At 37.5% G+C, this 144,179-nt stretch overlaps 1 protein-coding gene across 1 annotated transcript; it reads left to right on the forward strand.

Annotated features, from left to right (window-relative positions):
* The first annotated feature begins 12,061 nt into the window (after positions 1-12,061).
* CRLF2 (cytokine receptor like factor 2) lies at positions 12,062-53,698 on the forward strand. Its single transcript, XM_072614506.1, has 8 exons — positions 12,062-12,288; positions 28,885-28,990; positions 34,641-34,801; positions 35,861-35,994; positions 41,047-41,209; positions 45,713-45,827; positions 50,133-50,217; positions 52,142-53,698. Exons 1-8 carry the CDS (start codon positions 12,213-12,215, stop codon positions 52,409-52,411), a joined length of 1,110 nt encoding a protein of 369 aa, XP_072470607.1. The 5' UTR covers positions 12,062-12,212; the 3' UTR covers positions 52,412-53,698.
* The last annotated feature ends 90,481 nt before the right edge of the window (positions 53,699-144,179 follow it).

A 144,179-nucleotide genomic window follows, 5' to 3' on the forward strand; every position in this document is an offset into this window, starting at 1 on the left:
ACTGCAAAATCTTGTGAATTTTCTCCTGCCTCATATGGTACATGCTTTATGGTTAGGCCAATGCAGAGTGGAATTAGGAAGCATTCTAATTCAGTCAGGTTGTATCTGCTTTTAAGCTCTTATCTCTCATTTTTCTCTAGGATACACTTTACTAAGTGTCTTCTTTCTTAGACACTGATGGAAAGAGTGCCCTGTATACTTGATAGGAGTTTAAGAGTGTCACCAAGGTGCAATCAATCCAATATGCTTTACTTTGCCTTTTTAACTGGATCTGATGAACAGCCACCAAAACTTGTACTTACCCGCTGGCTTGCAGAAGAGTTATCTAAAATTTTTTGAGGTCCTTTTCCATACTGAGTAGCCATCACTTTCTGAACAATTGGACAACCTCACAGCCAATTTTGTGTTGTGTCCACATGGAATGATAAGTGCATAACTTTGTAGATATGTCCCTCCTTCCCAGCTTCCCTGGTAATGGGTAATACAAATTGATCCCAATATACTCAAACCTCCTCACATTAAAGGGAGATTTAGGCTCTAGATTATATCTTTCCTTGCTACCTGCCCTCTTCCCCACAACCGTGAAGATTACAGCTAAAATCTTGCTTGATGAAAATAAAATCCAAAAGTCTTGGCTTCATTCTATTGTTGAACAGTTTGTAAATATTTCCATGACGACAGCAAATGTTGTAACAGGATTTGGCTCCTAGATTGGCCTGGGGTCATAACACACTGTTAATTGTTTAGAACTCCATTAAATGAAGCTTTTGAAATTTTTTTTTGTTAAATTGTAAGTTCTGTAGTTACTGAGTTCCGGCAGATCAGTCCAAAAGCAAGGCCTAGTGATAAATACAGGATGTCTGTGGTTTGAGTTGTCAACAGGATTTCAGACTTGGAAGAGTCTTCAGAGATCGTAATCCAATCCATATATGACCAATGAACATTCCCATCAAAGTGGTCATCCAGTCTTCACTTGAAGATCTATGGGGAAGGACTTGGGGGGTACAATGCCTAGAACACTAGGTTCAAATTCTGCCTCAGATGCTTGCTAGCTCTGTGACTCTAGAGAAGCCTCATAACTTCTCTAAGACTCAGTTTTCTCAGCTGTAAATTGAGAAAAATAATAGCTCTTATTTCACAAGGCTGCTAGGAAGATCAAATTAAATATAATGCATTTTGAAAATTTTGAAGCACCGTACAAATGCTAGCTAGCTAGTAGTGCCAACCAGAGCAGCCCATTCTATTTTCACATGGCATCAGTTGTTAGGAAGTTTCTTCCATTTAATATCTGAAGTTCATAGTAAAAAATAGATATTGAAACTTGTAGTTGTGATGGCTTTATCTGAAGATTATTGCAGATGTAAAGGGCTATATAACAGGGCCCTTCCCCACTGCCTCATCTCTTTCACCTCAGGATATTCAATCACCATTCTTGATTCTAAGGCTTGGAACCTTAGAACCCCAAGGTAAGTAACTAGCTGTGGACATAAGGGAGGGAGAAAAGAACCTAATTAAATAGAAATCACATTTGACTGGTGGAAATAATTGAAGGACCTTCCAGAAAGTCATTGGTACCTTCAGGGCAGGGAGGGAGTGAAATAGTTTGGTAATCAGACCATTTTAATTTAATAATCTTAATTTGAGCCATTTTTGCCTTAACAGATGGGTTTCAAATCTTGGCTTTAATTTTCTTTTTTTGCCATCTTTTTCCTGAAATTTCTGATGTTGTGCAATACACGAGACAAAAAGTATAGCACAGTTTGGTTTGGCCTTTTGCATAACAACGATGCACGAAAAGAAAGTAGTACAGACTATGTATTATCTGTTTGCAGGAAAAAAGTATGATAATGTCATTCCGAATTATGATGTCATTTATTTTGGCTCATTTTCAGCTTTAAATTACGGGTTTCATTGTTAATTTACATGTTACAAATGTAGGAATGTGAGAAAGATCTGTAATCATTTATGAGGGAAGTTTCTGTGAATTTATTATCAACTACATTCAAGTCCAATCTAATCCAATAAATATTTATTATGTCTATTATTTACCAGACCCTGTGCTCACACTGGGGATGTGATTAATACAAAGAATTAATACAAAGATAGTCCTTACCCTCAAGAAGCTTACAATCAAATGGAGGACATGACACACTTTGCTGTTCTTAGAAGAGGTTCTTTTTATTTAGTTGGTGTAGATGTCTGATTAATCCACTTGTCAATAAACCTTTAAATGTTTAAATAACTATATGCCATCCTAACCAAAGAACAATCCTTGTATTGTGCATGAATCTTCATGGGGATGATACATTTCTGTACATATTATCACTCGAAACCTGGAATCTTTCTGTCCTTTTACTTCTAACTAATATATACAAGGCAGATGTTAATGGAAGGAAAAAAAACGTTAATTTTTCTTCTAGAAATGAATAAAGAAAGAATTTTACTCTGGAGAGTCACACAGTTTCAAAATTAACAGGGGCGATACAGGCAAGAGATGAAGTAAGGGGAGGAAAACCCAGGACTAGGAAAGCTCAACCAGGTATCTCAATAAAAATATCAATCATAATCTTGGTTAAAAAAAATCTAGATAACTGGGATCTTGGAAATTCTTAGAATCTGAGCTCTTCCTCAAGCCTAGTTTTATAGTTGGGACTTTTGAGTCACTCCTGAGGGTGACTGGGCAGTCTTACATAAGTGCCGTGGCAAATACACCTATGTTGTTTCAGGAAATCCTTATCATCTCGAATTTACCTAATACCAGAAGACTGATAATCTTCCTTCTCTCAACCTGCCCAAAAGATGGTCACCAAGTGTAGTCACAACCCCTATAAACACCCAGAGGGAGGGGAAGCAGATACACAATATCTTCCTAAGGGTCTAGCTAAACCTCTGTTTGCCTCAGTTTCTTCATCCGTAAAATGGGGATTATAGCAGTACCTACTTCCCAGAGAGGTTTTGAAGATCAAATGAGATAATATTTGTAAATAGGAGGTACTTAAATACTTGTTTCCTTCCTTCGCCTTCTCCAAGTTAAACTAGAAAAGATGAGCTCTGCTAAATTTCCTTCATTTTCTCATCTATCTTCTCAGTCTTGTAATCTGGCTTCTGATCTCCTCACTTAACTGCAGCTGATCTAAAGTTACCAACAATCTTTTCATGGCTAAATATAATCACCATTTCTCAGTCCTTATTCTATGTGACCCTATTCTGAAGCTGTTTACATCTGTCCTCTCCTCCTAGACACTCTCCACTCTCATCCCATAACAGGACTTTCTCTTAGTTCTTCGCTCACCTAACAATTCCTCCTATGTTTCCTTTGCTATGTATGTATGTGTATGTGTATGTATCACTCACTGAGTGTGAGCTTCTTCCAGTGCTCTGTTCTAGGTCTTCTTTTCTCCCAAAACTGACTTTATGAAAGATCTCATCAGTCCCCCTGGGCTTCCTAATCATCTCTATGAGAAGGACTTTCAGCACAGTCTCTATATTAAGCACTAACTTCTTTCTAGAATTTTAGCCCTGCTTTACCAACTACATCCTGAATTTCTCTACTAAAGTGCCCCATTCACCAGAAGGATGAGTTTTGCTTTGATGAGACTGAAGGGGAGGTTACAGCATTTAAGTGCTAAACTTAATCAATTTTGACTGAAGGTATAAAAAGACAACTAAAAACGGAAAAACAAAAAGAATGCTTATATTTCTTAGAGATTAAGATACTTGTCCAGAAGAAAAGAGATAAAAAGTAGGAGAATTTTAAACTTGAATCCAAGTGTTCTGATTTCTAGTCCGGAACTCTTTCCAGAACGTCTGAAGTAATAAAAATATGGCCAATAGTGCTTTAATTTTAAAGAATGTTTTGTTGAAGCCTTTTGCTTTACTTCGGTCATTTCTGAGTTTATTTTCTGCCCTCCCCAATCTCTTCTGGAATGGAATCTTCCCTTGAACAAACAGTTAAGTAAGAGATAACATTAGTTTCAGCAACCATGCCAGATGGAACACACTCCTTTGTAATCTCTCAACTCCCTTTTGAGAAGAAAGAAGTATGTTTCATTATTAGTTTTTCTCCCCATTACTCAGAGATCAGTTTCCTTTTAGTGATGTCTCACTTTATTTTACTGTAGTCATGATTGTAATTGGTTTCTCTGGTTCTCTTTACTTTGCTAGGCATCCATTGCAATCTTTCAAAAACCAATATTTCATTGACATTAAGATGGCACAGTGGATACAGCATAGGCTAGGAACTGCCCATAAGTTCAAATCTGTTCTCAGGCACTTCCTAGTTGTGTGACCCCTGGGTAAGTCACTTAACCTTGTTTGCCTCAATTTCCTCATCTGTAAAATGAACTGGAGAAGTGAAATGACAAGCCACTGAAGTATCTTTGCCAAGAAAACCCCAAATGGGGTCGTGAAGATTCACAGATAACTGAAACAACTCAATGACAAAATTTATCACCAATTCCTATTCATAGTAGACATGAACAATTTGGAGTTTGGTTTAAGGCAGTATAAGTTAAATGCTATATTCCCTAAACAATTGTTATCAATTACTGCTTAATTCAGCTTTGATGTTCTTTTCCAGAGCTAAATGGAAAATAGCCTCCAGTCACCTCTGAGAGTATCAAGCTCTGTTACAATTTGATTTTTTGAACATGCCATATTAACCATGCAAACCCTTGCGACTCTTTCTCCTGCCATTATCATTAATTCTTTTTGCTGTTAGTCCTAATTACCTTGATTGCCTTGAAAGAACCATATATTTTTTATTGTATTTCAGTGACCTAAAAAAAGGTCCTTATTTGCTAAGAGAGTTCTTTCTACTTCCTGTGGCTTCTGTTCCAAGACCCTTCATAGCCTTGCACTTTGACTAGTAAAAAATTGAGACACACTCATGTAGGCACATGTCTCATTTTTACATTTTGCATTTTCCCCATGACAATCTGGTCGCCTAATATGCCATGTTACTAGTCTCCTTCACTTTGGAGCTCTTTTATTGTGTGTAAAGTACTTTACATGTTTTGACTGATTATCATAAGGAGTCTCTCTCTCTCTGATAATCTTAATGTATTTTTTCCTTTTCCCCTACTGAACATTTTAGAATATAGTGTAATAAAATAGAATAGTTTTTTGGCACAACTAGACAGAATTTCCTTATTGGAAAAATATTGTCTTCTCAGAAATTCTGAAGATTAGAAAGGAGCAGGCCAGTATGAGTAAGAAAAGCTTTTATTTGCTGAAAGGCAGAAGGGAAAGGATGATAAAAGAAAAAAAGAATAATAAAAAAGCAATAATTTGCTAAGTGTTGTTATACACGTTATCCTTCTATCCACATGTTGGGGATATAGTGTAATATGATAAATTTGTAAATAAGACCTAGTTTTGAATGCCAACTCTATTACTTTATTAAATGTGGCCTTGAGCAAAAAATGACTTTGCCACTATAGGACTCAGTTCCCCCATTTGTAAAATGAAGGATTTAGACTAGATGATCTCTGTGGTCCCTTTGAGCTTTAAATCATATGATCCTTATGTTTAGTACTTGGTACTTGGCAAAACATTTTTATATCCTTTATGTTGTGTTGAACTCTTTATGACCCTATTTGGAGTTTTCTTGGCAAGGACATTGGAACGGTTTGCCATTTTCTTCTGTAGCCCATTTACAGATGAGAAAACAGAGTCAGACAGGGTTAAGTGACTTGCTCAGAGCTAAGAAGTGTCTGAGGCCAGATTGGAACTCACAAAGAAGAATTTTCCTGACTCTAGGTCCAGAGCTTTATCCACTGTGCTATCTAGCTAGCCATATCCTTTATATCTTGATTATAAACTGTGACATGGGTAGGACAAGTATGATTATTGCCATTTTGATATGAGAAAATTGAAGCATGGAAAAATGACTTGCTAAAAGTAATTCAGCTAGTTAGTGACATAGGATTAGAACCCTAATCTTCTACCCTTGGTGCAGTGTGTTTCCTGTTAGAGCGCCAGCTAGTAAAAATAAAATGGAAATGGTTGCTATTAAAAAAAAAATGCTACTTATATTATATGATGATCTACTGTGAATGACTTAACTACTCTGAGCAACACATTGATCCAAGCTAATTCCAAAGGATTTATGATGGAAAATGCTATCCACTTCCAGAGAAAGAACTGATGAAATCAATGTAGATGAGAACATATTTTTTAAAAAAAACTCGTCTCTTTCTTTCCTTTTTTTCCCTCACCATGGCTAATATGGAAATATGTTTTGCGTGACTGCATGTATATAATCCAAATCTAATTGCTTGCTGTATCAGAGAGGGAAAAAGGAAAGAAGGGAGAGAGAGGAATTCTAACTCAAAATTATAAAAAGGTTAAAATTTGTTTTTATGTGTAATTTGAAAGAAAATATAAACAATTTCACAAAAAGATGTTGCTTCTATCTTTCAACTCATACAGCTATAGAGGATGACCCTAAATAAAGCAAATGGGCATGGTGTGAAAGACCCAATAAAATTTCCTTTGCTTCTCTACTCCCTGAAGCTAGTACTGATTACAGCATTCTATGGGTGCCAATCTAGTGATGAATGGGTTGAGGCAGTATTGATTTGGACAGTCAGTTTTATTTCTCCATTGCTTTCTTAATACAGTTCTTTGTTGCCTTTTATATCAAAATTTGACTTTCTGTATCCTTTCTTTCCTAAATCAACAGAAAAGAAGAACCCCATTCTAATGTAGTGACCTAGCTACTATGACTTATTGACAAAATTGCTCATAGTCTGCTAGGGGTTTCCACGTATTCTGAGCATGACTGCTCTCCAAATTTCTCTGCAGAAGTGTTTTTGTAGGAAAGATTGTTGGAATTGGTATTAAGGCATTCTGATAGACTGAATCTCAATCAATTTTACACTCAAATCTGTCCTTGAAAGCAGAGTGTATATTTATCAAATACATGGAACTAAGATACTCCTTCACTCTGGGGATGTGAGCTAAGAATGAAAAACAAATATGGCAATCTGAAAAAATGACTTAGGTACATAGAAAATTTAGTTCCAATACTGAAATCCATTCCTCTATGAGAAAAAATAGATAGGGATTATATAGCTTTGCTAAGATTTATTGGTGTAGCGCCAATGCAATATTCACAGTGCCTATGATGGCCATGAATTTGCTGGCAAAATTCTGAATCATGAAATACAACAGACTCACCACATGAAAGACAGAATCAAAACATTTATTCAGAAACCAGAAAGCCAAATCCCAACACCAGACAGGCAATCCATTAGAGTAACAAAGAAATCTATACACAACAGCAATGTAGAGGCTATACCATCTCCAGGCCTTCCCTCTGCTAGGCTTCCCACATATCATCTCCCTTAAACAAATCACAAACAAGTTTTCTCACTCATGCTAGCCAGCTGCCTACTTTTCTCTCCCTCAATTCTGACTGCTCTGACCAAATTTTCTCTCAGCTCTGCTCTAACTCTACCTCTTCCTGTTCCGCATGACTTAAGCAGGTCACATGAGCCTATTAATGAATGGGAAAGATCTTCCCATTTAAGTTGCCATTACATGTGGCCCCAAGATCTTTTGTATTCATTACATAGGTTGGTGGGGCAACTGGTATCAACAGAACTGTAACAGCAATAACACAAAATAAGCATATGAAAATATCATAGGCAACTGGTTTCAACAGAACTTTACAACAATATAACAGGGATCACAAAAAATAAGCACATAAAACAATATCTTAGGGTGGGGCTTGAGCACAAGTACTCTGTCATTCACCCCTTGAATGAATGGGGCCTAAAATCTCAGAGTAAGGGACAAAGGTCTCTTCTTCCATAGTTACTTCATGCTGAGATTGGATATAGAACTGTCCCTGCCCCAAGAGATCTGATTTGAAGGGTCCGTTTGTCAGTCAGCATCTGGAGCTTGATCAATGCCAGGTCTGGGGGTGACACAGCATATTGGACAGGGGGTGACTTCTGGCTTAAGAAATCAGGCATCTGTAGGTGGAGGGTATTAAACCTGCAGAAAACAAATCTGACAAACAAAGTGAACAGACAAAAAGTCAAAAAGAAACAAGGAGACAGACAATAAGCAGAAGCAGAGTAGGTAAGGTCAGCCATGCTTCTGGAGTCCATGAACCCACTATCATGGCCTCATACATGGTAGAATATATGAGTTAGGGGTACAATTTGGTCATCATCTTCTCCTGAATGAACAACAGTTACAATATTATCTTTCTCATGTGTTATAATTTCCCCAGCCTTTGGAACATCGTCTGGCTTCCATTTTACCCATACTTTAGCTCCTAATTCTATTCTATCAGTAGAACTCAATCCTTCACTTCCTCTGCTAGTTATTTTGGAAGGAGGGTCAGTTTTCCCTAGGGTATTGTTTCAAAAGTAATAATAATCACTTGAACTATTCCACCATTTTTATAAAACTGTATGGGTTCATGACCTAAATTTTGGAATGTCACAATAATTTCACCTTGATAATTAGAATCTATCACTCCAGCCAATACACTTATTCCTTGAGCTGTTAATGCTGGTTTAGATAATATCTATCCAAAATGATTTTTAGGGATTCTCATATATATTCCAATAGAGATTTTTCTTATTTCTTTTCTATCCAACCAAAAGTTCTCTAAACAATCATATCCTTCCGAACAAGGTGTCCCTTGGTACAGTGCTAGGATATCTAGCCTCACAATTCTAATACTCAGTATTTGGGATCTTACGTGTTTGTTGTTTTCTAATTTGCAGATTTGGTGTCAGCATTCTGGCTAGAGGTGGACTTCCTTTAATCTGAGATGGGGCCTGGCCAATTTCCTATTCTCTCTGCAGGTGTGACAAACTTGGATACAATGTTTCAGGAGAACTTGTAGGGGCAGTTCTTATTTCCCTGCTCAGTATAACATCAAGCCCCTTTTCTTGATACCTTTAGTATAGTTCATTAGTTGGAATGCCATTTATTCTTCCAAAATCTATCCCCGCTCTCAGTAGAGGAGCAAATAGTTCTTTTCTTGTCAATCTATTCTGAGTTTGAATCTGCTAGCTATTTACTCTTCTCTCTTGAGGAAATTTATCTTTTTCACTGATTCTCACTATCCAAAATACCATTGATTATCCCATCCTTGGGGAGAACCGACACAAAATATCTATGACTTCCTGTGGAGTAAAATCCTCAATTACCTTCCCAAGCACTGTATGAACACCGCCCCTCCCCCCTCCCCCCCCCCCCCCCCCCCCCATTCTCCTGCTGTACTGGGCAAACGTCAGCCTCCTCATTTAACTTTGTTTCATTCTCTTCCCATGCTGCTGGTAGGTGGTTAGGCACTAGTCAAGCTCAGCTTGTGTAAGGGCGGCATTCACCTTTTGCTTCTTTTTTGAGAGCTAAACTAAAAACAACTTTTTCTTCTACCACCTGAGACTTTCTAGTTTGTTCTTCTAAAGAAGAATCTGAATGCTACAGCATAAAAAGCTTCTCATGCAAACCAGCCAACTGCTTTTGCATCTGAGCTTTCTCTTACAGTAGCTTATCTCTGCTTTTATACATAAGGCGATAAGTTATTGGCAAGGCCCAGCCTTTCCTACATACCCCTGCCAGTTCTTTCCCTGGTTCTACTGGTATTCCTTGCGAAGATCTTTCTAAATATCTGGGTCCTCCCTTCTGTAGCCTTGGTTCCCAGTTTTCACAGAGCCCTGTGCTTTTAGCCCATTCTTTTGCTAAAGAAGAATGAAGTAAATTCTCCCATCCTGGAATATCCATTTCTTCCTCTATCTCTTTCGCCATTTTGTCTCCAAAAAGAGGTCTGATATTTTATAATCCCATGTTCATCACCATTTGTAGTGCCAATGTGATATTCACAGTGCCTACGATGGTCATGAATATGCTGGTGCAATTCTGAATCATGAAATATAATAGATTCATCACATGGAAGACAGAACCAAACCATCTATTCAGATACCAGAAAGTCAAATCTATCATAGTAACAAAAATCTATATACAATAGCAGTGCAGAGGGCAACACCATCCCAAGCCTTCCCTCTATTAGACTTCCCACAAACCAGCTCCCTTAAACAAATTACAAAGAAGTTCTCTCACTCATACTCGTCAGCTGCCTACTCTTTTCTTTCTCTTCCCTCAGTTCTGACTACTCTGACCAAATTTTCTCTCAGCTGTGTTCTAACTCTGCCTCTTCCTGTTCCACCTCTCCTGCTCCACCCTTTCCTGTTCCATGTGACTTTAACTCATGTGACTCAGGCTTTCATGTGATTTAAACAGGTCACATTGGCCTATTAATGAATGGGAAAGATCTTCCCATTTAAATTACCATTACGGTTAGAAGGATGGCAAAGATCAAGAAACTATTAATAGTTAACATTTATGTAGCATTTTATATGTTTGTAAAGGGCTGTGCATATATTAGCTTATTTGTTCCTCACAACAACCCTGTGAAATAGTTAATGTTGTTCCTAGTTTACATATAAATAAGTTGAGGCCTCAACTTTCCTAGGAATAAAGTGAGTGTAAGTGACTTGCCTAGCATCACACAGATAGCAATTATCTGAGACAGGATTCCAACAGAGTCCTTCCTGATTTCAAGTTTGCCAATCTCACATTTCTCACAATCCTCCAATTCTATTGTTTTGCCTCATTTCCAGTCACAGAGAAGAAAGAAGGAGGAAATTTGTTTACATAGCTAAGCGCCAGTGTATTTTTGGTTCTCAAATAAAAAACAAAGAGACTCATTTGAACAGTTAATAACGGAGCACTTAAAAAAATAAAGCTGCCCAACTTCTCATCCTTGATTTAGAAATTGAGTAATATCGACTATTTCAGAAGATTCTCTGGGGACCATATTCTTATTTTGGGCCTATTTTAGGAAGAGGGTACAGACTGTTTGCTTTTTTAAATATTAAGTTCTCATCAAAACCATCTATGAATTATCCAGGAAGTTTCATGTGTTTTTTTTAATGGTCAGTTCAAGCTCTAAGACATCAAAAGACACTTAATTTACACATAGCAATTTTAGCATTATACTTGGAGGACCAAACAACCTGTATAGTTCCTGGAATCCCAAATGACTAGCTGGGATATTACAGTAGCCAAATGTTATTGGTTTCCAATTCTGGAAAATTAACAAAGATCTGTCTATAACCAATGCCCACTTGAAAAGTTTATCTTTATCTTATGGGATAGAAATGTTCAGAGGTATCTTTCTTAATTATCTAAATTTTCTTGCTAGCTAATCATTCATCATCTCTGAATGAACATAGCTAAATTAGTGTTATGTCATCAGCAGGGCACAGTAATAGATTAGGAATCAGAGCACATAGGTTCAAATCTTGGCTCTGTGTCTTACTATATGATTGTCTATAGGCAAGTCAATTCAACTGTCTGAACCTCGTATATAACACAAGAACATTAAACTAAGTGATTGCTGAGGTTCCATTTAGGTCTAAATCTTTTAAAAAAATATTTAATTAACTTAATTAAAAATTAATTTAAAAGTCAGATATTAAAATAATTGATCAAACAATTTTAAATGACAAAGTGAGTTCAACATATATTTCCTATTTATAGTTAAAAATTAACTTGTTTTATGTATAATATGAATATAAGCATATCAATTTCTATAACCATATTTTATATTCTCAACTTTTTCCTTCATTTTGATAGGCATTTAAATTTTTCCTCTTATGTATTTGAAGTTAATATGTATTCTGTGCTAGTTCTACTTTCTTCACTTAAAAGTACTTTATTAGCCTTTACAAATTTCTTTGTTCCTCATGTTGATCATTTTAATAACATTATATTCTTCTATTACATTAGTGGTGCCACAGCTTATTTAGCTCTTTACCAACTGCTGGGCATTTAGGTTGTTCTTAGTTCTTAATGTAAGTACAAAATTATAGGGGAACTACTTGTGGGATCCTGTGTGCATTTCCTATTTTCACCGACCATGTGGTTAGAACACTTGACTTCTTATATAATGAACTGAAAAACCTTATCAGGATAGATGCAAATCCGTTTCTCCACTCCCTAGCATCAGACACTTTATAAATAAGACTAAATAGCTGTTTACTTCCTGTAGTCATTTCCCTCATACCTCTTTAGCCTCTTTAAAATGTGGCAAACTCTTGATGTAAGCATTAGTAATAAGCCAGTTGCTACTTGGGTTATCTTTGGCACTGTTACTCATACTCTTCTCTGTGTCTCTAACGATGGGGAGAGTCCTTTGGGCTTGTGTGACAGTCATCCTACTGGGAAATCTGATGACTTCTAGAGAACTTGAGACAAGTAAGTCAAACCTTTTGGGTATAAGGGTTCATGGGGTGTGATTTTCACTTGTTTTTTGTATGTGTAACAGTCCCTTATCTATTTTATCCTTGAAACTTATAACAGATTTGTCTGGGATTGTGTGTCCTTACAAATTAGTTTCAGTAATGTGGAAATTATATTGAATGGTTATTTCTTTCTTGAAGTCAAGGTTAGAGCTCAATGAAGCTGGTTTTTTTTTTTTGACAGCAGAAAAGAAGCCAAGCTAAGAATCTGGGGGGCATTTAATTGAGGAACTCAGGCTCTCTCTTTTTACCTTCAAAGATATTCAGTTAGTTTTAAAAAATTAGTATTTGCTTTCCTGTAGTAAGGTCATTTCACAATGGAGTAAAAAGAAGATAGGAGAACAGTAATGAGACACAATGATGAAAATAAAATGAGGACCACTGAGGAGCAGACATAAAATTTAGTTCTAAGCTCCATTGAATGTAAGAGGGGCTGTGCACACAGGAACACCTTCTGGGAATGATTAGAGCCCTTATCTTGCTGTTCTCCCAACCTGGTTTCTGGGGAGACTTCAGAAAATTGTTGCCAGGCTATATCATGTTACGAACTCTGTTCAAAGGACAAATAGGAGACGCCAGATGGGAAAAGTTCCAGCTTAACTGAAAAAACATATAGCAAATTTCAAGTCAGACAGCTAATATTTTATACTCCAGTTCAATATGCTGGCAGTGGATTGCCACGCCATGCAGATGAAACCAGGTATCCTTCTTTATGGTCCCTTAACACTCTGAAATCTCCCAATGCTTCAGCTATGATACCGCTTCTTACTTTGTAATTCTGTGCCAACCTCCTATCCGCATGAATTTGTAAAGGCCCTTAAAGACATCACTTTGCTCATGGTTTAGTGATTGCAAATTGGATTGCTGTATAGACTGTTCTGGAACACTAATAAGATAGCGTATTGGGCTTCTACGTGAGGAATGAAAATAATGCAACTTTGCACTTGAGTTCCAGGCTACCTCCCCATGATTTACAGCTCCAGTTGTAATCTGAGCTAATCTGTCTCCACTTGCTCCAATTAATTCAATTCTCTACCAATATCAGAAGGCAGGGGAATGATGAATTAAGTTGTAACTCGAATTGCTGGTATACATGGAAATAGATTCATGTCTCTTCTTTGAAAAATCTAGACTTTCTAACGCCAACCAACTTGAGATCTGATTAGAAAAAGGACTTAAAAAAATAGGTGCCTTGCCAAGGTAAGTATGTTTGTATGAAGGAGGGAAATTTAAGAAATAATTATACACACTCCAGTTTCTTGATATCAAGTAGATGTATTCCTTTCTATTTTTGTTCAGACCTTTCAGTTATGTCTGATTCTGTTTGAGTTTTTCTTGGCAAAGGTATTGCAGTGAGTTTGCCATTTCTTTCTCCAGCTCATTTTACTGAGAAAACTGAGGCAAATAGGGTTAAGCCTAGCATCACCTATGCATCTGAGGTTGGATTTGAACTAGTCTTCTTGACTCCACACCTGGAACTCTATCAACTGTGCCACCTAGCTGCCCCCCTCTTTCTCGTGTCACTTTAGAAAATAACTTGGGATATTTTTCATTCACAATGTAGAGTCTGATTTCAGGTAACCATAGCATAGTATAGAAGAAAAATCACTGACTCTGGAATCTTAGAAGACTTGAGTTAAAATCCTACCTTTAATGTTGGCCAAGTCACTTAACCTCCATTGGCTTCAGTTTCCTTACATTTATAATGAGGTGGTTAGATGGATGGTCTCTACAATCTCTTCCAGCTCCACATCTTTCTCATTCAGGAGTTCTCCATATCAAAGAATTAACAGTCCCTATCTACTGTCCAATGACTTAATTAATTTTATTAGCCCTAATGTAGGGCAGAGTAGGTAGGATCATCCCCATGTGGTAAATGGGGGAACTGAGATCTAGAGCAAATGAGGGATATATCCCAGGTCATGCAATGGATCAGTAGTGGAGCCAGGACTTCTACTAATTTCTAGTCCATTGTCATGCCCACAAAAAATAGCAGTGCTCTCAGTTTCTGAGGCTTCCTTCTTGTGGTGGAGATAGTTGATTCCCAGGAAGAAGTCACCGATGTTTCAGAGCCTGGATGAAACCTTGTGCTCAAAACACCCTATCCCTACTGATACAGGGTGTAGCAGAGGGGTTCAGCAGGAAAAAAACAAACCAACAACAAAAGCTGAATCCCATCTTTGCCATTTGCCACCGGGTGACCTTGGGAACCTCATTTAACTACTCTGGGAAGGACCACCATCACCATCACCACCACCAGCAGTAGTTTGTTTCCTCATCTGCATAATGGAGAGCTTGGTCTAGCTGGCTTCTAAGATCTCTTTTTGTTTTCAGTCTATGAAACTATGGTTCAGAGAGAACTAGGTATTCCACCACTTAAACTCCTCCAGCCTGGTTGATTATTTCTTCTGGAACTCCTTAGAACTCAGGGTAGAACAGCCGACTTTTGTAATGAGACATCAGCCTTCTCAGCTTTAGTTGTGAAGAATAAACCAGTAAAACATCACAGATGAAAATGTATGGACCATTCTAACCCTGTAGCTCTCCTCCTCTTGAAGGAGTTATTGTTCTCTTGTAACAACATAGAGTTGGTTTTTTGTTTTGTTTTGAGCAGTTATTCAGAATTTACTTTCTTTGGGGGGGCTTATTTCCCTTACATTATTATGTTCATTCATAATTAATTTTCAAGCCCATATCTGAAGTTGGGAAATTCAAATTTTATTTTATTTCATTTTGACACAAAACTTGTGTTTAAGATGTCTGGGCTGATAGTGACATTTGCGGTTGCTTATGAATTTTCATTGTAACTAGGGAGCTGAAATACTAAGTAAATAGGTTATTTTTTGTCTGGCTCACAAAAGCTGTTTCAGAGAATTTTGCTTAATGGCACCACCATTTGAGATAAAGATAATGCTCCATTATATAATTAGTATCTTGCAAAGTTCCATCCTTGAGGAAAATGAACTTAGGCTGTTTCTTTTTGAATGCTGCTTTTCTCTTCCTGCCTTAAGAAAACATTAACCTCAAACAGTATGTTTTTAATTCTTATCACATAGTCAGATGGAGACAACACTTGTTACATCTTGTTTTTTGACTGACAGGCTGATGTCTTGCTGTGAGGGATATGGAGTAGAACTGTGATTTCCCTGCTACAGAGGACCCTTTTGATGGAGGAAATTGCCTCTACATGTGTAGGTCTATCCCCATACTGTACCTTAGGGTCTTAGAGAGATGCCTAAAGTTCTGAGAGATTAAGTAACTAGCCCAGTGTCACACAGACAGAGGTAGACCAAGCCAACTTACCTTTGAGACTGGCTCCTGATCTAATACATCAGAACCCATTCAAATTCAATCCAGAGGATATGACTTAACTTTATGACAGAGGTCACAGAGGAATTAAGATCTAGGGAGAGCTTTACACCAGAAGACATAATTTATTTTTTTTGTTATGAAATTAATCATTTTGCTTACTGTCTCAGGGAGGGAGGAGAAGTGGGAGGGAGGAATAGAATTTAGAACTCAAAAAATGTTAAAAATAGTTTAAATTTAATTTTTATTTATTTTAAATTTTATTTTTTTCATTAAATTTATTTTCAGTTGTTTTAATTTAATTTTAATTAAAATTGTTTTCACATGGAATTGGGGAAATAAAATAGTCTATACTAAAAATTATCATTGTTAAAAGCATTTATTATCCTCCCCTCCCAATTAAGGAATGAAAATGAGAAAGAAAACCTTCCTAACAAATACATGTAGATATAGTCCAACAAAACAAATTTCCATATTGGCTGTGCCTCAAAATACTTCTCATTTTCAGTGCATCATCTTGCTGGTAGGAGACAGGGGGGATGTTTCATCTCCAGCCTGATGGACTTAGGTTTTATCACTGCATTGACCAGAGTTCCAAAGTCTTTCCAGATTGTTCTTTGCTACGATGTTGTCCTTATGTAAATAGGTCTATTCGTTCAATTCAATGTACTGTTGCTGTTGTTAGTTGTTTTAGTCATGTTTGACTCTTCATGACCCCATCTGGATTTTTTGGGGGGAAAGATACTTTCCTTCTCCAGCTTATTTTACAGATGGGGAAGCTGAGGCAAACAGGGTTAAGTGACTTGCTCAGGGTCACACAGCTAGCAAGTGTTTTGAGGCCAAAGTTAAGCTCAGAAAGATGACTCTGCCTTGCTCCAGGCCTGACACTCAATCCATTGTGCCACATTAAATTTACTATACAACTTTAAAGTGATCTTCCCAATTTCCTCTGAAACTATCCATTTCTTCATTTCTTGTGGTATTAAATAGTGTTATACTCTATTAAGAAACCATAATTTGTTTAGCCAGTCCCCAGTGGGGAGATAATATCTTAATTTCCATTTTATTTATTTATTTTTTGCTGTGTAATGAGCTTCTCTGAATATTTTTTTTTGTACATACCAGTTCTTTCCCCTCTCCTCTTTGGGGCATTGTCCTAGTGGTGATTCAGTTGAGTCAAAGCATATGGACAGTTTAGTAACTTTTTTAAAGCATAGTTTCAAATTGTTTTCTAGAATGCCTGGACCAATTCACAACTCCACCAGCTGTGCTGGTTTTCCCATAGCCTCTCCAACATCTGCCATTTTCCAGAGGATAGAAATCTTCAAACAAGAACATAGTAGGGAAAAGAAACTCAACATGTTGCCCTAATGAAAACAAGAGTAATTAGAATTTCATAGTCAACATCAAATGTTGTTGTTCAGTTGTTTCAGTCATGTCTGACTCTTTGTGATACCCCCTTGCTATGGGGTTTTCTTGGTAAAGTGGTTTGCCATTTCCTTCTCCAGCTCATTTTGTAGATAAGGAAACTGAGGCAAAGAGGGTTAAGTGATTTGCTCAGGGTCACACAGCTAGTAAATGTCTGAGGCCAGAGTTGAAGTCATGAAGATGAAACCTGACTTGAGGCTTGGCACTCTGTCCTCTGCATCACCTAGCTGCTCAGGGGGAAAAAATGTTGCTCAGCATCTAAAGTAGAAGGTTAAATTTGTTTGATTGAATATACAAATGACCATCAATATAATTTTCACATATAGGACACTTCCTATATATATCTACTACTCCCTTTGCTTTATACACCTTATAGGCTTTACAGGGGTAGAAGTCTTAGAAACTATCTATTCTATCCTTTCCAACCCCACCTGCTCAACTTATTTTATTGCAGGTGAAACTAATTCTAGAGAACACAAGGTCACAGAGGTAGTAACTAGCAGAGTTAGTTACTTATAGGTCTCTTTCAATGATTCCCTGCTTCCTTTAACACACACACACACACACAAACACACAGACACACACAGACACACAGACGCACAAATTATTTTCCATATGATTAAACTTAACAGAGAGAAAAACAGAGGCAGCTAGGTGGTGCAGAAATTGGAGCACTGGCCCTGGAGTTAGGAAGACGAGTTCAAATTTGACTTCAGACACTTGATACTTACCGTGTGACCTTGCCTTCCCTCCTCCAAAAAAATTCCAAGTCTTCATAATCAGCTTCAGGAATGCCCTTTGATCTCTGCTATTATTATCTCATATCATTTTTAAAATGCATAAGTTAAAGAAGAAGCTCTGCAATTTCAGTGATGTCTGAGAGTGAAAAAATTGATATTTGTAACACCCTTGTGTCTCAGTAGGAGGCAGGGAAGTGACAGAATGGAGACAGTGCTGGACCTGGAGTCAGGAAGACTTGGATTCAAATCTAGCTTCAGAATTGACTAGCTGTGTGACCCTGCACAAGTCACATCACCTCTGTCTGCTTCATCTATAAAACAGAGATAATAACCTCCAGTGGTGGTTGTGAAGATAAAACGAGAAGAGATCTGTAAAGTGCAAATGTTAGCTGCTATTACTTGGACCAGTCCAGCCCAAAGGATGTTTATTTTCTCATGGTCTCTAGGACTGCTCGTATTTCCATGAACTAGCAAAGGAATATTCTGTCAATGCTTCATTTCTACATTTGCCACTAGTGACATAACAGAGGATCCTATCTCTCTGCAGTAATGCCATCCTATAGCAATCCCAGACTATCGTTCAAGCGGGAAGGATGGCATTATTGAATTGTTTGCTGAATTAGGCATCCTATTTTGTTGATGCAGGAGATGCATGGCACAGTGGGGAGAGTGCTGACTCTGCAATCAAGGGATCCTGGATTCAAGTCTTGCCTTGATGTGCTTAATCCTTCTAAGTCACAGTTTTTTGATCTATAAAATTAGGGTGTTGGAGTAGACATCCTTTGAAGCATTCCCCAGCTCCAGATCTATGATTCTATGACTTTTGTGTCTCATTTAATAGCGCATACATTTATCAAGAATTAACAGGTTTTCCAATAGAAAGAATAAATTTAGAATGTTGCCTAACAGCTATCTATGAAGAGCTTCTTGTCCAGCACATTGTTGCTAAATGTCTTTCTTATGTAGCTCAAAGATGCTGCTTCTTTTCTAAATTCATGATCCTTTCCAAAAACATGGGTCTGTTCATTCTCCCCCAAACATTCCAGGGACATTCTTTCCTCAACCCCTGGACTCTGATTCCCTTAGCTCTCCACTTACATAACAGGGGGTGTCCCAGTGAGACTTCCACAAAAGCTAGATGTCTGGAAGGGTAGAAATAATCTCTTATTGGAATTTTACAATGTGTCCCTGCTCAGCATCACTGGTTCTAGGTCACAGCTGGCTTGTCTTTTTCTAAGCAAAGAAGAGATCCCCATCTCTTCCCCCTCCTCCCAGTCACTTTTTCTTCATGTGTTTTCTTAAACAATAAAGTCTTATTGATACCTTTAGAGTTTTACTTTACATTTATTTTGGACTATGTCCCTCTCCCTTCTACTACCAAGTGAGTCTTCCCTTGTCAAAAAAAAAAAAAAAGACATAAAAAAGCAGTTCAGGAGAACCAATTTATACTTTCTGACAGAGCATCCAACATTCCACATCTATAGTTCCCCACTTCTCCAATGAAAAAAGGGAAGCATATATTTCATCTCTTCCTCAGGAGCCTGTTTGCACATTCAGTTTAAATTTATTCAGACATAAGAGGTTTTCATGATTTGGATGTGATTTTTGGTGATTACAGCAGTTCCTGGTTGGGAGTTATTGTTGGTAACTGCTGAAAAATTTCAAATCTTGCCAAATCATTGTAAATGTGACATAATCACTTTTTTTTCTAGAGAAATATGTCATATGTAGCTCTGTGGTTTGGCATATGGCCCACAAAGTTTCTGAGGTAACGGTATGACTTTGATTTAAAACGCCCTATGATGTTTGGCTATTGATTTCCATAGTGATCATAAGCTTATTGTAGTGTCTAATAGGAGTTTCTACAAATCGATATGTAAGGGAACCTTCCTAATTTTGAAAGAAATTTTCTGTATTCACATGATGCCCATCACATGTCTTGGTTCTACAGTATACAGATTTATCTATCTCCAAAATGCTACAGGGACCATTTTTTTAATCATTTCCTGCAGTGTTCATGTTCTGAGAAAAAGATCTTTAGAGTGTGTAGTATCAAACAATTAAAAAAATACCCAGTTTTGCATTTCACAGAATTAATCAGCGTCAGAGATACTATTGATATTAATGTCCTGTCCTGCAACCACACCCTCTTAGAGTCTCTGGTTATCATGGTTCCTGGACAGAGAAACTTTTTACCAGTGATTTGAATCAAAAGGAGACAAATGGGACCTGGAGTGTCTTAGACAGTGAATAATGTTATGGACTCTTACCAAGGTTCATGAGTTCGCAAATTTTGTAACCTAGATGACTCCTGGTTTCTCTTTGTTTGTTTGATCACAAAGCAGAAGAAAGCTCCAAAATCCATTCTAACATATCCCTAAGATAGAGATTCCCAACTCAAGTGTAGCTGCAATTATTTTATAGTATATTGTGGACACAGAATTGTCATGGGATTCTCTAAGGCTTTTCAGGTCAAAATTAAACTTCATTTACTTTAATTTTTTTACCTAAAAATGTGCCATAGAGAATTCTTTGTATTTGTTGTTGTCATTTTTTCTGTTGTGTCTGACTCTCCATGACCCTATTTGGGATTTTCTTGGCAGAGATACTGCAGTGGTTTACCATTTCCTTCTCTAGTTCATTTTACAGATGAGGAACTGAGGCAAATAAAGTTAAGTGACTTACCCAGGGTCACACAGCTAGGAAGTGTCTGAGGCTAGATTTGAACTGAGGGAGATGAGTCTTCTTGACTCTAAACCCAACTCTCTATCTACTGTGACATCTAACTGCCTGTTCTTTGTATATGGTGTCTTTATACATTTTTTCTTTGAAGGGTGAAGGTAGGAGTATTACCAAATTTCACAAATGACTGAGTATTGCAACTTCAAACTTCAAAATTTGTGCTTTAAGGAACTCACCAAATCAACTGACCTAGGGGTCAGTGTCTAAATCTTGACCCTGAAACTACTGATTTCAGAAAGGTTCCCCTTTGTCTTTCTTTCTACCAACTTTGTTAATCCCAAAATGAACAGTTTCCCTCAAATCAAATCAACAACCACTTCTGAGAACCTGCTTGGTGTAGAGCTCTGTGCTATCTTTTGGGGGAGATATCAGATCTAAGCCAGAGTCCCTACCCTAAATTTAAACAACTAGAAAGCAAAATATGATTAATGTCCGAATGAGTGCTACAGATATTATGCACTCTATGAATTCAGAAGAGAGGGAATGATATTTTAAATATAGTTATGAAAGGTTTTATGACGAGGCTGGTAGCCATAGAAAATAGGTTGGATTTGAAATCATAGGCATCTGCTGCTAGACATATAGATTTACAGCCTGAGAACTTAGAGGACATCTATCTGTTTATTTATAGATATGGAAACTGAGGCCCTCAGTCAGTGGTCAAGTGACTTGCCAATGTTCATAAAGGTAAACAGTAAATGACAGAACTGGAATTCAAATTCAAGTCCTCCCATTCAAAATCCCATGTCCATTCCCCTATTCCATGCATCCTCTCAGTAAAAAGAAGGAAGATAGGGCAAAGTTATGAGCAAAACTTTTATTTTTTAACTAGACTACATTTTTTTTGCCCATCAACATGCTTAAAAGCTCCCATGGTGAAAAGGCAGGGGGTGGAACTCCTAGTTCCCATTGCTTTAAGAAAATAAGGAAATGAAAACTGCTTTTCCAGTATATGAAAGCTCTTTCCCACCCCCTCTCTCACTGCCAAAGTCGTTGAATACATCCTAAATCATTTTTGCAGCTTGCCAATCTTAAGTACTTCTTGCCAACACCATCTGATGGCAAGAACTTAGTGTGCGTATGATGTGGAAAAGTGAATCAATTCAGTTCCTTTTAAAGAAAGAAAGCAGAATGACAAAGAGAAACCAAACAGATTTATATTTCTAGCTTTACCACCGACTTTTTTTGTGTGTATGAGTCCTTTGACTACACAATGAGTTTGGTCAGAAAATGGAGATGTCAGTTGTTATAATAAAGTTTTTTATAGGCAAATCCTAAGAAGGTTGATGACAACATTCACCAAGAACAAAGTTGTGATCGTCACATGATATGACAGCCAATAGAAGGTGCTCATGCTAAGTGAGAGATTGAGTCCACCCCTGGCAGGTGGGAACTCTTTATAATTGAAAAAAAAAAAGTAGTTCAGGGAAGTGGTGAGGCATCTGAAGATTGATGTCATTGAATGAGAGAATCATAGGATTAATGAGTTGGAAGGGACTTTGAGGGAAACTTAGGTTAAAAAAAGGTGAAAGTCTTGCCTAATGAGACTAAGCAGAGTTACTTAGATTGACTCCAAGTCCAGTGTTCATTCTAGTGTTCATGTTGTCCTCTTGGTACCTATATAATATGACCATCAAACTCAAGAAAAGATTAATTTAGTTAAGGAAGCAAGATATAGCCAAACTTTCCAAAAACTACTCAAGTTGAAGGTGTATTTTGGGTCAGCATCCCCTCAAAAGCATAACTCCTTCAGCATTTTCCCCCCAATTTATTTACTTATTTTTAGTTTTAAACATTCATTTCCACAAGATTTTGAGTTTCAAATTTTCTCCCCATCTCTCCCCTCCCTCCATCCCAAAACACCATGCATTCTGATTACCCCTTCCCTCAACATGCCCTCCCTTCTATGACATCCTTCCCTTCTCTTATCCCCATCTTCTCTCTTTTCTTATGGGGCAAGATAGATTTCTATACCCCATTGCCTATAGTTCTTATTTCCCAGTTACAAGGAAAAACAATTCTCAGCATTCATTCCTCAAACTTTGAGTACCAACTTCTCTCCCTTCCTTCCTCCTCACCCATGCCCACTGAGAAGGTTAGCAATTCAATATAGGCTATACATGTATAGTTTTGCTAAAGACTTCCATAATAGTCATGTTGTATAAGACTAACTATATTTTCCTCCATCTTATTCTGCCCCCCCATTTATTCTATTCTCTCTTTTGACCTTATTCCTTCCCAAAAGTGTTTACTTCTAATTACCCCCCTCCCCTCATTTGTATTCCTTTCTATCATCCCCCTCACACCCCACTTATCCCCTTCTCCCCTACTTTCCTGTAGTGTAAGATTGATTTTCATACCAAATTGAGTGAGCATGTTATTCCCTCCTTAAGTCAAATGTGATGAAAGTAAGCTTTACTTTTTCCATCTCACCTCCCCCTTTTCCCCTCCATTGAAAAAGCTTTTTCTTACCTTTTTTATGAGAGATAATGTCCAGCATTTCTTTTGATAGACCAACCACAGAACACAGTAGTTTACAAAAAAAGACACTTCATTGAGAAACATAGCAAAATAAATAACAAGGGAGTTTTCTCCTATTCAGACAGGTGTATAATTTCTCATATATTTCTAGCATATTCCTGGGAACATATGTGGGGAATAACTGTAGGAGAAGCAAATGTGTCAGGAACATGGGCTCTTTATTCTTGCAGGGCCACATCCCAACTAGAATCTACCTCTACTCCAAATACAACCACTTTCTCTTTGGAGCCACCAAGGATTACCTGCTTGTCTGATGAATGCTATCAAGTCCCAATGTACTTCCTCCACTATTACGCTCCCCTGACAGGGTCCTCTGCTGCTACTTGACAGTCCTTTCTGAGTTTCAGCTACTACATATCATTTCCCCACAGGTCAGTGTCTTGGCTCTTTTTTTTTTCCACTTGAGTCTATGGGACCATGAAAGCTCTTTCTTAGACCCAGATTTATTGCCATACATAGTCTGGACAGCAAAAAGCAACAGAAGGCCAGGGGCTTAGAGTAGGTCTATCCTTTACATTGGATCTGCCTCAAGCTTCTATTCCTTAAATCAGAAAACATTTTTGATTAAGTGAGAAATGCCCTTGTAGTTTCTTTCAGCTCCCATCATGTCAATTGTGGACCACGTGACTCTTATTGAGATGTTGAATATGGTGGCAACTTTTGTGAGACTTTTCAGGCAACAATGAAACCACTGACTTTCTTACAAAGATATGGAATGACTATTGAACAATACCAAAGGGTATGAAATAAAGCTTTAACCTGAACATAATAAAGTTCTAATAACTACAGGATAGGTAACTTATCACAGTGGCAATTAAAATTTATTGTTCAAGGCAGAGTGGACAATAATGCTCCTATGCCAGAGTCAAATGGTCTATGGACATTGAGAATATTGGGTAGAGATAGGAGGGGATAGATCCTTTTGACATAAATGGAAGACCAAAGAAACTTGTAGGAGTCCAGGAGTGCTCTACTTAGCTGCTAACATTACTCCACATTTCTTATGTCTGTCCTCACCATTTATACTGCTACTTTCTTAGTTCAGGCCCTCATCACCTGTCAATCAAATGATTGGAAAACAGTCTCCCTGTTTCAAATTTTGCTCTTCTCTAATCCATTAACCAAGCAAGGAAAAGAATGAAAAAGCATTTACTAAGAATCTTGTCAGGTTCTGTGCTACGCACTGGGGATATAAAGAGCAAAACTGGACAGTCATTGCCCTCAAGAAACAGATTCAAATGAAGGGAAAATGGAAAACATGCATAGATGCAGGCACAGAAAACACATTCAAAAGAGATATTCAGGATATGATAGTAGCACTTAGAGGGTCCAGGAAAGGCCTCATGAAGAAGGCAGCATTTGAGCTCAGTGGGAAAGCAAGTCAGGAATTCCAAGTCAGAGGTGAGAAGAGAAAAAGGGAATTCATAGGGATCACAGGATCATAAATTTGTAACTGGAAAAGACTTCCTAAAGATCATCTAAGCTAGGGATGACGAACCTGCAGCCTCCAGGTCACTTATGGCCCTCTAAGTCCTCAAGTGTGACCCTTTGACTGAATCCAAATTCACAGAGCAAGGGGATTTATTTTGCGAAGTTTGGATTCAGTCAAAGGGCCGTACTTACAGTCTTAGAGGGCCATGTGTGGTCTGGAGGTCACAGGTTCTCCACCCCTGAATCCAACCCCCTTATTTTGTTTTTATGATTGTTGTTCAATCAGTTCTGTCATGTCTGACTCTTCTTGACCCCATTTAGGGTTTTAGGATATTAGAGTGGTTTGCCTTTTCTTTCTCCAGCTCATTTTACAGATGAGAAACTGAAATAACGAGGGTTAAGTGACTTGCTCTGGGTCACATAGCTAGTAAGTGTCTGAAGCCAGATTTGAGCTGAGGAAGATGACTCTTCCTGACTTCAGGCCTGGCATTCTATCCACTGAACCATCTAGCTGCCTCAACTTCCCTCATTTCACACATAAGGCAACAGGAGCTTTCCCAGAAATAATAAATGACTTTCCCAAGATAACATAGTAGTAATCAGGATTTGAAACCAGGATCTCTGATGCCAGAATCAGTCTACTTTCTACTACTCAACCCAGCATAGAGCACTGCCAGTGCCAATATACAGGGGAAAAATCAAGTCTACATACTGGTCAAAATTTCTGGGTTCTCCAAATACCCATAACAGAATTTGGAAGGGATAGTTGAGTGCCTCATTCTTTTGCAAACAAGGAAACTGAAGGTTGCATAAGTGTAATGACTTGACCAAAATCATACAGGTAGTAAGTAGTACAATGAGGTGTCAAACCCAGGTTTTCTCATTCTAAATCCAATGCTCTTTTTACTACACCATGGAACCATTTAAAGGGTTCACTTTTTAAATGCTCTAGCCACAGCAACTAACATTAGGGATCCAGGTGAACAGAGCTGAGGTGGAAGTAGAGAAAAGGGAAGATAAAAGAATCCCCCATGAAGGGATATGGATTAAAAAAGAGACCAACTTCATGAAAGTGAGAACATGATAAAACAACCATGAGGGACAAATCAGGGGTGGGGGAGTTGTGTAACAGCAAGGACCCAGCATACATAGGAGGGCTTCATATACAGGTTCTTAGATCTGCTTTTCTAAAAGGAAAGCAACTTTTGAGGGGTCAACAATCTACTTTAATTAAGCACACATATCCTTCACTTAGTTCAGGGTAAAAAGTACCCTGAACTTCAGAGAAAATACAAATGGAGGAAATAAAGACCGACAAGGCTTCCAAATGTCTGACCATAGGCAATACATACATCACAGATCAACAGACAGATACAACTGTGTGAGCATAAGCAATACATACATTACAGATCAACAGACAGATACAGTTCTCTGACCTGAAAACTTGTTAAGAAAAGGCAACAGGCTAAATGCATACATTTTATAATTTAATTAATTAATTGATCAATTCCCTATTAAAGAAACAGTTACATAGCGCTATGGAGTCAGAGGTGACTCTGACTACCTAGTACAGAAAACATCTGTCTTAAGTACATTTTGCCATGAGAAGGAAACTCTCCTAATTAAGCAAATCATAAATTCAGTAAGACAAGACAATTAACAAAGCAATGTCAGTCAAATGTTGAGATTCCAAGCTGGGTAAACATATGTCTCAGGTGGTAAGGAAGGAAGGAAATCCCATCACTAGTAAGTGGCAGGCTTCCTGCCCCAAACAGGTAACTGACACAGGAAAGGGCAAACAATGTTCAATAGAAACCCAGGATGCCTATTTTTTCTTTACCATTAATATGCCATAACATAGTATGTGTCTATAGATAATAAGATACAAAGGAAAGTCCCATTATTCAAGATATGTCATAGGTTAAAGGTCTCCCAAGGAGTGCAGAGTCAGCTTTGGCTGGCTTTTGCTGACATAGGAAGAGGCATTCTCTGAGTTTGCTTCAGAAAGAACAAAGAGATTACTCCAAAATTTTATATTAAACATTATCAAGGGTAACTGAGAAACCTAAAACCTGTCAGTGAGTTAGGAAAGCTGTCTACCCCAAGTATATGAAGACTTCCCCCAGCAAAACGACTAGATGAGAACAATCAATTCCAACAGCTGTGAAGGTGGCTGAAGCAGATGCTGTTGAGCTTGGTCAGACATGAAAGATACCAAGGTCATCCACTGCATCCCAGGTCGTCACCAGTCATTTTGACTTGTGTCTTGCCACTGAACTTTGATATCTCTGAGAGAGAGAGAGAGAGAGAGAGAGAGAGACAGAGAGAGAGAGAGAGAGAGACAGAGAGAGAGAGAGACAGAGACAGAGACAGAGACAGAGACAGAGACACAGAGAGACAGAGACAGAGAGACAGAGAGAGAAAGAGAGAGACAGAGACAGAGGGAGAGACATGACTTTCTACAACTCTGCCTCACTTAATTCATTGCATATGTAAGTCATCATTGGTAATGTTATTGGTCCTCTTTGAAAATGAAGACTGAACAACAACCAGTTAGAAGCATTCCTAGAAAATCTCCTTCAAACTGATTAAGACAGCTGACTTCTGTGATTAGAGGACAATACAATATGCACCAAACAAAAATAATTATAGTAAGACTGGATTTTTCCCCTTTTTGTTTCTTTGCTAAAATCTAAGGTTTTTTTTTTTTTTCTAACTTTAGGATAGTAGAAGTCAGTTTGGATATATTAATCTGACATTGATCACTCCCCTCTGTAAACGTCCTAGCCTATCAGGGGCAGCTAGGTGTTGCAGTGGCTTGAATACTGGTCTTGGAGTCAGAATACTTGAATTCAAATCCCACCTCAGATACTTATTCGTTGTGTAACCCTGGGCAAACTACAGCTTTCCTCAGACTTGGTTTCTTTATTTCTAAAATGCGAGTAATAGCACCTTCATCAGAGGTTCTTTGCAAGAATCAAAGAAAAAAAATGTAAAGAGCTTAAAGAGCAATTTAAATTTTGTTATTAATCTCAATTAATTCCCAGTACTTGCCAACTCAAACTCTACACATTAGCAAGACTCATTTACTGAAATAAGGCTTGTTCATTTATACTTCCTTGGCTTTATTCATGTAGCTTTGTGCCTAGAATTCTCTCTTCATGCTCTCTTGACAACAGCCATATTCCCTATTTTTTAAGATCCAGCTCAATCAAGGAGTTGAAGAAGGTACATTGTTCAGATCCTAGAAACTCTGACTCACATAGATTTCTATCTGCTCTCATGTCTTACTATCCTTATTATATGCCCAAGGATGTGTTGGTAAAAATTTCATGATCAGCTCTCCAGAAAAAACAAATCTATGCATGACATACTTTAAATTTAATCTGCGCACTTTCTCCATTACTTTCCGAAGTCTACATACTCAATAAAAGAATGATTTAAGTCTTGATTTGTAGCATTTGCCTATTTACAAAGTACGAAGTCTGATTCTGAAAATTTGATGACTCTTGAGAGGTAAAGGTTGGCTCCAGACCATCTCTGTACGTACCACTCTTTTGAAACTTAATCCCAGCCTATTCTGTGCTATTCTACTTTTTTGCAGGTGTCTGTGCTATCTCAATTACATTGTGGGCAGGGGCCACATCCTCTGTTTCTAGCCCTCTGCAGGGCATGTGGTAAACACTGAACAAATGTCTGTTTGTCTGCTTGATTATTGTTGTGTGCTACAAATTCTTGTGAGGAAAGCAGCCACAATTATGAATTATGAATATATTGTTTAAAATGGTTTGTCTCTTTCTTTTGCCCAATATATTTCCATTTCACAAATGTTTGTTTGCAGTGGCAGGTCCCCATGTTTGTTATATACCCCCTCATCATTTCTGTTTCTTGGAATCTCCAGTTTCCTTTAAGACTACTCCATGCTACCTTCTACAGGAATGTTTTCCTGACTCCCCACTGCCACTCCTCTTGTAGTGTTCTATCTCCCCAATATCTTGTAATCATTTAGCATGTTCTCTCTCTTTGTCTCTGTCTCTCCCTCTCTCTCCTCCTTCGCTTCGCTTCCCTTCCCTTCATTCCTCTCTCACTATCTCTCTCTGTATATATATTATATGAATAAATATATGTATGTATGTATGTATGTATGTATGTATGTATGTATGTATAGTCTCTCACATTAGAAGTAAGCTCCTTGAGAGCAGTGGCTGTTTAACTTTTGTCCTTGAATCCAGCACTGACCATGGTGCCTAATATATAGCAGGTATTTAAGAAATAATTATTGATTGATTAAGGTCAAGGATTAATTAAAAAAATAATCCAGCTATGCCTCTCTTTATTTACTAGCCTATTTCTCTCTTTAGGAGGCAATGTGAGTATACAGATCATCAACTTCAATTTTGAAAGGACACATGTTAAGTGGAATGTCAGTGAATATTTGGCTGAGAAGAATTTAACTTTTTTTTATGGGTAAGTATTTATGAAGAAAATCCTTATTACAATGGAAAACGAATCACATATGCTCTTCTGAAATATCTTCCTCATATGGGCAGCAAGGAGAATGCCAGAGGAAGACAGTATTCTATTTAAATCTCTGTCTTTCCAAGCTCACTTCTGTTATTAGTTCACACTACAACCACATTTCTCTAAGTCTTCTCATGAGTCAGAAGCTTAACCACTCAGGCTCTCATGCTAGTTATTCCCAAACATGCTTATTCACACCAAGGAGAATGGTGAGTTTAGAGGGCAGAACAGCTGATCCTACGGGTCTCCTTCAGGGCATTTCTGACATTTTTCCCCTCCTGTTTGATAAGGTCAAAGATAGGGGTTGTACTTGTGATTCCATTGATAGGGGGAATTTACTGATGTAATGGCAGCAAGATAGATGGCTCAGTGGATAGAACACTGGGCTTGGGGTTAGGAAGAACAAAATTCAAATCTGACATCTGATATTTATTAGCTGTGTGACCCTGGGCAAGTCACTTAACCTCAGTTTCCTTTAATCCACTGAAGAAGGAGGTGGCAAACCACTCCAGTATCTTTGCCAAGAAAATCTCAGGGACAATATTGGTGTGTTATGGTTCATAGGGTCATGAAGAGAATGACATGATTAAACAACCATAAAGATAATTTCTACCTGTAACTCAGAGTTACAAGCAGAGTTTTCCAAAGTACTGAGAAGTTAAGTGACTTCTCTAAAGTCACATATCCAGTATATGTCTGAGGAAAACTTGAGCTTAGGACCTTTTGACCAAAAGCTCAACTCTTTATTCACTACATCATGCTGCCTTTCTGGTAGTAACATAGTCTTCATGAAGCCAATGACTTCATAGAAGTAATTTCTAGACTACAGGAAAAACATATAGTAATAAGTAATCATGGTTTAATGTAGACAAAAGACAGAGATGTCAAGTTCCCAGGTGCAAGTGGGTCATAAAACTTTCAAGTGCCTGACCCAGGTTAAAGTGTAATTGTGGAATGTTTAACAGAGTACATAAAAAAAATAATACAATATAGTAATGTTAACTGGTCATTTTTTAAGTCAATGTGCTGCAGGGATCCATTTATATTTGAGTTTGATACCATAATGGAAGCTATACAAATGATAAATATTACTATTATCATTACTGTTATTTCTTCTTCTTTGTAGTAAGTCAGTAAGTAATCAAGCTTTTATTGAGGACCTACTATGTGCCAGGCATGGTGCTAAGCACTAGAGATACAAAGAAAGGTCAAATAGGAAAAGTCCTGGTGCTCAGTATCTCACAGTCTGTTGGGGAAAATAACCTGCAAACAATGATGCACAGGCAAGACATAGATAGGATAAATTAGAGTTAATCATTCAAGGGAAGGCACTAGCCACGAGCGATCAGACATCTTAGAGAAACTAGGAGATAGAGATGAGGACGGAGACAATTGTAAGCACAGCAAATGAAAATTCTTGGAGTCAAGAGTGGAGTATTGTGTGTGAGGACGAACAAAGAAGCCAGTATCATTGGATGTCTGAGAAAAAGGGGTAGGGAGGATGCTGGAAAAGCAGAAGGGATTCTGATTATGAAGGGCTTTAGAATTCCAATCAGTTGTTTTTATATTTGATCCTGGAGGTGATAGGGAGAAACTGGAGTTTATTTGAATATAGTAGCAACATGGTCAGACCTGAATTTTAGAAATATCAATTTGATAGCTGTATGGAAGATATCCTGGAACTGGATAAAACAGAAGGATGTTGCAAATAGTCTAAGTTTGAAGTGATGAGATCCTGCTGGGCTGGTGGTTATATGAATGGAAGGAAAAGCACACAAATTAGATATTTTATGGTAGAAAGGCTAAGACTTGGCTGCAGATTGATATGTGGAATGAGTGAGAGAGAAAAGTCAGGTATGATGCCTAGGTTATGAGCCTGGGTGACTTGAGGGATGGTGGTGCTCTTGACAGTAATAGTAAAGTTGGGAAGAGGGGAAAGTTTGGGGATGGTGGTGGTAGAGACAGAGTTCAGTTTTCTACATGTCAAGTTTAAAATTACTATGGGTGATCCAATTTGAGATGCACGATAGCTAGTTTCTCCATGACATATTGGAAAGACAGACTGGCCTTGGAGTCAGGAAGGAGGTGGGGTGCAGAATATACATTCATATAGTGCCTATAGTGCCAGTCACTATATTAAAGGCTCTATCAATATTTTCTCATCTGAACCCAAGAAGGCCTGGGTTCGAGTCCTGCCTTTGACACCTGCTAGCTCTATGACCAACATCTCAGTATCTCCTGACAATTTCTTTAGACTATAAATTGCGAAACATTACCATTCTGTCCCAGGGGTGACAGTTTGCAAACGAGGAACTTCCTACATTAAAGAAATTACTGCTCCACCAAAAGAAATATGTGTTGTGATTTATGACTTACAAAATCCTTACATATTAATAATGTTTTGAGGTAAGTAGCGTAAATATCACTAGGTCCATCTTACAAATAAAGCAAACTGATGTATCCATGATCATACAATTCATAGGATTGGTTTAAGGAATTAAGTGCCCTGATTCCAATCCAGCACTCTTTCCACTATTCTGCCTTAATAGATCTGCATTTTTTTTGCTTTGAGTTCAGCATTATCTAAGAACTGGAAATCGAAGGAATGCCCATCAATTGGGGCTAAACAAGCTGTGGTATATGTTTGTAATGGAATATTATTGTTCTTTAAGAAATGAAAAGCAGGATGATTTCAGAAAAACTTGGAAAAACTCACATGAATATAGTGAAATGAACAAAACCAGGAGAATGCTGTACACATTAACAATAATGTTGATTGATGAAGAACTGTGAATGACTTAACTACTCTCAGCAGTACAATGATTCAAGGCAATCTTAAGGGACTAACTCCTCCTCCAGAGGAAGAATTGATATTATTTGAATACAGACTGAAACATGCTATTTTTCACTTTCTTTCAATTTTTCTTTTGTTCAAGTTCTTCTTGCACAAAATGATTAATATGGAAGTGTTTTACACAATTGCCTATATCTGATTGCTTGCTGTCTGAGGGAGGAGGGAGGGGATGGAGGGAAGGATAGAATTTAGAACTCTAAACTTTAAATGAAAATATTTTAAAAATTGAAAAAATGAATTCAACATTATCTCGTGTTTTAGGAGATGTATTCTAATACATTTTGGGTCTTACATTCTAAGTAAAGAGTAGAAATACTGAAAAAAGGCATGGGGAAGAAGACGAAAAGTGAATTGAGTTGGGAAAGAAGACCTATGAAGAAAGGATCATGTGATCACAGTTTTAATTTTATTTTTTCAATGAACAAGAATCTATCTTTTCATTCCTCTTTTCTCCCTTGCCTAATGGGAATGGGGACAAGGAAGAAAGATGAAACTCTTTAACAAATATGCATAGTCAAGTAAAATAAATCCTTGCATTGGCCATATCCAATAAAAACATGTCATTCTACGTATTGAGTCCATTACTTTCCTGCCAGGAGATGAGTAGAATATTTCATCATCAGTCTGGTTGGTCAGAGTTCTTAAGTTCTTAAGTTCATACCACAGGTTAAGAGATAAAAGGGACCTTACAAGTCACCTTGTCTGACTCAAGTCACAGAAGTTGTAAGTGACACAGTCTGGATTTGAACTAGAGGTTTTCTAAATAAATCACACTGTAGAGATGAATTTTTTTATCCTACAGCTAAATGAAGCAAAAGTCCATTGTAAAATGCCTCTTGATAGTATCCCATAGGTTATGCTGAATCAGTCCAAATATATTCTGCATTTATAATATTAGGCATCTCTTGCTAGAAAATAAGACACATCTTTTCAAAATGAATATGGAACTTCATGTAGTGCTTTTATGGTCTGCCAATAATACTGGAATATTGATGATTCTATTATATTTGAGGGACTATCATGGTGAAAGTACAAGCCAACCATTTCATCTCCCAATTATAGTAGAAGACATTTAGATAAAAAGGGCTTCCAAGCATTGATCAAACCATTGTTCTTTTATCTAAGGCAAGCACTCTATTATGCCATAGCTACCTCTCCATGTGTATGAATATGCACATATCTTTACATTAATGTATATTATATATAATAATATGCAATTTATATAAATGTGTATTCTACATTTATATATTTGCACATATATTTATATTTATAAATATAAATGTACAAATATAATATGACATGCAATACATTTACAAATATTACATATATTTGCATCACACAATCAGATGTGTGTATGAAGAAACTCTTTGGCCTTTACATAGAACAGGTTCTAGAGGTCTTTATAGAACCATCAATCCGTACCTCTAAAGGACTTCAGAAGTCATCTAGCCCAGGACTTCTTAAACTTTTTTTACTTGTGACCCCTTCAGCATTTCTTAAATTGTAGATTGCTACCTAACCTCCTTATTTAAAAATGAGGACACTGAGGTTCAGAGTGATCAAGTGACTTGCCCAAAGCCATACTGAATGCCAGAGCTAGGATTTTGGACCCATGTGTCCTGGCTCTAAATCCTGTGCTTTTTTTCACTATACGCTATCTCTCACAACTTCCTCTTAAGTACGAGACTCTACTAATATCAATATAAGAGTTCTAAAAACCAGAGGTGGGATTGAGGGGAAGCCAAAGCTAAAGAGTCTGACTACTATATAGCTCAGGTGATCATATTTCCTACACTTTTGATATGTTCTGCAACTAAAAAAAATACTTAAATGTGTATTATATTTTAGAAAAGGTTTTTTTTCCTAATTTATTAATATTATCATGATTTTTGTATTTACTTATTGATATGATTTACTATTACCTTTTTGTACTTCCCCCATAACCCTGTGAGAAAGTACTGTATGTATTATTATTTCCATTTTACATAGGAGAAACCTGAGATTTAGAGAAATATTTGCTTATGGTAATATAAACTAATAAGTACCAGATTTTTATATAGGTAATTTCAAAAAGAAATGGAAAGACTTATATGAATTGATGTAAAGTTAGCAAAACCAAAAGAACAATTTATACAATAATATCAATATTATTAAAATGAAAAAAATTGAGTACTTCTATGACCTGATGAAAAATGAAATGGGAAGTAAAAGAACAATTTACAGAATAACAACAATGTAAAAACAAACTTTGAAAGCTTAAGAATGATGATTTAAGCCAAGTTCTTCCTGTAGTCATACTTTCTTACTAGCTGATGATACCTCCACAAAGTCCTATGTTGATACCTCACTGTAGTATGGAGGTGATCTTGGGTTCTTAAAGGCTGTGCCAATGGAGTGGGAATCCTGGCGCATGCTGCCATTTTGAAAAGCTTTAGCTCTGCTTCTTAGGACCTCTTTAGTCAAGATCTGGAACGGTTCATCACTAAAAAGCTGAACACTTGCAATGAATGCTTTGGTCATGACTACTGATAAAACAAGGGAAAATCCAAAATGGCCCTTGATCTTAGGTAGTCGTTTTTCATTTTTATAGTGATGGTAGAGGGGTAGAAAAGGTGATAGACTACGTTACTAAGAGTGGCATAGGTTTTAGATGGTCTATAAGCATTAACTTGCATTGAACATTTCAAGGCAGAAATTAACATATAAAGTGATAGCTCCACTAACTTTTTTCTTTAATGGTAGATTGGACAGAGCTTCACCTTCACAACAGTGTCCTCACTACACCCTTGATCAAGGTTATACTACTGGATGTCTTTTTAAGGCTGGAGACAACAGACTGACTTTTTTACTTAAGAGAGAAGACAAAGTTCTTGAACGAAGGGATGTGAGGCTTAGCCGTTATTGTAAGTAGCAAGTCCAGTCTATATTTTTGCTTTCTCAGCTGCTGAAATGCAGTGGAATCCATTTTTAGACAGGTTCAAAGAAGTAAGTGAATCCCCACCCCCACTTCACCACCACTAAGAGGTGAACATGGATTTGCTGTGGTGAATGTCAGTACATTTTCTAGCTGTCATGGCCTTCATTTTTGTTGTTGATTTGAATACAAATAAATAGAGAGAAGTTAATGAGAGGAAGAGACAGAGGCAGAGAGAGACAGAGAGACAGAGACAGAGAGAGAGACAGAGGGAAAGAGAGAGAGAGAGAAGGAAGGAGGGAGTGAGGGAGGAAGGGAGGGAGGGAAGGAGAGGCAGAGGGAGATGGAGGAAGAGGGAGAGAGATAGAGAGAGAGACAGAGAAAGAGAGAGAGGGAGAGAGAGAGAGAGAGAGAAAGAGAGAGGAAGGGAGGGAGGAAAGGAGAGGGAGAGGGAGAGGGAGGGAGAGACAGAGCCCTAAGTCCTGGCCTTCACCCATTGATTGACTGCAGGGAAGGGGAGCAAATTTGTTTATTTAAGTGTCTTAAAATTTGATTAGACATTTATGATAATTTAAAATCGCTCAGGTATGCTCATCTTCCTGATTTCTGTTTGAAGTCTTTAGGAGAAGGGGCTGGATGTATTGTTTCCTTCATAGAGAAGTTCCAGATGAGGAAAATTTTCTTTCCCATTGCAGTTCTGCACATCCTCAACAACTTAACACTTTATTTCAGAGATGACACTTTGGACTATTGAGAATTTAAGTGCTTAAGAGTTTAAGCCATGATGTGTTAGAGGCATATTTCAACTTGGGTCTTCTTGGCTCCAAGGCTAGTTCTGTCTCTATAATCTTTATTATATAAAATACTGTATTATGAACTAGCATAATTTAAAAGAAAAATTTTAAATAAGTCCTAAAAGACTGATAAAGGTCGTAAAAGATTGATGTGAAAAGGAAAGGCAGGAAAGAAAACCCCAGGGATTTATTAGAGCTGAAGTATTTTTCTCTGAATTACATAACTTCTGGTAAAATATGGTTTCTTCTTTCAGTAAAGCCCAACTCTCCAACCAATATGAGCTTCACATGGAGAGAAGACTCAGTTACAATAACATGTTCTGATTTGCCTATTTCTGGTCTCACTTATGAAATTCAATACAAAAGCATCTTTGATCAAAAGTGGCTGGTAAGTCCATCAAGCATATTTTAGCTTCATCTGATTATCTAATCTTAGAAGGGAAGAGATCTTAGTTCCAGGACAAGGTATCCTAGTTAGAGAAGTGTGAAGTAACATAGTCTTCCTAAATATTTGTCCTTTTGCTTTACCTACTTCTTACTAAATTTCTTCACTCTAGGTTATCCTCATTAACAAATGAATATTAATCATAAGTTAATATGTAATTGTAGATAAATCATGCTGGAAGGGGTAGGAGCCTCAGGGTTGTTTTTTTGAAGAGAAACTGTTTCTATTGACTTTCACTCCAAGCCAGGAAGGTCCCAAAACAGCCATTGAGTGGAGGTTGGGCAGGGACCCTTTGTTCAATCCGTGGGCTTCAGAGTGCACTGGGTCTAAGGTTTTAAGGGAGAAAAGAAGGGAGGAGAGGAAAGGAAAGGGAAGGGAAGGGAAGGGAAGGGAAGGGAAGGGAAGGGAAGGGAAGGGAAGGGAAGGGAAGAGAAGGGAAGGGAAGGGAAGGGAAGGAAAAGGAGTATGGGTTATTCATGGAAAGTAAGATATCAGAGTTTCTTTTTCTTTTTGCTACTTTACCTTCATGTTCCCACAATTCCCTCAATACATATCAGCCACACTGTATAGTTAAGGGTGAAGGAAAAATGCAGCAATGGGACATTCCCAGATCATTGTTTATATTTTGGAATGACATCTATCTATTTCATTGGGTAGCTCGCTTAGTGGGACCAAAGTATCCTATTTGTGCAACACTTTAAGTATAATTGGCCTTGAGTATGTTATTCACTGTTCCACTGTGACTTATCATTTCTCAGGAAAAAGCACATACTGTCTGTTCCCTCCAGAAACAAACACAAAACACTGAGAATATTTTTCAGTGCTTATTATCAATCAATCAGTCAATCCACAAACACTTATATTTTTAATTGATTACTATATGCCCATAAGGAGAGAAGCAGCCAGGGGAAGTACCAATTTAATATATAAATTCATTTGTAAAATCTTATCAAGGAGTATGGTGAAAGTCTATGAGTAATACTGTCAAATAAAAAAGCAAGAGGTAGTGGAGGGAAAAAAATGACACATAAAGCAAGGCAAGAGACCAAAGTAAGCAAGATCATAGCCATGCCATTTATTTATTTTTTAATTTAATTAATTTATTTGTTTTCAGTTTTCAACAATCACTTCCGTAAGTCCCCTCTTTCCCCAAGGCGGCTTGCAATCTTATATGGGTTGTACACAAGCATTCTTATTAAATGCATTTTTCACATTAGTCATGTTGTATAGAATTAAAACAAATGGGAGAAACCATGAGCAAAACCAAACCAAACCAGACCAAAACATAACACAAGACAAAATAGTCTGCTTCATTCTGCATTCCAATTCCATAGTTCTTTCTCTGGATATGGGTGACATTTTGCCTCAAGGGTCCTTTGGAAATGTTTTAGGTCCTTGCACTGATGTGAAGGGTTAAGTCTATCAGAAACAGTCCTTGCACACTGTGACTGTGACTGTTACTGTGTTTAATATTCTCCTGATTCTGCTCATTTCACTCAGCATCAGTTCATGTAAGTCTTTCCAGATTTTTCTGAAGTGTGACTGTTTGTCATTTCTTACAGCACAATAGTATTCCACCACAACTTGTTCAGTCATTTCCCAATTGATGGGCATTCCCTCAATTTCCAGTTCTTGGCTACCACAAAAAGAACTGCTATAAATATTTTTGTACATGTGGGACCTTTTCCCATTTTTATGATCTCTTTGGGATACAGAGAAGTATCTGTAGATACTAGAAGTGATATTGCTGGGTCAAAGGGCATGCACATTTTTGTAGCTCTTTGGCCATAGTTCCTAATTGATCTCCAGAATGGTTGGGTCAGTTCACAGCTCTACCAACAATGAATTCCAAGTCCCCCACATCTTCTCCAACATTTGTCATTTGACTTTTGTCATGTTGGCCAATATGATAGGTGTGATGTGGTACCTCAGAGTTATTTTGATTCTCATCTCTCTGATCAATAGTGATTTAGAGCATTTTTTCATATGACTATAGATAGTTTTAATTTCTTCCTGTGAAAACTGCCTGTTCATATCCTTTGACCATTTATCAATTGGGGAATGCATAGTCATGACATTTAAAGGTGAAATTGTGAAGAGTCAATTAGTCTTTCAAACACTGAACAAGCATTAGATCAAAATAATTTAATCAATTATTCAAATAACTGGAATTTTTTTTTAGTATTACTTTGTGCCAGGGCTCATACTAAGTTCTGAGCAAACAAAGAAAGCAAAAACAAGGTCCCTGATCTCAAGGAGCTCACATTTAACTAGGAAGACAACATATACATAAATAAGCAAATAAAAAATGGAAGGGTAAATGGAACCCAACCTTAGAGGAAAAAAAACCCAAACTTCTCATACTTGGAGGGACCAGAAGAGGTCTCTTGAAAAAGGCAACATTTGAGTTGTCTTGAAAGAATCTACAATTGAGCCTTTCTGTGACATGAGTGGCAGGTACTGATTGGCGCAACTGTACTGCCTTGGAGACAAGAAAAAAAAACCAAAATAAATGGAAGTGAACTATATTCTATTAACTACCGGAAGGCATTTTACTTTCAATTTATCTATTAAAGTTTCATATTTACTGTCTTTTGAGATACTGATAATGAAGTATGACTTAGAATACTGAGATTGAAGATACCACTAATATAGTCGATTTTCTGATATCTGATATCTCATAAATCAAAATGCTAATTAAAGAAGGCACCTGGAATTATGATAAGAAAACATGGACTTGAATTCTAATTTTTATATGCTTGTTATCTGTGTAACATTGGAGAAATCATTTCTCCTCTTTGGGCCTCAGCTTTCTAATTTGTAAAATGAAGCAACTGATAAAACTAGAAGGGAGTTTAGAGGTCATCTAGTTCATCTCTGGACAGTTAAGTGGCACAGTGACTTGAAAGACCATCCCAGAGTCAGGAAGAGTCCTAAGTCCAAATGTGATCTTAATCACTTCTTAGCTGTGTGACCCTGGGAAAGTCATTTAATCTTGTTTGCCTTAATTTCCTCATCTGTAAAAATGAGCTGGAGAAAGAAATGACAAATCAGTCCAGTATCTTTACCAAGAAAACTCCAAATGGGGTCAAGAAGAATTGGACATGACTGAAAACAACTGAACAACAACAATTCATCTCTTTTAATTTATAGATCAGGAAAATGAAATCCACAGAGATAAAGTGACTTTTCCAAGAGTACGCTAATATTGCCGCATAATTTCTGAATCTTTCTACTCTAAATCTTTGTCTTTTTGTCCCAGTGTTTACCTTGGACAAAGGAGTAGGAGAGGTGGGGAAAAACATCAGCAAGGGAAATGTAGATAGTGGAAGGGACAGTCAGGTGGCGCAGTGGATGGAGCATTGTAGAGTGGATAGAAACCTAGAGTCAGGAAGACCTGAGTCCATATCTGGCTGCAGATTCTTACTAACTGTGTGACCCTGGGCAAATCACTTAACCTTGTTTATTCTAGTTACATCCTCTGTAAAATGAGCTGGAGAAAAAAAAAGACAAACTACTCTAGTATCTTTGACAAGAAAGCCCCAAATAGAGTCACAAAAAGTCAGACATGACTGAAGGAATTGAACAACAAGATATTGGAAAAATGGGGAGTCAATACAGAATGGAAGTGGGAAGAAAAATAAGAGAAATTAGTAATAAATATTAGTTTCTAAACAAATTAGACCAGACCTAAAATTTTATTCCTGCAAGGATTTAGTGAGAAAATTTAATCTGCCTATAGAGGTCAGTATCTGTTTTGTAGCTTTTAGTTACAGAGTTGCCTGGAGGTATAGAGAGGTTAAATTACTTGCCCAGCATTACACAGTCAGTATGTTTCAGGTTGTGTTTGTCCTTCGTTCTTGAAGAGGACCATGACATCAAGATGATGCCATGACTTGCAGTTGACTTTGATTTGAGTGAGGGAGGGCTGTGCAAGGTCACCAACCTTACTTTCTTCTCCTGAGCCATCTGGGTCCAGTGGCCTGGTACTCATCAGGACGGCTGGAGATGGCCCATGATGTCTTCAAGATTCTAAAGCCAGCCCTCTACCCACATCCCATGGTTGCTTCTTGCCAAATAATTTTTTAAAAATCACATTAAAAAAATCCAGACCTATATTTTTATTGATATAGAGCAGAGGTGGTAGATGTTTGGCCCACAGTAAGAAGTGCAGCCTAAACCAGATTAAAATATAATCAGAGAATATTTAACAAATAAATAAGAATATAAATTAATATGTGCCCATCCATATTTTTTGTTTAGAGGTCTCTGTTTCTATTTGAGTTTGATATCATTGGTGTACAGTAAGCTAATTGGTACACTGGATAGAGCACTGGGTCTGGAGTTAATTCATTAGTTCAAATCTGTCCTTAAACACTTACTAGCTGTGTGACTATGAACAAGTCACTTAATCCTGTTTCCCTCAGTTTCCTCATCTGTAAAATGAGCTGGAGAAGGAAATGGCGAACCACTCCAGTATCACTGCCAACAAAACCCCAAATGGGAGAGTCAGACAGGACTAAAACAACTGAACTACAACAATTTTTGGTGCAAACAAATGCTAAAGAAATTCATTTTATCAATCAACAGAGGTTGGCAACTGCTTCATTATTTATAGAATGTAAGTCTTTCCTGGGAGACAGAGAAGATAAATGACTTGCCTAGGATCACACAACCAAATCATTCCACTGCACCAAAAGTTATTCCCTCTTTAAATATCATTTCACAAACGCATTTTATCCCTTTTGACTGGAAGTTGTCCTTCATTATAAAAGATGTATTTTTGAGGAAGGGTTGTTATTCTGGAGTTCCTCCTTCAATGTTAATGCTCTGTGAAATGGATGGAAAGGGAAGGCCAGATCAAGAAGGTCAGACAAAGCACTTGGATAAATGGTCTCCTGAATGACTGAGAGCAAGTAGAGTGCATAGCTTTTTTTTGATACTCTTCTCATTAAAATGTATAATTAATTAATCAATACATATATTTGTCTCCAGCCCAATACGAATACAATATGTAATGTTACAATAGATGGTTTGGATTCTGAGAAGTGTTATTTCTTCCGGGCCAGAGTGATAACAAGATTGGCTATTTATGGCAGTAAGACATACCCTAGTGATTGGTCCCCTGTAACACACTGGAAGAGGAGCAAATTAGAAGGTAATATCAAATTCAAGGCTACACATCTATTTTTAAGTGATTAATTTAGAGGAGAAATGTGTGATATGTTGTTGTCTGTACAGACAGTGTTCTTGCCAATGTGGGTCTGAATTAAATATGACTTATTTTAGATTACTAACAATGTTAATACCCTAGCTTCCCTTTTTCTTCTACATATTATATGAGATGGAGAGGAAGAAATTTCTCTTAGTTTTCAAATCTTTGGGCAGCCTTCTTCATCACATTACAGTGAAATGAATTATGCTAGAGGCAGATAGGTGGTATGGTGGCGAGAGTGCTGGACCTAGGTAGGAAATGCAGTGAGGGAGAGTGAGGCTCTGAGCAGAAATTGGGGCAGAATTTGGACACTGGACATTGGAAAGAAGATTACTAAATACAAATTACAAAGATCACAGAGAAGGTATTAAGGAAGGCATTAAATATAACCTTCACCTTGTTCCTCACTGAGGAACGCCTGTAGCTTGCTGGGGCTTAGAATGACCAGCATGATGCTATCTGTCAAAAGGAACATCTGGAGAATCTCATCATTTATTTTTTAGAAAATCCTTCTTGCATTTGGACTCTGTAAAGGATATTTTCTATAACAATTGAGAACATATCTGGAAAGCATATATCTCCCTTTTCAATGCCTTGTAATACTAATATTCAGATCTTTGGACAGTATTATCTTCATGTTTGTATCTATCAAGGAATTTTGTGTGATCTTAAAATATATATAATAAAAATAGCTAGCTAGCATTTATATTGTACTTGGTGGTTTGTTACCCATCAATGCTTTACTCTTGGAATGGACTCACTTAGCTGATCTTTTACCGCTCCCTTTCATTTACTCCTCTTTGCTGTTTATGAGAAAATAATGCTGATTAAATCCCACCTTCCCCCTGTGTAATGCTGTAAGTTGAAGTAATATCCTAAAATTGGGTTGCGCTTGGCTCCTGTGGTTTCCCACTTGATAGGGGGATCAAATGTTTACTGGCTAAGATGTTTTCTGGTTTCTTTTGCCTCCTCATCACAACATTTGATTTATATCAATTAAACTTCTATAGGAATTATTAGAAATAAAAATCTGTCTTTTTTTCTATCCTTATCCCATTTTTTGACCTTAAATACTTGAAGAAACAGGATGTACTTGATAGTCTGACAGAATGAAGATGGCTGATGGACTTTAATATCAGTAATGAGTAGTTTACTATCTTATTCTTTTCTTTGTATCCTTAGCACTTTAGCAAATTGCCTTGCACATAGTAAACATTTGCTAAATGCTTGTTGATTGAATGTCATGTTCAATTTTTTGTATGTTGTTATTTGGCTTGCCATATCCTGTATCTTCTGATTCTCTTATTAAAGAAAGTATTCATGATATTCAGGTATGAGGCTGCTCAGCAATCTATGAGCCTTTGCTTCTCCAATTTGTCTATCTCAAATTCTTATTTTCCAAATACTTTTGTCATCATTTGTTATGCTTACTTTTTCTTTGAAATAATAAACTATTAATACATTTGTTAACTTAGAAATTTTTTTGAGTTTTCATAGAATTTCTCCACCTCTGTTCAATTATCTTTATGGTGATCTTTTCGCTTGTGTCCATCAATAGCCTTGTAGGGGGACATGACCAAGTGAACAATGAAATATTTTGCTAGTTGCTTTTGGGGGCCTGATGAAATTAACTACACCAATTCATTTATTCCTCCTTCTTCAGAGAGCTTGGGACCCATAGTTTATTTATCCCTAAGTTTTTTTCTAAGGATCACAGAGTTAGAGCTTGAAGGATTTTGGAGGTAACTGGTCCAACCGCCTCATTTTATAGCTAAGGAACCTGGGGTCCATCATTTATTTATGCCCAAATTCCTTTTGTAGAATCATAGATTTAGACTTTGAAGGGACTTCCGAGGCATCTAGTCTGACCCATCTCTCCTTCACTTTATAGCTTCAAGAAAATAGAAGCTAGGAAGTTTTAGTGACTTGCCCAAGGTCACATAGATAGTACACATCAGAGACTGGTTTTAAACTTTGGTCCTCTGGCTTGAGAGCTCTTTCTATGGTACCACATTATCTACTCATTTATTTTATAGTGAGAATGTCATTATTGTCATGCTTTAATTCTGTTAGGAGCATATTAACTCATAGTTCAATGGGAAAGGCTCTAATGTTTGAATATTAATAATTAAATTCAAATTTATGAATGGTCTAAAAATCATCTGATTCTTTTTCCTATTTTTCCGAATACATGTAAAGATAGTTTGCAATATTCACTTTTATAAGATTTTGAGTTTCGAAACTTTCTTCCTCTCCTCCCCCTCCCCAAGACAGCATACAAGCTGACATAGGCTATACGTATACCATATTAAATGTATTTCCACATTAGTCATGTGGTGAAAGAGGAATCAGAATAACAGGGAAAAACAACAAGACTGAGAAAACCAGAGAGAGAGAGAGAGAGAGAGAGAGAGAGAGAGAGAGAGAGAGAGAGAGAGAGAGAGAAATAGGATGCTTTGATCTGCATTCAGATTCCATAGTTCTTTCTCTGGATGTGGATAGCATTTTCCACTGTGAGTAGTTTTTAGAATTATCTTAGATCATTGCATTGCTGACAAGAGTTGAGTCTATCAAAGTTAATCCTCCACACACTGTTGTTGTTACTATGTACAGTGTTCTGGTTCAGCTCACTTCACTCAGCATCAGTTCATGTAAGTCTTTCCAAATTTTTCTGAAATCTGAAACTGACTGATTCTTAACAACCTAAGTAACCATTTAAAAAGCTTTCTTTAGTTTCATGAATTGCTATGGCTAAAGGACTCATCACATAGTGACCAGTCTATTGGCAATGGACCTCTATGTACGTAGTCTATCACTGGAATCATACTTGAAATCTTTCCAGAGCAGTAAAACCTATTTGTTACATTTCTGTGATGTGGTCTTCCTAATCCCTGAATCATCTCCATACTTTCTGGAGGTTTCAGGGTAGAAATTTTTGTGGATTAAGTGCCTGCTTGTCACTTCACAATTCTTTGAAGATTGAATTTAATTGAACTTCCCTTTTATTACCAATTACATATTCTAGGTATTAACTATCATGCTCTTCTACATTCTTTCCTTGTAGTACTGTCGGAGTGAAGTTGAATAAATATGTAGCAGGGTTCTCACCACTGGAGATCATATTAGGAAGTTGGACAGGTTTTCATCTTTTTTGTTCCAGTTCACATTAATTATAGCTTTGTGCTAGACCAATAAACAGTCTACTCATTAACCAGAAATTCTTTCAAAAAATACGTGGGAATATTCAACATTTTTCTCCTTAGAACACATTTTAAAAATAGTTTAGTATAACAGAAAATGGACTTTGAATCAGAATGCCTGGATTTTAGACCTAAGTTTGCCACTGAATAGCTGTATGACTTTGAACAAATTCAAACTCTCAGAAACTCAGTTTCATCCTCTATTAAGTAAGGATAGCTATATCTATCTTTTCCCTATCCAGATCATTGAGACAATCAAATGAGAATGTGCTGAATTGTTTTGCAAATCAAAAAGAGCTATTCAAATGTAAGGTGGCATAGTGCATAGAGTGATGACCTTGGAGTGAGGAAGAGTAAAGTTCTAAGACATTTACTAGCTCAGTAACAGAGAACTTGTGGCCTCAAGGCCTCCTAGGTCCTTGGATGCAGCTTTTTGACTGAGTCCAAGTTTTATAGAACAAATCATTTTTTTATGGAGATTTGTTCTGTGAAGTTTGGATTCAGTCAAAGGACCATACTTGAGGACCTAGAGGGCTCCATGTGGCCTTGAGGCTGCTGATTCCCCACCCCTGTGTTAGCTGTTTGACCCTGAGTTGATCAGTTAACCTCTCTCAGCCTCAGTCTCTTTATCCACAAAGAATTTTTGTGAGGACTAAATGAGATAATATATGTCAAGAGCTTTGCCAACCTTAAAGCAGGGTATAAAAACTGTCTATAATGGCAATTTCATATTATAATAATTATACTCATATGCTATAAGTATTATATATTATCATATTATAATTATTATTATATTTAAACCAATGTCAATCCAAAACTCCATGACCAAGAAACATTTTGCTAGGAAATATGATCAAAGAGGTTCCCGTAAAAGATCATTGTATCTCTCTAAACCCCCAGATTTGCTAAAAACTTCTCTTGCAGAATGCCTCCCTTGGCTGTCTCCTTAACTGGCTGTTCACTTAATACTTGACAGCATTAGTTTATGAATTGATTATCTGATGACTTTTGACATTCCTTTCTGAATAGAAGGGAACTGTTACATGATTTAAATATGAGGACTAGCTAATGATCTGTCTTTTTTGTTACATATCTTTTCCTCTGTATTGTTATTAATATTATTATCAGAATTCAATTAGGATTTTGTAGAATTCAGAACTTAGAATTAATTAGAATTTAGAATTAAAATAAAAGAATTGGACTTTAACTGGAGATAGGCACTAACAGCTATGTTGTTTTCTTACAGATTCATGCACTAACACGGTCAAAAAATCTTCCCCAAAATATGTATACATAATTATTAGTCTGGCTATCTTTCTAATAGTATTGGTTCTCCTTTTATTTTTGAGGAAATCAGCAAGGTAAGTACAAGCTTGAGTGCTCTCAAGAGATGAATGTGTTATTGATATTTGAAAGCGCATAACTATACTCATTTAAGCTCCCGGAAGGAAGGGCCCAGATCTTTGTATCTCCCCTAGAACTATTACCAGTGCCTTGTATGCAGAAGGCTTATAATAAATGTTTGTTGAGCAAATAGTGAAGAAAATTCTTAAGCAAGCTAAGATATTGTTTCAATGACTACCCCCATATTTTATCAAAGGAAATCAAGAAATGATCAACTAGGAAAAAGGCGAATAAATAAATATATTGAAGGTGAATGATCTAGCGTATAGAAACTCGAAATTACTTCAATATATACCAGATATTAATTCTTTTAAAATAATATTTTATTATTAATAATTATATATGTATATCATATTACTATTTAAAACAATTTTAAACATTCATGTTTTTAAATAAAATCCTTCCCTCTCTCTCCCCCTTCCCCTTTCTCTGAGGCAGTAAGAATTTTGATATAGGTTGTTACACATGCGCAATCAGATTTTAATTTTGAAAGAAATTTTGAGAGACTAGCAAATTGAATGGGTATTTGTAGGATTACTGAAAGCTGCTAAGATGATTGTAAGATTTTTAAGAGTAATAACTTACATTTATAGAGTATTTTAAGGCAGTAAAAAGTGCTTAGCATATATTGTCTCAGAACTTGGTAATTGAGAGGTAGGTAGTACAAGGATTATTAATTTCCATTTTACGGATGAAGAAACTGAAGACAGAAAAAAGCTGACAGTAGTTGATTTGTAGTTATTCTCCAATCAGAGCTATGCCAAAGATTGAAAAATACTTATTGAAATTGAACTGAAACAATTTTCAAAAAGACTTAGAAGAAGAGGAATTCGGGTGATAATATGGGATTTCTTTAAAGTCCATTAGACTTAAGTTGTGCCTTTTGGCTAAAGCAAAATAACAGTTCTTAGCATGTGCAGCTTATGCTTTTAACAAATTCCATGTTGAAAACATTTTAAAATCTTTCATAAAAACCTTTAATCATCAACCCTTTCCCCTAGTACATAAACTGATTTAGAGCCTAGGTGCCAGAAAAGTTAGACTGACAATGGACAGATGGACTGATTATATGAAGTTCCTTGAACCGTGGTGGGATTGTCTGTCTTCAAATGACTTTATGGTTATAAATTGGCTGGGCATATTGTACTGAATTCTTGCAAAGGGGCCCATTTCAATTTTCTCTTTAGTAGAAGAGGAGCTGAAACTGAAGTAATCAACATCAGTCTCTCTTTCAAAGGAAATGAAGTAATCTGATAAGGATATTAAGTGTATGAAGACAAGACAATCTGTTCAATCTAGATGACTGTTTGGTATTTTAATACAGAACAGATCTAGTCCACAAAGAAAAACCTTAGAAAATACCCTTAGGATGGAAAAATACACTTTTACTCTTATTCAGGGGAACCCTTTGCTCAAGCAAATAAAGCATAGAGGAATCAATTAGGTCAAGACAATTATTCTTTACATTGATAATATCAGTGTTTTTAGTATGCTTCTAAGACACATTTCTAACAGTTTTCTGTAGAGTGTATCTAAAATTTTCTCAGGATCCAAAATTTGATCATCAAGACTAAATTGGAAAGGACAGAAAAAATACAAAAATACAGCTATTGTGAAGTTGGTACCTAAAGGATCTAACACAGCAACTACTTACCTGCGATGAGGTCAATTCACTGAAGCCAATTATATCCATTGGTACTGAAAGAATCAGACGCTTCAATTGCTGACGCACTGTCAGTGATCTCTGAAAGATCATGGAGAATAAGAGTAGTTATTAAAGGTATTGTTAATGAACATCTATAAATGGAAGTGTTGATCTCAAAGAGCCACTATAATTTTATCAAGAATAAGTTATGACATATAAGCTTATTTCCAGTTTTTGATAGTTGCTAAACTGGGAGGTGAGGAGAATGATGGAGAAATCATTTGATAAAGTCTTTGTTCTACTCTTGTGGAAAAGATGGGAGAGATGTGAACTAGATGATAGTACCATTATATGGGCTTACAACTAGCTAAATATCTGGACCCAAAGAATGTTTATTAATAGTTGTAGTAGCAATATTGAAGATCTCCCAGTAAAGCACCCCAGGGATCTGTTTTTGGCTCTGTGGGATTTGACATTCTTATCAGTGATTTGGATAAAGGCATAGATGTTATGCTTATCAAATGTGCAAATGATGCGAAGCATTTGAGATGATCAACACACTGCATGGCAAAGTCAGAGGGTAAGAAGACCTTTCCAGACTGGAATATCAATGACTAGAATCAAATAAGATGTAATTTATTAAGAATAAATATAAAGTCTTAAATTTGGGTTACAAAGCTTAATTTCATACGTATGAGATGGGCTCACGTGGTTGAGTAAAAGTTCATTGTACGATCCAACAGTGTGATGTTGCAACAGAGAAAACTAGTGCAGTTTGAGGCTATTATATTGAGAGATTCTAGGATTAGGGAAGAAGAAGTCCAGTTGAACTTTACCTTCATCAGAGAAAATCTGGAGCACCATGTTCAATCTGTGATCCATAGTTTGGTAATGACATTGATAAACTACAGAATAATGTGAAAAGGGCTACCTGGGTGGTGAAGGGCTTTTAGTTCTTCCTGGATAATGATCAGAGGAAGGACTTGGGGGTAGCCTGGGAGCTCCTTGAGAACAAGGAATATGCTTTACCTTTGCTTGTGTCCTCAGCACTTAACACAATACCTGGCACCCAGTATGTGCCTAACAAATGCTTGTTGACTGACTAAGAGACTGTTTATCTAAAGAAGAAGATCTGGCAGGGATACGATTGCCATGATTAAGCATCTGAAGAACTGTCACCTGAAAGTGAGATCTGATTTGTTCTGTTTAACCCTAGAGGGGAGAAGTAGAGCAATGGGGAAAAGATGACAAAAGATAAAGTTGAGCTCAAGAAGAGGAAACACTAAAAAAATAATGATTAGAGTTATCTAATAGTGGAATAGGCTACCTTAGGAGATAGTTGGCTCACCACCATTGGAAATCTCCAGTTCTATAGTGATATTTATGCTAGGCTCTATGCCACATGCTGGGGATATGAAGACAGAATCAGAACAGTTCCTGTCTACAAGGACCTTACATTCTATTTGGGGAAAACAGCATGTACGTATTATTATCAAATATACATACATACACATATGTACGTGTGTATACATATACATGTATGCATACATACATTTCAAAGAGGTGTCCTATAGAAGATGGCACCTGGGCTATACTTTGAAGGAAATAAGGGAGGAAGATTTACATTGCTTGGAGTAGGGGGATGTAGTGTATGTAAAGAGACTTGGAGATGGGAGATGGTATACCACGTACTGAAATACAGCCAGTAGGTCAGTTTGACTGGAACATAAAGAGTTTAAGGGGTAATAGTGTAGTTCGGAAATCTAGACTTTTGAGCCAAATGTTGAAAGACATTAAGTGCTTCTATCCATTATGCTGTAGAAGGAATCATTATTATTTTTTAGGTAGGAGTTGGACTAGATGGCTTCAAGGGAAACTAGATGACAAAGTGGGTAGAGAAATGGGCTTACAATCAGGAAGACTCATCTGCATGAGTTCAAATCCAGCCTCAGACACTTATTAGCTGTGTGACCTTGGGCAAGTCACTACCCAGCTTGCTTCAGTTTCCTCATTTATAAAATAAGCTAGAGTAGGAAATGATATACTATTGCACTGTCTTTGCTGAGAAAATCCTAAATGGAGCCATGAAGAACTGGACAGGACTGAAAAGACTGAACAACAAAAAGATGGCCACAGATATCCCTTCCAAAGTTGATGTTTCTGTGATTTCATAAAATGACTTCAGAGGCTGTGTGGTGTTCTGGAATGAGTAGTGGCTGGGCTGTTATTTACTAGCCCTATGACCTTCAGTAAGTAACCCACCATAAGCCTTTTCCTTCATCTGTAAAATGAAGGTAACAACCTCTGCCTGTCTACTTTGCAAACTGATGTGAAGTCTCAGTAAAATGGATCCAAAAGAGCTTTGAAAACTACAAAGTGTTCTATTCATAGAGGTCATGGTGGTGCTATGGGCTGATAGCAATAATGACAATAACTTAGTTATAAAGCATTCTAGGGTTTACAGAGCATTCTCTCCTAAGGCATAGGTAGTGTCGATATTGTCATGACCATTCTTCTCATAAAGAAAGGAAAGCTCAGAGGTGTTAACTGATCTGCCCATGGTCATCCTGGAGTTTAACCTGCCTAAAGAGACTTTTTTTTTTTTTTAATATTTCAGGGTTAAGAAATTATTCATGCCTGTTGTACCTGACCCCAAGTATGCTTTTCCTGGTCTATTTGATTGTCACAAGGGAAACTTTCAGGTAGCTATTAGTATTTTTTTTTGCATTTTGTTTGATTTTTTAAAAATCACTGCTACCAAATCAGGCTTACTTGTAGTCATATATAAGACTGTAGAACAATCTATTTGAAAATGAAATCTTATCCTCTCTGAAGAGACTCAGAGCAATGTGTGATTCAAAAGCAGAAACGTTGTCTCTATCCCTTAAGTATTTTGCTCATTCTGAGGCTCTCCATTATGCTTAAAAGGATCTCTCATTTTTCAACTTCTATGGGTGAGACCAAGGGAAACAATGTGCACTTAACTCATGCCATGGTATTGCAAATACACACACACATATACACACACATGCACACACATGCACACACACACACATATCCTTCTCACTTGTTAGCCCTAATGACAAGGAAGTTCTCTTGATGTTTAATTTAGTTATATAAATTTTTTTGTAATTTAAATAAGTTTCTTCTCCTCTTTGGAGGTGAAGAATACTTTAGCCAGTTTTCTTTTAAAGTTAGCATGCAAACCAAAATGCATTAACTCAACCACCCTAATCCAAATTCCTAAATACAAATTTGGGAGCAATCAGAGGAAACTGGACAAAGAATGAAGAGAAGAGCAGGTCAAGTGGCAGATCTCTCTCTCTCGAAATCTCAAAATATAGCTAGAAAGTGGTAGGAAGCAAAAAAGACTGAAAAACAAAGCACTAGCCTACCCTGGGTAAGAAGCTTCCCTCTGTTTTGTGCTTACCATAAAACCTAAGTTTGCAAGTTTTAATGAAAACTATTAAATGAAAGCTATAACGAAAAATATTTGAGTTGAAGACAGGGAGACGGAGTGTGACTGAGTTTTGTTGTTTATCAATAGCTAACACTTATGTAGCACTTTAAGGCTGACACAATGCTTTATAAATATCATCTCCTTTTATCCTCACAATCTTGGGAGATACATGCCATCATTATCTCCGTTTTTCAAAAAAAGGAACCAGGGCAGATAACACTTAAATGACTTTCCCATGGTCACAGAGTGTCTGAGACTAGATTTGAACTCAAGCAGCTACATGGTGCAATGGATACAGCATGGAGCCTAGAATCAGGAAGACCTGAGATCAAGACATAGATATACAGAACTCAGATATTTACTAGTTCTGTGACCCTGGGCAAGTCACTTAACCTCTGTCTACCTCAGTTTTTCATCTGTAAAATGGGGATCATAACATTACCTACCTCACTGGGTTGTTGTAAGGATCAAATGAGATACTAACTGTAAAGTACTTAGAACAGTTCCTGGTACATACTGCTATATAAATGTTAGCCATGAGGACAAGGTCTTCCTGATTCTAGGTCCATTGCTGTATCCACTGTGCTATCTAGCCTTATTACTTGTATGACCTTGGACAAGTCACTTAGTCTTTTGGGGTCTCAGTTTCCTCCTCTGTAAAGTGAGGAAGATAGACTCGATGACCTTAAATGTCCCTTCCACATCTCAATCTTATAGTGCAATGTGTTTTGTTTTGAATTCCACTGGAAAATAATAGGAGCATAAGACTTAGACCTGGGAGGGACTTTAGAAATCATCTCTCTACTTTCTTTCCAGATGAGAAAACTCGGTCCCAGAGAAATTACATAACTCCATTCTTTCATCTCCAACATGGCTCCATTCTCTCTCCCTAAATTTATACTTGATAGAAAATCATAAAAATGAATGACTAAAGATTTATAAATTTTATAACAATATTTTAGTGGGAAAAAAAGAATTCCCAATCTCATCTAATGCTGGATTTCCTCTTTGTCTTGCTAGTTCGCATTGACTTTAGAGTACTTTACTAGCAGATGAAGTATCTGATACTGTACTTTTGAATATCTGCATCAAAAGTAGGTGACTGCAGGCCCAGGTAAGTGTTTTAGTGGAGTAGAAGTTCTGATTTATATATTTCATTTGAACAGGAGTGGATCCAGGATACTGAAAACGTGACCAGCCCATCTAAAGAGGAACATTTGGAGCCGGAGTGTGTTGTTGAGGAGGGGCTGATAGAGGAACTTGCCAAGAAGGAGGCCAAAGACAAAGAGGGGAATGCCTTTCGGGAATATCCACAGTTGAATGAAAACAATCTGAGCTCTAACCAAATCTCTTGTGTCCCACCTCAAGGCAGTGCCACTATTTGCCTGGGTGATCTTAAGTTTGTAATGAATGATAATATGTATGTTGTATTATGATGCTGCAGGACACACAAATAGGAGATGGGGTCTAGGCCAGAATCAGCCTACTACGTTTTTGGAATTGATGGCAGTAATGATAATAGCTACCATCTGTGGAGTGCTTTAAAATCTGCAAAACACTCTGCAAATATCGCATTTTATACACACAACAACCCTGGGAGAGAAGAGCTATTATTATCCCTGTTTTATAGTTGGGGGAACTGAGGCAGACAGAGGCTAAATGACTTGTTCAGGGTCACACAACCACTAAGTGTGTGAGGCTGGATTCTAACTAGGGTCATCTTCTTGATTCTAAGTCCTGTACTCTATGCACAATGCCAGCTAGCTGGCTATGGACACAGATGGGGTTGTTTCTAGGACCTCCCAAACTCACAAATCTGCCATGAATTTAACAACTATTCAGTAAGAAATCTTAGACTAAATCACATCCATTTTTGTTTTAATTATAGCATCCCTGCACATGTACATACAGCAACTCATCATCCTTAATGTCTAAGCTTTGCAACTCATAAATGTAGACACATTTCAATCTGAGTGCTTATTAAGGCACAGATTTATTTTATTTAGAATACTTAGAATAATTAATTTGAAATGCTTATCATATTTTTTCCTAATTCTACATTTGTTCTTTGTATGCTTTTCATTTAACTTGCAGTGAGAAAATACCAGTACAGATGGCTAATAAAGAAACACATGTAAAAGGGCTTTCAAATTTCTAGAATAAAATGACAGAATTATAGGGGAAAGAACAGTGGAAAGGCAGTTGGGCAATGGAGTTCTAGCGCTCTCTCTGACACTATAGCTTTATGTCTTTGGCCAAATTTTCTCTTTCGGCTTCTTCTCCTTAGTTGCAACATGCTGAGGCTGGGCTAGAAAATCTCTAAAATTCCTTTAAGTTCTAAGTCATAGAAAATCTTTAAAGTCAACTGTAGCTCCAAAATGATTTGGTGCAGTGAAACAATTCTTGCACTGATTTTGGATATAACGCTAGGGGCGACACAGCAAAATATGACAAAATTTGACAAAGCCTCAAGTCCCCACAGTGGGATAGGCAAACAAAACAAAAAAAGATTTTCCAAGCTTAACACAACTAACTGAATCAATTAACAGACTGACTTCACAAAAATATAACATTTCCTTGTGAGGGAAAACCCCAAACAAACCCCTTTGCGTAGCAAACTGTTTCAGTGTTTGTATTATACTTGTAATAGTCTCTTGATGTGTCTGGTCCTTGATTTTACTTGATGGAGTTTTCAGTTGTTAAATAAAAGGGAAGAAAAATTACCAGAAGTGTTATCTTTGAGAGTAAAGTTCTAAGGGCTTGATTTCCGTGTTGATAGTGGAGGGGATTTTTGTACTGTAAGTTTTTCTAGAGTTTGAGGACCATCGGGTGTTTTAGATGATTGAGATTGTAAATTCAGTAGGTGGGAACTAGGTTGAATTGTACATTCTCAAAACAGTTGAGAAAAAGTTGTAAATTTTCATATTTCTGTCTGCATTTGGAAGAACGGAAGCAGTAACAGGGAGAACACACAATGCTATTTTCTGAGGTTATTAAAGTCTCAAAATGTCCCTGGTAAGGATTGAAATTAGACAGGAATGGCAAAACAAGTGAAGGTATAAGAAGACTACAAACTAGGTCACATGACCTGGCATTTGGCCACCTTCTGAAATGAGTGTTGGGATCTATTCACCTGCCTTAGTACAGTGCTGTTACTGCATCAAATCAGATGAGAGAATTTCAGGCAGGAAACCAGAGAGAAGAGGACAATGGTGGGAGTGATGGGGTATAGGCTCTGGGAGCCCCCTTGAACTCTCCTGGAATCTTCCCACTTGATCTGGCACTTCCCTGAAAGGTCAAAAGTCTTTAGTTATCACTGTGCCCCAATCTCTGTTAAGCCTGATCCATCATTGTCTGAGCAGAACAGAGGTCTGTATATGTTTGTGGATCTGACCAAGGCCTTTGATACTATTAGCTGTGAGTGCTTATGGAGAATTATGTCAAAATTTAGTTGTCTGGAGAAGTTCATCAGTGTTATACTTCAATTTCATGGATGGCATGCTTGCCTGGGTTCTGGACAGTGGACAGTGCTCTGATGCCATCCCAGTCACCAATGGAGTGAAGCAGGGCTGTGTGCTTACTTCCATGCTTTTTAGCAAGATTTTTTTCAGCCATGTTGTCAAATGCTTTCAATGACGATGAATACAGTATCGAGGTCAGTACTGATGGTGAATTCTTCAATTTGAAAAGGCTAAAAGCCAAGACCAAAGTAGAGGAAGTGTTGGTGCATGATTTTCTGTTTGCAGAGTGCACTCAATGCAGCCTCTAAAGCTGAGATGCAATAAAGTATGGATTGGTTCTCTGCTGCCTGTGCTAATTTTGGTCTAAAAATTAACATCAAGAAAATAAAGGTTCTCCATCAGCCACTACTACACCATCCATATGTGGAACAGTTACAGCAAATGGAAAACTTTTGAATGCTGTGGATAAGTTAACTTACCTTGGTAATGTACTTTCCAGGGATGTACACATTGATAATGAGATTGACACACGCATTGCCAAAGCTAGCTCAGTGTTTGGGAAGCTCTGAAGCAAAGTATGAGAAAGAAGAGGTATTAGACTGACTACCAAACTGGAGGTGTATAGAGCTGTTGTGCTGACCTCATTGTTGTATGCCTGTGAAACCTGAACAGTCTACCAGCACCATGCCAGGAAACTGAATCACTTCCATTTGAATTGTCTTAGGAAGATTCTGAAGATCACCTGGCAAGATAGCATACCAGACACTGAGATCCTTACTCGAACTGAACTGCCAAGCATTCAAACTATGCTTCAGAGAGTGCAATTATGATGGGTTGGCCACATTGTTCAAATGCAATACATTTACTTGCCAAAAAGACTATTTTATGGAGAACTCTGATGGGGCAGCTGATTACATAGTGGTCAGAAGAGGTGATATTGATGAGGTTCAGATTCTAGGAACTTCCTTGAGCTCCCCTGGAATTTCCTCACTTAACCTGGCTTTTCATGCTCAAATTGTGCTTTCTGTTTCTCCTCACAGAATATGACCTTTCATACTCAAATTGATCTCTTCCTGTATCTCCTCACAGAATCTGGCCTTTCATACACAGATCTGTGATCATTGTCTGTTATCCCTTGATTGCCCTACCTGCTTCCCACCCAAACCCTCCATTGTCTATCTCCTGATAGCCTCCAGGTGTTTCCAGTCTTTGACCCTCCTTGGACTTCTCAAGACCCTTCCTAAACCCCTCCTCCCATCACCCTGGACTACCAGACCCCCCCCCCCCCCCCCCCCCCCCCCCCCCCCCCCGCCAGATCCCTCCTATACTCTTTTCTGTATTTAAGTCCCACCTTGCCTCCATGAAGGTGCTCAGATGCAATCCAGCTCAGACTCTGTCTAGCTGGGATTATGTCTGGCCCGCTTGTGAATACAAGCATTACAAAAGCTTAGGCTCCTTTAAGAGGCAACCCAATTAGGCGAATCCTTAATAAACTTTGTTTTCTTTGGCTTTAAGAAGGCTTGAGTCGAATTCATTCGAGCACAACCTGGACTGTCAGTATTTTGGGGTTCCCCTCACCATTAACCTCATCAATATGAGGACACTCTCAAGGTCTCTCTCAAGAACTTTGGAATTGATTGTGTCATGTGGGAGACACTGGCACAGAACTGCTTAGCATGACATGCCCACATCAGAGAAGGTGTTGTGCTCTATGAGCAACGCAAAATTGAAACACCTCAAAGTAAATGCAGGATGGGCAATTTTGGAATATCCATCCCAAATGTTCATGAAGACTATCTGTGCCCAATCTGTGGTAGAGCATTCCAAACTCATATTGGTCTGATCAGTCATAGTCAGACACACTGAAACTTGACTTTATCATAGTGATGCCATTTTGGTGCTCTTCCAGAATGAAGGACAACCACCAACCAACCAACTTCAGGATTGCCTCTGGCTACTTCCCACCCCTGATCCTATCAAAATTCCTTGGTTCTTGGGGTCCAACCTCTAGTTACCCCAGTCTACAGATCAGTCCCATCAAAATCCTCCCTAGACCCCTCCGCCAGTCACTCCAGACTACTTGACCACCCCTAGATCCCTCTCACAGTCTTTCTGTATATAAGATCCATCTTGCCTCCATAAAGGTGCTCAGATTCAATGTAGCTCAGATTCTTTTTTTTTTTTTTATTTAAAGCCAAAGAAAACAAAGTTTATTAAGGATTCGCCAAATTGGGTTGCCTCTTAAGGAGCCTAAGCATTTGTAACGCTTGTATTCACAAGCAGGCCAGACACAATCCCAACTAGACAGAGTCTGAGCTGGATTGCATCTGAGCACCTTCATGGAGGCAAGGTGGGACTTAAATACAGAAAAGAGTATAGGAAGGAGTTGGGGAGTGGTGGTCTGGTAGTCCAAGGTGATGGGAGGAGGGGTTTAGGAAGGGTCTTGAGGAGAAGTCCAAGGAGGGAATCCAAGGAGGGTCAAAGGCTGGAAACAGCTGGAGGCTATCAGGAGATATCAGACAATGGAGGGTTTGGGTGGGAAGCAGATGGGGCAATCAAGAGATAACAGACAATGGTCACAGATTTGAGTATGAAAAGCCAGGTTCTGTGGAGAGATACAATGGGAGCTCAAGAAGTTCCCAGAGTCTGAACCTCATCATTCCCCCCTCAAACAGATTGAACCCAAATTCTTTTGGGGTAAAGGGCGAAGGTCTCAGTTTCTGAAACTTCTTCCTCCTGGCAAGGGGCGTAGAGCTGTCCCTGCCTCTATGGGTCCTGTTCAAGGGGTCAGACTTCAGAATCTGGGTGGTGTCAGGTCCAGTGGGCTGGAGACCTTGGATTCAGACGGAGGTTGGTATGCAGCTTGGGCTGTCATCTGGAAGTTGATGGCTTGCACTCTAGAAAAGACAAACCTGGCAAGGAGGTTAGGCAAACACACACTAAGCAGGTACAAAAGGAGTATAAAGAAAAGACAATTTCCCAGGCATAAAAAGATAATTTCTCTGGAGAGAATTAAAGATGACTGCATCAAGGACAAAACATAGAAGGGCATGTTTCATAGGGGAGTTTTTTCCAGTCAGATATCCCCTTTCTTTCCAGATTGCTCCACAGGCTTGTAAAATAAGGAAAGCATATTTTGAGTAAATAAAAACATCAACTGGCCTGGGGTCAGGTCCTAAGGAGTGGGTTAAGACTCCCAAAGCCTGTCCTCTCCTTTCATCAACATACAGAATGAAAGGTTTTCCCAGATTGGGTAGGTCTAGTGATGGGGTGGTGGTCAAATTAATTTTCAGAGTCTCAAAAACTTTAGCCTGGTCTGAGTCAGTGCCCTGAGTAGGGTCATAAAGGAGTTTTGCAATAAAACCAAAATTAGGGATTCAGAGTCTACAAAATCCAGTCATTTCTAAAAACACTTGAACTTGCTTCTTACTGTCTGGACCAGGGATAGACAGGATTGTCCTTTTTCTCTCAAAGGTTAAGGAGAGAGAGGTGGGTGTGAGTTCATGGCCCAGATACCTTATGGACTGGCATGCTATCTGGACTTTGTTCAAAGAGACCCTATAGCCTCGAATGCCAAAGAAATTAAGGGCTTCTGTGGCAGCAGCCAAAGAACCCGCCTGGGTAGGGCTACAAATAAGAATATCATGCACATACTGAATTAAGCTACAGCCTGCTAGTTTCAGGTGCCTTAAATCCCTTCCCAAAGCCTGACCAAATAAATGAGGGTTATCTTGAAAGCTCTGGGGCAAAACTGTCTGTGTTAGCTTATATGGACTTGATTCCCCAGGAAAAGTACATTCAAAAGCAAAAACATATTCTCCATTAGGCTTTTTTGTGGGAAGGGTTGCAGTGTTGCATGGAGATAGACAAGGGACAAAGATTCTATGCTTAAGGAATTTTTCAATTAAAGGTTGTAGTCCTTCCCAGGTCTCAGGCTTAATCAGATACTGGCTGAGATGGGGGAGCACTTTAGCGTCTGTGAGACTAACAATGGCTGGGGTGGGAGAAGTAGCTCTCTCTGGAATTCCAGGATCCCAAATATTTGGCCTGACTGTCTCCCACACTCTCAAGCAAACCGGGGAAGATGTAGTGAACAGAGGCAAAAGGGAGATGGGAGGTTTAACTAGAGAAAATTGACTTCCCAATTTCACCATCAGGTCCCTTCCCAACAAGAGGGCAAGGTCAGAGGAGGGCATAAGGAAGGAGTGTTTAAACAACATATTCACAAGTAGGCTGGGGAAGGGGTATGTCTGGAGACATTCCTTAATTTCCCCTTCAATGCCTATGACCCAAGGGGTCAGGGGATGGGTAGGGCCAGAGTGACTGGTTAAAGCAGAGAATTTAGCCATGTTAAAGTGGGTAACCTTACCTTCAGCCTTTGTTTTTGCCCAGGGCTTGGTGAGAGAGGTGGAGAAAGTGGGAGCACTGCCAGCACCCAGGCTTTTCCGATGTTCCACGTCTTGAGAAGACTGGAGAACAGGGTACTGGGGGGCAGCTTCACTACTTTTCCCACCTGGGGGACAATCTTTCCTCCAATGTCCCTCCTGGTCACATGGGCATGGTTCCACAGGCGTTGGTTCCTGGGGCTCCCTCTGGGGGGGAGCCCTGGAGGGGCACTCCTTGGACCAGTGACCCTCCTTGTGGCAACGAAAGTAGGTTTCCCCACTGCCCAAGTAGCCAGCCTTCCTCCAAGGGGGTGCCCTGGAGGGGTGCTCCCTGGGTCTTTTCCTGGCCAAGGCAGCAGCCAAGAACTGAGCATGCTCCCTGGTCCTGGCCCTTCTCCTTAGTTCTCTTTCCTCTGCTACAACGAGGTCTCTGTTGTTAAAGACTCCAAAGGCCATCTCCAGTAACTGGGTCTGAGGTGTTTGGGGTCCCATTGCCAATTTCTGCAGTTTCCTCCTAATATCTGGGGCAGACTGATTAATAAAATACATAAATTCGTGTATTTTTTAACGGACTCTATCAGCCTGCCTTGGAAAAGGGCATGGTTTTCCCTGTTCTCCCTGAGTAATCTCTCTAATTTTTTGAAAATTTACTTGTTTTTGAAATGCAGTTTTTAGGCCTTCTAACAGGCAAATTACCATAAAGTCTTTCTTTTCCCTGTCCTCACTCTTTTGATAGTCCCATCTGGGGTCACTCGTGGGAACAGCAGCAGTTCCTGGGGGGTATTTTATGGGATTATTGCTAGCCATATGATCCCCAAACTTTTGGGCATGTTCCCAAATTCTCCTCTTCTCCTCAATGGTACAACAGACAAAGAAAAGAATATGCAGATCCTTCCAAGAAAGTTCAAATTGTAGGGATATGTCCCTAAAACCCTCAGTAAACGTAGTGGGGTCGTTGTCCCACTGGGTGGGGTAGGTCCTTCTTTCAAGGGAAACAGCCCTGACAGCCCAGTGGGGACAGGGGCTTGTGGAGGAGGATAGGAAGTCCCACCTTTTGTGAGGGAGGGGCTGGGGAATGCCTGCTGAACTGGATTAGGCTGCAGGGCCAGGGGATCTGGCTGGCAAGGGGAAAGATCTGCTGGTACCTGAGGAAGAGTAGGGATCAAAGGAGGAGATGCCCCAGAGAATGCCAGGGGAGCGGGGCCTAAGGCGTGAGTGAATATTGCCCCAGCAAGAGGGGCTGCAGAGGGAGGCACCGCAGCAAACCCAGTGGCTGGGAACTGATCAGAGGTTACCAAGATGGGGGGAGGCACGGGGGGAGATACAGGATAGGCCATTGAGTCAGGAATTGGGGGGGGGTTGGGGTAAAGGAAAGGTTGGGGTAGAGGTGGCTGAGGGAGAGGTGGAAGGACTCAGGGGCAGTGGGGGAGCAGTGGGATGTTGGGGAGCTGGAGGAGGGCTCAGGAGGGATTGGGGAGGGGGAAGGGGTTGGGATGGCAGTAACGGAGGTAGAGAAGGAGGTGAGGTCGAGACCCTAGAAGCCATAAACAGGGTTTCATCCAAAACATCCAGTTCACCCCCATTTCCCTTTTGTGGGATGGCTCTAGCTACAAGTATCTTACAATCTGTTCTGAGAGTGGGGTCCTGAGAGAGTTCAATAAAGGCCCTTATGTAAGGTATTTCTGTCCATTTTCCCTTTTGGAGGCAATATAATTGTAATTGTAAAAGGGTATTACATTGTAAAGTCCCAAACATGGGCCACACTTCATTGTCCTTCAGGTGATACTGAGGCCAAAGTGTGTTGTACAAGAATACCAACTTTTTCTTTTTAAGGTCTTTAGAGAAGTTAAATTTTTTCCAGTTTTGTAAAAGACAGTCCAAAGGTAAATTCCTTGGAATTGATGAATTTTGACCCATTTTTTTTCTTTTTGCGGCTGGAAGTCCCCCCCCCCCCCCCCCCCACTTAAAGGAGAACATGGAAGTAAGCCTTGAGAGAAAAACAAGAGGACAAAAATAATCGAATTTTTCCTGATTTCCTTGCGCCCAGGAAATCCAGAGAATTGGGCACCCACTTAACTGACATTTCTCTAACCTTCTAGAGCCCAGAAAGTTCAGAGAATTGTGCTTTGGAGGGTATGCCCAGGTCCACGGCCTCAAACACAGCCACTGGACGGACAACCTGAGTCTCTAACTCTCTAGCACCCAGAAAGTTCAGAGACTTAGGCACACACTGAAAAGTAACCAAGTTTTCCCCGATTTCCTTACGCCCAGGAAATCCAGAGAATTCCCAGGTCCACTGCCTAATCAATGGACCAACAACCTGAGTCTCTAACTCTCTGGGGCCCAGAAAGTTCAGAGACTTTCCCTGATACTGGGACCTGAAGCCAGGTCTGAAAAACCGCTTCCAAGGTGCTTGGAGAGCAAGTAGGGGATAGAGAGAGGGGGAGGCTTACATACCTTCCAGTCTGAGCAGAAGAACTTGAGATTAGCAGTTTTCCCGGTCAGGGAACCATAAATGAAGAGGTTGAGGGGTGATGGTGGACCCCAAAATACTGACAGTCCAGGTCGTGCTCTAATGAATTCTACTCAAGCCTTCTTAAAGCCAAAGAAAACAAAGTTTATTAAGGATTTGCCAAATTGGGTTGCCTCTTAAGGAGCCTAAGCATTGTAACACTTGTATTCACAAGCAGACCACACACAATCCCAGCTAGACAGAGCTGTAGCTCAGATTCTATCTGGCCTGCTTCTAAATTGTCACAAATGCTCAGATTCCTTAAAAGTCTACCCAATATGGCAAATTTTAAAGAAACTTTGTTTTTCTTTGGCTGAAAGAAGGCTCGAGTCAAATTCATTTGGGCAGGACCTGGTGTGTTGGTATTTTGGGGTCCTAAGCACATTTAAGTGGATTGAGTAGTACCAAGATCACTCCAATCATTCCTCAATTTTTCCTTTCTTAGAGTTTGTCCATCTCAAGTTTTCTTTTCTTAGAGTTTGTCCATCTGACTAAATTTAAAGTTGCTATCCCTTGCCTCCAGAAGTAAAGACTGCCATACCTTTCTCAGGGTGGGAAGGATGCCATTCAGCTATTTCTCCCCACTAGATCTCATCTTATCAACATTCTAAGTCTTTACCCTTAGGTAACTTTGGAATCGAGCCCCTTTTACTGTGGTGCCTCTTTTTTGGGGGAGGGAGGCATTGTTGAAAAAAGCTACTCCAGGTTCAAGGCACTCTGTAGATCTAAATCCACTCAAAATCGTAATGACTGAGTGTCATACCAATGTGTTTACTTTTACTAACCAGTCAGAATATACAATAAGGTCAAAGCAAAATCATAGAAGGAAAAGTAGCATTAGAACATTTCCTTATAAACTTTGGGTACATTCTCCTGCAAATTCATAAAGCATCATTAAAAATAATGGATAGGGGCAACTAGGTGGTGCAGTGAATAGAGCACCAGCCCTGGAGTCAGGAGGACTTGAGTGCAAATCCAGCCTCAGACACTTGACACCCAGTAGCTGTATGATCTTGGTCAAGTCACTTAAACCCAGTTGCCTTGACTTCTTCCCTCTAAAAACATTGCCAGGCATAGGAATCACATTATGTACCACACATTTAAGGAACATAGGTGATTATAGTACATATTTATAATGGCATACATTATGGAACAAGTATATCCAATGTCCAGCTGTAGAGATCTTCACACACATCCAGGGATCATATGTAGGGGGGAACTCATGCCTCCCATGTTATATGGATGTTGGTATTTTCTGGTGATGTAATTGCATTGCCCCCATTGGATCTGCTTCCCATGGGGCTTTGATGTTTGTTGAGCCTGGTTCAGATAGGATCTCTGCTGTTTCCAGCTCCCTGTTCTCTTCTGGGTACAATGGTATATTGTGGGTATTGATTCCCATCTCTCTCTGCTGCCATCTACTGATCTTTAGCCAGCATCTTTGGCTGCCTCTTATAAAGAACATCCTCTGAGCAAACCCTGAGCATCCTTAGTCCAACTCTCACATATGAGTCTTGGATCCCTGTTTCAATATAGTAGCTCCATGCAGTCTATTACAATACATACTATGCAATTACAATGGCTCCATCTGCTCTCTGCTTAAGGCAAATTTTGGAGCAAAACCAGTTCCTGACCCCAAGGAGCATATATTCTTACAAGGTAGACAAACATGTAAATAATTAATACACACAAAATGAGTTTGGACGTTATTCTCAGAATAGAAGGTGCTAGTATCTGGGAAGGGATCAGAAAAGGTCTCCTATAGAAGGTGAAATATGAGTTGAATCTTAAAGAAAGTCAGGCAAATTTTGAGGTGGAGATGAGGAGCCAAAGCATTCCAGGAATGTGGAGCAGACAGTGCAAAGGTTAGAAGGTGGAACAGCAATCATGCCACCATAGCGGAATTGTTGAGTTAATGGAGGGGATTATGTGAAATAAGATTGGAAAGGTAAGAAAAATCCAGATTACGAAGGACTTTAAATGCCAAGTAACATTTTGTATTTAATCCTGGAGGTATTCCACTGAGCCTAAACAAAGGTGGCAGCCATGTGAATGGAGAAATGTTATGAAAGTGGAAACAACAGGATTTGGCAATAGATTGGATAAACGGCAAGAATGAGTGTGAGATATGAAAGATGACACTGATATTGTGGGCATGACTGATTGGAAGGATGGTGGTATCCTTAACAGTAATAGAAAATTCGGAAATGGGGAGTATTTGTGAGGAAGTATGATGAATTCTCTTCCTGACATGTTGAATTTGAGCTGACTATAGTATATTCAGTTGAAGATATACCCAAAGCATCCAGTAATCTGCAAATGAAGCCCAAGAGAGGGACTAGGGGCTAATACATAGATCTGAGAATCATGTATATAGAAATGATAATTGAACCAATGGGAGCTAATGAGATCCCCAAATCAGATAATGTAGAGAAAAAAAGGAGGAGGACCCAGGACAGAGCCCTAGATGATGCAACATGAATTTATTGTCAGAAAAAGGAGAAGTCAGGCATATGGGAAGAAAATCAGGAGAACAAAATTGCGAGAGAAAGAGAGAGAGAGAGAGAGAGAGAGAGAGAGAGAGAGAGAGAGAGAGAGAGAGAGAGAGAGAGAGAGAGAGAGAAAGAAAGAGAGAAGGAGGAGAGGAGACTGTATCAAGGAAGAGAAAGTCAAGGATAATGGCAAATGCTTGTCAAGAAGGATAAGGACTGAGAAAAAGTCATTAGATTTGACAATTAAGAGATCATTGGTAACTTTGGACAAAGCAATTTCAACCAGATGATGAGTTTGGAAACCAGTTTTTAGAAGGCTTAGAATTGTATGAGGGGAGAGGAACTGAGAGTATTGAGTGTAAGGAATTTTCTAAAAAAAATTTATCAATGAAAGGGAGGAAAGATATAATATTATACCTAGAGGTCATGGCAGAATCAAGAAAGTTTTTTTTTCTTTCAAGAATAGGGAAAACATGGGAATTTTTATAAGCATCAGAGAAAGAGCCAGTAGTTAGAGATTTAAGATAAGTGAGAGATTGGGAATGATGGTAGAGGAAATATGATGGAGTGGATAGGAAGAAATAGAATCCATCACCTTCACCGCGTATGACACTGGACTCTTCCCAGTCTATAAATTCCAATATGAAAAGAGATGATGAAAGAGGAAGGGAGATTCTGGTTGTGGACAATTATCATAGTAATGATGGTCAAGGATAGCTCTTTTCCTGTATGTGTTATTTCTGTTGGTACTCTATCAAAGGAGGAATCTGAGAAGAGTAGGCCATGTGTGCTTCTTCTGAGGGTGCCTGGTGCTTTTGAGTTCAAACTGACTTGCTGCTCTAGTTTGGGCATAGTGGGTACCATGCAGGAAATGCCTATAATTACTCTGCCAACAGTTTTTTGAAGCTATATACCTGTAAGAACTGTCTAAGAATGTTTCTACAGTAAGGCCATATCTATATTGGGGGGAGTAGGGACAGGACAAATAGAAAACTTCCTAGCACACACCACTCATTCCTTCAGTGGCTTCTGCTATCAGATTAGGATAACGCAGAGATAACATATGAATACCACTTCAGAGAGTGTTTTTAAGGACCTACAGTAATTTGAGCAAGAAATCAGAAGGAGACATTTCAACCACCTGCAGTGAGGGAAAAAGCCATGGAGAGTTGTCATATCTCCTGTTTATTTATTCAAAAGTTGTCCTGTTCATCAAAGGAATATTCTCCTCAGATGCTATGTTTGGCACCTAATTATATCCTATAGAAAGTCTGGTGTGGAATATGTAAGTCTATAGATTAATGAAACTGTAATTTTTCAAGTGACAAATAGCCAGGCAGTACATTTATCTATCATTAAAACATGCCTTGATATGAAAAACTAATTAATTTAAACTTGATGGAGATGACATCAAGGAGGTTAGCCTAGGAAGGAGTTAAATTGAAAGCCACCTCTGCCTTGAGCTTGCTTCACAAACAAGGACCAGTAACGGGAGATTTGCTCATTGGTATTCAGTGATTTTTAGTTCTCTCATCTCTTTTTTCATCACTTCATATAAACTCCCATCTTGACCCAGAATAAATTGAATGATGGAACCAAAATATCAGCTCATGGCTCACATTCTGTGGGATGCCTTTTGCGGCTTCCCCAGATACTGGTGTCTTTGCCTCTGGGATTATCTTCCATCTTCTTTGTATATATCTTATTGTATTTGTCCTTTGTTCTCGAAGAGGACCATGGCATCAGGGAGATGATGACATGACTTGCAGTTACCTTTGACTTGAGTAATGGAGGGGCGTGCCAGGTCACCAGTCTCACTTTCTCCTTCAGAGCCATCTGGGCCCAGTGGCCAGATATTCATCAGGACAATCCAGATGGCTCTGGAAGAGAAAGTGACGCCATGACCTTGCACAGCCATCCCTCCTTGAAATCAAAGTCAAGTGCAAGTCAAGTCATCATCTCCCTGATGTCATGGTCCTCTTTGAGAATGAAGGAAAAACACAACCTGTTTAGTAGTCTGAGCTGCCTGAATGGAGACTCAGTCAGTTGAGTAACTCAGCTCATCCTCTCCCTCTCTCTCTCAATCTCCCTCTCCTCTCTTTCTTCTCCCTAAAGGAAGGTAAATTTGATGACTGAAAGCTTCCTAGCTAATTTGGGGTTTACTGACTAGATTTCTTTTCCCAAAACCAGACCTTAAACCCATTTCACTCTGGAGCTCATAGATGGGACAACAATAGGTCTCTGCCCAAGCACCACTTTTTGGGCCCTTCTGGCTCAAAGTTGATGTAAATAGTAACGGTTTCTCTTTTGGCCAGTTCCCTGAGGGTCTTCCCTCCCAGTTTTTTTTTTTTTTTTTTATTAAAGGGACCATCTCTTGACTCATTTCTTAAAGGGGTCTATTCACCGAATGGGCATTACCTCACTCAAAGTGAAAACCTGAAAAGACCTTAGCCTAAAAGGATCAGGGTCTCCCCTGTATCTTGTGTGTGTTTGTCCTTTGTTGCCAAAGAACATGCCATCAGAGAAATGATGACATGACTTGCACTTGACTTTGTTTTGAGTGAGGGTGGGCTGTGCAGGTCCCCAGTCTCACTTCTCCTCCAGAGTCGTCTGAATCCAGTGACCAGATATTCATCAGGATGACTGGAGATGACCCAGGATAAGGCAATTGGGGTTAAGTGACTTGCCCAAGGTCACATAGCCAGTGAGTGTCAAGTGTCTGAGGTGAGATTTGAACTCAGGTCCTCCTGACTCCTACTCTGGTGCTCTATCCACTGCACCACCTAGCTGCCCCCTATATCTTGTATGTTCTCAGAGGATGAGGAGGGAGAGAATTTCAGGCATGAAGGCTATCTAATAAAAATGCCTGGAGGAGACTAGTTCAGGAAGGATTTGAAAAGACAGAGGATTTTATATTTGATACTGAAAGTGGTAGGGAGATGAAGAAAGGGTAATGTAGTCAGACTTGCACTTTAGAAATATCAATTTGACAGCTGAATTCACAGACTGGATTGAGGAAAGACTTGAGGAAGGGAGATAACAAGGAGGCTATTACAATAACAATCCAGGCACTACCAGGGTAGTAGCAGTGTCAGAGGGAAGAAAGAAGTGGGTGTGAGAGATGTTGTGAAAGTAGGATAGAGAAGACTTGGCAGCAGATTATACATGTGGAGTGAGAGAGAGTGATGAGTCCAGGATGTCTTTGAGTTTGTGAGCCTGGGTGAGTGGGATAACAGTGGTGGCTTTGACAGTAACTGGGAAGTTAGGTATCCCATCACCCTTGAGTCCTGCATATCACCATGTAAATTCTAGAATTATGTTCCTAGAATATACTGAAGGTTAAGCAAACACACACAGAAATACACACATATAGACACATTTATAGATAGATTATATATAGACATGATACTTAGATACAGAGGTAGCAAAGAAGGTGGCACTACGTTTTCTCACTCTCATTTTACTTATTTGTATGTTTTCCTGTGAATTAACTTTTCCTCTAGTGAGACCTAGAGCTATTTTGTTGGTGGAGAAATATTTTATTGTATTTTGTGGTCTAAAGATGCATGTGTAATATGATGTTTCAAATGTGTTTTAACAAACTGTTTTGGGAAAGATTTTTTTGTTGTTGTTGTATAAGAATATAAAAATGCATATATACCTTAGGAAGCTTTTGAATGCTATGAATTAAAAATACATAAGCTATAATTTTGAAGTTGATAAGTATATTTTCTTAGTGTAAAATTAATCTGAGCCTATGGTAATATTTTAAAATCTCATACAATGAGGTATGAGATTTTAAAATCTTAGCACTAAAAAAATTCCTATAACTTTAAAATCATGTTCTGGAAGGAAAACATATTTTCACTTTAAAAAGGAGAGTTTTCAGTCTTGAGAATTTAGTCTTCTTAAATAATATCTCTGTCAAGTGTCCTACAAACTTTTAAAACACTGTGGCGCTACCTGCCATTAGTACATTGTTTATGCCTATGGGATAGAGTAAATAGAGAATTTTAATCTTGGGCTTTTAAAAATAATATATTTAGGGAGAGAGGAGGTAAGGATGGGGAGGGAGGGAAAAAATCTCAAGTTATTTGGTAGTGATTGTAGAACACTGAAAATAAAAAAAAATAAAAAAAAACCTAAAGGATAAACACAACTCATAATAATCAGTGGTTTTAAAATTCACATTCACGTGGTAATGCAAATATTCTTTGTAGAAATTTTATATAGTTAGCATGACAATACCAGGTAGTAAGGTATCAACTCAAAGCCCAAGAAGAATTTGTACCCTTGAGTTTCAAACCTATTAAACAATTGTACAATTGTTCTATAAAGTTTCATGTTTTTTCTTCTGAACAACTAAAACTCATTTTTTGAATGTAAGGGCTAATAAAACATTCATAGACTAAGTTCAAAGGAATAGGTTTCATGAATACAAGATGGGCATCTAGACTGAAAGGGTTTGTCGAAAATATGGCAGTTTTGGTGGACTGAAAGCTCAATATGTCACCGGCATGGGACAACAGTGAAACTAGATGATATTGGATCATTTCCAATCATCTTGATGAATATCTGGTCACTGGATTCAGATGGCTCTAGAGGAGAAGTGAGGCTGGTGACCTGCACAGCCCTCCCTCACTCAAAGCAAAGTCAAGGGCCAGTCATGTCATCATTTCTCTGATGGCATGGTCTTCTTTGGCAATGAAGGATGAACACACACAGATGATATTAAGTGATACAAAGAGTCTATTAAAAAGGAGACAGTATCTAATCTATACTCTTCCTTATAACATAGATATTTTATTACATTCAGTTCTGAACATGACAACTTATAAAAAATATTATATTTAAAAGCTACTTGATATTGTAAATTTGGGAGAAATCCCTTCTACATATAAAAACTAACCATTGGTTACATAGATCATAACTTAAAAACAGAGACATGAAATAGTATTTAGAATACAATTTAATGTTAAGAGATTGCTTCTATAATATCTATTAATTAATTTGATGATTTGTCCCCTAAAGATCTGAACTCTGTTGCTGTAGGCCAGGAGTGGGAATAAATAAACAAAGAAACAAACAAATAAATAAATGAATGAACGAATTAATAAAAAGATTTTTTTTCTGTAAAATTTGGATTCGGTCAAAAGGCTACACGAAAGAATATCTAGTAAGCCACATGTGGCCTGAAGGCCACAGGTTCCTCACCCCTGCCATAGGCTACTCGTATGATGGTGTTTCTTACACTATATTTTCTGTTTTGTTGTGATACGTTTTAGAGTTAGGTTTCTTTATTTCTTACTCTCTTTCCCTTTATCCCAGTCCCCACAAATGGCAAACGTAATGGAGTCGGTTTTCAGAGGTATTTAAAACAAAATCCCAGGTCCAATAACCACTATATTTACCATCTTCATTAGCATCATACATTTAACTGTAGCATGAATATATACATAATATACTCAGTTTTTATATATAATATATACAGAAACATGTCTATAATATATACATATATATATAATATGTAGTACATATAACTTACAGCATAAAATTGTATAATATATAACATAAAATGTAAACTATAATAATATATTGTACATATATTCACATGCATGTGTATACATGTTTATTAATGTGAAGACATATGCAGGTACATCAATAGTTATAGATCTGTCAACTATAGTTATGGATGCACACGTATTCTATACATGCATATACATTCACACTATAGTTCAATGTACAAGTTTCATATATATATATTTATAGTAGCATTCTGTGGGGTTGTCAAAGTGGTTACTCAAAGCGTGGCATCTTAACACGTGAGCAACTTTGCAAATACAAATATCTGGCATGGTTAAGCACAGTCTATGAAATAAAACAAAAGGCTTCTCATTTATATACTAAACTTGTTGAAACTTTTAGTGTTACACTCTGCTACTGTGTTTAAATTTTTCTTGCTTACTTTTTTAAACTCTGCCTTAATTTTTTTATAGAGATAAATTTAGTTTGTGTTCAGCATTGTTTTTCTAAAACATGAGGATGTGAAACTGTGCATGTTAAGAGATAGCAGTTGAATATGTTTCAAAACCTCCTCTGCTAGTTTTGGAATTATTCATTGGATTCAATAATTGAACAATTATTATATGTTTTAAAGAAACATTGTTTAATTTATACATTAAGTGATATAATGATTTATGGAATGTATCATAATTTCAGACACAGACTTGATGCATTTATGCCGTTATAAGAATTCCACTTTTACAAAAGAATGCCATATGTATTATGAATGTAGGCTGTACTGACAGAATTGAAAAAAAAAAGTATCTGAAAATGTTTAAAGACTTTATGTGGGAGGTTATGAAAGATGGAGATGTGCTAGTATGCAAGGCATCCCAGATCTCCTCAAACATGTCATTGAAGCTTAGAGATGGATCACTCTACTGTGGTTAGTATGGTATCACCTCTAGACTCTCACATATAACTGAGGACTTTAGAGAGGGACCCCTGGAGTCCTTCAGAGATCTGGGAAAGACAAACCTCCATGACAGGAAAAGAACTTAGTGCAGCTACCCCAGGATCCTTGGTGGAGTTGTGAGGAGGCACTCCAGTACATAAGTACAGCTATCCCATGGCCACAGAACACTTTGGAGTATTTTAGTTGACCACTGTCTGCTCAAATTGGTCAGGGGCCCAAGACTCCCAGAAGCTAGCAGTTTACTACCTAAACTCATTTTAGGAGTGAGCAACCTTAGGACATTCCCAGCTGGTCCAGCACAACACTCCCAAAAATAGAGGCTGACGTTGGTCTACATTCAACAAGGCACCAACCCAACACTGGCCTGGAAGAGAAGGCATCTTCAAAACATCCACAGAAGGACTGAGTGGACACCAGTGGCCAAAGCCATGTTGTCTAAGAAAGACTCTTGGAAAAATCCGGGATGAATTAGTCCTGACATCCTGTAGTAGAGAAAGGACAGCATAGAAGTAATCCCTGAATCCAGAACCAGTAGGGAAAGAACCTTGGTGGAGCCTTGCAGCAGGGAGAGCCTCACAACAAGAGAGAGTCCCCTGGCCGAGGTCCTAAGAGGCCTTAAAAGAGGGGTCTGCTATGGCCCACTACACTTAAAACCCAGAATTTTGATACTAAAAGGGGGAGAAAATATTTATAGCGTGTCTTTTCATGGTAGCCCAGTTAAGAGAAGGTCTTATTGATATAGTATAATAAATGAGTCAGTAAGAAAAAACAATGTAATAGGCTACTCACCTCCTTACAGAGAAGCAATGAACTTAAAATGTAGATAGAGACATACCTTTTTAAACATGGCTAATGTGAGAATTTGTTTTGTAATATTATGTAGCTATGTATTGAAGAATTTGCTTTTTGTTTTCTGAAATTGCTTATGAATAATAATCGAATGGAGAGATCAATTTAAAAAACTGCTCCTTAGAAAATTAAAAAAAAAAAAAAAGTCCTATTGATAGAGTTTAGACCCTGCCGTGCATGGTCTGACACCTCCCTGGATTATATCACTAGTTACCCCAATCCCATCAAGATCCTCCTTAGACCCTCCTCCCAGACCACTAGACCACCTCTAGATTATTCTCACGGACTTTCTATGTATAAATTCCATCTCACCTCCATGAAGGCACTCCGATTCCATCCAGTTCAGACTCTGTCTAGCTGAGATTGTATCTGGCCCGTACAAGCATTACAAATGTTTAGGCTCCTTAAGAGTAAACCCAATATGGTGAATCTTTGATAAAAATTTTGTTTTTCTTTGGTTTAAAGAAATCTTGAGGCGAATTCATTAGAGAGCAGGACCCAGCGTGTTGGTATTTTGGAGTCCCCAGCACCCCTGAACCTCAGCACTTTCATGAATAAAAAAGACCTTATATTAATTCAGTGACTATAAAACATTTTCAGTGTTATGATGCATTGTGTTAAAGTTGTAAGATGTTCAGTGAATGAATGCCTCAGTGTCAATGTGTGCTTAAGCCCCAGATACAGAAAGACAGAAGTAAATACTTTTATTGAAAATAAATAATACTCAAGGATGCGATTGTGGGGTTTGAGTTCCAATTAAGAAATATAGCAGGTAAATTGTAGACCAAGAACTGACTTGGAAGGCCCTAAGAGCCTGTACTGATTCTAGGATATTTTTGATCCATCCTCCCCTTAAACCATACTTTACCCATGTGCAATAGAAGCAGATTATAATGGAAACTTTAGAAAACATTAGTTGCTTTAAACTCCTTTTGTTAATCTTACAATACTTCTTGAGTTGTTTTCTGCCTTAGGCAATTTGAGAAATCGAAAAGGTAAAGTAAATATCTCCACTCTCATTAAGAGTGTTATTGTCCAAAAGCTTCCAGTCGTGTCTGACTTCTTATGATCTCATTTGAGGTTTGCTTGGCAAAGATACCAGAGTGGTTTGTCATTTCCTTCTCCAGCTCATTCTTCAGATAAGGAAACTGAGGCAAACACGGGCAAGTGACTTGCCCAGAGCCACAAAGTTAGTAAGTGTCTGAGGTCAGAGTTTAATTCAGGTCTTCCTGCCTCCAGGTCAGTATAATGTTAATTATGTTAATGAAAATTAAAGACCTTTCCTGCCCATTAAGGGGCCTGCCCATTAAGGGAAGCTTGATTGGAGATACTTTTTCCTAGGAAAGCCCACACTTTTTGTTAATTTCTAATGAGGTTATGAGGGCCATGTCCTCCAGCTCTGAAAAGTGTATGTATACTCTGCGGTGAGGTTTTGCTTTGGGGGGCTTACTCTCTGAAAGAAGGTTCGAGTGCCAGATGAGACTCTGGGTAGCTGTTAAGGAGCTTTAAAAAACCCAGATGCTGGTGCTTCTCTCTCTGGTAACTATGTATATGTAATGGTCAGACAGTTGGATCTGTTTGTTGATCTGTGATATATGTATTGCTTATGGTCAGACAGTTAGAAATCCTGTCTGTTGGTCTTTCTACCTCTGCTTGTATTTTCACTGTTGGTGAATGTAATTAAAGAAGATTGTGGACCCCTCAAAAGTTGCTTTCCTTTTAGAAAAGAATATCTAAGAACCTGTGCTAGCAGGCCCTCCTGGATATGTCAGGGTGCTTGCTACTACAGTCTGGCACTCTATGCCCTAGGCCATCGAGCTGCCCTCATGTACTCATTATGTGTACCTTTGGTAATTTTGTAATTTACCTTTTGGAAATAATTTTTTCTAATTATTGTTGTTATTCTGAATTTACTACTAGTAATTTAATATAGATTGATATTTTCTTTGTAAAATAAAGAACAGATGTTATTACAGTTACTATACTACTTCGAAGGAATTTTGCCCTGCTTGTCGCCCTAAATGTCCCTTTTGCTACATGTCAACTGATGTTTGGCTTGTGTGTGTGTGTATGTGTGTGTGTATGTATGTGTATGTGTGTGTATATATGTGTCTGTGTGTATGTGTATGTGTGTGTGTAAATGTGTGTATGTGTCTGTATGTGTGTGTACGTGTGCGTGTGTTCATCCTTCATTGCCGAAGAAGACTATGCCATCAGAGAAATAATGACATGACTTGCACTTGACTTTGTTTTGAGTGAGATAGGGCTGTGCAGGTCACCAGCCTCACTTCTCCTCCAGAGCCATCTGAATCCAGTGACCACATATTCATCAGGATGACTGGAGATGACCCAGGATGACGCAGTTGGGGTTAAGTGACTTGCCCAAGGTCACACAGCTAGTGAGTATCAAGTGTCTGAGGCGAGATCTGAACTCAGGTCCTCCTGACTCCTGCACTGGTGTTCTATCCACTGTACCACCTAGATGCCCTGCTTGGCTTGTAACAATGTATGGAATAAAACCTTTTATCAACTTAAATTCTAAAATATAATGAAGTGTATTTTTCTTTCTGCAGCAGTATATGTGGATTTGAAAAAGAAATCAGTGCTTTTTGATTGCTTTGATTTCCTTTTAGTTTGATTATAGGATTAGGATCCCTTCCTTAGGAAGTGCTAGTCCTAAATTAAGCCAGTACTAATAGAGAGTCTCTTAAGTCTAGGTTACCTATAGATTTAGTGAAACAATAGATCGAAAAGGCTTTATCATTTAGTAGTAGATAATTTAGAAGCATAAAATAATCATAAGATTATAAGTTTTTCAAAAGGCTGAAGTTCCCCTTTCTGGCAGTTGGAGAAAGGTTCTTCAGAAGTCGTTATTTTTTCCAGTCTTAATGGGTAAGCATCCCCACCTTTTTTTCCTGTAGTTAGAGTGTCAGTTGAATAATGGACTCTGCCAAAGAAGATGGGGTTGACTGCTAACCATTAACCACAAGTTCCTATTTCCCTGTACACTTTCTGGTTACAAAAGTACCACCTGGAGGAAAGGACTTCTGGCATAGGATTAAGAAAGTCTGAGAGAAGCTGACCTGGCTTGTCCATCTGAATTACGTTCAAAATAAGTTTGTCATTTTTTTATCCTCTTTTTTGTTATTAAAACTATCTCAGTAAATCACTCCTTGTCTCTGATCTCTGAGGAGTCAGGTGACCTGGTTTGATGTGCAAATGCTAGCTTTGCAAATTGAATCATAGATGGCTTGGTAACTTTGTCCTCAGTTTCCTTTTATTTTGGATAATCAGTTTTAACACACATACATTTGAAGAGACAAGCAGGCAAAGATCTAGTGCTCTTTCATTTGTTGATTGCATACCTTGCAGGATCATGAGAACTTAGAATGATAGAAGTGGGTCGAGAATTAACACAGGTTTCCCAGGGCCTGGAATATTTGCTCATTCTGAACACAAGATTTAAAGTTATAAGAGATCCAGGAAATAATTATTCCACATTATCTCCATATTCTAAATAATTCATTCTATATTATTTTATAGAAGAGGAAACTAAGTCCAGAGAATTCTTGGTAGAGAAAAGGGAAACAACATAAGATCTGAATAATTCTATCTTCTAGGCCTTGTCCATTACTGACTTCTAATTGAATTTTGGCAACAATCTTCATTTCATACTATTTTCCCCTTCAACATAGCATAAACCCAACCATCCTAAACATTTTATTGTCCCTAGCATTCATTGTGAGACTCAACACATTTTGGGAAATGTAGGGCATTTAAAAAAAAATATTCTCACAAGATCATGACATTTGTTTATATTCATCCCCAGTTACCTGTCTTTGCTTTCTTATTCTGAGCATGTCTTTTAAAAATCTAAGTTGATCCATGAGTTCCTCGTGGGCCCACATTAGTCTTTTTAGATAGCTCCTCCTTTCCTAACTCCTTGGGATAATGTGTGTTTGTGTCATGAGAATTTCAGTCTTGAAAACTGACTTGCTTTGCACTGACTTCCTCTGTAGAATTTTAAGCCATGAGGTTCTACTTGAGCTACCTCTGAATTCTGAAATCCCATAGCCTCTAACATAGTGTATGCATTTCACTGTGTCCGGATTTCTCTTCTGTATCTAAAACCAATATGCATGTAAGAAATAGAATGAAAGTTTCGTAAAAGAAATAATATGACTAGGAAAAGTGTGGATAGTTTGTGATTTTTCACTGGTGGAAGAAGATAACCTGTCCATGCAAGTAGCAAAGTATCTTTCAAGAACTTTAAGGTGGCATGGTCACATTCCTTGCTTCCAACATTCCTGTCATTTATACTTCATCAATCAGGTCTTCCTTTTTGGCCAGAATCATGCCCAGAAAAATAGTTTCTTTGCATCCTATTTTACATTACTCTCCTTCCAGAACTTGATGGCTCAAAAAAACTGGTGTTATCTCTGCTCTCACTCCTTTTCCCTTTTCATGCCTTTACACTAGCTGTCCCCCATGGCTGGAATACATTATCTCTCTCTCTTCAAAAAACCACCTTCTGCATGAAGCCTTTCCTAATCTCTGTAACTACCAGAACAACTGCCAGTGCTTCCCTTTCAAACTAAACTACCTTGTATTTATCTTGAATTTATGTTATATAATACTGTGTCCCCAAAGTCTCAATGCAGTTTTAAGCTTAATAGACTTTTGGGACATACTCTGTTTATCCTGGATATTTTCATACATTTACAAGTTGTAACTCCAGCAGGATATGAGATTTTTGCGAATAGAGATTGTTATTCTTTTATATTTCTGTCTTCAGGGCCTAGCACATGCCTGGCACTATGGAAGCACACTCTGTCCCATTGCCTCTTTAGGTTACACATTACAAATTAGCACTAGGACAATACTTAATTCTTAAGTCCTTGTTCCCACTTGAATGTCATTTTTCTTTAACTGTCAACTCTAGAATTATGCTTTGTACTAAATTTTTTTCCCACGTCACCAAAGACTTTCTTTTTTCACAGAGAGTAGATAAAAGTTTATAAAGGAACTATAATCTACTAAAAAAAATACAAGATTGTGATAACTAGACTTAGAGCGGAAATATCTTAATATAACAAATACTATTACTTAGTTTCACTTTTGACTAGATGGAACAGTTTAAGAAAATGATTCTCCAGGATGCCCTGATGTTTTAAGTGATTTTCGTTCTACTTGATCACTTTAAACTATTGCAAATTAGTCAATAAACTTTTATTAATCATCTTTGATTTGCTAGACACTATTTCAAGAAAGGTAAAAGATTGTCCTTGCCCTTAAGGCTCTCACTTTCTAATAGAAGAGATAATATGTAAACAGCTAGGTACAAATGAGACACACACAGACACATATAGGGCAAACTGGAAATAATGAATAGGGAGAAGAATTAAGGGAATTAAGAAAAATCAGGAAATGCTTCCTATTAAAGGTGGGATTTTAGTTGGAACTTAAAGAAAGTCAAGAGGCACAGTTAAGGAGGTGGATTTTCCCAGCTACAGGGTCAGCCAGAGAAAACATCCAGAGTTGGAGATGGTGTGTCTAGCTCAAGGTGTAAGAAAACTGGAAAAGTGAGGGGAGAGCCATGGAGGCTTTGAAGAATGAATGGAGGATATTAAATTTGATGTTAGAGGTGACAGGGAATCACTGGAGTTTATTGAATAGGGGAGTGAAGTGGTTAGACCCGAGCTTTAGGAAAGTCACTTTGACAGCCGAGTGGTAGATGGATTGTAGTGAAAAGAGACTTAAAAAGGTCAGATACCTAAAATACACCAGCACTGAAACATAGTACTGAGTCATTCCAACAGTTCAATGTGGGGGAAGTCAGATTGAGACTTAGTACTGTCTTCAAGGATGTGCTTATTAAAAGGATATTCCACTTTTTGAGAACTGAGAGAGATGGAGACATTTTGTCTAGTTTGATTGTATGATTAGCCAGTCCTTTGATGGATTTTACCTATTGATACAAGTAGTTGGTTCTGAAGAAATTACATAAATGGAGGTCATTTTGGCTCGTTGCCAGTGTGTGCAATTCCAGTAACAAATGACTGACATTTTTTCCAAGTACAAAAATCCACTACACTTCACCTCACTCTCCTAGTTACTATGGTCTGGTTTCTTGATGGCCTAAAGGAAAATTCTGCAATCTTGTTGGTTTTGAAGTTTTATTGGCTTCTTAACATGTCCCCTTTCCTTATGTGATTGGTAAAGTTCTTCAATGATTCATCATCCTGGTTAAAGTAAGACACAGCTTTAGCAGATCTAGAGCTCCAGATTGATCTGCTGGTTGATAACGACCTCTGAGTTCTAGTGGTAGTTCTGCTGCACTTAAGAGGGGGAAAGGTCATCTTGGTGGCATTGGTGGGTGGTAGCAAGGAAACGGCTGCTGAAGAGGCTGGGTAGATTGAAACAGGAGGCTGCTGCTTGGAAGGTTGAATGAAAGACGGTTGATTAATGGAGATATAGGTAGAAAGGTAGCTAAGGAAAGATCTGGCAAGAAATTTACATGAACTCTGCAAATATGTTATATGCTGGGGAATTTTGCTTTTTGTTGAAGAATACTACTTATTATGAGTGAACGTGGCTTGTGTCAGATGAGGAAACTGAGGCAAACAGGGTTAAGTGACTTGCCCAGGGTCACACAGCTAGTAAGTATTTGAGGCCAGAGTTGAATTCACAAAGATGAATCTTCCTGACTCCAGGCCCCACTGCGCCACCTAGCCCACACAATCCATATAAAGGCATTAAAATTTTGTGTGTCCTTTGAAGATCTCACACAGCCCTGTGGCACCGTTCCCTCAGTTGTATAAAAAGGAACCTATTAGAAGGCTTTAACTGAAGGGATCTGACACCCTGTCATGACTAAATTATTTGCTAAGGTCATAAATTGGCTTTTGAGTATTTATAGCCTATTGGTTCCAAACTGTGAAAGAAGGAATACAAAATTATCCAACTCCTCATCATTTATTACCTAAGAGATTGAGCAATTAAAAAAAAAGTCTTGGCAAAGCTGTTTTGACTGTCAGTTCTCAGTTCCCCCATTCCTCAAATCACTCTAATGCATTCACTGAATATATATAGACTCCCAAAATCTGTGTACTGCATAGGTACTGCATGAGCAATCATGTGAAACTTAGTTATCAATAAAAATGACAACTAGCATTTATATAGTATTTTAACGTTTGCAAAAAAAACCACTTTACAAATATCTCATTTTATCTTCATAGAAAGGTAAATGCTGTTATTATTCCCATTTTACAGATGAGAAAACCGAGGCATAAAAATTTTTATATATTAATTCTATTGCCACTATCACATCCCTCTGCACCATCTCTTCACTACCTGCTCCTTTACAGAAATCTTTGATGATGAGGTGCTCTGGTTTACCAAAGCCAATCCTTCTACATGTATCATTGATAACACTGTCTTCCATCTTTTCTAGCAAATTTCCCCATTATAACTCCCGTATTCCTTGTTATCTTTGATTTCTCCTTATCTACGGGCTTTTCTCTGATTCCTACAAAATCATCCATGTCTTCCTCTTGCCCTCTGTACCTGCCAGCTATTATAGGATATGTCTCCACCTCTTAGCTACACTGCTTAAGAGAGCCCTCAATAGTCAGTCTGATGACTTCTCAGTCTCTTTAGTTGAATCTTTTCCACAATACTTGAATTGTTTCTTTCTAGCTGCTTGCAATATTTTTTCCTTGACCAGGGAACTCTGGAATTTGGCCACGATGTTCCTAGGAGTTTCTCTTTTTGGATCTCTTTCAGGCAGTGATCGGTGGATTCCTTGAATACTTATTTTGCCCTCTGGTTCTAGAATCTCAGGGCAGTTTTCCTTGATAATTTCATGAAAGATGATGTCTAGGCTCTTTTTTTGATCATGGTTTTCAGGTAGTCCCATAACTTTTAAATTGTCTCTCCTGGATCTATTTTCCAGGTCAGTTGTTTTTCCAATGAGATATTTCATATTATCTTCCATTTTTTCATTCTTTTGGTTTTGTTTTGTGATTTCTTGGTTTCTCACAAAGTCATTAGCCTCCATCTGTTCCATTCTAATTTTGAAAGAACTATTTTCTTCAGTGAGCTTTTGAACCTCCTTTTCCATTTGGTTAATTCTGCTTTTGAAAGCATTCTTCTCCTCATTGGCTTTTTGAACTTCTTTTGCCAATTGAATTGGCCTATTTTTCAAGGTGTTATTTTCTTCAGCATGTTTTTGGGTCTCCTTTAGCAAGGTGTTGCCCTGCTTCTCATACTTTTCTTTCATCTCTCTCATTTCTCTTCCCAGTTTTTCCTCCACCTCTTTTACTTGATTTTCAAAAACCTTTTTGAGCTCTTCCACGGCCTGAGCCCATGGTATATTTATTTTGGATGTGTGGGATACAGAAGCCTTGACTTCTGTGTCTTTCCCTGATGGTAAGCATTGTTCTTCCTCATCAGAAAGGAAGGGAGGAATTATTTGTTCACCAAGAAAATAACCTTCTATGGTTTTATGTTTTTCCCCTTTTCTGGGCATTTTCCCAGCCAGTGACTTGCCTTCTGAGTTTTCTTTCCACACCCACCACACCTCCAGATCCACCCAGCTAGTGCTTGGGGTCTGAGATTCAAATGCTGCTTCCCAGCCTCAGAGCTTTGGGTGGGGGCAGGGCTGCTATTCAGTGTGAGATTAAGTTCAGGTGCTCAGGTGGGGGCAGGGCTGCCTCATGGGGCTCAGTTGCCTCAGAGGGTTTATGCAGAGACCTTCAATGATGGATCCAAGCTCCTGCCTGCTTGGGGAGCCCCTGTCAGCCACTGCCCCCACTGCTGCCTCCTGAGGGGGCCCGAGTCACGGGGACACCCCACTCCCCTGTGGGCTCTCACTAAGCCTTGTCACCTGTGGGTGGAGGGACCTGTGCGGCTGCTGGAGATTCTGTCTCTGAAGCCTGCTCAGATCTGCTCCTCTTGGTGCTGCTCGGCCAAGCCAGGGCTGGGTTCCACTCCGGGTCCAGTGCTCGATGGACCTTTTGCGTTAGGTTTTCAGGGCTCTCTGGAACAGAAATCTCGTCTGCTCTGTTGTTCTATGGCTTCTGCTGCTCCAGAATTTGTTGGGAGTTCTTCTTTACAGGTATTTTATGGGCTGTGGGTTTGGAGCTAGCATATGTGTGTCTTTCTACTCCGCCATCTTGGCTCCTCCCCCCCTCTTTAGTTGAATCTTAATCCAGCTTAACTCTAACTGTTGATATCCCCCAAGGATTTCCCCTTCCTCCTCTTTCTCTTCTTTATCCTATCTTTCATGATGATGTAATGAATTGGCATTAGGGTCAATTGTAACTGAATGCAGATGAGTCAGAGATCTATATAGAGAGACCTAGTCTCTCCCTTTAGCTCCTGTTCCTCATTACTAATTGAGGGACACTTTAAATTAAATGTGTTTTAGTATTTCAACCCTATCATATCCAAAACAAGACTTATTATTATTTACCCAAACCTCACCTCTTCTGAACTTCCCTATTACTATTGAGGGCACCTCCATCTTTCGAGTCACTAAGGCCAGCAATCTCCTTGCAGTTCTCATCTCCTCTCTTTTACTTAGCACAAATATCCAATCTATTATGAAATCTTTTAATTTCTTTTTCTCCAACATCTCTTGAATTTGTCCATAACAATTCTTTCATATAGTCACTACCATCATTCAGGCCCCCATCACTCATTTCATAAGAAAACTCATTTTCCACTCAGATTCTAATCAATAATAGAAATGACTATGCAAAGTGCTACACAAAGTTCCCCACCTGGAAAGTTAATGTGATCTAATAGGATAAGAAGATAGTATATTGACATGTGATGTATGTTCAAATGAAAGAATGCTAGCCCAATTTGTTTCATTCCATAAAATTTTCATCTTTTTCAACTAAAAGATGAAAGAAATCATTGTTTTTCAAAACCTTCCACATTGAGTTTGAATTTGTCTAACCGATTTCATACCACAAACTCCTCCCAACATGTTTGATCTGCTTGACAACTCAGGCATAGTAGAGCCATAAAATTCTCATGACACGTTCTTCTACAAAATGATATATTTTTATGTGCATTTGTAAATGAAAATACATTTTGAGACTAAAAACATACAAGTTAAAAAGTAATATTTTCTTTATAATCAAACCATGAACTAATTTTATGTTGTAATCAGTATTCTAATGTAGCAAAGACTTTTAGATCATAGGTGAAATGAGTTGTATTAGAAGGAGTAGCTTTACCTTCAGGTAAATCTTGGAACTTGGAAAAATCTGGCTTAGTTTGTTATTAAAAGCTTTACTTGAGGTGGGTGGTATGCACTACTTAGGACTTTGTATAGGTAAGAAGGCCAAGCATATTCACTTAAATTAAGGATCAAGTTGGGCTTTGAGTATGACATACCAGATCTGCTTAGTCTATACAGGTTTCTTAATGATCTGCCTTATCTACCTATTTGATGTAAGACACTGCACTGTTGGACTCAAATTTTCTTCATTTTCAAAACTACGTGTTTGCCTGCACTGAAGTTTAGAATTTAGCCTAATGTAGTAGTAAAATATGAAAATATTTCAGAATTCCTCACCTCCATTATGAGGTGTATATGTGCATGTATGCATGCATGCATGTGTGCATGCATATGGGGGGGGGGCTTGGAAGATAACATGCCAAATTAGGAGAAGATAATAAGAGTGGTAGAAGAAACATTGGGAAAAGAAAGAGGTATTCAATAGAGAGTCAACAGGTTGTTAAAAGAACAAAAATTGAAGAAAACAATTCATTAAAAAATACAACTGGCCAAATTGGAAAAAAAAATTTCACTGAGGAAAACAGCTCCTTAAAAAGTAGAATTTTCTAAATGGAAAAGGAGGTACAAAAGCTAACTGAAGAAAATTCCTTACAAACTAGAATTGTGAGAGTGGAAGCTAATGACTTTGTGAGACATCAAGAATCAGTCAAACAAAATTAAAAGAATGAAAAATTAGAAGAGAATGTAAAATACTCCGTTGGAAAATAGATCCAGGAGAGAGAGAATTTAAGAATTATTGGCCTACTTGGAAGCCACAATAAAAATAACAATAACAATAATGAAAATAAAAAGAATCTCCTGAAAGAGATCTCAAAATGAAAACTCTAGGGAGTATTACAGCCAAATTCCAGAATTACCAGGTCAAGGAGAAAACACAGCAAGCAGCCAGAAAGAAACAATTAAAATATCAAGGAACAACAGTCAGTATTACAAAGGACTTAGCATCTTCTATATTAAAGGGGGCTTGGAATATAATATTGCAGAAAGCAAAGGAGCTTGGATTACACCCAAGAACCAACTATCTAGCAAAACTGAACATAATATTTCAGGGGAAAAGGTAGATACTCAATGAAATAGAGAACTTTCATGCTTTTCTGATGAAAAGACCAGAGCTGAACATAAAATTAAATGTTTAAATATAAAACTCAAGAGAAGTGTAAAAGAGAAACAGAAAAGAAAAACCAAACAATAAGGTTAAACGGTTTACATCTGGCATGGGGAGATAATGCTTGTACTTCTTGAGAATTCTATATTAGGGCAATTAGGATCGGTGTACATAGACAGAGGGTATGGGTATGAGTTGACTTTGATGTGATGATATAAAAAAAATTTAGATGAAAAAAGGAATGTACTGGGAGAAAAGGGGGAGGCAGAATGAGGTAAATTATGTCACACGACAAGGCATAAAAGACCTATCACACTAGAGAAAAAGAAGTAAGGGATATGCATTGTGTGAACATCACTCTCATTGGATTTGGCTCAAAGAGGGAATATCATACAGACTTACTTGGGTACAGAAATTTATGTTACCCTATAGGGAAGTAGGAGGGGAAAGGAGAAAGAAATAGGAGGGGGACTTATAGAAGGGAGGACAGACTGAGGGAGGCAATGGTCAAAAGTAAAACATTGGTGAGGAGGGACATGGTGAAAGGAGAGAGAAAAATATAGATGAGGAAAAATAGGATAGAGGGAAATACATAGTAATCGTAACTGAATGTGAATGGGATGAACTCTCCTATAAAACAGAAGTGGATGTGTTATTCCCTCTTTGAGTCAAATCTGATGAGAGTAAGGTTCAAAAACCAGAATTCTATAATATGTTGTTTACAAGAAACATATTTGAAGCAGAGAGATAAATACAGAGAAAAGGTAAAAGACTGGAGCAGAATATATTATGCTTCAGATGAAGTAAAAAAAAAAGCAAGGGTAGCTACCCTGATCACAGATGAAGTAAAAATAAAAATAGATCTTGTTAAAAGAAAGAAGGAAGGAAACTACATCTTGCTAAAAGGTACCATAGACAATGAAGTAATATCAAGACTAAACATATATGCACCAAACTGTATAGTATTCAGTTCTTAGAGGAGAAGTTAAGTGAGTCACAGGAAGAAAAAATAGCAAAACTATACTAGTGGAGGACCTCAACTTTTCCCTCTCAAAATTACATAAATCCAACCACAACATAAACAAGAAAGAAGTTAAGGAGGTGATTGGAATTCTAGAAATGTTAGACAAAACAGACTTCTGGAGAATATTGAATGGGGATAGAAAGAAATATACATACACATATTTTAAAATTTATTTTTAGATTTCAACATTCACTTCCATAAGATTTTGAGTTTTGAATTTTCTCCCCCACCCTCTTTTCCCTCCTCTCCAAGACTGTGTGCAATGTGATATAGGTTCCACTTATACATTCATATTAAACACATTTTCACATTAGTCATAATGTAAAGAAGAATTAGAACTAATAGGAGGAAACATGAGAAAGAAGTAACAGAGCAAAATAGCAAAAGGAAAGGAAAACAAATAGTATACTTCCATCAGCATTCAAACTCCAAGTTTCTCTCTCTGGATGTGGATAGCATTTTCCACAGTGAGTCTTTTGGAGATGTCTTAGATCCTTGCATTGCCTAGAAGAGCTGTCTATTAGAAACAGTCTTTGAATGCTGTGGCTGTATTATGTACAATGTTCTCCTGGCTCTGCTCATTTCACTCAGCATCAGTTCATGTAAGTCTTTCCAGTTTTTTTGAAGTCTATCTACTCACAATTTCTTATAGCACAATAGTATTCCATTATTTTCATATACCACAACTTGTTCAGTCATTCTCCAATTGATGGATATTCCCTCAATTTCCAATTCTTTGCCACCATAGAAAGAGCTGCTATAAATATTTTTGTGCACGTGGGTCCTTTTCCTGCATTTATTATGTCTCTGAGATATAGACCTAGAAGTTGTATCGCTGGGTCAAAAGGTATGCATTATTTCAGCAGGATGTAGTTTCCTTCCTTATCTCTTTTAATTAGATCTATTTTTGCTTTTGTTTTGTTTGAGGTTAGGATTGCTATCCCTGCTTTTTTTTTAACTTAAACGGAAGCATAATATATTCTCCTCCAGCCCTTATCTGCCTCCTCCTTTCCTCTTCTTCCAGGACAATCCTTTTTTACTACTTAAATAGATTTTTTATGATCACATCAAAGTCAACTTATACCCATGCCCCCTGTCTGTAATAACAATACAGTTCTCAAGAGTAACAAATGTCATCTTTCTTTGTAGGCATGTAAACAATTTGCTCCTATTAATAACATGCTATTGTTTTTTGTTTTCTTTCCTGTTTACCTCATTGGGCCTCTCCTGAGTGATATTTGAAGATCAAATTTTCTGTTGAGCTGTGCTCTTTTCATCAGGAAAGTCTGGAAGTCCCCTTTTTGTTGAATGTCTATCTCCTCTCTTGAAAGATTATGCTCAATATTGCTGAGTGACTGGTCCTTAATTGTAATCCAAGCTCCTTTGCCTTATGGAATATCATATTCCATGTCCTCCAGTCCTTTAATATAAAAGTTGCAAGGTCCTGCTTAATCCTGATTGTGGTTCCACGATATTTAAATTGTTTCTTTCTCGCTGGTTGCAGTATTTTTTCTTTGACCTGGTAATTTCAGAGTCAGGCTTAGGCAGAGGAAAAACATTTATTCAGACACCAAAAAGTTGCATCCCCAAACCAGAAAGCCAAATTCATCATAGAAGCCAAGAAATCAATACACATTAGTACTGCAGCAGACAACACCATTCCCAAGCCTTCCCCCTCCACCCCTGTTCTGCTGGGGCCTTCCCACAAGCAAACACTCATAATATTAGCTGTGCCTGCCTGTGTCCTCTCTCCTATGTGCTAACTGCCCCCACCAACTTGCTCCCAGATCTGCCCCACCCTTCCTGTTCCACCCATTCAGCAAGCTCCTCCCACCACATGTGACTTAGGCTTCCATGTGATTTAAACAGGTCACATGGATCTATTAAACAAATTAAGCAAAAATACATTAATGATACAACAAGACATAGTAGTAAATGATTATAGTAATCTATTTTTTGATAAACTGAAAGACTCCAGCTTCTTGGATAAGACATCACTGTTTGACAAAAGCTGCTGGGAATTTTGTTATGGTTCTTCTTTCACAACATGGTTAATGTGGAAATATGTTTAATATGATAGTACATGTATAACCTGTATGATATTGCTTGCTATCTTGGAGAGAGGGGTGGAAGAAAAAATTATAGACCTTAAATTCTTGTAAAAGTGACCATTGAAAACTTTCTTTACATGTAATTGGAAAATAATAAAATACTATTTTTAAAAAGGAGGGAAAAAATCCACTGAGAAAACTGGAAAATGGTATGACAGAAATTAGGCATAGACCAACATCTCACACCAAATACCAAGATAAAGTCAAAATGGGTACATGTTTTAGATATAAAGGGTGGTAAGACAATTAGGAGAATAAGGAATAGTTTACCTGTCAGAGTGATTGAGAAGGAAAGAATGTGGAAATATGATTAATATGATTGTATATATATATATATATATATATATATATATATATATATATATATATATATATATAACATCAGATTGCTTGCTATCTTGAGGAGGATATATGGAAGGGAAAGAGGGAGAAAAATTTGAAACTCAAAAATCTTAAAGAAGTGAATGTTGAAAATTATCTTTACATGTAATTGAAAAAACACATTACTAAACAGAAAAAAACACCTAAATTGCAGTCCCTCCATAGAATGAGACCCTACCCTTAAAAAAAAATTATCTTAGAGTAGAGCTTTCTACTTCCAAGGTATACCATTAGTAGGGGGCTGCTAGATGGTGCAGTGGAGAGTACCAGTGCAGGAGTCAGGAGGACCTGAGTTCAAATCTCACCTCAGACACTTGACACTTACTAGCTGTGTGATCTTGAGCAAGCCACTTAACCCCAATTGCCTCATCCTGGGTCATCTCCAGTCGTCCTGATGACTATCTGGTCCCTGGATTCAGATGGCTCTGGAGGAGATGTGAGGCTGGTGACCTGCACAGTCCTCCTTCACTCAAAACAAAGTCAGGTGCAAGTCATGTCATCATGTCTCTGATGGTGTGGTCTTCTTCAGCAACTAAGGACTAACACACATGTACCATTAGTGTAATATAGCAAATACAGCAGTATAGCAAAAATTATCACAGCTTCAGAAAACATGCAGCTTCACTCAGCGTAACAATATTAATAATAAAATGAATTTAAATCTTGCCATATCTCTTTGTTCTTTCCCTTCTGCTTACACATGTCAACTCATCCCTCAGTGATAAAAACAAAAACAAAAGAACTTACCTCTTAATTTAGCCTATGTTCCCATATCTTGCCTCCTCTTCTCAACTTATTGAGAAAGCTGTCTGACCTAGGTGACTCTATTTCTCTTCCTCTCACTTCTAAACCTTTTTCAATCTGACCTCTGACTTCATCATTCAACTGTTCTCATCAAAGTTCCCTCCCTCTTTCTCTTTCTCTCTCTCTCGCTGTCTCTGTGTCTCCTCTCTCTCCCCCTCTCTCTCTTGTCTCCCCCTCTCTGGTTCTCCTGCTTTTCTTTTCACTCTTGTCTATCTTTCTTTTAGCTTTGACAACAGGGATATTTACTGAGAACATATAGTAGGAATGGAAGTATGAACACATCTCCCTTCCTTCCCTCCCAGTCTGAACTTGGATCACACTTGTTAGTATATCATCTCTGTCCCTGGAGAGATTCATACTTAAATCTGACTGCTTCAAAAATTTACCCCAAGTTTACTTCCGAGTGTGACATAGACAATTGATAAAGTCATTCTCTTCTTTGTAAAAACCTGTGCCTCAAAGTTAATCCACTACTAGCCTGGGTCAATTATGTTTTATTACTTTTTTGAGTAGACACTTAGGAAAACTTTTTATTGTGCTGCATATAGTTACTTAAATATTGTCATCTGCTTTATAGTTATTCCTACGCTGAATTTGGCATCAGGAGCTTGGTTATACACAAAACTTCCTATTACTACCTTAATTCTATTTGAAAAATCAGAATTAACTTGATATTTTGACCTAAGCCCCCCTTTCCCAGGCACATAACATTTTTGTTTCCTAGAACTGCTTGTACTTTTATTTGTTTTTAGGACATTGGCCCTGATTCTAGTACTAGGATTTTCTTATGACCCATTCTCATCCAACTAATCTATATCCTTCATGCTTTTACAAAGTTTGATTACATCCACTTTCCAGAAAGGAGTTCACAGTACTCATCAGAAGCACACCAACCACACACTCCCAGATGTTTGGAGTTAACTTTCACATAGAAGGATAGTCTGTGATCTTTAAAAGAGTTTCAGCTATGTTCTCTTAAATGTGTTACTTCTCACTGACCCACAATAAAGTATGTTTTAAAGCGATATCCTTCTCACTGGGCTTGTCTGCCACAGACTGTGGAATGAACAATGAATTCTAGACCCTTGATACTCTCTTGACCTTTCTATAGTCACAGGGTTGTAGACTATTCCCATCTGTCTTGAATACTCTTTGATCTGAATCAGAAAAAAAAGATGTAACAGGGAAAACAACAGCAGGGCCATGTATTTGTGGTTTCATGTTGACCTAGATGGGAATAGCAGGCTGATGGTATTGGCTCTCTCACCCCACACAGAGGCTTGCAGAGGTTATTGTCTCTTTACATGAATGCCCAAGGGTAAGACAAAGCCCTGTGATCTCTTTTACCTTTGCAGCATCTGTTACATTTGCCCCCTTCTCTCCTGTCACTGCCACTATTCTAGTGTAAGCCCTCATCACCTCACACACAGACCATGGTTTAAGCCTGCTCATGAATCTGCTTGCTTCAGACCTCTCCCCATTCTAATCCATCCTCTATTTAACCAGAAAAGTGACTTTTCCAAGGTTCAGGTTCAGTCATGTCACCCCTCCCTATCATGAACTTAAGTGGCTTCTTATTGCCCCCAGAATCAAATACAAACACCTTATTCACTGCCACATGCCCTTCAATCCAGTCACATTGGCTTTGTGACTGTTTGGTGAAGAGAATGTTGTATTTATTAGTTCTGGGTATTTTCTCTGGCTGTCCCCTATACCTGGAATGCTTTCCCACCTGTGCTACCTCTACTGACCTTCCTATCTTCCTATAGTTCCTACCAAAATCACATTTTTTACTGGAAGTCTTCCCCAGACCCTCTTAATTCTAGTGTCTTCCCTTTGCTAATCATTTCCTATTTATCTGATACATAGCTTGCTTTGTATGTGTTTGTTTGTATGGTGTCTCCCTCATCAGATCGTAAGTTCCTTGAGATCATTAATGGTCTTTTACCTCTCTTTGTATCCTGAACATGTAGTTTAGCACATAGGAGGGGCTTTATAAATGCTAATTCAGTGATTGATCAAGGGTAGCTTGATCTTCCTTGTCATCAAGTCCTGCAACTTCAATGTCATTCTAAACTCCTCACCATTACTCATCCTATATATTCAATTTGTTGCTAAATCTTCTAATTTCTTTCTCTACAACATGTCACCTCTTCAATTCATTCTCTTTTCTCCCCTCAGACAACCACAAGCATTGTTTAGTACTCATCATCCCTCATCTCAACCCTTGCAGTAGCCTTCAAATTGATCTTCCTGCCTCAAGTCTGTCCTTAGTCCTATCTATCCTCTTTTCAAAAGTAGGTGATTTTTCTAAATTTTAGTAGGTCTGATCATGTTACACCATCTACTCAATACATTCAAACGGAGACCTATTATGTCCAGAATCAAATGAAAATTCCTTTGATTGACATTTAATGTTCTTCACAACCTGGGCTCTTCCTACTTTTTCAGCCGTTGTACGCTTTATTCCTTTCCACTTTGCATATGATCCAGCTGTACTGGATTATTGACTATGTTTTGCACATAATCCATGTCTTTTCTAGCTAGCTCTCAAGTCTGAAATTCTTTCCCCCCGACTTTCATCTCTTTATTTCCTTATTTCTTTCAATACTCAGCTCAAATCTCACCTTCTACAGGAAGTCTTTCCTTTATCTTTAATTTATGGATAAAGCAAGAATTTCCATAACCCAGAATAATAAAAAAGAGGATTGCACATGAAATTGCAAATGTATCATGTGCAATTTGTCATTTCTTTTAAATACATAATGAAATTATATAAATTTCTTTTTTACTCTTTTCCCTCCCCCACCCTAGAGATGGCTATCATTAGACACAAATATGTATGTATATATAATTCTGCACATGCTTCTATTTATCAGTTCTTTTCTCTGGATGCAGATAGTGTCTTTGTTCATGTGTTCTTTATAGTTAATTTGGGTATTTAATAGACAAAGTGAGCTATTTGCTCAGGTGTTCTTAAAACAGTATTGCTGTTACTGTATACAATGTTTTCATTGTTCTGTTTATTTTGCCTTCATTATTTTGTGTAAGCGTATTCATGTTTTTTTCTAGAGTCATTGAGTTCATCATTCATTTCTATAGCACAGTAGTATTCCATCACAATTATACATCTAAATTTGGTTAGCCATTCACCAGTTGATGAATTGATGAAATTCCTCAATTTCTAGTTCTTTGTCTCCACAAAGAGAGCTTCTATAAATATTTTTTTAGAACATATACATTCTTTTCCCTTTTCCATAATCAACTTTGGAAATAGAACACATAGTGGTATTACTGGGTCAAAGCGTATAGACAGCTTAATAACTCTTTGGACATAATTCCAGATTGCTCCTCAAAATCTGTTCACAATTTAACCAACAATGAATTAGTGTACCAATTTTTCCACATATTATCCAACATTTGTTGCTTTCACCTTCAATCATTTTAGCCAATCTTTATCTTTTCTTTCTTATCATCGTTATTTGAAAGTACCCAGCTATTTACGTTGTGTTCTCCTCTCCATTAAAAAATGTGAAGTCCTTAAGGATAGGAATTGTTTTATCTTTCTTTTTATCCCCAGAATTTTCTTGACACAGAATAAGTACTTAATAAATATTTGCTGATTGACTCTTCAAATTTTTTTTTCCTGTAACCATAAATATTGATAGCAGATATTTACTCTACCAATGAAGATCAGCAGCTGTTCTGCCAGTTATCGCTATTAGAGAGTTGATTGGGGTATTGATAGCTTATGTGACTTCCTTCCCTGAGGTCACACAGATAGTATATGCCAGAGGTAAGACTTTGACTCTGGTTTTCTAATTATTAAGGCCAATTATCTATACACTAGACAATGCTGTCTCAAAATTTCATTTTTTGTCTCATATTTCATCTTATTTGATTGATTTCAGATTGAAACAGTCCTAGGATATATTCCTATCCTGTTATTCTTTATTTTTCCAAGCATATTACTTTAATATTTCAATAATTAAATTTGAATTGAATTATTGAATAGTTTTTAAAAATTACCTTTTGGGTATTCATTTTATTGGTCAACATTGTAAACCCTTCACATTTACAAGACAGTTTAATGAGCTGTTATGGGCAAAACCTGTTCAGCCTGTTGGCCAATTCCTCAGTGATAAGGTTTAAATTTTACTCATTTAATACATTATTATTTATTTCATTAAACATTTCCTAATTATGTTTAAAAAATTTTAACATTCACTTTAAAAATTTTGAGCTCCAAATTCCCTTCCTCTTTCCCACCCCTCCTCTAACCACTGAGAAGGCAAGTAATATGATATCAATTATACATGTGAAATTATGCAAAATATATTTCCACATTAGCCATGTTGCAAGAGAACACACACATACAATCAGAAAAAATAAAAAAGTATAAATTAGTCTGCATTCATCAGTTATCTCTCTGAAGATGGATAATATTTTCTCATTGATGATGTTTTGAAATCATCTTGAATAATTGCATTGATCAGAGTAGCTGAGTCTTTCCCAGTTGATCATTGTTACAATATTCCTGATACTATGTTCAATGTTCTGCTGTTTCTGTTCATTTCACTTTGCATCAGTTCATGTAAGTCTTTCTAGGTTTTCTGAAACCATCCTGCTCATCATTGTAAGGTTAATGTAAGGTTAATGGTGGGTGGAGGAAGAGTTAAAGATCTTCTTGACTTTAAATATTGCTTGACATTAATAAGTCTCAGATACCTTTTGTCAATTTCTGTTGAGGCACTGGGTCACAAGGGTTTCTGTTTGTACTTTCTCTGAGGTTCAGGGTGCTGACTTTTCTCCCTGAACTAAGAGAATAATGTATGTACTTGATTAAAGTAGATTGTTGATCCCTCAAACCTTGCTTTCCTTTTAGAAAAACAGATCTAAGAACCTGTACAGCAGGCCCTCCAGTGTATGCTTGGGTGTTTGCTGATGCAATCATTTCTTTCAACACAATAGTATTCCATCAAAATTATATACCACAGCTTGTTCAGTTATTCTCCAGTTGATGAGCATCCTTTCAATTTCAATTTCTACTTCTTTGCCATGACAAAAAGAATTCTTAAAATATTTTTGTGTGTGTGTATATATATATATATATATATATATAATGTGTGTGTACATAAAATGTATGTATATATACACATTTTTCTATATAGAATTCTATTCACCAGTTTTTTCTCTGGATGCAGATAGTGTCTTTCTTCATATGTCCTTTATAGTTAATTCTGGTATTTATAATAGTCAAAATAATTTATTCACTCAGTCATTCTTCAAACAGTATTGCTGTTACTGTATACAATGTTCTCATTTCACTCTTCATTACTTTGTGCAAATCTTGTAATATCTTTTTTAATCACGAAGCTCATCATTTCTTAGAGTATAATAATATTCCATCACAATCATACACCACAACTTGTTCAGTAGTTCCCCAAATGATTGGCATCCCTGTAATTTTCTATTCTTTGCCACCACAAAGAGAGCTGCTTTAAACATCTTAAAACATATTTGTTCTTTCCCTTTTCCCCTAATTATCTTTGTAAGTAGACCAAGTAGTGTGTATTGCTGGGTCAAAGGATATAGATAGTTTAATTACTCATTGGATATAATTCCAGATTGCTTTCCAAAATTCCTAGATCAGTTCACCATGCCACCAACATTGAATTAGTGTCCCAGTTTTCCCACATCCCCTCCAACAAAATTTGTCACTTTCTTCTTCTATCATTTTAGCTAATCTATTAGGTGTAAAATGATATCTCAAGATTCTTTTAATTTGAATTTCTTTAATAAATGATGATTGAGAACATTTTTTCATATGACCATAAATTGTTTTGATTTCTTCATTGGAAAACTACCTGTTTATATCTTTTGACCATTTATCAATTAGTTTATTAAATTTATCAATTTATTCTTATAGATTCAAAGAGGTTAATTTTAATAAGGCTATTTTTCCAGTTCATCTACACTGTAGTGTTCATTATTGAGTGTAATGAATGTGTTCTTTCATTTAGTCCATTTATACTTGCTCTCAGTTTGCTAACTTTAAGGGCCAATCCCATCTGTCCTGAATTATTTTCAGGAGGTGAGGTTTTTATTGTTATTTGTTCTGGTTTATCTTAGCTTCTTATATTAACAGAAGATAAAAGAACACCATGAAAAAAGTGTCTAAAAAAGATTCTTTATCATCTCTTTTGCCACTGTGCCTTAAGCATTGTATGACTTTCCATTTGATTTGTACCTAAAACCATATATGTGTTTATGTATGTGCATATGTGTATATATGTGTACATATACACATAAATACATGCACACAAACACACATATACATACATATATTTGCATGTGTGTGTGTGTGTGTGTGTGTGTGTGTGTGTGTGTGTGTGTATTCTCTACCTATTAAAATATGAACTCCTTGAGAGCAGGAATTTCTACATTCATATCTTCAGTGCTTAGTACACTACTTTGCACATAGTAAGCACTTAGTATCTTATTTTGGTTAATTAATTCTGCTCTCCTTTATATTAATCTAATCATCACAGTGGATTCAAGTAGGACCAATCTATATACTTTCTGCTTCCCTACATATTTCCTTGACTCTTAAGAGTAGTTTCATTGCTCTGACTGCGGTACTTATCCAATCAGTAGAAGCACTAGAGTCCCAATTGCCAGGATTTTGAAACACCTGCAAAGTCTTTGCAAGTACCAGAATGATCCCAGGGCATGTGAAATTCCTTCTGAAGATCAATGTGACTGGCATTCATCTTTTTTTCCATCCTCTTCTTCCCCCAGAATAGAAAATGGTTTCAATTTTAGAGAATTATTTATACTATCATTATAATTAATTTGATTTATTCCTGTCTGGAGGATGAAATGGCCAAGATCCAAGAACAGAGGACTAAGATTTTTACAGGTATTCAAGCAACATTATGTTGAAAATAAGTAGGGAATAAATGTCTGAGTTAAGCAGATTTATTTATTGAAATGGAGGTATTCTTAATAATGATAGCACAGTCACTGATAACAGAAATTACAGGTTACAAAAATTTAGCACTTACCAAATAGACACAATCAACTAAATACTAGCATATACAAGAAATTTGCTATTTTTCATAAATAAAAAGGCATCAAATTCTTACACTACAAATGCAAACAACCAAATATTTTTGAGAATTCAATAATTGTCAACCGCAGTTGTTTAGAAATACATTATCCCACAAAAATTTAAGAACGAAGTATTTCATAGACATTGCCATAACAAACAGTTATAAATTACAAACTACATGAAATGAAAAGCTCCCAAAATCATGTTGGAACTGGATGAAGTATGAAATATCCTCATTGTCCTCTCTGGTATTGGAGTTGACCCAAAAATGCTTTCAGTGAGAATATAGAAAATGAACTCATATCCCTACATTTTTATTCAATTACAGAAATAAATCATTTAATGAATCTTTACAATTGTTGTCTGAACATTGAACATAAAAGAGCAATAATTGAATGGGGGCTTGTCCCAGGACCATTCCTATCAGAGCTCCTTTAAATGTAACGAAGAAACGAATAAGGAAAAATAATTACAAATTAGCTGTCATTTGTAGAGCACTTAAAATTTTGCAGATTTCTTTACACACTTCATTCAACCTGATCTTTGCAACAAATATGTAAGGCAAGTTGTCGTTCAGTCATTTGTCACTGATATCTGACCCTTGTGACTCCATTTGAATTTTCTTGGCAAAGATACTAGAATGGTTTGCCATTTCCATCTCCAGTTCATGTGACAGATGAGGAAACTGAGGCAAACAGGGTTCAGTGACTTGCCCAGGGTCTCATAGCTAGGAAGTTTGTGAGATCAGTTTTGAACTCAGGAAGATGAGTCTTTCAGACTCCAGGCCCAGCACCCTATACATTGTGCCAGCTAGCTGTTCCATGTAAGGCAAGTACTCCATGTGTCTTCCGGATGAGGGAACTGAGGCTCAAAAAACCTAGAGACTTGCCTATGTTACCCTGATGGTACCAGAGTGTGATTTAAATCTACATCTCCTCATTTCCAAGTCCAGCATTCTATCCTCTATCCCACATTGCCTTACACAAAAAGTATGTCAAATAAACTGCTTCTGTGGGAGAGAGAGAGTGGACTTACCTGTAGGTCTTTCTGATTACAAGGTCAGCTCTCTTTCCATTAGCTCATGCCATATCTGGTAGACACTTAATAAATTCTTATTGGATGTTCCCAAAGCAAAGTTCCATAGATGAAGGGTCATTTTTATATTGATACAAAATTGTAGAAATGGTTCTGTAAGATCCAAAGTTGCCAAATGTGCACTTCATGCTCCTCTAGTTTTTAAGCTTGCTGTCTTGCCTCTCCATCTTCTTTCACTTCTACCTTCTTCCTTATGAGCCATATCCCACACTGACAGAAAGTAATTGCATTAGATTTAGTTCCTAAGCCTTGCCCTCACTCTCCTTGACTCCTTCCTATCTCAATAGAAAGGTTCAGCTACCTGACTTCTATGGAATAATCTCTTCTCTCACAGAAAGAAAACTATAAAGATGTTTGTTGTTACGTGAGTGGGGTAAGTTCTGTTTTGACACTAGCTTGGGGGGTATTTCTCTTTTAACTTTCACTACTATGAATCAGGAGGATCTAGGACTAAAAGGGCCATACATTTAAAGCACTATTATGATGCGCACTGTACGCAATATTCTAATATAAAAATTGCTCAGGAAAATACTGATTGACTTCTTAAGTCCCTGGTTTACTGTGTTAGAAAGCAATGCCAGTTTTTGTAAGAAAAGAGAAGAACTGAAGGTTTTAGTGGACTACAAGCTCAGTATGCGTCCACAGTGAGCTATGACTACCAACACATCTGCTTTCTTAGGTTTTATTAAGAAAAACATAGTGTTCATAAAATAGAAACTAATAGCTGCTCTATATTCTTCTCTGATCAGCCTATATCTGGATTTTTCTCTTTAGTTTTACATGTTCTGTGATATTTGAATTCAGTCAAAGGGCTGAACTTGAGGACCTAGAGGGCCACATATGGCCTCAAGACCACAGGTTTCCCCATCCCTGCAGGCTTTTCCTAGAACTGAATTCAAATGTGGGAGGAAAGAAACTCAGGGAAAGTTTTGTGAATAAGATGGCATTTGAGTAAATGCTATGAGTTAAAAAAGATAATTTTTTCTAAACATTTAATTAACATTTACCTAATTGTGTTATCAACATTGGATGATAGATAAATAAATAAACAAATAAAATGGCAATCCATGTTTGGAATGTGGGACTTTGAAATCTATTTGATTCTGTGAAAAAGGAAGAGTGAAGCATCCATAGTTAAAGAAATAGCTTTTTTCTTCTCTGAAAATGTCTCTTTCCACTAGTGAGGGTTTTTGTTTTCTTAGAAATTCAATACTTGATTTTCTTAGAATGTGAAGTCTCCTAACTTGAAAAATCATCAGGAATTACATTTTTCAAGTTCTCATGGCACAGTTCTATAGATAGTCAGTTTTTCCAAGAAATGAAAAAAATGGGTTAGATTTTATCTTTCCATGGAATGAATCAGGTCATAGGTTTTGGAAACTCAAACTTGGGTACTACCTTCCATCTCCATCAGCATCCTGGAGACTAACTGCTTTATATGGTAACATCAGTGAAGCAGAGAGATCCTTTCCTCCTACTGTCCTCCTCCCCCATCTACCTACTGGCCAATTCTATCTCAGAACTCATTTGTCTCCCAAACTAGACAGAGACTGATTTAGATCTTTATACCTCTGTGGATTTTTAAGGTTTTATATCTTTCAAAAGGAAATGAGGTGGTTAGTTTCCCTCATGCTTTTCACATTGCATAATTGAGGTTGTGGCTTGAAGTGATGGAATCAGGAAATATGTTTAGAAGCTGAAAAGTCCATTAGAGATAAGAGCATGTGAACACATCTGCACATTCTTCCCTTGCTGATAGAGATCTTCTACTATATCCTTAATGAGTTCCAACCCCCAGTCTGAAGTATATATCCCTGCACCATCACTGCAGCGTAGGAGGTTTGTAGGTAAGAAGTAGAAATGGACTATGAAGATGTAGTATTACTTCTGAAGTCCAGAGACAAGATGAGTGAATTCAAATAGGAAAACCTGCTCTTTTCTACAGCTTTCATCTCCAAAAGACTTTGAGGGCAGTCAAAAAGGACTTTCTTGCTCTTCTGGGCAGACTGCTGTTTATGATGAAAGTGTACCAGTCAAGGTAGGGAGAAACCTTGTTCTGATCATGCAGGAGTCCACTTCTGGGTAGTGAAAACATGCTCTACAAGGTTAAAACAACCTCTCAAAATCTCAAAATGGAGAGAGACACACACACAGATACAGAGAGACAGACAAGACAGACATACAGACACACAGAGAGACAGAGACACAGAGACAGAGATAGACAGAGACACACAGAGATAGAAAGAAAGATAGATAGATAGATAGAGAGAGAGAGAGAGAGAGAGAGAGAGAGAGAGAGATACACTCACACACACACACACAGAAAGAGAGAGAGGAAACAGAAATAGAAAACAAAAGAAATTTCTCAATGAATCTGTCGTTTTGTCTTCATAATACCTAATTAACTTTTTCCATTATTGAATTACCCCCATACTATATGGGGCAGCTACTGTTTTGACATTCTGTAGCTATAATGCAGTATGCATTAGAGAATTATATGAGCCTCTCTTAAATCGTTAAACATGATTCAACGTTAATGGTGTTATTCATTCATTCATTCATTCATTCATTCATCCATCCATCCATCCATCCACTCAAGAATAAGCACCTACTTGAATCAAAGTGCTTCACTAAGTGCTGTGCTAAAACAGATTTCAATCCCACAGGGTGGAGGCACTGAAAGGGATGTACCCCGAAGGCATTATTACCAAAGTATTATAGATATGAATGGCAACATGAATCATTTAATTTGCTTCGTTCCAATTCATTACTTGTATCTTAAATCAGAGCACTTAATGTTTGTTTGGTCTGCGGTGTGTCTGAAGTTTTGGTATTTCCCCTTAGAGGCCAAAAACTGTGTGTGTGTGTGTGTGTGTGTGTGTGTGTGTGTGTGTGTGTGTGTGTGTGTGTGTGTGTGTGTGTGTGTAGAGGGGCTGGGTTTGCTACTAATCAGACTGATTGAGAACATACTTGCCTGGGTCTATTTAGTTTTCTATTTGAAACTATGCTTGATCTAAGAGATCAGAGATACGAGCTATTCAAAACAGAATATTAACCAGGGATACTTTCTAGGTTGTATATGCACATCATGAAAATGTAATTTTGGATATGAATCTCCCTCATCAGGGGAAATATGGTCACATTAAGTCCTTGAGCAAATGGAGTGTCAACTTGTCAGCTTTATCTGACTTTGATTTTGCCATATCTTCTGACTGTTGTATTTGAATATAAATGGTACTTCATTATGGAATAGAAGGATGGCTTGCAAGAGTGGCTTAAGATATAAATAAGCTTTTTTTTGTTTCGTTTTTGACATTTGGTCCAATCTTGACACTTGATCCCTCCAATTTTATAGGTATATAGAGCTCTAGAGAGTACATACTTTCTATCAAGTAGATAAGAAACTTTGCAAATTATGGCCATCAAGAGTTACTGGGGGCATTGGGAGTCTGTGTCAGAGACAGTAATGGAATCCAGGTTTTCCTGACTCTGGGAATGGCCCACTACACCACCATGCTGCTTCTTTTAATGAACTCAGTCTCAGTACTGTACTCAATGCTCAGGCACTGAACTCAAATTTCAGCTATGTTTGGACCTTCTCTAACATGGTTCCTATATAAATGACAAACTAAGTCATATTTGTTTACAAAAGCAACTAAGGTTCAATTATCTAGATGAAAACAATTTTTACTTAACATTTAAAAAAGAGGTCATGCTGTTTGCCTGTGCACATTTTCTGAAACAAATCAGTTCTGCCTAAAATAGATGTTTGTGAGAATATCAGATTACTTAGATAAATTGTATTAAAGCAACTTCTTTAATACATAAACACTTATTTGCATAAGTATTTACCATGCTAATTGAAAAGTTATTTTTCATTAGTGTAGGTTCCATTAATTGTTAAGCCCTTGCAATGTGCCAGTCAGTTTAGACCCTGTGACAAAAAAGGGAAAATCCCTGCCCATAATGAACTTGCATTCTATTAGGTAAATAACATGTACATGTAGGAGTTAGGATCTGAATTCAAATCCTGACTTTCACTAGCTTGTGGATCCTGAGAAAGTAATTTCATCTCTTTCAACTTCAGTTTTGCAATTTGTAAAATGGGGATGACATTTATAAACTTATTTAAATGAATGTAGAAGTTCTTTGTAAATATAGATATTTTGTAAAAAAATTTCAAAAGCCTAAAATCATTCATGTATTTATTCACCTATTCAGAGAAAAAATGTAAGAAATAAGACAGGATTTAATTTATAACAGACAAAATTCAAGAAGAGAATGCTTTGTTCTATTTGATGTATACACTTGAATCAATAAAACTTTATTTTCAAAGTATTATGTGCTGACACTCACCATGAAGATTAGTCTTCTTCACCAATAATCCATTGCTGCTGTTTAACCTTTTCAGTTTTTGACTCTGTGACCCGATTTGGGGTTTTCTTGGCAAAGATACTAGAATGGCTTGCCATTTCCTTCTCCAGCTCATTTTATAGATAAGGAAGTGGGGTAAAATGATTACTTTGTCATTTATATAGGAGCCATGTTAGAGAAGGTCCAAACATAGCTGAGATATGAGTTCAGTTCCTGAGTATTGAGTTCAGTACTGAGTTTAAGTGACTTGTCCAGGTCTTATAGTTAGTAAGTTTCTTTTTTTAAAAATTTGTTTTCAGTTTTCAACAGTCACTTTCCATAAATCTTAAATTTTCTCCCCCTCCCTCTCCTGTTGTTTCTCAAGAAGGCTTGCAAACTTTTATGGGTTCTACACGTACATTCTACATTAGTCATATTGCATAGAAGAATTAAAATGAATGGGAGAAAGCATAAGAAAAACCAAATCAAACCAAACCAAAACGTATCACAAGAGAAAATAGTCTGCTTCATTTTGCATTCCGATTCCATAGCTCTTTCTCTGATGATGGCATTTTGCACCATGAGTACTTTGCCAATATTTTAGTTCCTTTCATTGCTATGAAGGACTAAGTCTATCAGAAACAGTCCTCACACACTGTAGCTGTTACTGTGTACAATGTTCTCCTGGTTCTGCTCATTAATTAGTTTCTAAGGCCAGATTTGAACTCAGGAAGATAAGTATTCCTGACCACTCCTGTCACTATATCTGCTTTACCAACTAGCTGTCGCAATAGTCCATAATGAAGTTTTAATCTGCAGTGACAAAAATCATATAATCTTAGAATTTGAAGAGACTTTTCAGGTTATCTAGTCTGATCTATACCTAACTCTCTTCAGTAACAACTCCAACAAATGGTTATCCATTTATTACAATGAGAATTTATTTATATCAAAAATAGAATGAGTTCTTTGAATTCCCATTACAATTCTATTTGTATTTTTCCTTTCATAAAATATCATTTGAAGAGGTAAGACAGCTTCACATTGTGCCTGGCACACAGTAGACACTTAACGTGTATTAATTGATTTAATATATTTTAACTGAACAAGATATGGAAAAACTACAGAGGCAGAAGATAATGGGTCCAAATCTCCTCTAATGCATATTACCTGTAGGATGTTGGATAGTTGCTTTAATCTCTCTGGATCTTAGATTCCTCATCCATAAAATGAGAGGCTTGGACTATATGACCTCTGAAATCTCTTAAACTCTAAATCTATAGTCCTAAGTAAATCCCTTTGTGGTTCTAATGAAACAGGGAATGATGTATATGCTGAATTCAGAATGTGCTTATCTCATACATGTTCCCAGTATGAGAGAGACTAGAGGACATACTTCCATGACTTGTGATGACCTGTAACAGAAATGTCTTGGAGAAACATTTTGAGCACATACAGCCATTCCCTAAACTGTTCTAGCACAGTTAGTAGGATCCTTTTGAGTGACTAAATAGTCAGTACTGGGAGTGCTTTCAAAAGGACACTAGGGATTGAGAAATGCATTTTTCTTCAGCCTTTCCATTTTTTTCTTTTCTCTGTGATCTGTTGTACTGTTTTGTTGATTGTATTTGGTGAGAGACAATGCTGTAAGGAAAGAAGGTTTGGGCTCTCCCCACTGGGGCCAGCACATGACCTGAGAACACAGACCTGAGTTCTTGGCCAACAATGGCATGTTTGCTATTTTTTAAAAAATTAGGTAAGTAAGTTACTCTTGAGGTTCTGATCTTGTGAATTTTGAAATGTTAAGAGAGTTAGGCTCTGTGCTGGGCAAAATCCTCATATACTTTTATAAGTTATCATATCACAATTGATCAATAATAGTCAACAATCATTTATTATGCACCGGTCTAGATGTTGGGAAAACAAGAATTAAATTAGACACAGTCTCTGCCTTGAAGGACCTTACAATATTCCATGAGTCACAGTCTTGACTCATACTGAACTTGCAGTTATTTAACAGATCCAACTTTTTTTACACAATTATCTGTCCTGACAAGTCTACTGCATCCTCTTCTTGAATAATTAGGGTTTTGAACATAAATGTCCAACCTTACATTAATCTCTATTAAATTTCATCTGGTTAGTTTTTATCATTTAGCATTGATGCCCCAAGGAAAAAGTAACCTTTGGGAGTAACCTTCAGGATCTATTCAGTAGGTGAGATGAAGACTCATGCAGGAATGTGATCTTGGTGGAAGCAATGTTAAGCAGAAACTCTGCTAAATTTGAGCCCACTCTCCCCACAGACCAAATTGGGATAAGGGAAAATTTGCCTCTGTGGTCATAGAAAGAAATTTTTGTTTTGCTTTTGTTTTTTTTCATATCCTTGAAATCAATTCACATTGTAAAAGTTAGTTGATTTTGTTGTTAGGTGGAGCCAGAGAATAATTCCTAGAGCCTTCCAATAAAAGAGCAAGACATGTTGGGAGCTCAAGCCCAGAGTATTAGAAAAGAGGCAACCCTAAAACCTTTATGGTCCTCAGAACCCTGAGGAGCAGGTAGACCAGGTCTTAATCTGGGAGAGTGAGCTCATAACTTATTTGCTACACATAGATTTTGCTCAATTCCACTCAGATGTATACATTCTAATGTTCTTTTTTTAACTTTGCCTTCTCTCTTTTCCTACACATACATGTGCACATATCTACATGCACACAATTTTAAATTACCAAAACAAGCTTAATAGGCAAGTAGAGAGAAAGGGAATACTTTAGACATAATTTATTGGAATTCAGTAAATCACTTGAGAATCTCATATCTTTGTGGATAAATGGTAAAATATGGGCTAGATGATAATACCGTTAGTTGAATTTTTAATCAGTTGAATTACCAGAATGAAAGTTTGTCAATGGATTGATAGGCAAAAGAGGGATCTTTAGCAGTGTGCAATGTGGCTCAATTCTCACTTTTGTCCTGTTGAAAAAACTTAGAAAAATGATATGCTTACGAAATATGGAAATGAAACAAAACAGGAAGAGGTAGTTAAATAAGATTTCAGAGTCATGGTCCAAAGAGACATTGATAAACTGGAATATGGGCAAAATGATAAAAAACTAACCAGATGAAATTTAGTAGAGATTAGTGTTAGGTTAGATATTTATGTCCAAACCTAATTATCCAAGTAGAGGATGAAGTAGACATGTCAGGACAGCTAACTGTGTAAAAAAAGACTTAGGGTTTGCTAAACAACTTCAAGTTCCATATGAGTCAAGATTGTGACTCATGGAATATTGTAAGTTCCTTCAAGGCAGAGACTATGCCTAATTTAATTTTTGTTTTCTCAACATCTAGACCAGTGCATAAAAAATAATTGTGGACTGCGATTGATCAATTGTGATATGACAGCTTACAAAAAGTGTATGAGGATTTTGACTGTGTTAATAGAAATATTTTCCAGGAAAAAGGATCTGATGGTAACAATTCAGTCTGCAAAGGGTAACTCTGTATTGAGTTCAAAGTTCTCCATCGTAAGAAGGATGAGAATATAAATCATCCATATTAACAGAAGAGAAAATAGAATACTTAAATAATACTATTTTACAAAAAGAAACTGAACAAGCTATAAATGAGTTCCCTTATAAAAAATCCCCAAGATTAGATGAATTCACAAGTGAATTCTATTAAACGTTTAAAGAACAATAATTCAAACACTACATAAATTATTTGAGAAAATAGGCTAAGAAGGAGTCCTAAATTCCTTTTATAATACAAATATGGTGCTGATACTTAAAGTAAAAACAATGAAAGAAACTATGGACCAATTTCCCTAATGACTATTGATGGAAAAATTTTAAATAAAATACTAACAATATATCACAAAGATCATACACCATGACCAAGAATACAGATCTGTTACAGTATTAGGAAAAATATCAATGTAATTGACCATATCAATAGTTGGTTCCTATTCTTCATGTTTGTAGATGACCAAAATGACATCACTATGCTGGGATCAAGGTACAGCGTGTCTGACTATGGCTGATCAGAGGAATATGATATTGGAAGACTCTGCCACAGGTCAGACACAAGTAGTTCATGTGCACATTTGGAGTGGAGATGTCTCTAAATCTGCGTGTCATATACTTCTTTTGAGCTACTAAAATTCTGCTTTGCTCATAGAGCATGGAGCCTTCTTTGATGCAAGAATATCAGGCTGGGTAGTCCTGTGCCAATGTTTCCACAATCTATTCCAAAGTTTTTCAGAAAGATCTTGAGAATGTCCTAGTGTGTGTCTTCTGATCTGTGTGAGTGCCTGCCTTGTGTGAGTTCTATGTAAAATAGTCTTCTAGGTAAACCTACTTTTGGCCTTCAGTTGTACTCTTTACAGAATTTGAATGCTTGGCATTTCAACTAGAGAAAAGATCTGAGTGTCAGGAATCTTATCTTTCCAGATGATCTCCAGAATCTTCCTAAGACAATTCAAATGGAAGCATTTCAGTTTCCTGGCATAGCACTGGCTTACTTTCTGGGTTTTACAGGCATAAAACAATGAGGTCAGCACAATGGCTCTGCAGACCTTTAGTTTGGTAGACAGCCTAATACTTCTCCTCCCACACAGTTTCTTTTAAAGCCTTCCAAATAGTGAGCTAGCTCTGGCAATGTATGTTTCAACCTCATTATCTATGTGGATATCCCAGAAAAATATACCGCCAAGGTAAGTAAAGATATTCATAGCATTCAAAATTTCTCTCTTTGCTCTAAACAATGGTTTCATCTGTGGATGTTAGTGCTGGCTGGTGGAGAACCTCTATTTTATTGGTGTTAATTGTCAGGCCAAAATTAGCACAAGAAGAAGATAATCAATCCTCTCTTTATTGCCTCTTACACTTTATTGAGTACAAAATACTCTACAGACAAAAAGTCAAACTCTAATTCTCCCTCCACTTAGTCTTGGCTTGTATCCTTTTTAGGCTAAATGATTTACCATAAGTGTGGTAGCTTAATCTGATACCATTTTTGTCTTTGTTGAAGCCATCTGACAACATCGCTGAAAACACCATGCTACAAAGCATCAAAGTAAGCACACAGCCCTCCTTTACTCCACTGGTGACTGAGAAAGCACAAGAGCGTTGTCCATTGAACTGAACCTGTGTAAGCATGCCATAATGGAACTGGCATGTAATACTGATGGACTTCTCTGGGCAACCAAATTTTGCCATGATCTTCCACAAGTCCACACCATTCAAAGTATCAAAAACCTTGGTCAGATCAATGAACATTGCGTATAGACCTCTGTTCTGCTCCTGGCATAGAAATGGAGTTATCAGGCAACGAACACCGTATTGACCATTTCTCAGCCTTTTCTGAAGCGACACTATCTAACAAGCAAAGAATCAGCCTATTAAGGAAGATTCTGGCAAGAATTTTGTCAGTGATGACAGAGAGACCCCCTGTGATTGCCGCAGGTCAACTGATTTCCTTTTCCTTTATAGGGATGGACGATGGAGGCATCCTTGAACTCCTGGGAGATAACTTCCTCTTGCCAAGTAACCTAGAAGATTCAGTCTGCTTTTAAATGAGCAGTGGACTTCCATCCTCATAAATCTCAGCTGAAATAGAATCAGCACCAGGTACTTTGCCACATAAGAGGATCTTAATGGAATCCAAAACCTCTTCTTCAGTTGAAAATTCAGCTAAGGAGGGATTGACTTCAACATGAGGTAAATGATCAGTGGCTTCAGCATTGATTAATGATAATCTGTTGAGAATGTTATGGACGTATTCAGTCCATCTCTCCAGCATCATGCCATTGTCACTAATAAATCTGACTCCATCAGCACAGAGTAATTGAGATACACTATAGGTCTTTGGCCCCTAAATAGCCTTTGGGGTATCATAAAGGTGTATTGGATTATTATTATCAGCATAAAACTGATTTTTATCTACCCTGTAACTGAACCAAGAATCCTGCATCTCTCTAAGCTTTGCTTATACCTTACTTTATATAGAGCCAAAACATGCCTTCTTAGAGATGGAAGAACTATCTTGCTGGTAAACTCTGTGGAGTTCTCATTTTTTGTTTAGCGACTTCTGAAGGTCCCCTTCCTTTTCATCAAACCAGTCTATTTGCAAATGTTCTGTCCCAGATGAATAAATGTAGTGCTATATATCAAATCTCTGGAAGCTGCCCACTCCTTTTCTGCTCCACTGTTGCCAGGTTCAGTTTCCCCTCCAAGTTAGCAACAAACCATTCACTCTCAGAGAAACATTCTAATCTATTGACATTAAGTCTTTTGGTGTTGTCTTGCCTTCAGGTCACCACTTTTGTTGAATGTGAATGTTTAGCTTGGAGAGGATATCTGTGATAGATCCAGCACTCTGTGCCACACATTGTCATTATCACTCTCACATCTTGCCTGTCACTTCTCCTTCAATGACATAGTCTATTAAATATCAATATTTGTTGTGGGGTTGCATTCATGAAGTTTTATTGTATTTAAGTTAACAGAAGACAGTGTTGGTGGTGAGATCATGAGACAAACAAATCTTCAGTAGTAAGTGACTGTTGTTGTTGTTGCCTTTTCTGACTTCATTCCTCCCAAGTGTTCCCTGCTTTGTCTGATAAATTCTGCTTACTCTGGCATTAAAGTCACCCTGAATGACATGCTTGCCCTCCTTTAGTGCACTGATGATGAGGGTCTTCATAAAAATTTTTTTTAACTTCATCAGGGTTAGTCATGGCCAGAGCATACAAAGTGATGGTGATATTGTACTTTCCTGCAAGTGGCAATTTCGTTGTCATGAGCTTGTCATTCTCTTCTTCTGGGAAGCATACAAGCTCCTTGACTAGATTAGTTTGGATTGTGAAACATTTTCAAGCTTCACAGAACTTTCCATCACTGAAGCTACTCCAGAAAAATGTATATCCAGCTCCAACTTCAGTAAGCTGACCTCCATTTGCCAGCCTTACTTCACTCAGTGCTGTTATTTGGATGCAATACCTACTGAGACCTCTCACAACAAGAGCTTGTCATTTTTCAGGTGTACTTGGATTTCATGTTGTCCATAAGTGTGTGTATATTCCATGTACTGATAGTGAGTGAAATAATCTTTATTTATTTATATAGCTTTTGGATATGTTTTTGTGTTTTCACCACAGAGTGGGATCCCTACCTGCCAAAGTAAACAGACTATGTTTATGTCAGGTGAAGCAGAAAATTTTTAGGGCTCCTTTTCTAGACCCTTTATCATTCCAGGAAGTGAGCAGTGCAGTCCTTAAAAAAGGCTGCTCAGACACCCAGGGAGCTGCTCAAACCCACTCTTGCTTCATTTCATTAAGAAGATGGCCCTACGGCTGGAGGTTGTGACTACAACTCCCAGTGTATCTGCACCTGTATTACTTGTCCTTAACCATAGGACTCTGAGGTAGGTAAAAATGGTAAAATGTTATGGGTGATGTCTATTCACTTGTGTATAAATTGGATTTAAGTGAGGCAGGAATGTGCAAATTTGTTGGCCTCATTCTCTCTTCATAGTCTTTAAAGTTTAGTGATAAAAGTCCAGATGACCAGTAATTGCTCAGGATGCAGTGGGTGATCTTAGTGTCTTTGATGTTTAACTAAGCTCTAAGCATTCCACAGTGTCTGCTTCTGCTGCCTTCATGGCCATTGGAACAAATTATTTTAATCTACTCTTTCTGCCAGAAGTCATTACATGCTTGGGGAAGATACTCCTCTAAATCGCTGATGAGTTTGAGTCCCCCTGCTTATCCTCAACTTAGTTTAGCTCATCTGCTAAAACAGTTTACCGGGATGTGGTCCTGGGGATGCTACCGTTTTTTAGAGCCACAGGTGAGAGATGGGTGGTAGGTGCACATCAAAAGTGGAAAGCAGTCCTTAAAAGGGCTATAGCAATAAGCTGAGAAAAAGAAGTTGAAGATATTAGAATAGACAATGAGGAAACAAAACTATCATTTTTGCAGATGATAGGATGGTATTCTTAGAGGATCCTAGAGAATCATCTAAAAACTAGTTGAAATAACTAACAACTTCAGCAAATTTGCAGAATATAAAATGATCCCACATTGATCATCAACATTTTGATAAATTATCAGAAAAGTCTATCAGAAAGAGATAGAAAGAAAAATTTCATTTAAAATAACTGCAGGCAATAAAAAACACTTGGGAGTCTACCTGCTAAGACAAACCCAGGAACTACATGAACATAATTATAAAACACTTCATACAAATGAAGTAAGATCAAAACATTTGGAGAAAAATTATTTGTTCATGGGTACACTGAGCGAATACAAAAAACAACAATTTTACCCATATTAATTTATTTATTCAATGTCATGCTAATCAAATTACCAAAAATTATTTTATAGAGCTAAAAAAAAATAAAATTCATCTGGAAGGGCAAAAGGTCAACAGCAAATATCAAGAGAACCAATGAAAAAAAATAAAGGAAGGTGGCTTAGCAGTACCAGATCTCAAACTGTATTACAAAGCAGTAATCATCAAAACATTATGGGACTAGCTAAGGAACAGAGTGCTAGATCATATTAGGTACACAGCACAAAGTAGTAGATGACCATAGCCATATAGTGTGTGACAAACCCAAACTTACAAATTTTTGATACAAGAAATCACTATTTGACAAAAATTGCTGGGAAAACTGGAAAATAGTATGTCAGAGACTAGGTATAGATCAGCCTCTCACACCATATAACTAGACAAGGTCAAATGGATAAATGATCTAGACATAAAGGGTGATATAAACAAATTATGGGACTATGGAATATTTTACCTGTCAGATTTATGGATAAAGGAAGAATTTATGACCAAGCAGGAGATAGAGAACATCAAAAGATATGAAGTGGATAATTTTGATTACATTATATTAAAAGTATTTTGCACACATAAAACCAATGTAGCCAAGATTAGAAGGGAAACAGGAAACTGGGGGAAAAACAACAAAATTCTCTGATAAAGGTCTCATTTCAGATAGATAGGGGGAACTGAGCCAATTTTTTATTTTATTAATTAATTTATTTTTAGTTTTCCATATCCACTTCCATAAGATTTTAAGTTCTAAATTTTCTCCCCCTCCCTCCCTCCCTTGCTCCTCAAGTTGGCTTGCAATCTGATATAGGCTCTACATATACATTCATATTAAACATATTTTCACATATTAGTCATGTTGTAAAGAAGAATTAGAACCAATGGGAGGAACCACAAGAAAGAAGAAACAAAAAAGAAGAGAGAGCAAATAGTATACTTTGATATGCATTCAGACTCCATAGTTTTTTTTTGGATGTAGATAGTATTTTCCATTGTGAGTCTTTCGGAGCTGTCTTAGATCCTTTCATTGCTGAGCAAAGCTAAGCCTATTAATTAGTCATTGCACAATATTGCTTTTACTGTGTACAGTGTTCTCCTGGTTCTGCTCACTTCACTCAGCATTAGTTCATCTAAGTCTTTCCAGGTTTTTCTGAAGTTCACCTGCTGACCATTTCTTGTGGAATAGTATCCATTACATTGATATACCACAACTTTGTTTAGCCATTTCCCAATTGATGGGCATTTCCTTAATTTCTAATTCTTGGCCACCACAAAAGGATCTACTATAAATATTTTTGTACATGTAAGTCAAACTGAGTCAAATTTAAAAGACATGAACCATTCCCTCAGTTGAAAACTGGACAAAGGATATAAGTAATCAGTTTTCAGAAGAAGAAACCAAGCTATCTATAGCCATATGAAAAAAATGACCTACATCACTATTGATTAGAGAAATACAAATTTAAACAATGCTGATCACATAGCACCTATTAGATTGGATAATATGACAAAAAAGGAAAATGACCACTATTGGAGGGGATATGGAGGAATTGGGACATTAATGCATCATGGCTGGAGTTATAAACTAGTTCAACCACTCTGGAGAATAATTTGGAACTAGGAAAAAGTCTATAAAATTGTGCATATCTTTTGACCCAACAACACTATTATTAGGTCTGTACCCCAAAGCCATCAAAGAAAAAGAGGATTTATATGTGCAATAATATTTATAGCAGCTCTTTCTGTGGTTCAAAGAATTGGAAACTGAGGGGATGGGGAATGGTTGAAGTAGTATGTAATTGTGATGAAATAGCGTTGTACTATAAGAAATAATGAGCAGGATGCTTTCAGAAAAACCTCAGAAAATTTTCAGAAACTGATGCAACATGAAATGAGCAGAACCAGGAGAACAATTCATATAATAACATCAATATTGCACAATGATCAACTGAATGACAGCTATTCTCAGCAATATGATTCAAGACAATACCAAAGGACTTATGATGAAAAATGCTACCCACCTTCAGAGAGAGAATTGATGAAGTCTAAATGTAGATGGAAAGCATATTTTTTTACTTTGCTCTCCTCCTCCTCCTCCTCCTTGTCCTCCTCCTCCTTCTCCTCCTCCTCCTCCTTCTTCTCTTCTCTTCTCTCTCTCTCCTCTCTCTCTCTCTCTCTCTCTCTCTCTCTCTCTCTCTCTCTCTCTCTCCTGCAACATGGCTAACACAAAAAATATGTTTTTCATGACTGTACATGTATAATCTCTTTCAAAGTGTTTGCATTCTCAAAGAAGGGGTAGGAGAAAGAAGGAGAGAGTCAATTTTGGAAAAAATTCAAAAAATATAAGAATGAATGTTAAAAATTGTTTTTACATGTAATTAAGAAAAATAAAATAAATTCTTTCAAAAAAGATCAAATGCTGTTGGAAAATTAGCAATTCCCAGGGAACTTTATGTTGTCAGCCAAAGTCGTTGCTTTTTCTCAGAAGTCATTTTCACTTTTTCTGAGAAGGATAGTGGGCAAACAGGAAATGTTTGCCCTTTTTTCTTCTGACTGAAAGTAAGCTACCTCAAAAATAGATTGCAGCGAAACTTTCCCTAAGAAAGTAGGAAGAAAAGCAAGACTCCATAGTTTTCAAGTTTGAATAATTCATTTTTCTGAAAGAATTATTGTGCTTCACTGAGAAACATAGCCAATATAAAGCCTTTAAAATGTTTAAAAAATTAAAGTAAGGAGAAAAAAACTTATTAAGTTTGTTATGTTTTACTGGGACAGGACATATTTAACATTATTTTATTAGTTTTGACAATAGAGAAATATCTCACATACCAAAACATTCAATAAGTAGGTTTGTGAAAGATTTTTTTCATCAGTCTTTTTTCATAATTTGAAGGGTATCATGGTCATCTACCTCAGCTCCAATGAGAGGGGACTCATTGTGTAAGAGACAGATTATTGTTTTCAGTCCTTTCTAAATGTTAGGAAATGCTTTCTTATGCTGACCAAAAATATGCCTCCATGTAGTTTTTATCCTTTAGTCCCAGTACTGACATGAAGAACACTACAAAATAAATATAATTAATCTTCCTTCACAGGAGATTCCCACATACTGTGGGTTTCAAACTCAGTATCTCCTTGCTTCATCCAGAAAAGTCATTTTAGATAATTTGCTCACAGTTCTGAGAGATGTGGACTTGGAGGTCAGAAAGGCTAGGTTCAAATCATAACTGTAAGTTTTCTTATCTGTAAAATGGGAGGTTTAGCCTAAACAGCCTCTAAAGTTTATTCCACATCCAAATCTGTGATGTTATGATGTGCTTTAGCTTGCTAGTGAACAGCATCCCTCTTTCATTTGAGCTCTAATCTTGCCCCTTTACTTGTCAATCTTTCATTTTTTCCATGAAATTTTTATTTTGTTTTTCCCAATTATGTGTAAACAAAAAATTTTAACATTTGCTTTTTCAAATTCTGAGTTCCAAAATTTCTGACTCCATGTCTTGAGAAGGTAAGTAATTTGATATAGATAATGCATGTGGAGTCATGGGAAACATTTCTGTATTAGTCATATTGCAAAAGAAAACAGAGACAAAAAGATCCTCAACAATAATAAAGAAGATATGTTTCAGTTTGTATTGAGACACCATCAATTCTTCTCTGGAGATGGATAGATTTTTCATCATAAGTTCTTTGGAATTGTTTTGGATCATTGCACTGCTAAAAATAGCTAATGACATGGTTATTGATAGAGATATAGTCAACTATGCTAACAGTTTTCCTAATATTGAACCAGCCCTACATTTCTGGTATAATGCTCACCTGAGCAGAGGGTTTGATCTTTGTGATATATTGCTGTAATCTCCTTTCTAGTACTTTTATTTAAAAATTTTACATCAATATTCATTAGGGAAATTAGTCTATAGCTTTCTTTCACTGCTTTTGATCTTTCTGGTTTGAGTAACAACACCGTATATTTGTTTGTGAGGTTTGTATGCTCTCATAAAGTATTAACTTTTGTGAAGATTTCATGTACATCTGAGAAGAAGGTGTACTTTTATTCCTATTCAGTTTTCTCCAGATGTCTATCATATTGAACTTTTATAATATTCTATTCATCTCCTTAACATCTTTCTTGTTTTGTTGTTTTTTTGATTTATCTGATTCTTAGAGGGGAAAGTTGAGGTTCTCAACAAGTATAGTTTTACTGTCTGCTTCCTCTTGTAACTCATTTAGCTTTTCCTTTAAGAATTTGCATGCTATACGAATAAATGGAGCCTTCCACAAAATAATAAGCAGTATCTGCCTAAAAACATCATCAAGCATTATATGTCATAGGATAAGCTGGATGCATTTTCAATAAGATCAGGGGTGAAACAAGGATGTTCATTATCACCACTGTTATTCAATATGATACTAAAAATGTTAGCTTTAGCAGTAAGAGAAGAAAAAGAAATTGAAGGAGTAAGAATAGGTAAAGAAGAATCTAAGTTATCACTCTTTGCAGATGATATGCGATATACTTAAAGAATCCCAGAGAATCAAGTAAAAAACTACTTGAAATAATAAACAACTTTGGCAAAGTTGAAGGTTACAAAATAAACCCAGATAAATCACCTGCATTTCTGTATGTTACTAACAAAGCCCAACAGCAAGAGATAGAAAGAGAAATCCCATTTAAAGCTAGGGTAGACACTATAGAATATCTGGGAGTCTACATGCCAAAACAAATCCAGGGACGATATGAACACAATTACAAAACACTTTTCACACAAATAAAGTCAGATCTAAGTAAGTGGAAAAACATCAGTTGCTCATGGGTAGGTCAAGCTAATATAATAAAAATGATAATCCTACCTAAATTAATTTACCTATTCAGTGCCATACCAATCAAACTCCCAGATAATTATTTTCTAGAGCTAGAAAAAATAATATCAAAATTCATTTGGAAGAACAAAAGGTCCAGAATATCAAGGGAACTAATGAAAAGAAATGGTAGGGAAGGTGACCTAGCCCTACCAGATCTCAAATTGTACTGTAAAGCAGTAATCTTCAAAACCACTTAGCACTGGCTAAGAAACATGTTAGGTACTCAAGACACAGTAGTCAATGAATATAGCAATCTACTGTTTGATAAACCCAAGGACCCCGGCTTCTGGGATAAGAACTCACTGTTTGACAAAACTGCTGGGAAAACTGGAGAACAGTGTTGCAGAAACTGGGTATAGACCAATGCCTGACACTGCACACAAGAATAAAGTCCAAATGGATGCATGATCTAGGCATAAAGACTGATACTATAAACAAACTAGAGGAGCAAGCAATAGTATATTTATCAGATTTATGGAGAATAGAGAAATTTTTGTCTAAACAAAAGATATAGAACATTATGAAGTGCAAAGCAGATAATTTTGATTACATTAAATTGAAAAGGTTTTGCACAAACAAATCCAATACAACCAAGATTAGGAGGGAAGCAGAAAACTGGGAAAGAATTTTTGCAACTAGTGTCTGTGATAAAGGCCTCATTTCTAAAATATATAGAGAAATATAGGTCAGAGGATAGGAACTGGCAGCTTTCAGAGGAAGAATTCAAGGCTATCTATAGTCATATAAAAAATACTCTAAATCATTATTGATTAGAGAGATACAAATCAAAACAACTCTAAGATACCACATTGCACCTATCAGATTGGCTAACATGACAAAACAGGAAGATGATAAATGTTGGAGAAGATGTGGGAGAGTCAGAATACTAATTCATTGCTGGTAGAGCTGTGAGCTGATCCAGCTATTCTGGGGAGCAATTTGGAATTAGCCCCAAAGGGCTACAAAAATGTGCATACCCTTTGACCCAGCAATATCACTTCTAGGACTGCAGCCCAAAGAGATCATCAGAATGGGAAAGGGTCTTACCCATACAAAAATATTTATAGTAGCTCTCTTTGTGGTGGCCAAGAACTGGAAACGGAGGGGATGCCCATCAATTGGGGAATGGCTGAACAAGTTGTGGTGTATGAATGAAATGGAATACTGTTGCGCTATAAGAAATGATGAATAGGAAGACTTCAGAGAGGCGTGGAGGGAACTATATGAACTGATGCTGAGTGAAATGAGCACCTTGTACACAGTAACAGCCACAGGAATTTTTCTGATAGACTTAGCATTTCACAGCAATGCAAGGACCTAAAAAATTCCCAGTGACAAAATGCCTTCCGTGTCCAGAGAAAGAACTATGGAATTGGATCACAGAATGAAGCTGATCAGTTTCTCCTGTGTTTTGTTTTGTTCCGTTTTCATAATTTCTTCCATTCATTTCAATTCTTCTATACAACATGACTAAGGTGAAAATGTATTTAATAAAAAATGTGTAGAACCTATATAAGATTGCACACCATCTTGGAAAGGGGGTTGAGAGGGAGGAGAGAAGGTGGGAGAAAAAGGGGGAAAAATCTAAGATATATCAAAGTGATGGTAGAAAACTGAAAACAAATAAAGCAATTATTTTTAAAAAATGAATGTGGATGCTATGCCATTTGGTGAATTTATGTTTAATACTGATATTGCTTCATTGTCTATAATACCTTTTATCAAAATGTAGTTTCCTTTCTTATCTCTTTTAATTAGACCTATTTTTACTTCTTTTTTTTGAGATCATGATTACTACCCCTACTTTTTTGTTTTTCTTTTCTATTAATTCTGCTGAAGCATAATTCTGATCCAGCCCCTTATTTTTATTCTGTGTTTCTTTATCTGTTTCAAGTATATTTCTAGTAAGCAACATATTATTGAATTCTGGTTTTAAATACATTCTGCTATCCACTTCTGTGTTAAGAGTGAGTCCATCCCATTCACATCCACAGTTATAACTACCGTTTATTTTCCTCCTTTCTATTTTCTATTTTCTCTTATTTGTCCTTTTCTCTTTCTCTTTTTATCTGTTTTGCTTCTGACCGCTGCCTTCCTTAATTTGCCCTCCCTTCTATTAGCACCACCCTCTTCCCTCTCCTGTTCTGCTGCTGGTGTGGAGGTTATCTCAAACTTCAGGGTTTTTTTGTGCTAGTTCTAGGGGTATGAAACTTTTCAGTTCTTCTAAGGTGAAGCAGTGGTCACAGCTCTCCTGGCCTGTGCCTCTCCAAAAATGCCATGATGCCCTGGAATCATGACTAGGGCTTCTTCCCCCTGTGGCATTAATTACTTTTTCTCCTTCTGGCCCTGTAAATGCAGCCCAGGCAAGATATGATGCTCCTCTCTGCCTTGAATCTGAGACAAGGGTCCCTGATCTCTTGTGAGGGACCACAAGCACTCCTCTCTCCTGTGAAACTGTGACCAAGGCTCCTGCTTCCCTCTGGCCAAAAATGCCACTGTGATAATGTTCTTTTTATCTTGACCCAGGATTGTGTCTAGGCAATGCAACAACATCCTATTCCCAGTGCCAGCAAATGGTCCCCCATTCTTTTTCTGATCACTTGTCCAATATCCTTGCAGTCTATGTGCTGAAAATTCCTAAAGCTACTGTTTTGCTAATACAGCCACCCTCAAGTCTGGCTCTGCTGTTTGACCCTGGGGTTAACCACCTGTCTGGTAAGACAGACCTTTCCTGCCAACCTCCTAAGTTGACTTGGGCTAGAAAATTGTTTCACTCTGACCTTTTGATGGTTCTGCTGCTCTAGAATTTTATTTAAGATACAATTTTAAAATTGCTTTGAGAGGAATTTGGGAGAGTTCAAGTGTGTTCCTTATGTTCCACCATCTTGCTCTGCCTCCCATCCCTTTTCCACAGCATATGATTTTTAGAATTTCTTAGAAGTATCTAATTCTAACCAAACATGAGTACTAGTTCAGTTTAGTCCCCCTTCAAATGTAGAATATTTGAGGAAAGACTGATGGACCCTTGGGGACTAGGGTAATGTATTCACCACAAGGTATGTACATAGGCATGTAGTTCGACTGATTTCAGTTCTTTATAGTCTGGCACATAGTCAGAGGGGAGTAGGCTCCATGTTCTCACACTCTTTGACTCATTAAACATCCACCCCATTTAACTAAAGACAATTAAACATAAAATTTAGCCCATATTTCACATCTGGAGATTCCCCAAGGGTAAAAGATACTCACTGTACAATATAAATAAGGTATAGGACAGTAATTTATTTCTGTGTACAAAAACAAATGCTACATATAAAAGATATGATAGAAATTAATAGAGTGACAGAATTTAAATAAGTTAAAACAACTGTTTTAATTTTTTGGGGGGAAGCTTATACTTAAATGTCATCAAAGCATAAAGCTCTCTAATGAGCTACTAAACAGGCATTCTTGAATCTGTATTGTCTAAACAGTTTCTAATATGCATCTTCTGGTAAAATGTCTAGATTTGAGGCAATCTTGTCATTAATGGCTGGACTGCCCAAGTGAACTAGAATAGTTTCCAGTGATTCCTTCTTTTCCTCCACTCCACTCCAACCCAATGGGCCCTTCAGATTTTTGAACCTCCAACTTTTATTCCCACACCTGGATATATTCATCTCAGGATATGTCTGAATGCATCTAAATAGAAGAAAAAGCAAACACAAAAGAAGCAGCTCAAATTCTGGCACTGGTTTACCCATGTAGAACCTTAGACTTTGAATGACATGGGCTTATGATCGCATGAATCTGTCTTAGGAATTAAAGCAAATTGCCTCTTTTATACTCCTCATGGAAAAAAAGCTTGAAATAGCTTTGACACAATTATTAACTGGAAAGGAAGAGAAATTGAGAAGTGGTTGCTCCTTTTTACATATCCACTGAGTCACTGTTTTTTCCCAATCTGCAATAATTAAAGACACTCTTCATATCCTTTAGCCTTGAGGCATACATGACCAGAATCAGACCACAAAGCTCCCACATGTTCAACTGGAACTAGAAATCACAATTCAAAGTGTGTTTCATGGGATGCTTCTAAGGGCTAATTCAATCAACCAAACCCCAAACTACTTACTTTGGGGTTTACTGGCTAGATGTCCTTCCTTCCCTCCCTCCCTCCCTCCCTCCCTTCCCTCCTTGTCATTCCCAAAACCTTAAACTGAGTGCACTCTGAAGGACATAGCTTGGACAACAATAGGTCCCTGCCCAAATTCCACTTAATGGCTGGCTTAGAGGGATTATCAATAGTAACAGTTTCTCTTTCCTTCCCAGTATGAATTAGCTATTTTCTTTTCTTTTGCTCAATAAAAGGGCCATTCCTTGACTACCTCTTAAAGAGGCCTATTCATTCAATGGGTATTACCTCACTCTAAGTGAGTACCTGAATAGGCCAAGGTCTCCCAGTGCATCCTGGGCCATCTCCAGTCATCCTAATGAATATCTGGTCACTGGATCCAGATGGTTCAGGAGGAGAAAGTGAGCTGGTGACCTGCACAGCCTTCCCTCACTCAAAACAAAATCAAGTGCCACTATGTCATTATTTCTCTGATGTCATGATCTTCAAAAACGAAGGACAAGCATAACAACAATACCAATCCGCCAATCAATAAACATTTACTAAGTGGGCCAGACACTATGATAAGTACAGGGGATATAAAAAGAGGTAAAAGATCATCTCTGCCCTCAAGGAGTTTATGATCAAATGAGGGAGAAATCATGCCAACAAATGTATATGAAGCAAGCTATTTACAGGATAAATAAGAGATAGTAGAGGGAAGGAACTGAAATTAAGAGGGGATGGGGAAATGTTGGGATTGGAAGCTCAATTCCGTGTGGACGGTCTCGGGTGGGTAAAAGTGGGACTTCTAAATCTTAGAGTCTTACGAGGCCCTCCATGAACAGCGGGGATTCGAGAAGGTCAGACTGAGCTAGCTCAGCTAGCTCGGGTATTTCCGCCTCTCCCCAGGAGATACGTGATGGGTGGAGTCTCCCTGCCCTCGAGATTGTCCCGGATTGGAGCACACCTAGTTACCTAACAGCACGGTATTGAGATGCAAACTGTGCGCTGAAGGTTAAGTAGGATTGAGGAAGCCTGAAAGCTCTCTTAGCACGTGTGGAGCCAAGAGGACAGTAGGCTCCGCTCCTCTTCTTTCCTCTCTCCCCTCCCCCTCTCTCCCCGCTTGTACTTCTATTTCCAAGCCCTTAAGATCCTAGCCTCCTTAGGAAATCTCCCCCTCTTCCTCCTAAGGAAGACCCCCCTGCACTTGTAACTAGACCCTGAAATAAAGCTCAACCCTTGTTCGACTCTGGAACGTCCTTTCTTTCATATGAGCATCCGGTTTTGGCCAGCCGAAGACCTCGGGAGGTGAGGTAAGAAAGACTCGGGTAGCCCAATACAGGCCTCTAGGCCTGGCAGGGAAAGCTTCCTGTTTAAGGTGAGATTTTAGTTGGGACTTAAAGGAAGTCAGAGAGGTCAGTAGTCAGAGCAGGGGAGGGAGAGCATTCCAGGCATTGGGGACAGCCAGAGAGTAAAAAGATAGAGTGTCTCATTCATGGAGTAGCCAAGAGATTAGTGTCACTAGATCAAGGAGAACATGTTGGGGGATAAAGTCTAAGAGGACTGCAAAGCTGGAGGTTGAAGGACTTGGTCATAAAGAACTTTGAATGCCTTTGCATTTGCTCCTGAAGGTAATAGGAAATCACTGGAGTTTATTGAGCAAGGGGTGACATGATCAGGAAAATAACTTTAGTGCCTGAATGGAGGATGGATTGGAGTGTAGAGATCAGGAGGCTATTGAAATAATCAGGGCATGAGGTGATGAAGGCCAGCGCTGAAGCGGTGGTGGCGTCAGAAAAGAGAAGGGAGTATATTTGAGAAATGCTGCAAAGATGAATTTAGCAAGCTTTGGCAACAGCAATATGAAGAGTGAGAAACAGTGAGGAATCCAAGGTTGTGAGCCTGAGGGACTAGGAGGATGGTGTTGCCCTCTACAGTAATAGAGAAGGTTGGAGTGGGGGGGTGAGATAATAAATCCTGATTTAAACATATTGAGTTTAAGATGTCTATTGGGCATCTGCTTAGAGATGTCTGAAAGGCAATTGGAGATGTGAGATTAGAGAAGCAGACAGATTAGAGAGAGAAAGGTAGTTTTGAGAATCGTGGGCACAGAGATGGTAATTAAATCCATAGGGGCTGATGAGATAACCAAGTGAAGGATTATTGAGGGAAAAAGAATAGAAGGCCTGGAACAGATAATGGTGTGATGTAGGATCCAGCAGGTAGGAGGAAAACCAGGAGAGATTGATGTCATAAAAACGTAGAGAGAGGAGAGATTAAAAGTGTCAAAGACTGAAGAGAGGTCTGGGAGAATGAGAATTAAGAAAAGGCCATTGGATTTGGCAATATACTCAAGGCCACAAAGTGACTACTTTGTTGATAACATTCACCTTCATTGATGAGGATGGGGTTGACTAAAGGAGTACAGAGAAAACAGTGACAGAATGCATGATGTAAAACATTTTATAATAAAGAAAACTAAAGAAAGAAAGATTTGCCCTTTCAGAGGATAAATCATTGATGGGCTTCATCTGCTATGGGGATCTATTTGAGTTCTAGGCACAACTGAAATCAGTGAACTGAATTAGAAAACTTAGGTGATTTTTTTTGTATGAGGACATCTCAGATAATAATTCTCTGGGTATGGACATTTAGATACTGAGATACAGATGCTGTGGATGCTGACATATAATCCCAATAACATCAGATAATGCTTTACTAAACAAGAAGCAGCAAAATAGAATGGATAGCACTGGACTTGGAATCAGAAGACCTGAGCTCAAGACCAGCTGCTGACACTTACTGGTTTTGAGAGTTTGGGCAAGTTCCTTAACCTGCCTGAGCTTCAGATTCTTTATCTGTAAAATGAGATTGTGTTAGACAGGTAGTAAAATGTGGTGTAGGAGAAAGGAAACGGTAAGGAACAAATATTTATTAAATGCCTACTATTTTTTAGGGTTACCAGCTGGCACAGTAGATAGAGCACACTGAACTTGGAGTCAGGAACACCTGAGTTCAAATCCAGCCTCAGATACTTAGTAGCTGTGTGACTCTGGCCATGTCACTTAACCTTGTTTGCCTCAGTTTCCTCATCTGCCAAATGAGCTGGAGAAGGAAATGTCAAACTCCAGTATCTTCACCAAGAAAATCCCAAATGAGGTCACAAAGTCAGACATAACTGGAAAAAATAACTGAATAATATTCTAGTCACTGTGCTAAGCACTTTACAAATATTATCTCATTTGATCCACACAACAACGCTGTGAAGTAGGTGTGATTACTATCTCATTTTATTGCTGAGAAAAGTAAGGCAGACTTTAGTTCAGTGACTCATCCAGAACCACAAAACTATCCTGAGGCAGTATTTGAACTCTGGTCTTTCTGATTCTAGACGAAGTATTCAATCCACTCCACCACCTAGCCCTGGCATAAAAGAAACTTGATTCAAATCCCAATTCTAACCTCTATCATGTCTACTACCATGGGCAGATCATTAATATTTGTGGACCTCAGTTTCCTCAGCTCTCCAATAAGAGAAATGGACTAGAATAGACTGTGTGGTTTGTCCTAGATCAAAATCTGTGATCCTTTGCAGGTTCTATACAATCCAATGTTCTGTCTCTAGCAACAATTCCCAAGAGACACGTTGGCAAAAGTTCAATTATTCTTCTATATATCAATCTCAAAGGTTAGAGTTATGTGCCCAAAGATACCAGTTTTCCTCTCTACTACACAACAGTTCAGAAAGTCACCTACTAATGTTTTGTCTGTGTTTATTAGCTAGTCTATGTTCCCTCCAGAGGTGCACTCTTGGCCTCAACATCAGGACTGAAACATACAAGGTCAATATGTGTTAAGACTTTTATATGGAGTAATATTCCACTCTTTGGTATAACAACCGGTCAGCTCTGGAATGAGTTTAGAACATAGCCATTAAAACATTCTTCCAAATTACTCAGGATAGGATAGAGAGACGAAAGCAGTTTCCATGCAAGGTTAAAAAAAATAAGGTTAAGATCTGAAAGCAACATTTGCCCATGCTGAAACTGTAAGACCACACACAAACATACACTAAAAACTCATGGTGTCAGATGCATTTGTGTGTATTTGTACTTGAAGTGCATTCACAAAAACAAATAGTTTTTTCATGGCAAGATTTTTCCAGACATTAGCCAGTCATTGGTGCCTCTCATTATTTTGGAAAAATACATCATAAAAATGTCCATGTTTTGTTTAGTATCACCGCTTATTGCATTTGCACGCTATTTTTTTCAATTAAAAATCCCATAAGGAGCATAGTTTAGGAGCCAGATATTGGGTCTATGCATGTCTGCCAAAAAACCATGAATTTAAGAGGTGCTGAGCTTAATGGGCTGGGGGAAGCCAATTCTCAAGTCAGAATCGTGGTTTTTTTTTTTTTTTACAAAGTTCTTAAATACGAAATAAAGTTTTGTGTTTTTAAAACACCACAAACAATAAATGTGGACATTTTAAGGACTAAATAATTTTAATCATAGACTAGCACATAACGGTCATATTTTTATAATTTCCTATTCTATTCCTTACCAAGATTAGTTTCATGGTTCTCTGGCTCAGTAGAGTTGATGACATCAAAAGCTCCCTTAAACAGTATATTTTCATGTGTTCCCTGCATAGCTTTAGCACCTGGGTGGTCATTGCCTCTCATACTAGAAACATGGGATTGTGAACCCTCTCCTTAATGGGTGAAGTTAATTTCTAGAACATATAAATATGTATTCAATATTTACCTATGAAAATTCTTTCAGGAAAGGAATAATATAAATGTATAATAAGAAAACTGTAGTATTAATAGCAACCATCATCTTTAGAGTTCTTTCTATATTCACCCTTATTTGTGGTATTTTTAAGAGGTCACAAACTTCCCTGGATTCCTTCAGTCATAAAATTAGAACAGCTATGACTGATGGGAATATATCCCATAGCTATAGTTTATATATAAATGAGTAGAGTAAGTATGTGGATATATATATCATTCCTGTTCACCTTTGCTTAAATGTCATGCCTAGTATACTAAATAGCCAGAGTTAAATATCTCTAGTCTAGAGAACAGAACAAGGTCTTTATTTCCTAAGGAGTTAGCTTTTTACTACTACTATTACTGCTGCTACTACTACTACTACTACTACTACTACTACTACTACTACTACTACTACTATCACAATTATTATGGCTACAACAGCAACAAGTCTTCAACTACTTCTGCTGTTACTGATACTGATGAACTTTGACCTGTAACTGTGATTTTTTTTTTGGTATAGGAAATGTCCCAAGAGGAAAGTCCATCAAGTACTAATTTCAGTAGTCTTAGAGAATTGTTTCAGATTAAATGACTTGCCCAGTTTCACAGAAGTCATTATATGTCAGAAGTGGGACTTGAACTCAAGCTGACCTGACTCTGAATCTGGCTCTCTAGACCCTATGCCACACTGCTTCTCAGGTAATAATAATGTATTATTACTCTTCTGAAATAGTAATAATAATGTCAAAATTCAGTAGCACTCTGAGATTTACAATGTAGTTTCCTAACAACCTCAAGAAACAGCTAGTGTAAATATTATTATTCTCATCTTACAGATGATGAAACTGAGATGTCGAGACTAGCCCTTGATCACATAGTTAGTAAAGTTCATAGTTGAGACTTGACTTTTCCTCCTATATTCATATATTATAGTGATTCATTATGCAATGATTCATTTTGGTCATGGAGTCATAAAGTCATAACAGAAAGACCTTTCCCTGAAGAAAGCAATCTATAAATAGAATTAGCAGGCAAACACTTCTCTGGGTGATCTCATGGTATATTTACTTTTGCAGTATCTTAGTAGGTCTAGCACATGTCTGACCACAGTTAAATCAGAAGGTAATGAGCATTGGGTTCTAATGAAGAAAAGTTAGTCATAAGTAATAAACACATGACTTAGAGGAATATGACTTTTACACATTTATAACCTTTAGAGAACAAAAATGATTTCTTAAATCATTATAATATTCTAGTATATTAATGTACTACACATTGCTTAGTCATTCCTCAATGAACAGATATCTATTTCATTTCTGGTTCTTTATTACTTAAAAAAGTGATGTTTGGGGTAGCTAGGTGGCACAGTGTGTAGAGCATGGGCCCTGGAGTCAGGAGGACCTGAGTTAAAATCTAGCCTCAGATATTTGACACACTTACTAGCTGTGTGATCTTGGGCAAGTCACTTAACTCCAATTGCCTTGCCTTCCCCGCTACAAAAAAAGTGATGCTTTAAAGACTTAACAGAAGTTAACAACTGAATTAAAGCAAATCTGTTTATCTTAATCTTTTCTTCCTCCCCTCCCATGTGCATCATCCCACCCCTATCTTTTATAAAAAAGATAAAGCACACCACTCCATCAATTCTTTCTCTCAGTCCTTTCACATCTAAGCCAATAGCATTTTCCGTCATAAGTCTTTTGGAATTGTCTTGGATGACTGTATGCTGAGAAAAGCTAAGTCAATCATAGTTGAACATCCGCACAGTGTTGCTGTTAAATGTTCTCATGGTTCTTCTCACTTCACTTTGTATCCATTCATGTAAATGTTTTCAGGTTTTTCTGAAATCTACCTCCTTGTCATTTGTTAAAGCACAATACCATCCCATTTCATTGATATACCACAATTTGTTCAGCCATCCCCCAATTAGTGGACATCTCTAAAGGAGAAGTTTTAACCTATATTGCTTGGATAACTAAGGGATTTGATACTAGGACATTCTGGACACTTCACATGTTCCTGTCATTTGGCTGAGCAAGGTCACTGTGGTCATCCAGGTGATTGCTTTAAACTGAACAGAAAGGGGAGCCACTGCAAGCAGTGAAGGGAGAGGAAAAACCTCAATGACATATGGAAGCATAACTTCTAGTTGTGGGATGATATGACCTGTGGAGTCCTGAGATACAATGGTGGTGGACAGGTAAATCTGAAAATTCAGAAATTGACTTTTTTTAAAGCAAAAATATCACACATATTGGTCAGCTAAAAGACAGATTTCAGTATATCTACAAACCTTACAAATAGCAGTTATAGCTGCTGGAGGGGTATTTGCAATAATTTGCGTTGTTAGACCCTTTGTATATGTACCTTGTGACACTGGAAATACAACTCTGATTTGTGTACTCCAATCCTTAAGACTACAGATAGAGAGCATGTTCTTATATTGATCATAACAAGGATTACATGTCAAGCACCTACCATTTGGTGCTTAATCTAACCATCAGCTCAATACTCTCCATGGTTGCTAGTGATGGCTCTGGATAGGTTTTGAATTTAGGCTAGGGAATGATATGAAACAGTTAAAAATATATAAAATTTGAAATCTATATTCCATATATAATTCTAATATCCCTACCTTATTTGTGGAATTTTCTCTCTCAGTCAATGAGGACACAGGGACTCAGCATACTGTTGCCATATCATTTATTCAATATAGTGAAAATGAAAGGGACTATCATCCTACATAGAGTTCTCTGTCTCTAACAACCTCCCGGAAAACCTCCTCTCATTTGTTCTCTTGGTTTTATTGGGGTTCTGGGAGACAGTCTTAAACCATCTACATGGGCAGATATGGGAAAAGATTAAGGGAAGAAGTTGCATGAGTGAGAGAAAGCTGAGGAAATGTTGTGGGAGAGAGCTTTCTGCTTCTGTGACATTGGGGATTTTCTTTTATTAAAATAAATTTTCATTGGTATCTTTTTTTACATCACTAAAATTTCTCCTAGTATCTCTTCTCTTCTTCCTTCCCTTCCCAGGGAACTATGTATGATACATTGCATGTAGTTTCAGACTTTTTCAATATTTTCTTCTTGTTAATGTTTTTCTTAAAAAATATCATGTTATATGATGCAGTTTGCTAAGAGAGGAGAGCTCTTACCTCTGCGAAGGTGTGCAGTGCGTGTGTCTTCTCATATCTCTTCTTTGGGGACATGCTAATGATTTGTAATTTTACATTATTTACCTTTTCTTGTATTGTATTTCCACTAGGGATTTTCAAAAGCTGTCAGCCCTAGCTGCCCCAGGCTTACCTTCACTGTTCTTACCTTTAATTCTTTTGCTCTCTGACTACTGTGGAATGAGTCAAGCTCTGGTGGTCCTTCTTCTTCTTTTCCCATCCATCCAACAGACTTTGGTCCCAAAAGGTTGCAGCATCTCATTCTAAACCATCCCAATCCCACTGTCTCAGTCCAGTTAACAGTAAAAATTTGCTATTTGTGTCCCACATGCCACCTAATAAATCCTGACAATCAAAAGCAAAGAGAAAAAAAAAAACAAGGGTCCTTGACATATGTTTATGGGAAGATTGTATTTTCCTGACCTCTCCCCGACCCCATGGACCTAGAAAGGATGGACCAGTTTTACCTCTTTCTGTTAGAATCACAGATTCTCTTCCATGACCTCTTAGGTCCTCACAGAGATGAAATGATGCTACAGAAATACTTAATTTTCTAGTTATATCTTCACAGAAAACAAACCCCAAGAGCAGAGTTAATTTTGAGAAAAAAAAAAAGGGTTAAGAGAGGATAGCTGGGTGTCTAGATGATCTTAGGTTGAGACAAATTGCACTCCCTTTAACAAAAACTAAATCTTTTTCTTTGTGAAGCGACTGAAGCAACTCTCTGGTAAGAAGGGGACGAAGGGGATTTGTCTCAAAATAGTTTCCTCCACACACAGGTTTTCTTTTATTATCACACCAGTTTAAAACTTCTGTAATAACTTGAGATGTCTGAACCTATACTTCACAGAAGTAGTACCAAGCCTAGCCCATAGTTTGCATATAAACAAAGGAACTATTTGGGGAGTATAGTAGAGGATATTTAAAACAAGTTTTGCTGTTAGAAGAATATAATTGAAAAGTATATGGAAGATATGGCCCTTGCTAAAAATATTATTAAATATGCTTAGTTGTTTTTAGAAAATGGCTCTATAAGTCAATATAGTGCTTCTGTAAGAAGTAAAAATGACTGAAAAAAATGCACTGACTTTGAATAAAAGTAATATGTGTCCATTTGAATTGCATTTTTCAAGGCATATCTATTGCTGACTTATTAATGTAATAAGTAGTAACATATAGCATACAATAATATGAATATCTACGATATGAACATACACACATACACAAATATGTAGGGTAGTTTTGGTAAATGTTTAAAAACTGGACCACTTTAAGTTTAAAATGCATTATTAACCTTTTCTCCATTACTTTTTAAAGTCTCAACAATTAAAATAATAAATCAAGTCTGGATTTGTAGCATTTTCCAGTTCTGAGATGTAAATGCTGACCCTGAAAATTTAGCAGTTCTTGTGAGCTAGACTGAGTTGGGTTCATCATACTCCTGCACACATGCATGTGTGTTTGTGTGAGTGAATTTGTGTGTGTGTGTGTGTGTATGTGTGTGTGTGCTTGTGAGAGACAGAGAGACAGAGATATATATGAACACATCTCCCTGTATCATGCTGCAACGTTATTCCTTCCAGAATCCAATGGATGGAAGGATCAAATAAACCCCCTGTGTTTTTAATGTATTTGTGCATAATAGGAAGATCTTTCTCATTCATTAATAGACCCACATGACCTGCTTGAGTCACATAGAAACCTAAATCACATGAGTCTGTGGTGGGAGAAGCTTTCTGAATAGGTGGAGCAGAACTGAGAGGAAGTTGGACACACCAGTTAGACCTGAGGGAGAGAGAGGAAGCAGTTTAGACTGGGGAATGATATGAAATAATTAATAGTGTTCATTTGTGGGAAGACCCTAGCAGGGGAAAGGCTTGGGGATGGTGGTGCTCCCTGCATTGTTATTGTATATAGATTTCTTTGCTGCTATGATGGATTTGGCTTTCTGTTGTTGGGATTTGGCTTTCTGGTGTTTAAATAAATGTTCTGTTATAATTCACAATTCAGAATTATGCTGGTATATAGGTGCTATGAATATTACCTTGGCACTATACTCCCCCAACCTTTTTGTTTTTTTTAAAGTATTCCATTGCAAACAAAGCAAAATTTATGTTTCTGGCAGTAAAGATTATAGCTACGTTATAGGAACTCAGACAGGTTCAATATCAATGAAAACATACTAATATTTAGATCTGTCCCAAAATAGAAGGACCTGGGAGACTGCAGTATCCTGGCCCTAGAGGTATTTAAATGGAATATAGATGACTACTTGTTGGTAATTCTGTAAATATTGATAGGTAGAAGGAAGATTAGGTGACCTATGACATCCCTTCCAACTATAAGATTCTATGATTTTGAAATCATACTTGGTGTTCATAACAACAGAAACTATCTTCTGAATCATTAAAAAAATTAACCATGTTCAGTCTAAGTATAATGTTATGTATCAAACATACAGCTATAAAGAAATGGCAGATTTTTAGAATAAACAAACCAGAGCTTATATAGCCACCTGAGTACCGTTCTTCAAAGGAGTCACCATGGTAGATGGCACACTTATTTTAAATAATATTAACATTGTTCAAAATATCAAAACACTGTTGTGATTCCTCTTTTGGAACTTATCTCAGAACTTGTTTATAAAGTATGTGAGAGAAATCTGTCTCATTATTTTAGCTTTTTTTTATTTTCATAAGGAGTAGTACTCAACTTCATCAGCATTAGATTGTGAGATTCTTGAGTGCAGGCACTATCTTTTGTGTCTTTTTGTATCCTCAGTGTTTAGCACAGTGCCTCACACATAGTGCTTAATGAATGTTTTAGCACTTTTTGCTTAACGAATAACTGACATTCTTGGTTTCAAATGATTTTTTATCCCTCATGCTTCAATATTTCAATGTATTTATGTTCCCATTGAGGTAGGCTTTCCCATGCTAATGATGACTCATGTACATTTTCTCATCTGGTTCCTATCTGTGATCTCCCACGTAACCTCTTAATAGGATCTATCCAATGTGCCAGAGGTATCCTTCTAAGAGATCTTTTTGCATTTCATGGACGTCACTATAGCACTCAGACTGTCCAATCTTTGCCCTTGCTGTGTGACTGACCCTTATTTTCTAATCACACATTTTTTGAACGATAATCTGGGCAAACAAAGTGGTTCCTCATCTATGAGGAATGGTTGGAAAAAATAGCCCAGCAAGTGTTGAGGTTTAGAAATGCTTGGGACCTGAAAATACTGACAAGCCAGGTCCTGTCCAAATGAATTTGACCCAAGCCTTCTTTCAGTCAAAGAAAAACAAAGTTTATTACAGATCCACCATATGGGCCAGACTCTCAAGAAATCTCACCTTTGGCTAGACTCTTAAGGAATCTGAGCACTTTCATGGAAATAGGATCTTATATACAGAAAGATTGTGGGAGGCATCTAGGGGTCTAATAGTCTGGGAGGAGTAGTCTAGGGAAGAACTTGAGGAGGAGTCTAAGGAGGATCTTGATGGGACTGGAGTGACCAGAGGTCAGACTCCAGGAAGCAAAAGAATGGGATGAAGGGTGGGAAGTAACTGAAGGCTACTTGGAAATTACAGACAATGGAGGGTTAGGCTATATTAAGGATACCAGATTTAGGTGTGAAAAGTCAAATCATATGGGAAGATTCAAGGGGGTTCCCAGACCTTGGACCCCATCACAAGGAAGGACATGGAAGTATCCTTATTCATCTTTTACAAGTAAGAAAAGGAAGGTTCAGAGAGGTTGACTGATTCACAGTCACATCTAGTTAAGTGAGATAGGTGGAATTCAAATCCTGGTCTACTCTCTCTGGGTCTATCACTCTTTTCACTGTATTAAACTACCACTCTGGAGCTCATAGATTGGACACCATGTCCCTGCCCACCTAGCTCAGAGTGAATGTAAATACTAAAGAGTTAACTGCTTCCTTTTACCCAGGAACCCTGAGGGTCTTCCCCTCCAAGTCTGATTTTTTGGTTATTTTTTCTTTTATTAAAAGGGGCCATTCTTTGAGTAACTACTTAAAGAGGCCTATTCATTGAATAGGTGTATCTCACTCAAAGTGAGACTCTGATAAGACCTTAGCCTAAAATGGCCAAGGTCTCATATTGCATCCTGAGCTTTCTCCAGTTGTCCTGATGAATATTGGACCACTGGACCCAGATGGCTCTGGGCTGGTGACCTTGTACAGCCCTCCCTCACTCAAATCAAAGTCAATTGCAAGTTATGTCATCATCTTGAAGTCATGGTCCTCTTTGAGAATGAAGGACAAACACAGCCACAATCAAACTCCCACTGATTACACACTACAGCAGTGCCCAGGGGTCTTTCTGAGTAAAGGTATACATAGCCAGGATATATTTAGTCAAAGGAACAGGGAAAAACTTCCTTTAAAAAGTTTTTCTTTCTCCACTCCAAATTTTAAACTTTGTTTTGTATATGTTTTGTGTTTGCTGATCTATATATATATTGCTTCTGTCTAGTAGAATATATGTTCCTTGAGCGGAGTGACTGTTATTTTTGCCTTCGTATCCCCAGCATCACAGTGCTTGGTATATACTATGTGCTTATTAATGCTTGTTGAATTAATAGCCAGCAGTTACATATCACTATTGTTAAAAAAACACTTTGCATTATTACCTCATTAGATCATCACAGCAGTTCTGGGAGATAGGTACTATTATTATTATCCACATTTTATAGATGAGAAAACTGAATCTGAGAACATTTAAAGAATTTGACTTGGATACCCAGCTAGTAGGTATCTGTAATGGTAATTTAAATGGGAAGATCTTTCCCATTCATTAATAGTCCCTTGAGTCACATGGAAACCTGAGTCACATGAGTCTGAGTCACATGGAACCTCTGAGGGAAGAATTTGCTGAATAGGTGGAACAGGAAGAAGCAGAGCTAGAGTAGAGCTAAAAGAAAATTGGGTAGAGTCTAGTCAGAACTAGGAAGGATGCAGGCAAGCAAAATGCAAGCTAGTCTGAGTGAAAGAACTTGTTTATGGTTTTGTTTCAGGAGGCCTGCTTGTGATTTGTTTAATGGAGCTGGCTTGTGGGAAGCCTAGCGGGGGGAAGGCTTGGGGAGGGGTGTTGTCTTCTGCATTGTTATTGTGTATAGATTCTTGTTACTATGATGGATTTGGTTTTCTGATGTCTGAATAAATGCTTTGGCTCTGTTTTCCATTTGGAGAGTCTGCTGTATTTTGTGATTCAGAATTGTGCCAGGATATTCATGGCCACTGTAGGCTCTGTGAATATCACATTGGTGCTACAGTGTTTGAGGCAGGATTCAAACTCTGGTTTGACTAATTCCAAGTTCAATATTCTATCCACTGACCCATTTAATCAATAAGATCACTTAGAGAACAGGAAGGAGTGAGGTGGGGTAGATGATCCTTTTCTACCTTTTTCTGTCCCTTTGCAGTATGTTCATAGTATGACAAAGAAATCTATTTCCTGCAGATAGAGTATGCAGAGCCCTGCCAATGAATGCTAATGATGTTATGATGAAATTAAGCCACAGTAGAGACAGGCACCATCAATCATTTGCTAGATGATCTTTGAGCACCCCTTGTAGTTCCTTGTTTGTGATATTATGAACCTTTGGGTGAATAATTATTGGAGTTCTCTTTGGGCAGGAATGATTCTAGCCAGTATCATGAGAATGAAAGGAAGGACGAATGTACCCTTAGTGATCACAAAGTCTTGAAATTCTATGGGGAGTGCAAATTTGGGCTTTATTGGCACTAGGCACTCTATTCCTTACAGCTACTACCTGCAGTTATCTGTCCCAATAAAGTACTTAAATAGACACAGGTTTTCTTTATGTTTCTCCCAACTCAGGAGCCAAGATTGAGGGAGGGTAGGAGAGCAGTAGTTACGACCTACATTAGGGACATAAGGTAGCAGAGTAGAGAGAGCATTGAATCTAACATAGAGCAAGGGACTTAGTTTTGAATTCTAGCTCTGTCAATTGCTACCTGTGTTGCTCTGGCCAAACTGCTCATCTTGTTCTATCTCTGCTTTTTCATCCCTGAAATGAGGGCATTATACTATCTCATTTATTGAAATATATAATCCTTGAGAGCAGGAACCATACTTTTAAAATAATTTTTTATACCCCAGCACTTAACACAGTGTCTGGCACATAGTAAAGGCTCAGTAAATGTTTTATGACTGACTGATTGTTTGGGTTTTGAAGGAAGACTAAGACACCTAAAGTCTTGCTTGTTGTGTTAGGGTCTGCTTTTTCTTTTGAAATAGTTATCACTAGTGGTTCAGTGTAACCACAATATTCAGAGAAGACAAGCCAAGTAGCCTTAAAAAGCAAAACTCAGGTACCTGCTGAACAAATTCTCTTATAAAAACACAACTACATATCTTTGGAGGTTAGTTCTTTAGCTGAAATCTCATTGGTTCAATGTCAGGTTGAAGTTGAATGTCAATATCAAGTTGATACTTTTCTTGGAAAGTTCCTAGAGAAGCATTAAAGTAGGTGCTGACTGACCACTGCTCTGCTCCCAAGGCTGTGATTTGTCCTTTGTTCTCAAAGAGGACAATGACATCAGGGAGATGATGACACGACTTGCAATTGACTTTAATTTGTGTGAGGGAGGGCTATGCAAATTCACCAGCCTCACTTTCTCCTCCAGAACCATCTAGGTCCAATGGTCACATAGCGATCAGGATGACTGGAGATAGCCCAGAATACAGTAGGAGACCTTGGCCCTTTTCAGCTAAGTGTCACTTTGAGTGAGGCAACACTTATTCAGTAAATAGGCCTCTTTAAGAAATGAGTCAAGGGATGGCTACTGGCAATTCTGGGCAAAAGGAGTTAGAAATGCCCTTAAGAATGTGGGAGCAAAGAAGGTAAACTTGGTGACACATTGGTCCTGAGGGGAGGGAAATGTTTCCTTTATTCCTTCCTTCTTTCCTTCCACACTTCCTTCTTTTCACCTAAAAGCACTTACACAGGGCTAGCCTTGTGAGGTAGATGTAAACCCAATTTCTACCTCAAAGTAGAGAAAATCAGGATTATTATTTCACAACTATTATTGAACTTGCTATGCATCATATCCCTATTTAAAAACTGACTTCTGAAACATTTAATGATTAGGTTGTGTTAGAAGCAATATCCTAATCCTTGCCCCCATGAAAGTTAAGCTAGTTTTTCCTTAAAAGATACTGAAACCATCCTTGAGACTTGGTTGGCTCATAAGACTGAAGATTCAGGATATTGACATTACTTCCTAGTCTCCTGAGTACAAAGCAGCCTGGAGGAGCTCTAGTAATTCTCTGATATTTGGGTGGAAGATCAAGATGGATGACTTCAGCATAGGAGCTTCACTCAGCTGAAACAATTCAAGGTGTCCTCATTGCCTATCCTTGTTGATTATCTTTTCCTGTTATAACTAATGAATGAATACTAATGTCTCAATTTATTCTAATATCAAATCCAAACTACCAAAGGACTTGCCTTCTTTCATCATAAGTCCCATAGAATTGTGGTTTGTCACTGTGGTTACAATTCCTTTCAAAATTGTTTGTCTCTACAATATTGCTTTTATTGTACAAATTGTTCTTCTGCTTCTGATTCCCTTGTTTTGTATCAATTCATGTCTTCCAGTGTTCTCTGAAGTCATCCTATTCATCAGAATTTCTTATAGAATAATAATATTCCATAACACATATATTGTGATTGCTATTAGCCATTCTCCAATTTAGGGCACCCTGTCATTTTCTATTTTTTTTGCAATTACAAAAAGAGGTGTGTAGGGTCTGTAATTCTTTTCACAGGGATATTCATGCCTCTCCCTGCCCCCAAACCGGGGCAAGCTTGATACTGAAGAAAGAGGCTCAGAGCCCCATTATGATTATATAAGTGAAGTTGAATAATCATATATAGGTTACTTACATTAAGGGCGGTCTGGGGCAGCAGCCAGGCACATGGTGGATCCCTGCCAAGAGTGTAATAATCTTTCAGTCTGGGTCAGCAGCCAGATGATTCAGTGGATCCCTGCAAAGACCCTGAAAAAGCTCTGTGGTAATAATGGAAATCAAACAAAGGGAGGAGGAGCAGTAGAGCATCATTACATATGTCATTGTGGTTTAGCTAATGTTTTGATTGATAGCTTAGCACTGGGCTTGAGTCCAGAACCCTGGGCATCAAGGCCAGTGTTGTTGGGTAGATGACCAAACAGAGGTTTGTGTTCTGGTCATGTACTGATCATGTACCAGTCACCATGTCTTGTTATGGTCCCAGTATCTGAGTTATGGTTTTCACCAGTCATAATGATTAAATTCTGGTTTTCACTTCTTACTATGTTTTTGTAGCTTTTCCCCTATAGGGACCCCACAAGGAGTTAGAAATATTTCTGTATATATGAGCCCTTTTCTTCTTTCTTCAATCAATTTTTGATAGAGACCTAGTAATAGTATCGAGTCAAAGAGTATTCTCAGTTTTCGTTTTTTGAACATAGTTCTAAATTATTTTCCAAAATGACTGGACCACTTCACTGTTCCACCAACAGTACCTCAATATGCCTGTTTTCCCACAGTTGTCCCATCATTTGTCATTTTTCTTTTTTATTAACTTTGCTAATCTGAAGGATTTGAGGTTTTAATGTGCATTTCTCTCAGTTGTTTTAACTTGCATTTTTCTTAGAAATGAGATCTTCATCAGAAACATTTGTTGCAAAGACTCCCCTCTCCATTTACATACTTCTCTTTTAATTTTTGCTGAATTGGATTTTGCCAGTGCAAAATGTTTTAAATTTTATGTCATCAAGATTGTCTGATTATTTCCAGTAAATTTTTCTGTCATTTGATGGGTCATAAATATTTATTTACCCTGTCTATAGATCTGGCAGGTAATTTCTCCCTTGCTCTTCTAATTTGCTTGTGACATCACCTTTTATGTCTAAATCATGTACTCATTTAGAGTTTATCTGGATATACAATATGAGGTATTTTTCTATATCTAGTGACTGCCAGAATGCTTGTCAGTTTTTTCAACAATTAATTTGAATAATGAATGCTTTCCCGAGGACTGGAGTCTATGAGTTTACCAAACACTAACCTACTATGCTTGTTTGTTTCTGTATAATGAGTAGAAGGATAATTGAGGAGGGTGGTGGGTAATGCTTGAATCTCATTCTCATTGGAACAGGTTTAAAGTGGGAATACATATATACTATCAATTAGGTATAGAAATCTATGTTACCCAATAGGAAAACAGGAGAGGAAGTGGATAAAAGGTAGGAGAGAGGGAGAGATGATAAAAGAAAGGGTAGATTAAAGAAGCCAGAGATCAGAAGCAAAACAAACTTTTGAGGATGAACAAGATAAGAGAAAGAGGATAAACAGAAGGATATGAGATTGCAGGGAAATAGTAATCATAACTCTTAAAGTGAATGGGATGAGTTCATCCATAAAAGGGAAGTAGTTTGCAGAACAAATTGGAAACCTGAATCCCACAATATATTGTTTATAAGGTACACACTTGAAACAGAAACACACATAGAGGTAAAGGGCTGAAGTAGATCTATTATGCTTTAGCTGAAGTAAAAAAGGCAAGGGTGGCAATCATGATCTCAGGCAAAGCAAAAGCAAAAAAGAAGAACTATTTAAAAGAGATAATTAGGGAAACTACATTATTCTAAAAAGCGTCATTGACAATGAAAGAATACAAAAAAAATTACAGTAAGTTTCTCAGATAAAGGTACTTTTTCTCAAATATATAGGGAACAGAGTCAGATTTATGAAAATAAGAGCCATTCCTCAACTGATAAATGATCAAGGACATGAACAGACAGTATGAAAAAGAAGAAATCAAAGCTATCCATAGCCACTGGAAAAAAATGCTCTAACTTACTATTTTTTAGACAAAGGTAAATTAAATTAACTCTGAAGTACCACCTTTTACCTATCTGAAATGACAAATACTAGAGGGGGTGAGGGAAAATAGGTACCCAATTACCCAATAAACTTTTTGGTGAGCAGTCAACTAGTCCAAACATTCTGGAGAACAATCTGAAAATATACCCAAAGGGTTATAAAAGTGTGTGTGTGTGCGTGTGTGTGTGTGTGTGTGTGTGTGTGTGTGTGTGTGTGTGTGTGTGTGTACCCTGTGATCCAGTAATACCAATACTAGATTTTAAACCTTAAAGAGATCAAACAAAAAGGAAAAGGACCCATATGTACAAGAATACAGCAGCTCTCTCTTTTATTTTTGGTGGCAATAACATTGGAAATTAAGGAGCTGGTTATCAGTTAGGGAATGACTGAAGGAGAAGTGTCATATGATTGAGGTGGAGGACTATTGTGGTATAAGAAAAGATGAGAGGGTGATTTCAGAAAAAAAAAAAACATGGCAAGGCCTACATGAACTGATGTGAAGTGAAATGAGATCTGGAAGATCATTGTGCACAGTAACAGTAAAGATGTAATGATGATCCACTGTGAAAGACTTGGCTACTCTAATCAATAATTCAAAGCACTCCTGATGAAAAAAATGCTATTCACCTCCAGAGAGAGAGAGAATTGATGAGATCTGAGTCCAAATTGAAATATAATTTTCTCCATTTTTTTCTTTTTCTTGTGTGATTTGGCTATCATGGAAGTATGTTTTCCATGATTTTATATGTAAAATTGATATAATTTACTTGTCTTCTCCATGCGTGGGGTAGGGGTGAATTTCATGGAGAAAGTTTGGAACTCAAAATTTTAAAAGAAAGGATGTTAAAAATGAATAGATAATATGTTTATTGAATTTTTTTTTGTTCTTTAGGATTTTTAAGTAAACCAAGATACTCCTTCAATGTTCTCCAGAGATTTATCATATCTGTTCATGTTTAGTCCTATCAGTCATTTCTGACTGTGACTCTATTTGGGTATTTCTTGGCAAAGATACTAGGGTGGTTTGCCATTTATTTCTTCAGTTTATCTTGTAGATGTGAAAACTGAGGCAAACATGGTTAAGTGACTTGCCAAAGGCCACATAGCTAGGAAGTGTACCAGCTCAGATTTGAACTCAGGAAGATGAGTCTTCCTGACTCCAGGCCCACTCCTCTATCCACTGTGTCATTTATCTGTTGTATCATATCTAACTTCTTTTAAATTCTCTTCAGGTTCTTGAAAACAGTGGCACAGTGGATAGAGATCTAGGCCTAGAGTAAAAAAGATTAACCTTCCTGAGTTCAAATTTGGTCTCAGGCTTATTAGTTCTGTGACCCTTGGCAAGTCACTTAACCCTGTTTGCCTCAATTTCCTTATTTGTCAAATGAACTGGAGAAGGAAATAGCAAATAGCTCCAGTATTTTTGCCCAGAAAACCCTAAATGGGGTCATGAAGAGTCAGACATGACTGAAAAATGACTAAACTGAACAGAATTCAATTTTCCCACTATTATAATTTTCTGGGTTATTTCTTCCTCTAACTTATTCAACTTTTCCTCTAAGAATTTAGATACTAGGCCATTTTGTGCATATAATTTAGTTTTCATATTAGTTCACTTTCCTCTCCCAGGCCTTTGTTATAAGTAGGTTCCCTATACCTATGATGATGATAAAGTTCTGAAGTATATATATAATCTCCAGATATTAGAGGGTAAGCAGTTTATCCTTACCTAGTTCCTTATGAATGCTCATTCATGTTTACCTTTTTATGCTTCTTTTTACTTTTGTTTTTCTGTCTCAAAAGTCTCAAAATTTTTCTAACTTTCCTTAAGAATGCTTGTCAGTGCTGTATTTCATTAAAGGCTTATTTCCCCCCATATGCTGAAACTGTTTTTCTAAGTAAATTATTCTTGGCTCTAAGTCTAAATCTTTTGCCTTTAAAATATCATGTTCTGAGCTCTTCACTTCATCATTTTGATGGTTGCCAAATCTTGTGTGACTGTGTCTCCTTGGTATTTGAACTATTTCTTTCTGACTACTTGCAGTATTTTTTTTTTTTTTAAATTTGATGCTTTGACTATACTATTCTTCGGATTTTTCATTTTGGAATTTCATGAGATGACTTGTTGATTCTTTTTATTTTTACTTTTTTCATTGATTCTAATATATCTGAGTAGTTTTCTTTTAAGATTTCTTGAATAAGGATGTCTAAGCTCTTTTTCTTTTGGTCATGTCATCTAGATAGTCCAATAGTTTTTATAAATTTTTTTTTAACTCAATCTGTTTCCCTCATCAGTTTTTTTTCCTATGAGATGCCTTATATTATGTTTTCTTTTTATTGTTTTTACTTTGTTTTATGGTGTTTCTTGATTTCTATTTGATTTATTCTAATTTTTACATGGCATTTTTCTCCCTTGGGAAGGGTTTTTGACATCTTATTTCAACTGTTTATCCTCTTTCCACATCCGTCTTCCATAGCTCTCTTTTCTTATGCCATTTTTTTCCCTTTAGCACATGCATTGGGCTTTAAAATTCATTTTTAGCACAGTCTCTTTTTGTCTCTCCTCTTACTTCATCTCTTTCTATAATTCTCATAGGATTTGTGTTCAAGCTCTGTTTTTCTTTCAGACTTTGCCAGTAGATATTTTTGAGTCAATTATCTACTTCTGGGTGTGTGGTTTGAACATCCCTGTCACCATAGTAAATTTTTGATGATTTTTTTTTTGTTTGTTCATTCTTCCAATCTATTTCCCGATTTTGAACTTTATGTTAGGGAATGGTTCAGTCCTTTTCTAGGGGAAATGACTGGGTCTTTCTGATGGTTTCTTGGGGGGTATTGAGTTTTATGTTATTTAAGGATGTCAGAAGCATCTTAGTCCATGGACCTGCAAGCCTTCAGTGTTTCCAAAATTATGTGAACTAAGGTAAAGTTAGATTATTACCCACTTTATATGAGCTTTTAATATTCATAATCTATGTTCACTGCTTGGCATTAGTTCAGTAGACCTTTGCTGTACTCATGAACTACCAACTGACTAGAAAGTTCTTCAGGTTCAGTGACAAAATGTCACATTTCCCTTTGGTCTTAGATTTCTGCACTGTTTATTCCACTGCAAGTTTCATCCTGGACTGGTGAGTCTGTGCCGTACTCCTTGGGAGATAGACATACTTTTACTCTTTGCTTCTGAACTTATTCCTGCCTCAGTGTAAAACCTGGGGCTCATGAATGCTACCCCTAGTTTGAAGTTTCCTTCTCATTCTGCCCTCAGTCTGTTACCTGGAACTGGATAGTTAGTGAAAAAGCTGCCAGTTGGAACCAATCCCCATGCTTATCATACGTTTAGGATTGTACTTCTTCTTACCCCATTAGACAACGTTGATCCTTTTTCAGTCATTTCCTGTGGCTATTCCAGGTTAGACTCCATTCACGATGTCCACAGATCTCCCTCTCTGTGCGCTGATGTTCTCTAGAAAAATGACCTGATTTTTTTTCTTGGACTTTCTGAACAAAACTTAGTCTTGTGTATTTTCTACATCTTTAGGAGCAGGTTCTGTTAGAAGACCTGGGGGAGGTATCTACTCTGTGATCTTGGCTCTAGTCTCTATCTCCATGCATTTTCCTGGAATGTACTTCCTCAATTGTGCCTCTCAGGAGCCTGAACTTCCTTGAAAATTCAATCTGGAGATCATTTTCTTATGAAGCCATCTTTGATTCACCAGGTTTTCAATATTTTATCTTTCCTCAAATTAGCTATTATATATTTATCAGAGTACACTTTGTATAACCTTGATGAAACATAAGCTTGTTGCTTAAGCTTTTAGAAGCAATTAGATGGTTCAGTACATAGAGTACTGGGTGTAGAATCAGGAAGAATGATATTTAAGGCAAGGATCAAATACTTACTAGTTGTGTGACCCTGGGCAAGTCACTTAATCTCTATTTGTCTCAGTTTCCTCAACTGTAAAATAGAGATTATAATAGCACCTACCTCCAAGAGTTGTTGTGAGGATCGAATGAGAATATATTTTTTAAAAGCTCTTAGCACAGTGCCTGTTACACAGTAGCCTCTATATAAATACTTAATCCCCTAAGACTTTTTATCTCTGCATCTTCAACAGTTAAAACAATCTGTGTCACCTAGAGAGGCAGGGTAGTGGACAGAGTGTGGACCTCAGATTCATGAGACTTGGTGTTATGCACTTCCCTACTCAGAATTGGATATTAAATGTGTGACTATGGAAAAGTCACTTTTCTTTCCAGAAGCTTTGGAATTTTCCCCCTAATCCATAAAATAAAATTGTGGTGAAGATTAAAGAATTATATCAATGGGAGTTATTACTAAATGGTTGTTGAATGGAGTAATAACTGACTTACTTGACTCTAAGGAAAAAATTTTGTAGAGTGTGATAAAAAAGAGAAATATTATTATAAATAAGATCATTTATAAAGAAGTGTGAAGATAGATGGCACAGTGGAGAGAGTGCCCTGCCTGGAGTTAGGAAGACTCATTTTCATGACTTCACGTCTGGCCTCAAACACTTAATAATTAACTGTTTGACCCTGGGCAAACCCTGTTTGCTTCACTTTCCTCATCTATACAATGAACTGGAAAAGGGAATGGTAACCACTCTATTATCTTTGCCAAAAAAATCCCAAATGGGATCATGAAGAATTGGACATGACTGAAAACCACTGAACTGCAACAAAAATTTAACAAAGTACTTGGTAAGATCTGATACAAATGTAAGATATTATTAACAAATCTAATACTAAGTTCTTGGATTCATCCCCAAAGCTAATTTGATATAATGAAAAGAATACTGGATTTTGAGTTGGAGGATCTAGGTTGGAATCCTGGACCTGCAACATAGGATGATAACTTTGGAACTGGAAGGGATCTTACATGTCACTTAGTTCAGGCTCTTTATTTTGTAGGTAAAGAAACTGATGCTTAGGGAGAGTGACACTGACAGTAAGTGGCATAACTGGGATTCAGAGTCAGGTCCTGTGACTTTGGGTTCAGCCATCTTGTCATTGCAACACACAGCTGCTGTGACATTGGGTGTAATATCACACAAAAATGTTTCATCTCCCTGTTCTTCCAATTTCTCGTAAATATGAGAAAGCTGTACTAAATAATCCTTGGGGTTCCTTTCTGCTCATTTTGTCTTGCTTAATGACTGTAGAATTGTCTTTATTACACATTTCACCCTTGGAAGAACTCATACTTCTATATAGAGCTCTTTTGTCAGCTGTAACTTGGCCTTGAAAGAACTTAATTCTTTAAGGTAATGGGCAGGCAGTGCAGTGAACATTTTTTCCTTCAAATGGATTTAGAAAATGACCATTCAAAAAACATATCATAACCTGACTTAACACAACACAACCCTACACCAGCAAATTTTAGCTGTGTACAGTATATAGCAGGCAAAGAATAGGCAAGCTAGTATCACTGAATCCAACTAAATCAGGGCAACGAGCTAGTTGTGGGTGTTGGATGATGTGACAAAAGAACTCAGCTAAATAAGCCCTCTGTTTGGAAGAAATTACACTCCATGGCTACTAATGTTTATTAGGCTCTGATTAGCCTCTTAGATTCCAATAAAGACTCTCATTATAGCTGCTTTCCACTTCTTTAGGGAAATGGAGTTAGGAATACTAATCAACTACGAGTCAATAGAGAATACAGAACTGATAGGAGAGTTTGGTAGAGGATGCCAGAATTTGGCCCCAAAGGCAAACAAGATAAACTTCAGTATCCGTGTCTCTCTGTTCTATGTGTGTGAAGGAGGTGATGGGGAAAGGGAACAGTTCATATTAGTCACTAGTCTTCAAGTCAACAAATTATTTCACTAAGTCCAGACCAGTGGTATCCTGAGAAGAAAAAGGTTGGGTGCACAAGCAAAGGACTTCTTGTGATGAGATGACTGGTTTATCAGGTTTCAAATTCCTTAGGGTCAATCAATCTGCCAAAGTTCTTTCAGGTATTTTGGAGGAAATCCTAGGGAATTCTCATATTGAGCACAGTTCTCTCATGTACTTTGAAAGGACCCGAGTCATCAAATCCCACTGACTGTGTACAGAGGGAAAAGTTATATCTTCAGCTATTTACCTGGTTGGTTTTTTCATCAGAACCATGTATCCACAAAAGACCTTTTCCTAATCTCTTGAAAAGAAACTCAAGAATGTGGGATGGGACATTAGTTGGCAGCAATCCAATTAAATTCCACAAGAATTCATTAACTTTCTACTATGTGTAAGGCATTGTGATTCATTTAGTACTAAGCAGGCAAAGTTGGCTAGATAGTGCAGTGGATCAAGTACTGGACTTGGAATCAGGAAAATCTGAGTACCAATCCTTAATAAAATAAAAAACCTATGTAATGACAACATGATAACTAACATTTATAGAGTGCTTACCATATATTAGTCACTGTGTTAAGTGCTTTCCAAATATTATATCATTTGATCTCCACAAAACCCTGGGAGGTAGGCACATTATCCACATTTTACAGATAAGAAAACGGAAGAGAAGAGAGGGTAAGTGAACTGCCCAGGGTCACATAACTAGGAAGTATCTGAAACCAGATTTGAACTCAGGTCCTCGTGACTCCAGGCCCAGTGTTCTATCTAGATACTTAAAAGTATGTCTCAGATACTTAATATTTGTGTGGCTCTGGACGAGTCACTCAACCTTTCTCATCCTCAGTTATCTGATATGTAAAAAAGGGATATTCTCCTATCTTGCAGAGCTCTTGTGAGAGTTAAATAAAATAATATTTATAAAGCATTTTGAAAACCTTAAAGAATTACATAAATACTTGACATTAAAAATGAAAAAAAGTCCCAGTCTACTAGGGTCTTGCATTCTACTAGGGAATGTAAAATGCTTACAAATTAATATATGAATTGTATGGAAAGTAAGTTCAGTAAAGGGGGGAGAATTCCTTCTCCAGCCCATTTTACAGATGAGAAAACTGAAGAAAACAGGGTTCAGTGACTTGCTCAGGGTCTCACAGCTAAGTGTCTGATGCCAGATTTGAACTCAGGAAGATGAGTCTTCCTGACTCCAGGTCTGGTGCTCTATCCATTGTACCACCTAGCTACAGTATTGTTGGAACTCATCTATCCAAGAAACACAGAGTACTTCTTCTTGGGGGTATATGACAAACCATTGTGTATTCTGTGGGAGAGAAACAGAGGTTCAATAAGTATAGTAAAGAAATTTAAACTCACAACACAACCCAGAGTGGGACAAGGGAATATGGCATTAAAATCAAACTAAATGTGTATTTTAAGAATGACTTAACAACTTGGATTTTGTCTTAATAAATAGAAAAACTGAAAACAAAAATTATCTACCCTACATAGTCACAATACTTTTAGTCTGAACTCCAGGACACAGAAACTACTTTAATCACTTATATACAGTATAAAGTAGAGAAAATGTCTAAAACATTTTTGAAAGTCAGAAATAGCCCTAAGAAACCTATACAAAATATACCAACTTCAATGTTAGGATCTCATTTGCTTACCAACTCTCTAAAAGTCTTTGATACCCTCTCTCATTCACTTTTTAATGGATTTCATTGCTATAAGTCTCTTTCCTCAATACTTCCCCTTTGGGAAACTTCTAAATTTCAAACCTTTCTTGCTTACTTAATAGCCTACCTCCTTTAAAATACGCAAGTTCTATATTCACTCAAAACCTTACTAGACATTGTATTTCATCCGTAAAACGAATCCATGAGAAATAACATGAGTTGCAGTCTCTTCAACAGAGTTTGAACACTTGGCAGTATAGCTAGAGAAAAAATCTCAGTGTCCAGTATCTTGTCTTGCCAGGTGATTTTCAGAATCTTCCTGAGACAATTCAAAGGGAAGCAGCTCAGTTTTCTGGCATGGCGCTGGTATGCTGTCCAGATCTCACAGGCGTATAACAATGAGGTCAGCACAGCAGCTCTTACACCTTGGGCAAGCCGCTCAGATCTCAACGCCTCTGTAATGAAGGAATTGCACATGACGGGCTTTTAGATCTTTCTAACTCTAAATCCTTGATGGATGATTTTTGATCCATCTTGTTCAAGGCAGGCTAGACGTTGTTGGGCAATGATTAAGCCGCTCTGTACCTTACTTTCTTTATCTGTAAGATGAGGAAAACAGGAACATCATCCTTGTGGAGTTGTGGTGAGGACCAAATGAGTTAACATATGGGAAGTGTCTTGCAAAACTTAAAGCACTATAAAAATACCAGATATTGTTTTTGTTGTTGGTTTTAGAGACGATATTGTTCTTTTTATGTCACTATTGTTAGCTCTCTGGAATAATTCCAAAACATTTGAACAGAGAATTCCTGGAGAATAATGTTTCACTCTAGTGAAAGGAATTTCTAATGGTGGAATGCAAGTGTGGTTGACTGCATACCTGAGCTGGACCATCACCAAAACTCAGGCAAGTCTTTTCCTTCCCTTCCCTTCCCTTCCCTTCCCTTCCCTTTCCTTTCCCTTAGTTACATAGTTACGAAGTGTCTGATTTGAACTCAGTGAGATGAATCTTCCTGACTTTAGGTTTAGCACTCTATCCACTGTGTCACCTAGCTGCCCTCAGTACCCCCTGCCAGGTAACTATAAATTGAATAATATAAACATACATATAATCATATATAGTATTTATATTATAATATATGCATACATAAATAGATATAGAGTATAATAGGCAGACAAGTTACCAACATACCTCAGTGGAAAGATTTTCCACAGTGGAAGTTCAATAGGAATGATAAAAACCTACAGATCAGACAACAAAACAAACTGATACAACTCTGTACTACCTCTCTCACATTGCAATTCTGACATATCCTTCCCAGAGCAGACTAAATATACCATGTTGCTTTAACAGTAACCTTTAAATCATTCTAAACTCCCAATGAGCAATAAAAAAAACTAATGTTAAATGCAGGTCAGAATGGCATAGTGGAATGAACACTCACTTAGGATTCAGATAACTGGGGTTAAGATATTTCTTTTGTTGCTTTTAGCTTTGTGACCTTGGACAAGGCCCTTGACTTCCCTGGGACTCAGTTATCTCATATGTAAAATGAGGAGGTTGAACTAGCTGGTTTATGAAACATTTCCTAGCTCTAAATCTATGATCTGGATATTTACCTTTAAAAATATTTTCTCTACAATGCACAAAGTAGCAGCAATATCGTATGATGATAATTTTTGAATGACTTGGCTATTCTCAGCAACATAGTGATCCAAGACATTTCTGAAAGGATTCATGGTGAAAAATGCTGTCTACTTCCAGAGAAAGAACTGATGGACTCTCAACGTAGATAAAAGCATACTTTTAAAAACTTTATTTCTCATTTTTTATTTTGTTTTGTTATTCTTTGGTCTGTGACAACATGGCTAATATGAAAATGTGTTTTACATGACTGACCATGTATAATCTATATTAAATTGCTTGCCGTCTCAATGCAGGGGGAGGGGAGAGAGAAGGAGGAAGGGGATTTGGAACTCAAAATTAAAAAAATTAAATGTTAAA

The sequence above is a fragment of the Notamacropus eugenii genome, chromosome 5, assembly GCF_028372415.1.
Source record: "Notamacropus eugenii isolate mMacEug1 chromosome 5, mMacEug1.pri_v2, whole genome shotgun sequence".
In the NCBI taxonomy this organism is placed as follows: domain Eukaryota; kingdom Metazoa; phylum Chordata; class Mammalia; order Diprotodontia; family Macropodidae; genus Notamacropus; species Notamacropus eugenii.

Excerpts from the sequence above, each read along its gene's own strand:
- CRLF2 (XM_072614506.1), top strand. The coding sequence starts at position 12,213 with ATGGGGAGAGTCCTTTGGGCTTGTGTGACAGTCATCCTACTGGGAAAT. Across the intron at positions 28,991-34,640 it reads AATTTAACTTTTTTTTATGG|ATTGGACAGAGCTTCACCTT; the intron begins GTAAGTATTTAT and ends CTTTAATGGTAG. Across the intron at positions 34,802-35,860 it reads TGTGAGGCTTAGCCGTTATT|TAAAGCCCAACTCTCCAACC; the intron begins GTAAGTAGCAAG and ends TTCTTCTTTCAG.